The following is a 144,179-nucleotide window of genomic DNA, read 5'->3' as shown; positions in this document are numbered from 1 at the left end:
GACCCCGATCCGACCAGTACTTGTTTAGCCCCTTTAAGCCGAGCGCCAGGCAGGGTAACAATAAGTACCATCTTTTAACGAAATTCTGGTATGACGCGACCGGGGATCGAACCCCGGACTCTGGGCGGACGCTCTACCACTAAACCATGGAAGGCGGTCATGTTAATTGTTAATTGATGATTACTTATGCATACCATACAAGAATAACAAATTATATCACATTAATATAAAATGTCTATTTATCCTTATCCTTAATGTTGTTTGACGTTCTGTTAACCTTCTGACCGCCTCCGTGGTCTAGTGGGTAGAGTGTCTGCCTGGAGAGCAGTATGCCTGTGGTTCGATTCCCCGTGCGCGTCACGCCATGAGATGTTTAAAGATGGTACTTGTTACCTGCCTCACATACAGGAGATAAAACAAGGACAGGTCAGATGGGAGTCAGTGTACTGTATCTGAGTGGCATGTCCATGTTGAAACATGGGCTCTCACCAGGAATCCGTTAGCACCAGGAAACCGGCACCAGCAGTCCAGAAGCGTACAAGCAGCCAAACGAAACCACACTCACTGCGAAACAAACAACCCGGAATAATTTCAAGAAGCAATAGGGATTAGGGATAAAAAAAGTATGATTCACAAAAAGCGACGTCAGTACGTGCACATCAGCACAACTGCTCATACACGAAGGTAAATGATGTATAATGTTTATTATCCCCCGCCACGAAGTGGAAGGGGGATATAGGAGTGGTCGCCGTCCGTCCGTCCGTCCTTCCATCCTTCCGTCCGACCGGCCGTCACATTTCGTTTCCGGAGCAGATCTTCAAACCCGTACCATATTTCTTGATAGTTTGGGATTTAATTATTTTTTTTTAAATTGAGTTTCCACATTTCTTCATCAAACTTGGCACATTGATAGGTCTAGTGGTGAACTGGTGCCTTTTGATAGTTTGGGATTTAAAAAAATAATATTTTTCGAGTTTCCATGGCAACGACTTTGATTTAGACTGAAAACGGCGGTAGTCCTCGTTTCCGGAGCAGATCTCGAAAACCGTACCATATTTCTTCACCAAACTTGGCACATAGATAGGTCTAGTGGTGAACTGGTGCCTTTTGATAGTTTGGGATTTAAAAAAATAATATTTTTCGAGTTTCCATGACAACGACTTTGATTTAGACTGAAAATGGCGGTAGTCCTCGTTTCCGGAGCAGATCTTGAAAACCGTACCATATTTCTTCATCAAACTTGGCACATTGATAGGTCTAGTGGTGAACTGGTGCCTTTTGATAGTTTGGGATTTAAAAAAATAATATTTTTCGAGTTTCCATGGCAACGACTTTGATTTAGACTGAAAATGGCGGTAGTCCTCGTTTCCGGAGCAGATCTTGAAAACCGTACCGTATTTCTTCACCAAACTTGGCACATAATGTCATCTCACAGTATTGAATACATTTCCTTTCTTGTTGGTAAGTTCTGCATTGCTTGAGTGTATGTTCCTCAAAAAAGTGTTATGGACACAGTTGTTGCATTCACTGACTGACTTCATGCAGAAACACAACTCATTACAAATACAACAGTGTCACTGATCTTAAACCTACTCAACTGTATAAACACTATATATTCTTGTCAACCATACTCTGTACTTCACTTGCTTGATAACGGTGTTATCACCGAAACCATCGCTCCTTATTGTAATAAAGAAGTTGTTCGTCCATATGTCTCATCCTTACTCATTACAAATTCAGAAACATATTCTATCATAAACTGCAGATGGCAAAACAGTACCAGTAATAACTTTTTTTAGTGCTGCAATTAGGCCATTTACAAAAATGCCCAGTGAACATAGTTCACAGGAGCTAATGCATTGCACACAACCGGACATGTCATATTGGTGGGGGATATGAGTATTTCATGCTTGTTCCTTTTTATTCTACTTCTTTTTAACGATTTATAGATTCGCATGTTCGTCACATATAAGGTTACAGCTACATATGTGTATCCTTGCAATCGATGCCATTTTGTTCTTTTTAGAACAGGTACTACCCCACAGATTTGAGATGCTTGTACATAGGTGGGTCCTGAGGGGGGTCGAGGGGGTCCGGACCCCTCCCCTTTTGATAACCAAACGTAGGATGTTGTAAGCAGAGGGGGTTTTGATATTTTGGATCCCTCCCTTTTATAAATGCTGGATCCGCCCTTGGGCATACTTGTTACTGGAGATCAGACAGTAAGTCAGTAAAAGGAGCGATGGACAGATCGATTTCCACATTTAGGAAGGTAGATACGTGTTGCTTCAGCCATATCATGACTTAACAGAAGGCGCAACTGGAAAAGAACAGAGCGTCGTTCTGCCAGGTATTGCTGAAACATGTCGGACGACATGTTGTGGACTGCCAGGTATTGCTCAAATCTGTCGAAAGTACGTGTTGTGGACAGTCAGCTGTTGCTGAAATCTGTCGGCAGACGTTGTCGACTGCCAGATATTGCTGAAACCTGTCGGACGACGTGTTGTGGACAGCCAGCTATTGCTGAAATCTGTCGGCAGACGTTGTCGACTGTCAGGTTTTGCTGAAACCCGTCGGACGACGTGTTGTGGGCTGCCAGGTATTGCTCAAATCTGTCGAAAGCACGTGTTGTGGACATTCAGCTATTCCTGAAATCTGTCGGCAGACGTTGTCGACTGCCAGATATTGCTGAAACCTGTCGGACGACGTGTTGTGGACTGCCAGGTATTGCTGCAATCTGTCGGAAGACGTGTTGTGGACTGCCAAGTATTGCTGAAACCTTTCGGACGACGTGTTGTGGACTGTCAGGTTTTGCTGAAATCTGACGGAAACGTGTTGGGGACAGCCAGGTATTGCTGAAATATGTCGAAAGATGTGTTGTGGACTGCCAGGTATTGCCAAACTCTGTCGCAAGACGTTTTTCTGGACTGCCATGTATTGCTGAACTCTGTCGGAAGACGTTTTGGGACCACGCAGGTATTGCTGGAACCTGTCGGAAGATGTGTCGAGGACAGCCAGGTATTGCTGAAATCTGCCGGAAGACGTGTTGAGGACAGCCAGGTATTGCTGAAATCTGTAGGAAGACGCGTTGAGGACAGCCAGGTATTGCTGGAACCTGTCGGAAGACGCGTTGAGGACAAGCAGGTATTGCTGAAATCTGCCGGAAGACGCGTTGTGGACAGCCAGGTATTGCTGAAATATGTCGGAAGACGTGTTGACAGCCAGGTATTGCTGAAATCTGCCGGAAGACGTGTTGAAGACAGCCAGATATTGCTGGAACCTGTCGGAAGACGCGTTGTGGACAGCCAGGTATTGCTGAAATATGTCAGAAGACGGTTGGACAGCCAAGTATTGCTGAAATCTGTCGGAAGACGTGTTGAAGACAGCCAGATATTGCTGGAACCTGTCGGAAGACGCGTTGTGGACAAGCAGGTATTGCTGAAATGTGTCGGAAGACGTGTTGAAGACAGCCAGATATTGCTCGAACCTGTCGGAAGAGGCGTTGTGGACAGCCAGGTATTGCTGAAATATGTCGGAAGACGGTTGGACAGCCAGGTATTGCTGAAATCTGTCAGAAGACGTGTTGAAGACAGCCAGATATTGCTCAAACCTGTCGGCAGACGCGTTGTGGACAAGCAGGTATTGCTGAAATCTGTCCAAAGACGTGTTGAAGACAGCCAGATATTGCTGGAACCCGTCGGAAGACGCGTTGTGGACAGCCATGTATTGCTGAAATATGTCGGAAGACGTGTGGGCAGCCAGGTATTGCTGGAATCTGCCGGAAGACGTGTTGCGGACAGCCAGGTATTGCTGGAACCTGTCGGAGGACGCGTTGTGAACAAGCAGGTATTGCTGAAATATGTCGGAAGACGTGTGGACAGCCATGTATTGCTGAAATATGTCGGAAGACGTGTGGACAGCCAGGTATTGCTGGAATCTGTCGGAAGACGTGTTGAAGACAGCCAGATATTGCTGGAACCTGTCGGAGGACGTGTGAGGACTGCCAGGTATTGCTAGAACCTGTCGGAAAACGCGTTGAGGACAGCCAGGTATTGCTGAAATCTGCCGGAAGACGTGTTGAAGACAGCCAGGTATTGCTGGAACCTGTCGGAAGACGCGTTCAGGACAAGCAGGTATTGCTGAAATCTGTCGGAAGACGCGTTGTGGACAGCCATCTATTGCTGAAATCTGTCAGAAGACGTGTGGACAGCCATGTATTGCTGAAATATGTCAGAAGACGTGTGGACAGCCAGGTATTGCTGGAATCTGCCGGAAGACGTGTTGCGGACAGCCAGGTATTGCTGGAACCTGTCGGAGGACGCGTTTTGAACAAGCAGGTATTGCTGAAATATGTCGGAAGACGTGTGGACAGCCAGGTATTGCTGAAATATGTCGGAAGACGTGTGGACAGCCAGGTATTGCTGGAATCTGTCGGAAGACGTGTTGAAGACAGCCAGATATTGCTGGAACCTGTCGGAGGACGTGTGAGGACTGCCAGGTATTGCTAGAACCTGTCGGAAAACGCGTTGAGGACAGCCAGGTATTGCTGGAATCTGCCGGAAGACGTGTTGAAGACAGCCAGATATTGCTGGAACCTGTCGGAAGACGCGTTGAGGACAGCCAGATATAGCTGGAATCTGTGGAAGAAGTGCGGTCGCTGCAACTCAAATGGTTTCTGTCACTTTGCGTCTATGTCGAATCATATTAACATAGAGATGTATGAAATGGGTAACCAAATGAAGACGAGCATGAAGATGCATAACGTATTACGATTTGCTGATACAATGGGTTGCTGTAGACATGATGCATTGTATGGTATTTTATAGAAAACATGTTCTGTTCTTGTATCTTCTGGGTTTCTTGGGTAGGGGAAAAGTCAATTATTGTTATAGCCCCCACGTGTGTAAATACTATAGGTATACCTTTCACATGGGTACATGATTTTAAGTTTGTATTTAAGAAATTACAATGTTACAACGTTACGGGGAACAACATCGTTTATATAGACATGCATGTTACAATGTTGACGGGGACAACATGGTGTATATAGACATGCATGTTACAATGTTGACTGGGACAACATGGTGTATATAGACAAGCATGTTACAATGTTGACGGGGACAACATGGTGTATATAGACAAGCATGTTACAACGTTGACGGGGACAACATGGTGTATATAGACATGCATGTTACAACGTTGACGAGGACGACATGGTGTATATAGACATGCATGTTACAACGTTGACGGGGACAACATGGTGTATATAGACAAGCATGTTACAACGTTGACGGGGACAACATGGTGTATATAGACATGCATGTTACAACGTTGACGGGGACAACATGGTGTATATAGATATGCATATTACAAGGTAAACAGGTACAACATGGTGTATATAGACATGCATGTTACAATGTTGACGGGGACAACATGGTGTATATAGACATGCATCTTACAACGCTGACAGGGACAACATGGTGCATATAGACATGCATGTTACAACGTTGACGAGGACGACATGGTGTATATAGACATGCATGTTACAACGTTGACTGGGACAACATGGTGTATATAGACATGCATGTTTCAACGTTGACGGGGACAACTGGGTGTATATAGACATGCATGTTACAACGTTGACGGGGACAACATGGTGTATATAGACATGTATGTTACAATGTTGACGGGCACAACATGGTGTATATAGACATGTATGTCACAACGTTAAGAGGGACAACATGATGTATATAGACATGTATGTTACAACGTTAAGAGGGACAACATGGTGTATATAGACATGCATGTTACAACGTCAAGAGGGACAACATGGTGTATATAGACATGTATGTTACAACGTTAAGAGGGACAACATGGTGTATATAGACATGCATGTAACAATGTTGACGGGGACAACATGGTGTATATAGACATGTATGTTACAACGTTAAGAGGGACAACATGGTTTATATAGACATGTATGTTACAACGTTGACGGGGACAACATGGTGTTTATAGACATGTATGTTACAATGTTGACGGGCACAACATGGTGTATATAGACATGTATGTTACAACGTTAAGAGGTACAACATGCTGTATATAGACATGTATGTTACAACGTTAAGAGGGACAACATGGTGTATATAGACATGTATGTTACAACGTTGACAGGGACAACATGCTGTATATAGACATGTATGTTACAACGTTAAGAGGGACAACATGGTGTATATAGACATGTATATTACAACGTTAAGAGGGACAGCATGGTGTATATAGACATGCATGTTACAATGTTAACTGGGACAACATGGTGTATATAGACATGCATGTTACAACGTTGACGGAGACAACATGTGTATATAGACATGCATGTTACAACGTTGACGGAGACAACATGTGTATATAGACATGCATGTTACAACGTTAAGAGGGACATCATTGTATATATAGACATGCATGTTATAATGCTGACGGTGACAGGATGTAGTTGGGCATGAATCACACTTTATGTATGCCATAGACAGGCAATGTATTTGTCCTTGTTTGCTGTATGTAACGTAAAGGGAAATAGAAAATATGATTCACTCGGTCACTGTGTAGCTCTGCAAATGTGCCATCCTAGTCCTGCTCGTAACACCACGTAAACAGGTAAAGTAATGTTTCTAAAATTCATTTGAAAAGACATAATCGTTTTATATCTCGGATCATGTATAAGGACAGTCGCACATGAGGGGTGTCAAACACCTGCTGTCATCAATGCAATAACAGGAATTGTCTCAGCGAGTATATTTCTTCATTTGCCCATAACACATGACCCTGTGTCGAGAAAACGTCACCAGAATAAGCCATGTTTAATGCCAGGAAATTAATGCTCAATGACAAGCTCATTTGGAGTTATTAGTTCTTTTATGTTTGTGTTTTAAGATAGATATAAGCAATTTTATTTGAGGTAACTATCCCTTTGTGGACTTTGATATGCTTCTGTAGGAAACCTTCTTGTCGACTACAGGTTCAAGGATTGACGCATTCAACCATGTGTCACCACAACACCCTCCTTCTGGCAATGTGCGGGCTGGCTCTCACACAATGTACTGGTGAATATATTAAACACCTATCCAACGTATATATTATATAACTGACGCATGTTCGCCGTCACACATGGCATATTTTGAATACACTTGGGCAAACTTTGAAGTATCATAGTTATAGCAGTGGTTAAATGTCCGACATGTCAATAAGATATGAAAGATGTGCTAACTAATCAGTGGTTATGGTAGAGTTTTTATAGTGAATCATGAAGTATTAAGGTTTAGTAGGGTATCAGGTCCGAACATGGAAAGAAGTTATCTGGGATAAGTGACCTCTCCAGTTTAATTTGCAACATTATTTCATCTTTAGATCAGGCCTGAGAAAATTAAATAAAAACCTCGTCCATTCACGCGTTTAATCTTGGAGACAATAACGTTCGCACTGACTTCATTGTTGCAGCCTTTCCACCGTGCCAGGATAGACATTCAAGTTGTAGAGAGTGGAACTGTCTTCAGCCAGGTATAGACACTATCTGCAAGAAGACATGCGGCCTTTGTCCAGAAGGTGAGAGGCAAATCTAAGGGAAGACAGCTGAACTGTTCTCATATCGATAGAGAGTTCTGTGCAATATTCTCAATATTTATACGGTCCATTTATCAACAGCCTTTTCCCTTTATCTAGTGTTTGTTTTAAGCGACCTGATTATCATAGTTAATATTGAAACATACTTTCCACAGAGTGCAGATCGGGACATTTCCAGGATGGCTTATCGTGCAGACAATGCAAGGATGATGTCGATGTACAGTCAGTCGAATACAAAGATGCATGTGGTGTTCCCTGTAACCAGAGCCACACGTGGGGTGCAGACTGTCTTACTCCATGTAGTACAGGATGCAGGAATGAAAGATGTCACCGGTGGAAAGGGCACTGTCTGCAAAACTGCCTGCCAGGTTACTACGGACCTGGATGTGATTTAACTTGTGACAAGTGCAGGCGGTGTGGAGACGGTGTTGAGACATGTGACAATGAGGGGAGGTGTCTGTGTGGCTGCAAGAGAGGAGGACGAGGAAACAAATGTGAGCAAAACTGTCCAAACTGTGAAATGTGTACAGGAAAAAACTGTACATGCAAGGCTGGATTCCACGGAGAAGGCTGTACCGCTCCCTGTCCCCTGCACTGCCTCTATAACGTATGTGGTCTGGAAGGAGAGTGTACACGGGGATGTGAAGTAGGGTGGTATGGACGTTTGTGTGAAAAACAGTGCAATAAATGTGTCAACGGACCATGCTCATTGAACGGGATATGTACATCCGGGTGCAGAAGGGGATGGTCTGGTGACAAGTGTGACGAAGCCTGCAATGTCAACTGTGAGGACGAACTGTGTTATCGTAACGGAACCTGTGAAACATGCAAACCCGGTTTCCATGGAGACCAATGCAACATCCCCTGCAGCAGTCACTGTAGTAACCAGAGATGTGACCGGAGTGGAACTTGTGAATCTTGCAGAGTTGGAAACTTTGGGGAAATGTGTGAGCGACATTGTGGGTCCAACTGTTTGAATCATGCCTGTGAAAAAATGTCAGGAAAGTGTATCCAAGGCTGTACCACAGGCTGGTACGGAGATACGTGTCATCTAGAATGTCCCGACCAATGTGCCTCAGAGTCCTGCCACAGAGAGACTGGTTCCTGTAAGTCTTGTATGCAGGGATTCAAAGGCTCCCACTGCAACGCTTCTTGTCCACAGTTCTGTTCTAAATGTGAACAATATATTGAAAAATGTCTCTCTTGTCAACAACAACATTTCGGCAAGATGTGTGACAAACTTTGTTCATCCGGATGTAATGGAGGCACACGTTGCCACCAAACTGGAATATGTTCACAAGGATGTATTGGAACTTCCTATGGCCATTACTGTAACAATTCGTGCAGTGATCACTGTGTCAATAGAAACTGTCATACAGTTAACACTGATGTAGATACGCCCCAATGCACTGAGGGGTGTGAAGACGGATGGTGGGGTGACTACTGTGAGAACACGTGTCCACAGCACTGTGTGAGATGTGACAGACATCATGGCCAATGCCTGGAGTGTGAAGCCAACAGATACGGCGAGTCCTGTAACTTGACCTGTAACACTGCCTGCCTGAAGTCGCAGTGTAACATGACAGGAGTCTGTATAAACGGGTGTGAGGACGGGCGGTACGGAAGACAGTGTTCTGAAATAGGTGAGGTGAGGTGAGGTGAGGTGAGGTGAGGCGAGATTGGGTTTAACGTCGCGTCCAAGATTATTGCACTTATATAGCGACGTGCATGCACGTGTGTGTGTGGCTGCTTGTACTAGTCCGGACTGATGCCGATTTATAGTGCTAGCCCACTGAGATACCATGCCGCAATACCCCACTAAGACACAGTATCATGACTCCGAGCCGAACAGCCCTTGTTTTTGCCCCTTAATGCCGAGCGCCAGACAGGGTAACAACAAGTACCATCTTTTAACGTCTTTTGGTATGACGCGGCGGGGATCGAACCCCGTACCTTCCGATCTCCGGGCGGACGCTCTACCATTAGACCATGGAGGCGGTCTGTTCTGAAAGGTGCCCCATGATGTGCAACACATGTCAGTATGATGCTGCCTGCCTTACTTGTCCTGATGGCTGGACGGGAGAACACTGCAATGGTAACAAACGTACTCGCATATAAACACTTGTATTGGTTATTTATAATTGAACGCCATAACAACTCACTATGTAATCCCTAGTGGTGGTTCCACGTAAGAATGTGTCCCCAGTGATGTTTGTTTCATGACGACTTACCGGATTGGTTCGTCAAGTACGGCGACTTACAGCTTTTATAGCGTGTCACCGTACCCAACAACTCGAGTCATTGCAACAGGGAACTCATTCAACAGATTCTGGCACAGGCCTTGATTGTTGTGATAGATTAGCACTAACGTCTTACTTGTGTGTTATTTCACTCATTATGGAAACGCTTAACGTCAGCTAAATATTGTCATGGAAATGGGTTTTCGTAATAGTTACCTGGGGGCAGTTGTGGCCGCAGTTTTCTGTGCAGAGTTGCCTCCCGTGGGCACGCCAGAAACCTTTGATCGTGGGTTCGCATCCCGATTCGCCCCGATTATGTTTCTATGTTTGTCAGCACCATATCCATGCTTGTGGGTTTCATCGAAGTGGTATCCCTTCGGGCTTTCGTCCATCATTAAGCGGATACGCCGTGATATAAACTGGAACACCGTTCAGCTTACTCACCCACTCACTCGTAATTACCTTTTTGCGTCCTTTGTCCGTATTTTCAGAACAAAGTTCACATCGTCGCCAGATATGGATCCTTTCTGCTGCGGTTGTCGTTTTGGTCTCTATTGTTATCATCATGGCCGTGCTCTTCCTTAAGCGGTAATAGTACATTTCTGAAACGATTGGGAATAAATATTTGAATAAAAATAAATTGGAAATTTAAACTTTGACAGTAACTACACTTGTTAATAAGAGCTAAGGGGTGGTCGGGTAGCCTTGTGGTTAGCCGTTCGCTCGTCACCCTGAAGACCCGGGTTCGATTCCCGACATGGGAACAATGTGTGAAGCCCATTTCTGGTTTCCCCCGAATATTGCTTGAATATTGCTAAAAGCGGCGTAAAACAAAACTCACTCACTCACTCACACACTAACGCTGGTATTTATACGGTGTTGTCGTGATTGTCTAATGTGCCGTAATTCCAAGTGCTGAGTTGCGTTCCTTAGTACCGCTAGAAACCTATGATCGTGGGTCCGAATCCCAAATTCTCCCTGATTATGTTTCAATGTGCTCAAGGTAAATTTCTTAGAATTTCTTATAGAGGTCATCTTTTATTTAAAATTTTAAAAACTTATATTTAGTTGATCGGAGAATGCAGGCGGGCACTGTATTAAATACCATACATATGCGTGTTAATTTGCGCTTCTAAAACTAGTATTTCTTTGTTATTTGTAACTTGTAGGTACGTAGTGAACGGTTCAGCCGGGATATACATGTCACCTGTACAAAACGATCTGGAATCAAGATCCGATGATATCTCGCTGGAAGAGCTTGGTGGGTCACGTGACAGTGATTACCGACATTATGAAATGATTCAATCATCGGCTGGTACAGATGAAGATGACGATTCGCCTGATGTAGTTGAAGCTGCAGATCAGAGACGCTATGAGACGCTGGGGCCATCCGATGACGCCACACGGTACACACATCTGGTGTCATTTGTTGATTAGATTCAGGCTTGATTGAAATACATTCTGTATGTGTATATGCTGGTTGTATAGCTTTGCACTTTAAAACTTTAAAAAGTAATTGGTTGCATGGATGTGTCGTGTAGTGTATTATAATTACAAGATTTCTCTTTTTAGCGAGCAGATTACGTTTGTGCAAAGTGTGACACAGCAGTTAGAGCAGTTAGAAATATGCTGCTTTGTTTGGTTCGTTACTTGGCGTGTGTACAGTTATCTCCCTTACACTGCATTTGCTTAAACTGGAACTTCCGGTTTCAATCAAATATCCTCCTGGTTTCAGTGTGGCTGGTTTGGGGATATCGACTTCCTTTCTGTTTGCTCTCTCTTGTATCATATACCCTGTGATAAATCACTGAACTATTCAGAAAATATATTTACCCTTCTTTACAACTATTCACAATTCTACATGTTGTGAACCTGTACACAACACGTTATTCTGTACAAAATGACACTGGCTTGTCCAAACACGAGGCGCTGTATAATCCTTAGTTTTTTGTCAGCACTCTGTAACTAATCTGTCAATGCAGTGTCATATACTGTCAATTGTTTCAGTCAATGTATTGTTACCTGTTACTCACATTTTGATAATTGTGTTCTAATATTTATGTTGTCCAATGACATCCATGTTGTTGTCAAGGAAATCCGAATGATGTGTAATCTGAATGAGTTAGAGATAACGCCGCTTTGAGCAGTATTCCAGTTATATCACGGCGTGTCAGCTTGATGTGGGAAGCGATGCAGGACGTTTACCACTGTGGTGAAACCCCAAGCACGGTATGGTGCTGACAAACCCGGACACGGGACGAGCCCAGATTCGAACCAGATTCTGGCGTGCCCAAGGGACGCAACTCTGCACAGCATGTAGGAGCCAGTCTGGACTTCCGACCTACGCCTGACATTATGCCATTATGACTCAGACATCCAACAGCGTTCTCCCTTTAGGTCTTGTACAGTTATCTCCCTTACATTGCGCCTCCAAACAGATATAGAATTTTGGTTGTCAAATTATCTTTCATTTTTGTTTTATTATGTGGAGTTTATCATGGATGTTTGTATAGTATCATTATCGTTTTCTTCGGGCTTCCCTTCAATCGAATTCTTTTTCATGAAATGCTCTGAGGCCACAAATATTTTAGAAACTTCGATGTACCCTTCATGTTGCTCACAAATCCAAATGTTTCATGAGCTTTAAACGCTCTTCTGTGCAAAATGACACTGGTTGCCCAAACACACATGTTCAATCCCCATGTTATTGTTTATTGTCGGACTCGGGTATATCTGTACATTGACCTCTGTACTGTGTATATATGCGCAGCTTATGTAAATAAAATGTCCGTGAAGTCCCCATTGTCTGCTTTGTCATCAATTACTGTATACACAGAAAAAGCACAGTAAAGTTCTAACTCTCAGGCACAATTTAGTAATAATTAAATAAGTGGAGTAAGATTGAACACAGTTTCAGGCCATAACTGATATTCGTGCTTTTCAAAACTCCGTTATAAAAACATACATACATACATACACACACACACACACACACACACACACACACACACACACACACACACACACACACACACACACACACACACACACACACACACACACACACACACACACACACACACACACACACACATACATACATACATACTAACGGGATCGGTTGGTCAGGCTCGCTGACTTGGTTGAAGCATGTCATCGATCCTAATTGCGTGGATCGATGCTCATGATGTCAATCACTAGATTGTTTGGTCAAGACTCGATTATTTACAGACCAACCCCTCTAATTTAGTCGCCTCTCATGACCAGCACGAGACTACTGGGACCTAGTCTAACGTGGGTCATAACAGCGACTTTGGAAATGAATATCGAAACAGTTTCTTACAGTCTGTACAGCTAAATGAACATAAGCGACAAAAACAGTTACATGTTCATAAGCATATTCATTACTACAGAAGAAGACTACTACCTTGTACGATTCCGACTATATCAGAAGTATGGTTCCGACTGTATCCTATGAATCACTATAAAGAAGTTATGATACCGGGTGTCCTGCCCCGTCGGTAGCACCTACACTCTTTGAAATTTTCGTAGAAAGACCATGTTCGATTGTATCTCAAAAGTTGTGAAATGTCGGCACCAAAGGCTTGAATATTGCGCGGCATAAAGGGTCAATTGACCATTGGCAAGTTGAAGTCATCCCTCTTGTCATACAGTCTTGTGGAGAGTTTTTGTCACACTGAATCTGAATGCATAGGGGGCGGACGGGTAGCCTAGTGGTTAAAGCGTTCGCTCGTGACGCCGAGGACATAGGTTCGATTCCCGACATGGGTACAATGTGTGGAGCCCATTTCTGGTGTGCCCAGTCGTGATATTGTTGGAATATTGCGAAAAGTGGCGGAAAACCAAACTCACTCACTCACGCACTGAATACATAGATCTAAATATGAAACAGATGAGTTATTTTTCACTGGTTTCTTTTATTTCAAGTTCAGTTGGGATCAGAAGGGAATTGGTTATCTGATGGTTATTGAACTATATAAGATCATTGATAAACCTGAAGCTAAAGTTCAACTTCTTGGTCTAATTCCCTTGAATTTAATTTGCCAATCTGAGCAGACATTCCGATTCATAATCATTAAGAAAAAGATCAATAATGAGGGTAGCACAACCGGGAGGCCTACTTCTTGCCTAAATGTCTTAGCCCAAATGTTACATTTATGATGTCAATGAGGATGTTCAGCATTGCACATTGTGTTTTCTCTGTAAACTTCAGATGACATTGGCTTTCATTTTTTACAAATTGTCCTGAATTTCTGAAGATAACTATGTAACTATATCTATTATCGCCATGTTTGGTAACAAATGCCCAATGGATCAAGGAATGAAGTATTCCCTTAAATTTGGGATAGCGGTGTACTAAGCTGAAAAATTTAATGTTTTGACAGAATTGAACTTTTCTGAGATTGCCAAAAAATCAGGCAAATCATTTAAGCTTTTGAGAATTCACATGGTATTATTTCAACCTGTCTCAAATATTTTTGTGTGTGAATTTAAAGAAAGTTCTTCCTTGATTTTTTAGCGATTGTGGTTAATCTTTGAAACAGGAATTTTATTGGTACATTTGCTTGACAGTAATATATCTCTCTCTTTCTACGGATTTTTATGGAACTTTGGAATCCAGTAAATAGGATTGGACATGTCGTGAGCCACCAGGTAATAAAGTAGCGCTCTGGGCGTGGTTCAGGGTGTGGATTTGGCGAATAACATACGTAAAGTTGTATCCACATTAACACCCGTGCATTACCAGTGTTCAAACAAGCATTTCAAATTCAATTGTACCTTCATTTATTAAATTATGAATATACCCTTGCGTAAACTGTATTCATATTGAGAACTTGCTACATCAAATAAAAGTTGCTAATATAAACATTTGCGTTAATTCACATTCACTGCACATTAATCGGATTTATTTCAATCCTATTTTTGCATATACTCTTTTTAAGCTACCAGGAACATTTGTTATGCAACTGCAGTCGATTATCCACCCTTAGTTTCAAACCCTGTTACCCCGAAATGCCGGATTATCGAGTGTGCTGGGTCTTTTTTTTCACAGTAACCTATATTGTCTCTGATAGGTACGTGTGCTTGCTTGTTTGGAAACACGCAACCTCGAAAACAATTTTGTTATCTTATTTGAAATCCCCGGATAGAATGACCAAGTAACCGCACCTTCCACGGGCGATTCAAATCTAGGGCTTGCTACGTGCTCTACGTCTCACTTAACCAACGACAGTAGCCGACAATATATCTTTGTGTGTTTCTCGAGCATGGCAGTCGTAATGCATAGCACCGTGTGTGTCCACCATTGGCCTGAATGACGTCATGACACCTCCTGTACATGGCACCAAGAAGCCTGAGGATGACACTTTGTGGAATGGCAGTCCATTCTTCCTGAAGAACTTGGCGTAATTGTTGCTGATGCTGTGGCCCAGGTTGATGCAAACGCAAACGACTGTCTACCTCATCCTAATGATGCTCCATTTGGTTGTGATCGGATGACCTTTGAAGGCCACGACCAGTACGTTTATATTCCCATGGCTCTCAGGAAACTAGTACACTCTTGGCTCTCAGGAAACTAGTACACTCGTGGCTCTCAGGAAACTAGTACGCTCGCGGCTCTCGGGAAACTAGTACACTCGTGGCTCTCGGGAATCTAGTACATTCGTGGCTCTCGGGAATCTAGTACATTCGTGGCTCTCGGGAAACTAGTACACTCGTGGCTCTCGGGAAACTAGTACACTCGTGGCTCTCGGGAAACTAGTACACTTTTGGCTCTCGGGAAACTAGTACACTCGTGGCTCTCGGGAAACTAGTACACTCGTGGCTCTCGGGGAAACTAGTACACTCGTGGCTCTCGGGAAACTAGTACACTCGTGGCTCTCGGGAAACTAGTACACTCGTGGCTCTCGGGAAACTAGTACACTCGTGGCTCTCGGGAAACTAGTACACTTGTGGCTCTCGGGAAACTAGTACACTCGTGGCTCTCGGGAAACTAGTACACTCGTGGCTCTCGGGAAACTAGTACACTCGTGGCTCTCGGGAAACTAGTACACTCGTGGCTCTCGGGAAACTAGTACACTCGTGGCTCTCAGGAAACTAGTACACTCGTGGCTCTTGGGAAACTAGTACACTCGTGGCTCTCGGGAAACTAGTACACTTGTGGCTCTCGGGAAACTAGTACACTAGTGGCTCGTGTGCTGCAGCGAATGTCCTGTTTCGAGTGTGAAGGACCCGGATGTCGTGAGTCTAGGCTGATGTGGTGATACGGGGTCTCTCTTGAACGCTCACGTTTAGTAGTATCATGTCGCTGACATCGTACCCAGAGTCGGGAAATTGTGCTACGGGAAACATTCATCTCTCTTGCCACTGACGTATCTGATCCACCAGATTCAAGTCTTCCAACAGCGATATTTCTCGCATTATGTTTTACTTTTGACATGATGATTTACAAAATTCACTTCGTTAACGGAATGATAATGATATTTGAAAACGACATGTGTCTTAAACTTCCTAAGAAACCGGTGACAAATTCCCTGACTTGAAAGTTTTTTTTCATTTTCCCAAGAAATCCAATCATGCAAATGTCAAAGGTCATCAATATTAGGAAGGAAAGACAATAAAACCAATTGGTGACAATTAATTAGAATGACAAAAACGTGCGGACGTATTTACGTGTAGCAGTTCATATTGGTAAATGTTTCAGTCATGAAGTTTACTGGCTGTATTCACTATACTATGAGTGAGTGAGTGAGTGAGGTGAGTGAGTGAGGTGAGTGAGTGAGTGAGTTATCACCGAAACCATCGCTCCTAATTGTAATAAAGAAGTTGTTCGTCCATATGTCTCATCCTTACTCATTCCAAATTCAGAAACATATTCTATCATAAACTGCAGATGGCAAAACAGTACCAGTAATAACTTTTTTAGTGCTGCAATTAGGCCATTTACAAAAATGCCCAGTGAACATAGTTCACAGGAGCTAATGCATTGCACACAACCGGACATGTCATATTGGTGGGAGATATGAGTATTTCATGCTTGCAGTTCCTTTTTATTCTACTTCTTTTTAACGATTTATAGATTCGCATGTTCGTCACATATAAGGTTACAGCTACATATGTGTATCCTTGCAATCGATGCCATTTTGTTCTTTTTAGAACAGGTACTACCCCACAGATTTGAGATGCTTGTACATAGGTGGGTCCTGAGGGGGGTCGAGGGGGTCCGGACCCCTCCCCTTTTGAAAACCAAATGTAGGATGTTGTAAGCAGAGGGGGTTTTGATATTTTGGATCCCTCCCTTTTATAAATGCTGGATCCGCCCTTGGGCATACTTGTTACTGGAGATCAGACAGTAAGTCAGTAAAAGGAGCGATGGCCAGAACGATTTCCACATTTAGGAAGGTAGATACGTGTTGCTTCAGCCATATCATGACTTAACAGAAGGCGCAACTGGAAAAGAACAGAGCGTCGTTCTGCCAGGTATTGCTGAAATTTGTCGGACGACGTGTTGTGGACAGCCAGCTATTGCTGAAATCTGTCGGAAGACGTTGTCGACTGTCAGATATTGCTGAAATCTGTCGGACGACGTGTTGTGGACTGCCAGGTATTGCTGAAATCTGTCGGAAGACGTGTTGTGGACATCAAGGTATTGCTGAAATCTGTCGGAAGACGTGTTGTGGACAGCCAGATATTGCTGAAATCTGCCAGAAATCGTGTTGTGGACAGCCAGATATTGCTAAAATCTGTCGGAAGACGTGTTGTGGACAGCCAGGTATTGCTGAAATCTGTCGGAAGACGTGTTGTGGATAGCCAGCTATTGCTGAAATCTGTCGGAAGACGTTGTCGACTGTCAGATATTGCTGAAATCTGTCGGACGACGTGTTGTGGACTGCCAGGTATTGCTGAAATCTGTCGGAAGACGTGTTGTGGACATCAAGGTATTGCTGAAATCTGTCGGAAGACGTGTTGTGGACAGCCAGATATTGCTGAAATCTGCCAGAAATCGTGTTGTGGACAGCCAGATATTGCTAAAATCTGTCGGAAGACGTGTTGTGGACAGCCAGGTATTGCTGAAATCTGTCGGAAGACGTGTTGTGGATAGCCAGCTATTGCTGAAATCTGTCGGAAGACGTGTTGTGGACAGTCAGCTTATCCTGAAAACTGTCGGAAGACGTGTTGATGACAGCGAGATATTGCTGAAATCTGTCGGAAGACGTGTTGATGACAGGCAGATATTGCTGAAATCTGTCGGAAGACGTGTTGTGGACAGTCAGGTATTGCTTAAATCTGTCGGACGACGTGTTGTAGACAGCCAGGTATTGCTGAAATCTGTCGGATGACGTGTTGTGGACTATCAGGTATTGCTGAAATCTGCCGGAAGATGTTTTGTGGACAGTCAGCTATTGCTGAAATCTCCTGGAAGACGTGTTGTGGACAGTCAGCTATTGCTGAAATCTGTCGGAAGGCGTTTTGTGGACAGCCAGGTATTGCTGAAATATGTCGGAAGACGCGTTGAGGACAGCCAGGTATTGTTGAAATCTGTCGGAAGACGTGTTGAGGACAGCCATGTATAGCTGGAATCTGTGGAAGAAGTGCGGTCGCTGCAACTTAAATGGTTTCTGACACTTTGCGTCTATGTCGAATCATGTTAACAAAGAGATGTTTGAAATGGGTAACCAAATTAAGACGAGAATGAAGATGCATAACGTATTACGATTTGCTGATAAGATGGGTTGCTGCAGACATGATGCATTGTATGGTATTATATAGAAAACATGTTCTGTTTTCATGGGTAGGGGATAAGTCAATTATTGTTAAAGCCTCTACGTGTGTAAATGCTATAGCTATACCTTTCACATGGGTACATGATTTTAAGTTTGTATTTAAGAAATAACAACGTTGACTGGGACAACATGGTGTATATGGACATGCATGTTACAACGTTGACTGGGACAACATCGTGTATATAGACATGCATGTTACAACGTTGACGAGGACAACATGGTGTATACAGACATGCATGTTACAACGTTGACGAGGACAACATGGTGTATATAGACATGCATGTTACAACGTTGACTGGGACAACATGGTGTATATAGACATGCATGTTACAACGTTGACTGGGACAACATCGTGTATATAGACATGCATGTTACAACGTAGACAGGGACAACATGGTGTATATAGACATGCATGTTACAACGTTGACGGGGACAACATGGTGTATATAGACATGCATGTTACAACGTTAACTTGGACAACATGGTGTATATAGACATGCATGTTACAACGTTGACGGGGACAACATGGTGTATAAAGACAAGCATGTTACAACGTTGACTGGGACAACCTGGTGTATATAGACATGCATGTTACAACGTTGACGGGCACAACATGGTGTATATAGACATGCATGTTACAACATTGACGGGGACAACATGGTGTATATAGACATGCATGTTACAACGTTGACGGGGACAACATGGTGTATATAGACATGCATGTTACAACGTTGACTGGGACAACATGATGTATATAGACAAGCATGCTACAACGTTGAAAGGGACAACATGGTGTATATAGACATGCATGTTACAACGTTGACAGGGACAACATCGTATATCTAGACATGCATGTTACAACGTTGACTGGGAAAACATGTTGTATATAGACATGCATGTTACAACGTTGACGGGGACAACAGGGTGTATATAGACATGCATGTTACAACGTTGACGGGGACAACCTGGTGTATATAGACATGCATGTTACAACGTTGACAGGGACAACATCGTATATCTAGACATGCATGTTACAACGTTGAATGGGACAACATGGTGTATATAGACATGCATGTTACAACGTTGACTGGGACAACATGGTGTATATAGACATGCATTTACAACGTTGACGGGGACAACATGATGTATATAGACATGCATGTTACAACATTGACGAGGACAACATGGTGTATATAGACATGCATGTTACAACATTGACGGGGACAACATGGTGTATATAGACATGCATGTTACAACATTGACGAGGACAACATGGTGTATATAGACATGCATGTTACAACATTGACGGGGACAACATGGTGTATATAGACATGCATGTTACAACATTGACGGGGACAACATGGTGTATATAGACATGCATGTTACAACATTGACGGGGACAACATGGTGTATATAGACATGCATGTTACAACATTGACGGGGACAACATGGTGTATATAGACATGCATGTTACAACGTTGACGGGGACAACATGGTGTATATAGACATGCATGTTACAACGTCAAGAGGGACAGGAGGGTGTATATAGACATGCATGTTACAACGTTATACAACATGGTGTATATAGACATGCATGTTACAACGTTGACGGGGACAACATGGTGTATATAGACATGCATGTTACAACGTCAAGAGGGACAGGAGGGTGTATATAGACATGCATGTTACAACGTTGACGGGGACAACATGGTGTATATAGACATGCATGTTACAACGTTGACGGCGACAACATGGTGTATATAGACATGCATGTTACAATGTTGACAGGGACAACATAGTGTATATAGACATGCATGTGACAACGTTGACTGGGACAACATGGTGTATAAAGACATGCATGTTACAACGTTGACTGGGACAACATGGTGTATATAGACATGCATGTTACAACGTTGACGGGGACAACATTGTGTATATAGACAAGCATGCTACAACGTTGACAGGGACAACAGGGTGTATATAGACATGCATGTTACAACGTTGACAGGGACAACATGGTATATATAAACATGCATGTTACAACGTTGACTGGGACAACATGTTGTATATAGACATGCATGTTACAACGTTGACGGGGACAACATGGTGTATATAGACATGCATGTTACAATATTGACGGGGACAACCTGGTGTATATAGATATGCATGTTACAACGTCAAGCGGGACAGGAGGGTGTATATAGACATGCATGTTACAACGTTAACAGGTACAACATGGTGTGTATAGACATGCATGTTACAACGTTGACGGGGACAACATGATGTATATAGACATGTATGTTACAACGTCGACGGGGACAACATGGTGTATATAGACAAGCATGTTAAAACGTTAACTGGGACAACAGGGTGTATATAGACACGCATGTTACAACGTTGACGGGGACAACATGGTGTATATAGACATGCATGTTTCAACGTTGACTGGGACAACATGGTGTATATAGACATGCATGTTACAACGTTGACGGGGACAACATGGTGTATAAAGACATGCATGTTACAACGTGGACGGGGACAACAGGGTGTATATAGACATGCATGTTACAACGTTATACAACATGGTGTATATAGACATGCATGTTACAACGTTGACGGGGACAACATGGTGTATATAGACATGCATGTTACAACGTCAAGAGGGACAGGAGGGTGTATATAGACATGCATGTTACAACGTTGACGGGGACAACATGGTGTATATAGACATGCATGTTACAACGTTGACTGGGACAACATGGTGTATATAGACATGCATGTTACAATGTTGACAGGGACAACATAGTGTATATAGACATGCATGTGACAACGTTGACTGGGACAACATGGTGTATAAAGACATGCATGGTACAACGTTGACTGGGACAACATGGTGTATATAGACATGCATGTTACAACGTTGACGGGGACAACATGGTGTATATAGACAAGCATGCTACAACGTTGACAGGGACAACAGGGTGTATATAGACATGCATGTTACAACGTTGACAGGGACAACATGTTGTATATAGACATGCATGTTACAACGTTGACGGGGACAACAGGGTGTATATAGACATGCATGTTTCAACGTTGACTGGGACAACATGGTGTATATAGACATGCATGTTACAACGTTGACGGGGACAACATGGTGTATAAAGACATGCATGTTACAATGTTGACGGGGAAAACAGGGTGTATATAGACATGCATGTTACAACGTTGACGGGGACAACATGGTGTATATAGATATGCATGTTACAACGTTGACGGGGACAACCTGGTGTATATAGACATGCATGTTACAACGTTGACGGGGACAACAGGGTGTATATAGATATGCATGTTACAATATTGACGGGGACAACCTGGTGTATATAGACAAGCATGTTACAACGCTGACGGGGACAACATGGTGTATATAGACATGCATGTTACAACGTTGACGGGGACAACATGGTGTATATAGACATGCATGTTACAACGTTGACAGGGACAACATGGTGAATATAGACATGCATGTTACAACGTTGACGGGGACAACATGGTGTATATAGACATGCATGTTACAACGTTGACGGGGACAACATGGTGTATATAGATATGCATGTTACAACGTTGACGGGGACAACATGGTGTATATAGACATGCATGTTACAACGTTGACGGGGACAACATGGTGTATATAGATATGCATGTTACAACGTCAAGAGGGACAGGAGGGTGTATATAGACATGCATGTTACAACGTTAACAGGTACAACATGGTGTGTATAGACATGCATGTTACAACGTTGACGGGGACAACATGATGTATATAGACATGTATGTTACAACGTCGACGGGGACAACATGGTGTATATAGACAAGCATGTTACAACGTTAACTGGGACAACAGGGTGTATATAGACATGCATGTTACAACGTTGACGGGGACAACATGGTGTATATAGACATGCATGTTTCAACGTTGACTGGGACAACATGGTGTATATAGACATGCATGTTACAACGTTGACGGGGACAACATGGTGTATAAAGACATGCATGTTACAACGTTGACGGGGAAAACAGGGTGTATATAGACATGCATGTTACAACGTTGACGGGGACAACATGGTGTATATAGACATGCATGTTACAACGTTGACGGGGAAAACATGGTGTATAAAGACATGCATGTTACAACGTTGACGGGGACAACATGGTGTATATAGACAAGTATGTTACAACGTCGACGGGGACAACATGGTGTATACAGACATGCATGTTACAACGTTGACGGGGACAACATGGTGTATATAGACAAGCATGTTACAACGTCGACGGGGACAACATGGTGTATATAGACAAGCATGTTACAACGTCGACGGGGACAACATGGTGTATATAGACAAGCATGTTACAACGTCGACGGGGACAACGGGGTGTATACAGACATGCATGTTACAACGTTGACGGGGACAACATGGTGTATAAAGACATGCATGTTACAACGTTGACGGGGAAAACAGGGTGTATATAGACATGCATGTTACAACGTTGACGGGGACAACATGGTGTATATAGACATGCATGTTACAACGTTGACGGGGAAAACATGGTGTATAAAGACATGCATGTTACAACGTTGACGGGGACAACATGGTGTATATAGACAAGCATGTTACAACGTTGACGGGGACAACATGGTGTATATAGACATGCATGTTACAACGTTAGCTGGGATGACATGGTGTATATAGACATGCATGTTACAACGTTGACGGAGACAACATGTGTATATAGACATGCATGTTACAACGTTAAGAGGGACATCATTGTATATATAGACATGCCTGTTATAATGCTGACGGTGACAGGATGTAGTTGGGCATGAATCACACTTTATGTATGCCATAGACAGGCAATGTATTTGTCCTTGTTTGATGTATGTAACGTAAAGGGAAATAGAAAATATGATTCATTCGGTCACTGTGTAGCTTTGCAAATGTGCCATCCTAGTCCTGCTCGTAACACCACGTAAAAAGGTAAAGTAATGTCTCTATAATTCATTTGAAAAGACATAATCGTTTTATATCTCGGATTATGTGTAAGGACAATCACACATGATGGATGCCAAACACCTAGTGTCATCAATGCAATAACAGTAATTGTCTCAGCGATTATATTTCTTCATTTGCCCTCAACACATGACCCTGTGTTGAGAAAACGTCACCAGAATAATTCATGTTTAATGCCAGGAAGTTAATTCTCAATGTCAAGCTCAGTGGGATCTATTAGTTCTTTTATGTTTGTGTTTGAAGATTGATATAAGCAATTTTTTTTTAGGTAACTATCTCTTTGTCGACTTATGATATGCTTCTGTAGGAAACCTTCTTGTCGACTACAGGTTCGAGGATTGACGCATTCAACCATGTGGCACCACAACACCCTCCTTCTGGCAATGTGCGGGCTGGCTCTCACACAATGTACTGGTGAATATATTAAACACCTATCCAACGTATTTATCATATAACTGACACATGTTCGCCGTCACACATGGCATATTTTGAATACACTGGGGCAAACTTTGAAATATCATAATTATAGCAGTGGTTAAATGTCCGACGTGTCAATAAGATGTGAAAAGATATGCTAACTAATCAGTGGTTATGGTAGAGTCTTTATCGTGAATCATGAAGTATTAACGTTTAGTAAGGTATCAGGTCCGAACAAGGAATTAAGTTATCTGGGATAAGTGACCTCTCCAGTTTAATTTGCAACATTAGTTCATCTTTAGATCGGGCCTGAGAACATTAAATAAAAACGATTTAGCACCTCATCGATTCACGCATGCTTAATCTTGGAGACAATAACGTTCGCACTGACTTCATTGTTGCAGCCTTTCCGCCGTGCCAGGATATACATTCCAGTTGTAGAGAGTTGAACTGTCTTCAGCCAGGTATGAACTCTTTCTGCAAGAAGACATGCGGCCTTTGTCCAGAAGGTGAGAGGCAAATCTAAGGGAAGACAGCTGAACTGTTCTCATATCGATAGAGTGTTCTGTGCAATATTCTCAATATTTATACGGTCCATTTATCAACTGCCTATTCCTTTTATCTGGTATTTGTTTTAAGCGACCTGATAATCATTGTTAATATTGAAACATACTTTCCACAGAGTGCAAGTCGGGATATTTCCAGGATGGCTCCTCGTGCAGACAATGCAAGGATGCTGTCGATGTACAGTCAGTCGAATACAAAGATGCATGTGGTGTTCCCTGTAACCAGAGCCACACGTGGGGTGCAGACTGTCTTACTCCATGTCGTACAGGATGCAGGAATCAAAGATGTCACCGGTGGAAAGGGCACTGTCTTCAAAACTGCCTGCCAGGTTACTATGGACCTACATGTGATGTAACTTGTGACACGTGCAGGTCGTGTGGAGACGGTGTTGAGACGTGTGACAATGAGGGGAGATGTCTGTGTGGCTGCAAGAGAGAAAGACGAGGAAACAAATGTGACCAACAGTGTACAAACTGTGAAATGTGTACAGGAAATAACTGTACATGTCAAGAAGGATTTCGGGGTGTGTTGTGCACAGAGACCTGTGTGAACTGTCAGAGTTGTAATGGAGACAGTTGTACATGCAAGGCTGGATTCCATGGAGATGGCTGCACCGCCCCCTGTCCCCTGCACTGCCTCTATAACGTATGTGGTCTGGAAGGAGGGTGTACACAGGGATGTGAAGTAGGGTGGTATGGACGTTTGTGTGAAAAACAGTGCAATAAATGTGTCGACGGAAGTTGCTCATTGAACGGGATATGTACATCCGGGTGCAATAGCGGATGGTCTGGTGACAAGTGTGACGAAGCCTGCAATGTCAACTGTGAGGACGAACTGTGTTATCGTAACGGAACCTGTAAAAGATGCAAACCCGGTTTCCATGGAGACCAATGCAACATCCACTGCAGCAGTCACTGTAGTAACCAGAGATGTGACAGGAGTGGAACTTGTGAATCTTGCAGAGTTGGACACTTTGGGGAAATGTGTGATCGACATTGTGGGTCCAACTGTATGAATCATGCCTGTGAACAAATGTCAGGAAAGTGTATTCAAGGCTGTACCACAGGCTGGTACGGAGATACGTGTCATCTGGAATGTTCCGACCAATGTGCCCCAGAGTCCTGCCACAGAGAGACTGGTTCCTGTAAGTCTTGTATGCAGGGATTCAAAGGCTCCCACTGCAACGCTTCGTGTCCACAGTTCTGTACTAAATGTGAACAATATGTTGAAAAATGTCTCTCTTGTCACCAACAACATTTCGGCAAGATGTGTGACAAACTTTGTTCATCCGGATGTAATGGAGGCACATGTCACCACCAAACTGGAATATGTTCACAAGGATGTACTGGAACTTCCTATGGCCATTACTGTAACAATTCGTGCAGTGATCACTGTGTCAATAGAAACTGTCATACAGTTAACACTGATGTAGATACGCCCCAATGCACTGAGGGGTGTGAAGACGGATGGTGGGGGTACTACTGTGACAACACGTGTCTACAGCACTGTGTGAGATGTGACAGACATCATGACCAATGCCTGGAGTGTGTAGCCAACAGATACGGCGAGTCCTGTAACTTGACCTGTAACACTGGCTGCCTGAAGTCGCAGTGTAACATGACAGGAGTCTGTATAAACGGGTGTGAGGACGGGTTTTATGGAAGCAGGTGTTCTTGAACATGTCCCATGGTGTGCAACACATGTATATATGATGGTGCCTGCCTTACTTGTGCTGATGGCTGGACGGGAGAACACTGTCATGGTAACAAACGCATTCGCATATAAACACTTGTATTGGTTATTTATAATTGAACGCCATAACAACTCACTATGTAATCCCTAGTGGTGGTTCCACGTAAGAATGTGTCCCCAGTGATGTTTGTTTCATGACGACTTACTGGATTGGTTCGTCAAGTATGGCGACTTACAGCTTTTATAGCGTGTCATTGTATCGTCAACTCGAGTCATTGCAACAGGGAACTCATTCAACAGATTCTGGTACAGGCCTTGATTGTTGTGATAGATTAGCATTAACGTCTTACTTGTGTGTTATTTCACTCATTATGGAAACGCTTAACGTCAGCTAAATATTGTCATGGAAATGGGTTTTCTTAATAGTTACCTGGTTGCAGGTGTGGCAGCAGTTTTCTGTGCAGAGTTGCTTCCCGTGGGCACGCCAGAAACCTTTGATCGTGGGTTCGCATCCCGATTCGCCCCGATTATGTTTCTATGTTTGTCAGCACCATACCCATGCTTGTGGGTTTCATCGAAGTGGTATCCCTTCGGGCTTTCGTCCCACATTAAGCGGATACGCCGTGATATAAACTGGAACACCGATCAGCCCACTCACCCACTCACTCATAATTACCTAAGAAAATTTTTTGCGTCCTTGTCCGTATTTTCAGAACAAAGTTCACATCGTCGCCAGACATGGATCCTTTCTGCTGCGGTTGTCGTTTTGGTCTCTCTTGTTATCATCATGGCCGTGCTCTTCCTTAAGCGGTAATAGTACATTTCTCAAACGATTGGGAATAAATATCTGAATAAAAATAAATAGGATATTTAAACTTTGACAGTAACTGCACTTCTTAATAAGAGCTAAGGGATGGTCAGGGAGCCTTGTGGTTAGGCGTTCGCTCGTCACGCTGAAGACCTGGGTTCGATTCTCGACATGGGAACAATGTGTGAAGCCCATTTCTGGTTTCCCCCGAATATTGCTTGAATATTGCTAAAAGCGGCGTAAAACAAAACTCACTCACTCACTCACACTAACGCCGGTATTTATATGGTGTTGTCGTGATTGTCTAATGTGCCGTAATTCCAAGTGCTGAGTTGCGTCCCTTAGTACCGCTAGAAACCTATGATCGTTGGTCCGAATCCCAAATTCTCCCTGATTATGTTTCAATGTGCTCATGGTAAATTTCTTAGAATTTCGTATAGAGGTCATCTTTTATTTCAAATTTTAAAAACTTATGTTTAGTTGATCGGAGAATGTATTAAATACCATACATATGCGTGTTACTTTGCGCTTCAAAAACATGCATGTTATTTCTTTGTAACTTGTAGGTACGCAGTGAACGCTTCAGGTGGGATATACATATCACCTGTACAAAACGATCTGGAATCAAGATCCGATGACATCTCGCTGGAAGAGCTTGGTGGGTCACGTGACAGTGATTACCGACATTATGAAATGATTCAATCATCGGCTGGTACAGATGAAGATGACGATTCGCCTGATGTAGTTGAAGCTGCAGATCAGAGACGCTATGAGACGCTGGGGCCATCCGATGACGCCACACGGTACACACATCTGGTGTCATTTGTTGATTAGATTCAGGCTTGATTGAAATACATTCTGTATGTGTATATGCTGTATGTATACCTTTGCACTTTAAAACTTTAAAAAGTAATTGGTTGCATGGATGTGTCGTGTAGTGTATTATGATTACAAGATGTCTCTTTTTAGCGAGCAGATTATGTTTGTGCAAAATGTGACACACTCAGCAGTTAGAAATATGCTGCTTTGTTTGTTTCGTTACTTGGCGTGTGTGCAGTTATCTCCCTTACACTGCATTTGCTTAAACTGGAACTTCCGGTTTCAATCAAATAACCTCCTGGTTTCAGTGTGGCTGGTTTGGGGCTATCGACTTCCTTTTCAGTTGGCTATCTCTTGTATCATATACCCTGTGATATATCACTGAACTATTCAGAAAATATATTTACCCTTCTTTACATTACAACTATTCACAATTCTACATGTTGTGAACCTGTACACAAGACCTTATTCTGTAAAATTCAGAAAATATATTAACCCTTCTTTAAAACTGTACACAACACGTTATTCTGTACAAAATTACACTGGCGTGTCCAAACGCGAGGCGCTGTATAATCCTTGGTATTTTGTCAGCACTCTGTAACTAATCTGTCAATGCAGTGTCATATACTGTCAATTGTTTCAGTAAATGTATTGTTACCTGTAACTCACATTTTGATAATTGTGTATTAATATTTATGTTGTCCAGGAAATCCGAATAATGTGTAATCTTTTAATTCTGAGTCACCCTGAATCAGGCATCAGTATAGGTGAGTGAATGAGTTAGATTTAACGCCGCTTTGAACAGTATTCCAGTTATATCACGGCGTGTCAGCTTGATATGGGATAGTGATGCAGGACGTTTACCACTTTGGTGAAACCCCAAGCACGGTATGGTGCTGACAAACCCGGACACGGGACGAGCCCAGATTCGAACCAGATTCTGGCGTGCCCAAGGGACGCAACTCTGCACAGCATGTAGGAGCCAGTCTGGACTTCCGACCTACGCCTGACATTATGCCATTATGATTCAGACATCCAACAGCGTTCTCCTTTTAGTTCTTGTACAGTTATCTCCCTTACATTGCGCCTCCAAACAGATATAGAATTTTGGTTGTCAAATTATCCTTCATTTTATTATCTGAATTATCGTTTTATTATGTGGAATTCATCATGGCTGTTTGTATAGTATCCATATTTTTTCGGGCTTCCCTTCAATCGAATTCTTTTTCATGAAATGCTCTGAGGCCACAAATATTTTAGTAACTTTAGTAACGTTGTTCACAAATCCAAATGTTTCATGAGCTGTTAACGCTCTTCTGTGCAAAATGACACGGGTTACCCAAACACCCATGTTCAATCCCCATGTTATTGTTTATTGTCGGACTTGGGTATATCTGTACATTGACCTCTGTACTGTGTATATATGCGCAGCTTATGTAAATAAAATGTCCGTGAAGTCCCCATTGTCTGCTTTGTCATCAATTACTGCATACATAGAAAAAGCACAGTAAAGTTCTAACTCTCAGGCACAATATAGTAATAATTAAATAAGTGGAGTAAGTTTGAACACAGTTTCAGGCCATAACTGAATAATAATAATATATGTATACATACATACCAAAAAACAGAGTCCAGATATTCGTGCTTGTAAAAACTCCTTTATCCACACAAGACATGAAATCACTTGTTTACATACATACATACATACATACATACATACATACATACATACATACATACATACATACATACATACATACATACATACATACATACATACATACATACATACATACATACTAATGGGATCGGATGGTCAGTCTCGCTGACATGGTTGAAGCATGTCATCGATCCTAATTGCGTGGATCGATGCTCATGATGTCAATCACTGGATTGTCTGGTCCAGGCTCGATTATTTACTGACCACCCCCTCTAATTTAGTCGCCTCTCACGACCAGCACGAGAGTACTGGGACCTAGTCTAACGTGGGTCATAACAGTGACCTTGGAAATGAATATCGAAACAGTTTCTTACTGTCTGTACAGCTAAATGAACATAAGCGACAAAAACAGTTACATGTTCATGAGCCTATTCATTACTACAGAAGAAGACTACTACCTTGTACGATTCCGACTGTATCAAAAGTATGGTTCCGACTGTATCATATGAATCACTATAAAATAGTGATGATACCGGGTGTTCGCGAACGAGTGAGCGTATCCTGCCTCGTCGGTAGCACCTACACTCTTTGAAATTTTCGTAGAAAGAGCATGCTCGATTGTATCTCAAAAGTTGTGAAATGTAGACACCAAAGGCTTGAATATTGCGCGGCAAAAAGGGTAAATTGACCATTGGCAAGTTGAAGTCATCCCTCTTGTCATACAGTCTTGTGGAGAGTTTTTGTCACACTGAATCTGAATGCATAGGGGGCGGACGGGTAGCCTAGTGGTTAAAGCGTTCGCTCGTCACGCCGAGGACCTAGGTTCGATTCCCGACACGGGTACAATGTGTGGAGCCCATTTTTGGTGTGCCCAGTCGTGATATTGTTGGAATATTGCGAAAAACGGCGGAAAACCAAACTCACTAACTCACGCACTGAATACATAGATCTAAATATGAAACAGATGAGTTATTTTTCACTGGTTTCTTTTATTTCAAGTTCAGTTGGGATCAGAAGGGAATTGGTTATCTGATGGTTATTGAACTAAAGTTCAACTTCTTGGTCTAATTCCCTTGAATTTAATTTGCCAATCTGAGCAGACATTCCGATTCATAATCATTAAGAAAAAGATCAATTATGAGGGTAGCACAACCGGGAGGCCTACTTCTTGCCTAAATGTCTTAGCCCAAATTTTACAATTATGTTGTCAGTGAGGATGTTCAGCATTGCACATTGTGTTTTCTCTGTAAACTTCAGATGACATTGGCTTTCATTTTTTACAAATTGTCCTGAATTTCTGAAGATAACTATGTAACTATATCTATTATCGCCATGTTTGGTAACAAATGCCCAATGGATCAAGGAATGAAGTATTCCCTTAAATTTGGGATAGCGGTGTACTAAGCTGAAAAATTTAATGTTTTGACAGAATTGAACTTTTCTGAGATTGCCAAAAAATCAGGCAAATCATTTAAGCTTTTGAGAATTCACATGGTATTATTTCAACCTGTCTCAAATATTTTTGTGTGTGAATTTAAAGAAAGTTCTTCCTTGATTGGTTAGCGATTGTGGTTAATCTTTGAAACAGGAATTTTATTGGTACATTTGCACCAAGAAGCCTGAGGATGACACTTTGTGGAATGGCAGTCCATTCTTCCTGAAGAACTTGGCGTAATTGTTGCTGATGCTGTGGCCCAGGTTGATGCAAACGCAAACGACTGTCTACCTCATCCTAATGATGCTCCATTTGGTTGTGATCGGATGACGTTTGAAGGCCACGACCAGTACGTTAATATTCCCATGGCTCTCGGGAAACTAGTACACTCTTGGCTCTCGGGAAACTAGTACACTCGTGGCTCTCAGGAAACTAGTACGCTCGTGGCTCTCGGGAAACTAGTACACTCGTGGCTCTCGAGAATCTTGTACATTCGTGGCTCTCAGGAATCTAGTACATTCGTGGCTCTCGGGAAACTAGTACACTCGTGGCTCTCGGGAAACTAGTACACTCGTGGCTCTCGGGAAACTAGTACACTTTTGGCTCTCGGGAAACTAGTACACTCGTGGCTCTTGGGAAACTAGTACACTCGTGGCTCTCGGGGAAACTAGTACACTCGTGGCTCTCGGGAAACTAGTACACTCGTGGCTCTCAGGAAACTAGTACACTCGTGGCTCTCGGGAAACTAGTACACTTGTGGCTCTCGGGAAATTAGTACACTCGTGGCTCTCGGGAAACTAGTACACTTGTGGCTTTTGGGAAACTAGTACACTCGTGGCTCTCGGGAAACTAGTACACTCGTGGCTCTCGGGAAACTAGTACACTCGTGGCTCTCGGGAAACTAGTACAGTCGTGGCTCTCGGGAAACTAGTACACTTGTGGCTCTCAGGAAACTAGTACACTCGTGGCTCTCGGGAAACTAGTACAGTCGTGGCTCTCGGGAAACTAGTACACTTGTGGCTTTTGGGAAACTAGTACACTCGTGGCTCTCGGGAAACTAGTACACTCGTGGCTCTCGGGAAACTAGTACACTCGTGGCTCTCGGGAAACTAGTACAGTCGTGGCTCTCGGGAAACTAGTACACTTGTGGCTCTCAGGAAACTAGTACCCTCGTGGCTCTCGGGAAACTAGTACACTCGTGGCTCTTGGGAAACTAGTACACTTGTGGCTCTCAGGAAACTAGTACACTCGTGGCTCTCGGGAAACTAGTACACTCGTGGCTCTCGGGAAACTAGTACACTCGTGGCTCTCGGGAAACTAGTACACTAGTGGCTCGTGTGCTGCAGCGAGTTTCCTGTTTCGAGTGTGAAGGACCCGGATGTCGTGAGTCTAGGCTGATGTGGTGATACGGGGTCTCTCTTGAACGATCACGTTTAGTAGTGCCATGTTGCTGACATCGTACCCAGAGTCGGGAAATTGTGCTACGGGCAACATTCAACTCTCTAGCCACTGACGTATCTGATCCACCAGGTTCAAGTTTTCCAATAGCGATATTTCTCGCATTATGTTTTACTTTTGGCATGAGAATTTCAAAATTCACTTCGATAACGGAATGATAATGATATTTGAAAACGACACGTGTCTTAAACTTCCTAAGAAACCGGTGTCAAATTCCCTGACTTGAAAGGTTTTTTTCAGTTTCCCAAGAAATCCAATCATGCAAATGTCAAAGGTCATCAATATTAGGAAGGAAAGACAATAAAACCAATTGGTGACAATTTATCAGAATGACAAAAACGTGCGGACGTATTTACGTGTAGCAGTTCATATTGGTAAATGTTTAAGTCATGAAGCTTACTGCCTGTTTTCACTATACTATGAGTGAGTGAGTGAGGTGAGTGAGGTGAGTGAGGAGAGTGAGGTGATTGAGTGAGTGAGTTAGGCGTGCGTGCGTGCGTGAGTGAGTGAGTGAGTGAGTGAGTGAGTGAGTGAGTGAGTGAGTGAGTGAGGCGTGCGTGAGTGAGTGGGTGGGTGAGTGAGTGAGTGAGTGAGTGAGTGAGTGAGTGAGTGAGTGAGTGAGTGAGTGAATGATCGAGTGAGTGAGTGAGTGAGTGAGTGCAGTTTTACTCTGCCTTTATCAATCATCACGTCGGGTACACAGAGAATAGGTTTCAAATAATGTACACAGGTCGGAAATCGAACCCGTATCTCCGACGTGATTAGCAACCACTTTATCCTCTCATCGAGACCTGTTACAAAAAGGTGTGCTATTCCTGATGTGCTCATATGATAACAACACAGTGCTTCAGACAAAATGTTTCCAGACAAATGAGCCGACCTGCTCTAAATACCTATAATTACACAGGTACGCCTACTTCTTCCTAAGATCAAACCCAAGCATGACGAAAGTGATTTGAAGTGGTGCAATATCACCTGCGATTGTCTTAGATTTGAATTATATTTACTCTAGACAGGGTCCCGTGGACTTGTGGCATTTCTACTGCTATGCATGCGCCCCCAACTGTACCAGTGAGTGAGTGAGTGTGGTTTTACACCGCTTTTAGCAATATTCCAGCTAAAACACGGCGGGGGACACCAGAAATGGGCTTCACACATTGTACCCATGTCGGGAATCGAACCCGGGTCTTCGGCGTGACGAGCGAACGCTTTAACCACTAGGCTACCCGACCGTCCCGAAACAATAAAGAGGAAACAAATGGACTGCATTTGATCACATACATGAAGAATAACATTAATAACAGCCACACACTGCCCACAGATGACATGTAGCTGCTAATTTACCAAATGTAGGCTAAGAACGATAATATTATCGTGTATTGTATCCTAACTGTGAAGTCTCGGCTGCTGCAACTGTAATAGATGTTTCATCATGTACAGAAATATAAAATGTTGATTCTATTGTTAATGATTATAATCAATCTCATTAAAATCAGATCTAAGTTCTCCCTGCCGCTAAACAAAGCTTAGCGATAGCCAGAACTAAGATCTGATTTGAATGAGATTGGATTATGATATTCTGTATATTCCATAAATTAATCATTTACTTTTGCTGTTGATCACATATAACGGCGTAATGTGTCAATAGTGTAAATATAATGTACGTGTCTTTTTTTTTTACAGAAAACAGTAAGCTTTATAACGTGTCAATATTTCAATACTATGTTGGTTGGTTGGTTGGTTTGTTGTTTAACGCCGCACTCAGCAATATTCCAGCTATATGACTCAATACTATGTACATATAACATGAAATGTATTCCGTAATATGTAATGTATTCAAGCTTTAACAAATAAACAATTTAGACCAAATAAATCTGAATTATTTTTGTCTTACGTTTTTCTCTCAGATTTGATATGGGTTTTAAAGAACGAATGTGTTTGTTGCAGAGAACGTAATTTAACACCCTTGCCCCGGGAAGATGGACTACATCACATGAGACCTAGTCTCGTTGTCACGGCTGCTCTGTGTTAAAACAGTATAAGACCATGCTCACTCGCTGTCATGAAATGTCAATGTCATTCGATAGAACCGACTACATTAGAATGAAATCGATTTTTCTTGAAGGTAAAGTCAGATATAAAGGGAAGCTATTCAAGGTAGAGGGCGCTACCGGATGGGGTATATGTATGAATTGTAAAGTACGGGAAGTTTAATCTCTCCTGTGGTGTCGCCGTTACACTGCTCTCAGTTAATTTCATGTTTAGTATGATCATTTTCTGTTGTCAGGTGTTGCAGTCTTGCTGCAAGACAAATGGGAAATGGATGCAGCTAGACTATATCGGGGACACCGACAACTTCCCCTGTCAAAAATTCTCTTAATACTGATAGTTTCGTAAACACGAAAAAGCGTATTTCTCGGTATCATAAAACAAATAAGTTGAAACAAGTATCGAAACTACGGGACGTATGTTGGTAATGTCCCAGTTTCCTATTCCCGGGTAAAAGTTGATATGGAGGAGAAGAAAGAATGCGGTATGCTAATTTAACAAGCGTGTGAATGTTTGAGAGAATGTTGTTTTATGTCGCAGTCGGAAATATTGCAGCTGTCACGTCAGCCCGTGATAATCGAGTCTGGGTCAAGCAAACCCTGGTTTGAATACATGAGAAACGATCTAGTAGAACCTGACCACCCGGTTCAATTCAGTCGCTTGTTACGACCAGTAGCGGGTATCTGACAGCATAATGTCGGCCCGACAGACCATAGCGAAAGGCAAGTTCGCAACAGTTGATCTACTTTCTACATTGTACAAGGCATGTCAATACATTATATTGTCAAAACAGCACTGAAACACTACTATCTACTAATTATATTATACAACATATTATAACAAATCATTTTATTGCAAAAACAACGAAATGAAGTTTTCTTGTATTATCAAATGCCTGTTTGTTTGTTTGTTTGTTTGTGTGTGTGTTGGTTTACACCGCACTTAGCACTATTCCAGGTAAATGACGGCGGTCTGTAAATAATACCGTCTGGATCAGACAATCCAGTGATTGACATCATGAGCTTCGATCGCCGCAATTGGAATACGATAACATGCATCAACCAGCGAGCCTGACCACCCGATCCCGTTAGTCGCCTCTTCCGACAAGCATACACTTTCTGTAACACACTCACCCAACGAATTACTGAGAATTCGTGATTCATGTGTACTCGTAAACGCATAGCGTATATTCCGCATAAAACCTACACTCATGCGAGACAGAACGAGTACAAATAACCACGTATAACATAACTGAATAAATAAGTCCTCGTGCACAGTCACAAAGGCCAGTTTCTTTTTCCCTGTTACAACTGGTTTCATCAACATACACCCGACATTGTAACATACCTCGGAAATGTGAAATGTGGTTTATCGTCACGCCCAAGAACGTGTGTGTGTGTGTGTGTGTGTGTGTGTGTGTGTGTGTGTGTGTGTGTGTGTGTGTGTGTGTGTGTGTGTGTTTCCGGGCTAATGCCGACCAGTACTTGTTACGCCCCTTTAAGCCGAGCGCCAGGCAGGGTAACAAAAAGTACCATCTTTTAACCTTTTTTGGTATGACGCCGCCGGGGATCACTCCGGGCGGATGCTCTACCACTAAACCATGGAAGGCGGTCATGTTAATTGATGATTACATATACATACTTTACAAGAATAACAAATTATGTAACATTAATATAAAATGTCTATTTATCCTTATCCTTAATGTTGTTCTGTTAACTTTCTGACCGCTTCCGTGGTCTAGTGGGTAGAGTGTCTGCCTGGAGAGCGGTATGCATGTGGTTCGATTCCCCGTGCGCGTCACGCCATGAGATGTTTAAAGATGGTACTTGTTACCTGCCTCACAGAAAGGAGATGAAACAAGGACAGGTCAGATGGGAGTCAGTGTACTGTATCTGAGTGGCATGTCTTAGTGGGTTAGCACCAGGAAACCGGCAACAGCAGTACAGAAGCGTACACGCAGCCAAATGACACCACACCGACTGTGAAACAAACAACCCGGAATAATACAAGTAGCAATAGGGATTAGGGAAGAAGAAAGTATGATTCACAAAAGCGACGCCAGTGCGTGCACATCAGCACAACTGCTCACACACGAAGGTACATTTTGTAAATGAATATCTTTCCAGGTAGAGTTTATTCATTTTTGTTCTTTTTTTTTAACGATTCTTAGATTCGCATGCTCGGCACTTATAAGGTTACAACTACATATGTGTATCCTTGCAATCGACGCCATTTTGTTGTTTTCGGAACAGGCACTACCCTACTGATTTGAGATGTGACATCTGCTTGTACATACGGGTCCAGAGGGGGTCGAGGAGGTCCGGACCCCTTCCCTTTTGAAAACCAAATGTAGGATATTGTAAGCAGAGGGCATACTTGTAGAAGCAATTACTGGAGATCAGACAGTAAGTCAGTAAAAGGAGCGATGTACGGATCGATTTCCACATTTAGGAAGGTAGATATGTATTGCTTCAGCCATATTATGACTTAACAAAGGCGCAACATGAAAGGACAGAACTTCGTTCTGCCAGGTATTGCTGAAATCTGTCGAAAGCCATGTTGTTGCCATCCGGGTCTTACTGAAATCTGTCGAAAGCCCTGTTGATGCCATCCAGGTACTGCTGAAATCTGTCGAAAGCCCTGTTGTTCCCACACAGGTATTGCTGAAATCTGTCGAAAGCCCTGTTGATGCCATCCGGGTCTTGCTGAAATCTGCCGGAAGGCGCGTTTTGGACATCCAGGTATTGCTGAAATCTGTCGAAAGCCTGTTGTTGCCATCCGGGTCTTGCTGAAATCTGCCGAAAGCCCTGAAGATGTGCGGTCGCTGCAACTGAAATGGTTTCTGTCACTTTGCGTCTATGTCGAATCATGTTAATAAAGAGATGTATGAAATGGGTAACCAAATGAAGACGAGTATGAAGATGCATAACGTATCAGGATTTGCTGATAAGATGGGTTGCAGTAGACATGATGCATTGTATGGTATTATACAGAAAACAAATTCTATTTTTTGTCTTCTGAGTTTCATGGGTAGGGGATAAGTCAACATCGTATATCCTGATATGGATGTTACAACTTTGGTGGTGATGGAATGGGGTTTAACGTCGCGTCCAAGATTATTGCACTTATATAGCGACGTGCATGTACGTATGTGTGTTTGTGTGGCTGCTTGTACTAGTCCGGACTGATGCCGATTTATAGTGCTAGCCCACTGAGTTACCATGCCACAGTTTAACATGAATACCCAACTCATGCATGTAACATGGGACAACATGGTGTATGGAGACATGCATGTTACAACGTTGATGGGAACAACATGGTGTATATAGACATGCATGTTACAACGTTGACAGGAACAACATGGTGTATATAGACATGCATGTTACAACGTTGACGGGGACAACATGGTGTATATAGACATGCATGTTACAACGTTGACGAGGACAACATGGTGTATATAGAAAAGCATGTTACAACGTTGACAGGCACAACATGGTGTACATAGAGAAGCATGTTACAACGTTAATTGGGACAACATGGTGTATATAGACATGCATGTTACAACGTTGACGGGGACAACATGGTGTATATAGACATGCATGTTACACCGTCGACTGGGACAACATCGTGTATATAGACATGCATGTTACAACGTTGAATGGGACAACATGGTGTATATAGACATGCATGTTACAACGTTGACAGGGACAACATGGTGTATATAGACATGCATGTTACAACGTTGACGAGGACAAGTTGGTGTATATAAACAAGCATGTTACAACGTTGACAGGGACAACAGGGTGTATATAGACATGCATGTTACAACGTTGACGGCGACAACATGGTGTATATAGACATGCATGTTACAACGTTGACGGAGACAACATGGTGTATATAGACATGCATGTTACAACGTTGACGGGAACAACATGGTGTATATAGACATGCATGTTACAACGTTGACTGAGACAACATGGTGTATATAGACATGCATGTTACAACGTTGACGGGAACAACATGGTGTATATAGACATGCATGTTACAACGTTGACGGGGACAACATGGTGTATATAGACATGCATGTTACAACGTTGACTGGGACAACATGGTGTATATAGACATGCATGTTACAACGTTGACAGGGACAACATGGTGTATATAGACATGCATGTTACAACGTTGACGGGACAACATGGTGTATATAGACATGCATGTTATAACGTTAACTGGGACAACATGGTGTATATAGACATGCATGTTATAACGTTAACTGGGACAACATGATGTATATAGACATGCGTGTTACAACGTTGACTGGGACGACATGGTGTATACAGACATGCCTGTTTTTATGATGACGGAGGCAGGATGTAGTTGGGCATGAATCACACTTTATGTATGTCATAGACAGGCAATATATTCGTCCTTGTTTGATATTTGTAACGTAAAAGGAAATAGAAAATATGATTCACTCGGTCACTGTGTAGCTTTGCAAATGTGCCACCCTTGTCCTGCCCGTAACACCACGTAAACAGGTAAAGTAATGTTTCCATAATTCACTTGAAAAGACATAATCGTTATATATTTCCGATCAGTGATGACAATCACACACGAGGGATGTCAAACACCTGGTGTCATCAATGCAATAACAGGAATTGTCTCAGCGATTATATTTCTTCATTTGCCCATAACATGAGAAAACGTCACCAGAATAAGCTATGTTTATTGCCAGGAAGCTCAATGTCAAGCTCAGTGGGAGTTATTAGTTCTTTTATGTTTGTGTTTGAAGATTGATATAAGCAATTGTATTTGAGGTAACTATCTCTTTGTCGACTTATGATATGCTTCTGTAGGAAACCTTCTTGTCGACTACAGGTTCGAGGATTGTTGCATTCAACCATGTGGCACCACAACACGCTCCTTCTGGCAATGTGCGGGCTGGCTCTCACACAATGTACTGGTGAATATATTAAACACCTATCCAACGAATATATTATGTAACTGACATGTTCGCCGTCACACATGGCATATTTTGAATACACTGGGGCAAAGTTTGAAGTATCATAGTTATAGCAGTGGTCAAATGTCCGACATGTCAATAAGATATGAAAAGATGTGATAACTAATCAGTGGTTATGGCAGAGTCTTTATCGTTAATCATGAAGTATTAACGTTTAGTAAGGTATCATGTCCGAACAAGGAATTAAGTTATCTGGGATACGTGACCTCTCCAGTTTAATTTGCAACATTAGTTCATCTTTAGATCAGGCCTGAGAACATTAAATAAAAACGATTTAGCACCTCATCGATTCACGCATGCTTAATCTTGGAGACAATAACGTTCGCACTGACTTCATTGTTGCAGCCTTTCCGCTGTGCCAGGATATATATTCCAGTTGTACAGAGTCGCAATGTGGTCAGCCAGGTATAGACTCTTTCTGCAAGAAGACATGCGGCCTTTGTCCAGAAGGTGAGAGGCAAATCTAAGGGAAGACAGCTGAACTGTGCTCATGTTGATAGAGTGTTCTGTGCAATATTCTCAATATTTAAACGGTCCATGTATCAACTGCCTATTCCCTTTATCTGGTATTTGTTTTAAGCGACCTGATAATCATTGTTAATATTGAAACATACTTTCCACAGAGTGCAAGTCGGGATATTTCCAGGATGGCTCCTCGTGCAGACAATGCAAGGATGCTGTCGATGTACAGTCAGTCGAATACAAAGGTGCATGTGGTGGTCCCTGTAACCAGAGCCACACGTGGGGTGCAGACTGTCTTACTCCATGTAGTACAGGATGCAGGAATCAAACATGTCACCGGTGGAAAGGGCACTGTCTTCAAAACTGCCCGCCAGGTTACTATGGATCTACATGTGAATTAACTTGTGAATCGTGCAGGTCGTGTGGAGACGGTGTTGACACGTGTGACAAAGAAGAAAGGTGTCTGTGTGGCTGCAAGACAGGAAGACGAGGAAACAAATGTGACCAAAACTGTCCAAAGTGTGAAATGTGTTCAGGAAATAACTGTACATGCCAAGAAGGATTTCGGGGTGTGTTGTGTACAGAGACCTGTGTGAACTGTAAGAGTTGTAATGGGGCCTACTGTACATGTCAAGAAGGATTTCGGGGTGCGTTGTGTACAGAGACCTGTGTGAACTGTAAGAGTTGTATTGGGGCCTACTGTATTTGCCAAGAAGGATTTCGGGGGGTGTTGTGTACAGAGACCTGTGTGAACTGTCAGAGTTGTAATGGAGACAGTTGTACATGCAAGGCTGGATTCCATGGAGATGGCTGTACCGCCCCCTGTCCCCTGCACTGCCTCTATAACGTATGTGGTCTGGAGGGAGAGTGTACACGGGGATGTGAGTTAGGGTGGTATGGACGTTTGTGTAAACAACAGTGCAATAACTGTGTCAACGGAAGTTGCTCATTGAACGGGATATGTACATCCGGGTGCAGTAGCGGGTGGTCTGGTGACAAGTGTGACGAAGCCTGCAATGTCAACTGTGAGGACGAACTGTGTTATCGTAACGGAACCTGTGAAACATGCAAACCCGGTTTCCATGGAGACCAATGCAACATCCCATGCAGCAGTCACTGTAGTAACCAGAGATGTGACAGGAGTGGAGCTTGTGAATCTTGCAGAGTTGGAAACTTTGGGGAAATGTGTGAGCGACATTGTGGTTCCAACTGTATGAATCATGCCTGTGAACAAATGTCAGGAAGGTGCATCAATGGCTGTACCACAGGCTGGTACGGAGATACGTGTCATCTAGAATGTCCTGACCAATGTGCCTCAGAGTCCTGCCACAAAGAGACTGGTTCCTGTAAGTCTTGTATGCAGGGATTCAAAGGCTCCCACTGCAACGCTTCTTGTCCACAGTTCTGTTCTAAATGTGAACAGTATAGTGAAGCATGTCTCTCTTGTGAACAAAAACATTTCGGCAAGATGTGTGACAAACTTTGTTCATCCGGATGCAATGGAGGCACATGTCACCACCAAACTGGAATATGTTCACAAGGATGTATTGGAACTTCCTATGGCCATTACTGTAACAATTCGTGCAGTGATCACTGTGTCAATAGAAACTGTCATACAGTTAACACTGATGTAGATACGCCCCAATGCACTGAGGGGTGTGAAGACGGATGGTGGGGTGACTACTGTGACAACACGTGTCTACAGCACTGTGTGAGATGTGACAGACATCATGGCCAATGCCTGGAGTGTGAAGCCAACAGATACGGCGAGTCCTGTAACTTGACCTGTAACACTGCCTGCCTGAAGTCGCAGTGTAACATGACAGGAGTCTGTATAAACGGGTGTGAGGACGGGCGGTACGGAAGCCAGTGTTCTGAAAGATGCCCCACGATGTGCAACACATGTCTGTATGATGGTGCCTGCCTTACTTGTGCTGATGGCTGGACGGGAGAACACTGTAATGGTAACAAACGCCTTCGCATATAAACAATTGTATTGGTTATTTATAAATTGAACGCCATAACAACTCACTATGTAATCCCTAGTGGGGGTTCCTCGTAAGAATGTTTCCCAAGTGATGTTTGTTTCATGACGACTTACTGGATTGGTTCGTCAACCGTACCCTGACAGCGTAAACAGGAGCTTACAATATCAGTCACATGTTTGGCTAATGAAGACTCGATTATTTACAGGGTAAGCCATATAGCTGCAATTCTGCTGAGTGCGGTTTAAAGCAACAATCAATACAAACATAATGTGATCAATTGTTCATTTCGCAATGCTTTCAACTTTCATCTCGTTTAGGGCTTTCCTCCAACCTTAAGTTGACACGCCATGATAAAACTGAAAAACTGGTTAAAGCGGCGCTAAACCATAGTCACTCAGTCAACTTTCCTTGAGAGTTATGATAAGGTCAACTGACAGTTCGACCTCGCTGTTTACTGCTGAATATCGGGGCGGTCGGGTAGCCTAATGGTTAAAGCGTTCGCTCGTCACGCCGAAGACCCGTGTTCGATTCCCGACATGGGTACAATGTGTGAAGCCCATTTCTGGTATCCCCCGCCGTGATATTGCTGGAATATTGCTAAAAGCGGCGTAAAACCATACTCACTCACTCACTCACTACTGCTGAATATATAATATGTCTTTGTTTTCTTTGAAAAGAACCCAGAAGAAATCCAACGCAGTTGCTGTGGGTTGTGATCCCATGTCTACTAATAGCCAGCCTCGTCATAATGGCCGCTGTCGTCTTGGGGAGGTCAGTTGAATAATACTTATCCCAAGGGATAGAACTAGTGGCATTTAATTGTTGTACTTTTGTCCCCGTGGCAATTCTTGATTAGAATAGCCCCTATCAACCTACAACCTATATTCCAGTTATATAACGGCGGTCTGTAAATAATCGAGTCTGGACCAGACAATCCATTGATTGGTATCATAAGCATCGATCTACTCAGTTGGGATACGATGACATGCATCAACAGAGTCAGCGAGCCTGACCACCCGATCCCGTTCGTCGTCTCTCACGACAAGCATAGTCGCCTTTTACGGCAAGCATGGATTGCTGAAGACCTATTCTATCCCGGATCTTCACGGGTCGTATGCTGGTAGTAAGACTGGCGCGATCGTTTCGAGAGATTCGGCTAATTGGTTTATGGTGTGTCTTCGTTTCTCATGATATCAACCACCGGATTGTCTGGTCCAGATTATGCACAGGGCGTCGTCATGTATATAATAGTGCTGTGTTGCGTTAAACAACAACAAAAACAAGTAAATGTGATGATTGCAAATTAAAAAGTTAAGAAAATGGAAGATAAAAATATTCTATTTCACTCTATAAATGTAATCTATCCTTTGTTTTATCTTGTTTAGAAGTAATGTGAGACATTCAAAGACAGTAAAAAGACTCGGAAGGCCACGCAGTTCCTCCTTAGTGTGCATACTGAACCCATCCTATGAAGAATCTCCAAGAGGTAACTAACCATGTCTCTGTTTTACATTCCAACATTTTCGACCGCCTCCGTGGTCTAGTGTTACAGAGTCCGCCCGGAGAGCGGAAGGTCCGGGGTTCATACCAAAAGACGTTTAAAGATGGTACTTGTTGTTACCCTGTCTGGCGCTCGGCATTAAGGGGCTCAAACAAGGACTGGTCGGATCGGAGTCAGTATATTGTGTCTGAGTGGGGTATTCATGTTAAACTGTTTCCTGATATCTCAGTGAGCTAGCACTATACATCGGCATCAGCCCAGACTAGTACAAGCAGCCAAACCCCCACACACGTGCATGCACGTCGCTATATGAGTGCAATAATCTTGGACGCGTTGTTGAACCCAATTTCACCCCACCTCCAACATATTCATCTCAGCCACTGATATGTTAAACACTGATCGGTATTTAGCAAATAAGTATTACAGTCTTTTGGAGAGAGTGACTGCCCCCGTTTTTTGATAACTGGTGGTGACAGCCTACTGTGTATCATTTAAAGGTTCTACAACCCCTGTCGACTTAGAACCCCTGGACCCCGTCGAGGACGCAGTTATGTCCCCTTGTGTTGACACCAGGACGAGAGCGGGACAGGGGTATCCACACTCACATTCTTTAGCTTCCGGTCACGTGACTGACACCGCAATTCCTGACTGGGTTTGGTCAACGGAAGTGACAGTACAGAATCTAGGACAATATGTTGGAAAGATGAAGGACGAAGGCGGTTTTACTTCCCAGTTTTACGTGAGTATAATCCTATAGGCGATTGTTGTCCTGGAATAGTAGGACCCTGAGGGATATATGTGTCTGTCATCCATTTGTTTCCTCTTTATTCTTTCGGGGCGGTCTGGTAGCCTAGTGGTTACAGCGTTCGCTCGTCACGCCGAAGACCAGGGTTCGATTCCCGACATGGGTACAATGTGTGAAGCCCATTTCTGGTGTCCCCCTCCGTGATATTGCTGGAATATTGCTTAAAGCGTAAAACCATACTCACTCACTCTTTATTGTTTCAGAACCTGCCCAGTGGGAAGCTAGGTTCCTGTACCCAAGCCGGATGGCCAGAAAATGCCTTCAAGAACAGATACAGAAACATTCTACCGTGTAAGTGTCTATAGTATTTATCTTTCATTACATATACCACAGCAGAAGGTCTGCCACTTAAAAAAGTAGGAATGTTTGCATGAATATTCTAAGAATATGCGAGACCACCTGGAATGCATCTTCACACGTCTTCCTTCCACACTCTTCCTTCATACGAAATGAGGCTAATTTTGAAATCACTGACCTGTCATGTCATGTAGGAGATAGTGCCCCATATGAGCGTCAAGGGAGCTCTGGATGACATTCACTTGCTCCTGTGGCCTGTCTATTTCACAAGCCTGCTGTCGTAGGCGGTCACCTCCCTACATTCTGGTGACTTTGTTATCAACTGTGATGTGCACACTCAGTGTTAACTAGGGGCGGTCGGGTAGCCTAGTGGCTAAAGCGTCCGCTCGTCACGCCGAAGACCCGGGTTCAATTCCCGACATGGGTACTATGTGTGAAGCTCATTCTGGTGTCCCCCACCGTGATATTGTTGGAATATTGCTAAAAGTGGTGTAAAACCACACTCACTCACTCACTCACTCACTCAGTGTTAACTGAAACCGTCAAGGCCCAAGGAGTATTAAATCTCGTATCTCTGTTACTTTATCAGCCTGGTTCCCTGGGTATGCTGCGCTGGCGCTAAACTGAAGCGCCAGCGCAGCATTCCCAGGGAACCAGGCTGCTACTTTATGTGCAAGATGTGCATTTGATATGAAAATTATTTGCATGCATCGTAATAAGTCCTCCCTGCTTTTTCCAGATGATCACAGCAGAGTCAAACTATCCCACGTGCCGAGTATCCCTGGTTCTGACTTCATCAACGCCAACTGGATCAATGTAGGTTATGTGTAAGAACGAAAAGACCCACGCATAAGTCAATGTCATGAACACATGTTAATACAATGCATCATCCTTTCCAACGTTTTAACATCCAGTGATTTGAATTAAAGTTGAAGTCAAATCGATTATAACAATGACATTCCTTTTTATGCTTGTTTTTTAAAAGAAAGCATACCTGATTTCATAATGATGCATGACAATAAATAATGCGTCTCGAGGTATGTTAGTGTATATGACCGATGCCTATAATAATGTGTTCCTATTTCAGGGATACGGGGAACCGCGAGCATTTGTGGCTACCCAAGGTAATACATTACAGCTCGTTCGTTTGAAATCGTCTTCAAAGTATTCCAGGTTGCTTGCTTGGTTGGTTTGTTTGTTTGTTGTTTAACGCCGCACTCAGTAATATTCCAGCTATATGATGGCGGTCTGTAAATAATCGAGTCTGGACCAGACAATCCAGTGATTGATATCATGAGCATCGATCCACGCACTTGGGATCGATGACATGCATCAACCAAGTCAGCGAGCCTGACCACCCGATCCCGTTAGTCGCCTTTGACGACAAGTATAGTCGCCTTTTACGGCAAGCATGGGTTGCTGAAGACCTATTCTACACCGGATATTCACGGGTATTTGAGAGTTGAGGGCTTGAAAGAAAGCGAGAGATAAGTCAGTAATGTGTACGCCGCTTTAAGCAATATACCAGCCACACCAAGGCGGGGTTTCATGACTGGGGTTGCACATTTGTACCTACATGTATGTGTGGGAGCGAACCAAGGTCTTTAGCGTTGCGAGCGAACCCTGTAAGTGAGAAAGACATATTCTACCCCGGAATATTCACGGGACAAGTATCCCAGGTAACTCGTATCTGAATATACACTCACCAACAGCTGTAAAGCTAAATGTTCTTCAACGTTCATTAAAGTATTCTTTATGATCTACCCTGTACTTAACATCCATCCTGCCTACGTACATTCCAGGCCCCTATGCCGCTGTGATGTGGGATTTCTGGAGAATGATATGGGAAACGGATGCCAGTAAAGTGATAATGCTGACGAACTTTGTAGAGAACAGAAAGGTCAGACAATGTGTGTTATTGCCAGATTTCTACCGTTTACTATTCACATCCAATATTCACGTATCACTGCATTCGATGCAACTAAGGGTTAATCACAAAGGTAAATGTGTTTTCCAGGCTAAGTGTGAGAAGTACTGGCCCGACTTCGGCTACCAAGGCTCCAACTATGACGATGTTCATGTTCAGTGTTTGGCCGAGGAGGAGATGACGGACTACACAGTCAGGACCTTCTCTATACACATGGTACGCAGAGGTGAAATGGGGTGTAATACAAAGGGTACGGTGAGGTGAAATGGGGTTTAATACACAGGGTACGGTGAGGTGAAATGGGGTTTAATACACAGGTTACGGTGAGGTGAAATGGGGTTGAATACACAAGCAACGGTGAGGTGTAATGGGGTTTACTACACAGGATACGGTTAGGTGAAATGGGGTTTAATACACAGTGTACTATGAGGTGCAGTGGGGTTTAATACACAGGGTACGGTGATACAAAATCGGGTTTAATACACAAGCAACGGTGAGGTGAAATGGGGTTTAATCAAAGTGTACGGTGAGATGAAATGGACTTACACAAGGTATGGAATGGGTTTTATTACACAGAATACGGTAAGATAAAATGGGTTTATAAATGGGGTTTAATACAGAGGGTAAGGTTAGGTGAAATGGGGTTTAATACACAGGGTACGGTTAGGTGAAATGGTGTTTAATACACAGGTTACGGTGATGTGAAATGTTGTTTAATACACAGGGTACGGTTAGGTGAAGGGGGTTTAATACACAGGGTACGGTGAGGTGAAATGGTGTTTAATACGCAGGGTACGGTTAGGTGAAGGGGGTTTAATACACAGGTAACGGTGAGGTGAAATGAGGTTTAATACACCGGGTACGGTGAGGTCAAATTGACCTCACTATGGCACTATGGGAGTTACGATAACTTTAGCGCTACGATAGCACTATGTAAAGGTCTTCATTTAATATGTTTCCTTTGTTTAAGAGTACAAGGTTCAATGACATTCGCATGAGTGAGTGAGTTGTTTATACGCCGCTTGTGCCAGTATTTCAGTCATACCATGACGTCTCAGTTTCATTTTATAGACACATGTTGCAGGCTGCGTTCTGATCCTGGTGTGACTAAGAAATGCAACTCTGCATAGCAGAGTTTCGGACCAGTACAGAAATCAAGCATTAGGAAGAGACATGTCTATGGAGTATTTTCTTCTGCGTGTATATGCCATTAATATCTAAAGCATGGTAGACAAGTGGAGTACTGTGTGTGAAGGCCAGTCTCGGTGGCTCCTGTCGTGATATGATACTATTGCTAAACGTGGCGCCAGTCACTCATCTTGAATCAACAGTTGTAGGGAACAATACTCAATGTAGTCTGTCATTTCCGTTTCTACACAACCATTGTTATACAGGAAGGGCAGTCAGCGAGGACCCTGACGCAGTTCCACTTCACCGCATGGCCAGATAAAGGGGTGCCACGAGGAGTTGGGTCACTTGTTGAGTTCTACAGACTTGTCAGGAACTCCCCATCAACAAGCCACGGCCCAATGGTCGTCCACTGCAGGCATGTAGTATACATTTACATTAGTGTATGTACAGGGGAACTAAACCTGGGGCCCGCTTCACAGAGCTATCGTAGCGCTAAAGTTATTGTAACTCCCATACTTTAACATAGACTTAAGACTCTCTTTGCGCTACATTCGCTTTGTTTGAACGGGGCCCTGATCTGTCAATACGGGGCCATTTACCCTCCCGAATGCTACGCTATTTTGTCAAGTACACTCTGACTAAACCGGACTTCCCTCTGCGGATTCAGGACTGAAATTGAGGGACAAAGGGCAATTGTATCATATATTTGCTTCTTCCTAAACAAAGAAGATTATTTTCATGAATGTACTTTGTACTTTGATAAGGTTCAGTTGGTATCCAAACATAAAGCGTTGTTTTCCTTTAAGTTTTTCATGTTTTTTTTCAGTGCTGGAGTGGGCCGCACGGGAACATTTATTGCTCTGGATTATTTGATTGCACAAGCCAAGGCGGAAGGCGCGGTAGATGTCTGTGAGTGCATTGTCAAGCTCCGACACCAGCGTATGGATCTCATACAGACAGAGGTGAAAGGTCATGGAGATAAACGTTTCTGTGAGAGGAGTCTTGTCGTATTTGTAATCAATCTAAATTACTTTGTTGTGATTTCTAGACTGATTTCTAGACGTATTTTCTCTCCCTCCACACAAACTGAAAGTATGATGCAAAACATGGCTCATAATCCACGATGTGAATTCCAAGCAGACAATTGTGCAATGAGTTGGCTCATTTCTGTTTTGGAGATGTCCACTGGTCAATCCGACTGCTGGTCCGCGTTGGTACCAGTGGTCAAGCCAACTGCTGGACAACGTTGGTACCGGTGGTCAAGCCGACTGCTGGTCAGCGTTGGTACCAGTGGTCAAGCAGACTGCTGGTCAGCGTTGGCACCGGTGGTCAAGCCGACTGCTGGCCAGCGTTGGCACCGGTGGTCAAGCCGACTGCTGGTCAGCGTTGGTACCAGTTGTCAAGCCGACTGCTGGTCAGCGTCGGTACCAGTTGTCAAGCCGACTGCTGGCCAGCGTTGTTACCAGTGGTCAAGCCGACTGCTGGTCTGCGTTGGCACCGGTGGTCAAGCCGACTGCTGGTCAGCGTTGGTACCAGTGGTCAAGCAGACTGCTGGTCAGCGTTGGTACCAGTGGTCAAGCCGAGTGCTGGTCAGCGTTAGTAGCAGTGGTCAAGCCGAGTGCTGGTCAGCGTTGGTACCAGTGGTCAAGCCGAGTGCTGGTCAGCGTTAGTACCAGTGGTCAAGCCGACTGCTGGTCAGCGTTGGTACCAGTGGTCAAGCCGAGTGCTGGTCAGCGTTGATACCAGTGGTCAAGCCGAGTGCTGGTCAGCGTTGGTACCAGTGGTCAAGCCGAGTGCTGGTCAGCGTTAGTACCAGTCTAGTGTCGAAGGTAGCTACAATGGTGTTCACCACACGAGTGTGTATCAATCAGCACTGTGCACTCATGGCATCCCGGTCATCAATTAGGATTGGATTGTTTGTTGTTTAACGCCTCTATTAACTCTTGGATTAGATATTGTAATGTAGATACAATTACAAATAATTTAACTGGGATTGTGTCCTGTATGATCATCGGGCACTCCACAGTCCTGTTCGGATCATGTCAGCATGTTTGTTTGTTTGTTTGTATGTTTGTTGGTTTATGCCGCACTCAGCACGTTTCCAACTATATGACGGCGGTCTGTAAATAATTAAGTCTGGACCAGACAATCCAGTGATTGACGTCATGAGCATCGATCCACACAATTGGAATCGATGACATGCATCAACCAAGTCAGCGAGCCTGACCACCGATCCCGTTGGTCGCCTCTTACGACAAGCATAGTCGCTTTTTACAGTAAGCATGGTTTGCTGAAGGCCTATTCTACCCCGGATCGTCACGGGTCTCATCCATTAGAAGTAGCCGGGTAGACAGATGTACAGTCGACCTGTTGCGGGCATTGCACCATTGTAAATACGGGTCTGAGGCTGGTAGCGCCCATATACTGGCTACATATAGTATGTACTTGTAATTCTACCGCGGTTGTTGAACCAGTGCGACTGACAAACTCTAAGACTGTGCATAGGAACCGGAACAGATCTGCATGCGCTTTTAGAATTAATGTTACGGATAATAATAAAGATTTTTAAAGGTGACTACTATCTATTTGTAGGCCCAGTACACATATCTACACGATGCCTTAATTGAAGCCCTTCCTACGTGTGACAGAATGAGATCGACAAGAGGATACCTGTGAATACAAGGTCATGAAGGGGGTTGAGTACATAACACTATAATTACAATGACGACAGGGATGTCTTATGGATTTCAACTATGAACAGTTCAAGTAATATAGAAGTGGAAATGCATGTCAGCTTATGTGATGTCACTTACAGATATTTCGTCTCCACTTTGTTTTTCCGAACAAAACATATACATGTAATTTGTTGAACACTTACATTACATTTAAGCTCCTGTACAGTTGTATATACTATTTTTTATCTTTACATAGACCGTTTGAGCGACAATCAGTCGACCCTAAAACATACCCAGAGTGTCTGGGTAGAGAGTGTCTTGGTTTATGAGAGAGTCATCTTACCGAGGCAAGAGAGTTAACTGACTATAAAAGTCCAGTTTCCACCCTTGCCGAACTAGGCTGGTATTATGGAGTTACATTTTGGCTGGACTAACGAGTCTATGCATAGTCCAATCAAAATAGCGCACCGAAATCGAAATCCTGTTCGTTAACTGTCGTGCAGATTTCTGTCGATTGCAGGATTTGCAAAGCATGTGCACCGCCAACTCGTTGTAAGCAGATATTTTCCAAATCTTTTCATGTTTTTAATTAAGGTGCTCACCTGATTTGATGCATTTCGCGATGTAAGACCCGTTTTATCACAATATAGATCTTGATTATCGATCAGATCGTCCTGACTTGGGCGCCACCAGTTTGTGCGAAGCAAACGCAAGTGATACGAGAGGTGGAATCTGATTGGTCCATAGGGGAGGCTTAGAAGGGACATAACTAGTAATAGCCACTGGTGGCGCTACGATCGAGCCCAGTAATTCCAGCCTAGTTCGGCAGGGGTGGAAACTGGACTTTTAAAGTCAGTTTACTCACTTACCTCGGGTGGAAACTGGACTTTTAAAGACTTTTAGAGAGTATGCATCTCTGACTTTCGGGGAGTTTGTGTATCTGAGTGTTTGTGTATATAAAAGTCTGAATTTATGAGTCTTGTTATGTGAGTGTCTGAGTGTCTTTGAGTTTGAAAGTTTGAGAGACTGTATGTCTGAGCGCCTGTGTGTCTGTAAGCCTGAGAGTCTGAATGCCTTTGGGTCTGTTTTATCATGACACGAAATTGGATGGACATGTATTAGCAACATATAAGGCAATCAAGTGTCACAAAAATACCTGGCTTTAATCACGCCTTACAGCACTGAAATGAATTAATCGTTCACGTTCATTTGATCACATAAATTAAGAATAACATTAATAACAGCCACACACTGCCCACAGATGACATGTAGCTGCTAATTTACCAAATGTAGGCTAAGAACGATAATGTTATCGTGTATTGTATCCTAACTGTGAAGTCTCGGCTGCTGCAACTGTAATAGACGTTTCATCATGTACAGAAATATAAAATGTTGATTCTATTGTTAATGATTATAATTAATCTCATTAAAATCAGATCTAAGTTCTCCCTGTCGCTAAACAAAGCTCAGCGATAGCCAGAACTAAGATCTGATTTGAATGAGATTGGATTATGATATTCTGTATATTCCATTAATTTATCATTTACTTTTGCTGTTGATCACATATAACGACGCAATGTGTCAATAGTGTAAATACGTGTCTTTTTTACAGAAAACATTTAGCTTTACAACGGGTCAATATTTCAATACATATAACATGAAATGTATTCCGTAATATGTAATGTATTCAAGCTTTAACAAATAAACAATTTAGACCCAATAAATCTGAATTATTTTTGTCTTACGTTTTTCTCTCAGATTTTTTATGGGTTTTAAAGAACGAATGTGCTTGTTGCAGAGCATATATGTAATCAGGAACTTGTTGTAATCCCTGGATATTATAGGGAACATGTGGAATGTCTGATTCACTTGGGGAATATGTATAATTAGGAACATGTTATAATCCCTGGACATTACAGGCAACATGTGGAATGTCTGATTCACTTAGGGAATATGTATAATCAGGAACATGTTATAATCCCTGGACATTACAGGGAACATGTGGAATGTCTGATTCACTTAGGGAATATGTATAATCAGGAACATGTTATAATCCCTGGACATTACAGGCAACATGTGGAATGTCTGATTCACTTTGAGAATATGTTTAAAATCACTGAGTTATACATCTTCCCAGTATTATGCAATGATAGGCATTACACATATTCCCTTACATTTCGGGAATTATACATATTTCCTGTATCATTAATAATTAAATTTATCCCTGCAAGATAACGTGGTGATCTTTGTGGCAAAGGTTAAACTCCTGGTCTGTTCACACAAGTCCTTCATCACGTTTCTTGTGCGGTTTCCACACACCGGTGAATGCCTCATCGCTGATTGTCTTGTCGAACGTTCCTTGTTTGTTTAGGCATATTGTATGACTCAGGTTGTATGTCTTAGGACGTATCAAAGGGAGATAATAGAAGTTGTTATTGATACATGTGAGACAGTTGGCCTCCCAACATGAGCACAAACATCTTCTAGAGTCAGGGGAGTTAACTGACTGTAAAAGCCCAGTTTCCACCCTTGCCGAACTAGGCTAGAATTCCATGTTGTTACATGTTGGCTGGACTAAAGAGTCTATGCATAGTTCAATCAAAATCGCGTAACGAACTAGACACCCGGTTCGTAAATAACATGGAATTCAACGTCCAAATTTCGATCGAATGCATGATTTGCAGTCTTGCTGCAAGACAAATGGGAAAAGTCCTGACGTAAGCAGGTCGACTATATCGGGGGCACCGACAAACTCCCATGCCAAAAATAATCTTTATACTGATAGTTTCGTAAACACGAAAAAGCGTATTTCCCGGTATCATAAAACAAATAAGTTGAAACAAGAATCGAAACTAAGGGACGTATTTTGTTAATGTCCCAGTTTCCTATTCCCGGGTAATAGTTGATATGGAGGAGAAGAAAGAATGCGGTATGCTAATTTAACAAGCGCGTGAATGTGTGAGAGAATGCTGTTTTATGTCGCAGTCGGAAATATTGCAGCTGTCACGACAGCCAGTTAATAATCGAGTCTGGGTCAAGCAAACCCTGGATTGAATACATGAGAAACGATCTAGTAGAACCTGACCACCCGGTTCAATTCAATCGCTTGTTACGACCAGTAGCGGGTATCTGACAGCATAATGTCGGCCCGACAGACCATAGCGAAAGGCAAGTTCGCAACAGTTGATCTACTTTCCACATTGTACAAGGCATGTCAATACATTATATTGTCAAAACAGCACTGAAACACTACTATCTACTAATTATATTATACAACATATTATAACAAATCATTTTATTGCAAAAACAACAAAATGGAAAAGAAACGTTTTTTTGGTATTATGAAATTCTAACGCAAACACTAAGCAGATAACTTGGTTTTAGAACACATAAGATTAGGTGGCGAACTCTTGGATTAGATATTGTATTGTAGATACAATTACAAATAATTAAACTTGGATTGTGTCCTGCATGATCATCAGGCACTCCACAGCCCTGTTCGGATCATGGCAGCATGTTTGTTTCTTTGTTTGTTTACACTGCACTCAGCACTATTCCAGCTATATGACGGCGGTCTGTAAATATAACCGTCTGGATCAGACAATCCAGTGATTGACATCATGAGCTTCGATCCACGCAATTGGAACTCGATAACATGCATCAACCAAGTCAGCGAGCCTGACCACCCGATCCCGTTGGTCGCCTCTTCCGACAAGCATACACTTTCTGTAACACACTCACCCAACGAATTTCTGAGAATTCGTGATTCATGTGTTCTCGGAAACTCATAGCGTATATTCCGCGTAAACCTACACTCATGCGAGGCAGAACGAGTACAAATAACCACGTACAACATAAGTGAATAAATAAGTCCTCGTGCACAGTCACAAAGGCCAGTTTCATTTTCCCTGTTACAACTGGTTTCATCGACATACACCCGACATTGTTCATGAAATGAAAATGTGGTGAAATGGGATTTATCGTCACGCCCAAGAATATTGCACTCATTTAGCGGCGTGTGTGTGTGTGTGTGTGTGTGTGTGTGTGTGTGAGCGCCAGGTAGGGTATGTGAGCGCCAGGTAGGGTAACAAAAAGTACCATCTTTTAACCTTTGTTGGTATGACGCGGCCGGGGATCACTCCGGGCGGATGCTCTACCACTAAACCATGGAAGGCGGTCATGTTAATTGATTATTACATATACATACCCTACAAGAACAACAAATTATATAATATTATTATAAAATGTCTATTCATCCTTATTCTTAATGTTGTTTGACGTTCTGTTAACTTTCTGACCGCCTCCGTGGTCCAGTGGGTAGAGTGTCTGCCTGTAGAGCGGTATGCCTGTGGTTTGATTCCCCGTGCGCGTCATGTCATGAAATGTTTAAAGATGGTACTTGTTACCTGCCTCACATAAAGGAGTTTCCACAAGGACAGGTCAGATGGGAGTCAGTGTACTGTATCTGAGTGGTATGTCTTAGTGGGTTAGCACCAGGAAACCAGCAACAACAGTACAGAAGCGTACACGCAGCCAAATGACACCACACCGACTGTGAAACAAACAACCCAGAATAATACAAGTAGCAACAGGGATTAGGGAAGAAGAAAGTATGATTCATAAAATACATAAATTATGTTTCCAGGTAGAGTTTATTCATTTTTGTTCTACTTTTTTGAACGACTTTTAGATTCGCATGTTCGGCACATATAAGGTTACAACTACATATGTGTATCCTTGCAATCGACGCCATTTTGTTGTTTTTGGAACAGGCACTACCCTACTGATTTGAGATGTGACATCTGCTTGTACATACGGGTCCAGAGGGGGTGGAGGGGGTCCGGACCCTCTCTCTTTTGAAAACCAAATGTAGGATGTTGTAAGCAGAGGGGATTTTGATATTTTGGACCCCTCCCTTTTAAAAATGCTGGATCCGCCCTTGGGCATACTTGTAGAAGCAATTACTGGAGATCAGACAGTAAGTCAGTAAAAGGAGCGATGGACAGATCGATTTCCACATTTAGGAAGGTAGATATTTATTGCTTCAGCCATATTATGACTTAACAGAAGGCGCAACATGAAAGGACAGAGCGTCGTTCTGCCAGGTATTGCTGAAATCTGTCGAAAGCCCTGTTGATACAATCCAGGTATTGATGAAATCGACCGGAAGACGTGTTGTGGACAGTCAGCTATTGCTGAAATCTGCCGGAAGATGTGCTGTGGACAGCCAGCTACTGCTAAAATCTGTCGAAAGCCCTACTGATGCCATTCAGGTATTGCTGAAATCTGCTGGAAGACGTGTTGTGGACAGCCAGGTATTGCTGAAATCTGTCGGAAGACGCGTCTTGGAATGCCAGGTATTGCTGAAATCTGTCGAAAGCCCTGTTGTTGCCATCCGGGTTTTGCTGAAATCTGTCGGAAGACGCGTCTTGGACTGCCAGGTATTGCTAAAATCTGCCAGAAGACGTGTTGTGGACTGCCAGCTATTGCTAAAATCTGTCGAAAGCCCTGTTGATGCCATCCAGGTATTGATGAAATCTGCCGGAAGACGTGTTGTGGACAGCCAGCTATTGCTGAAATCTGCCGGAAGACGTGTCGTGGACAGCCAGCTATTGCTAAAATCTGTCGAAAGCCCTGTTGATGTCATCCAGGTATTGATGAAATCTGCCGGAATACGTGTTGTGGACAGCCAGCTATTGCTGAAATCTGCCAGAAGACGTGTCGTGGACAGCCAGATATTGCTGAAATCTGCCGGAAGACGTGTCGTGGACAGCCAGATATTGCTGAAATCGGCCGGAAGTCGTGTTGTGGACAGCCAGGTATTGCTGAAATCTGTCGAAAGTCCTGTTGATGCCATCCAGCTATTGCTGAAATCTACCGGAAGACGCGTCTTGCACTGCCAGGTATTGCTGAAATCTGTCGAAAGCCCTGTTGATGCCATCCAGCTATTGCTGAAATCTACCGGAAGACGTGTTGTGGACAGCCAGCTATTGCTGAAATCTACCCGAAGACGTGTTGTGGACAGCAAGCTATAATTGCTGAAGTCTGCCGGGAGACGTGTTGGGGACAGCCAGGTATTGCTAAAATCTGTCGAAAGCCCTGTTGATGCCATCCAGGTATTGCTGAAATCGACCGGAAGACGTGTTGTGGACAGCCAGCTATGGCTGTAATCGGCCGAAAGACGTGTTATGGACAGCCAGATATTTGGACTGCCAGGTATTGCTGAAATCTGTCGAAAGCCTGTTGATGCCATTAAGGTATTGCTGAAATCGGCCGGAAGACGTGTTGTGGGCAGCCAGCTATTGCTGAAATCTGTCGGAAGACGCGTTATGGACAGCCAGATATTTGGACTGCCAGGTATTGCTGAAATCTGTCGAAAGCCTGTTGATGCCATCAAGGTATTGCTGAAATCGGCCGGAAGATGTGTTGTGGACAGCCAGCTATTGCTAAAATCTGTCGAAAGCCCTGTTGATGTCATCCAGGTATTGATGAAATCTGCCGGAAGACGTGTTGTGGACAGCCAGCTATTGCTGAAATCTGCCAGAAGACGTGTCGTGGACAGCCAGATATTGCTGAAATCTGCCGGAAGACGTGTCGTGGACAGCCAGATATTGCTGAAATCGGCCGGAAGTCGTGTTGTGGACAGCCAGATATTGCTGAAATCTGTCGGAAGATGTGTTGTGGACAGCCAGGTATTGCTGAAATCTGTCGGAAGACGCGTCTTGGACTGCCAGGTATTGCTGAAATCTGTCGAAAGTCCTGTTGATGCCATCCAGCTATTGCTGAAATCTACCGGAAGACGTGTTGTGGACAGCCAGCTATTGCTGAAATCTACCCGAAGACGTGTTGTGGACAGCAAGCTATAATTGCTGAAGTCTGCCGGGAGACGTGTTGGGGACAGCCAGGTATTACTAAAATCTGTCGAAAGCCCTGTTGATGCCATCCAGGTATTGCTGAAATCGACCGGAAGACGTGTTGTGGACAGCCAGATATTTGGACTGCCAGGTATTGCTGAAATCTGTCGAAAGCCTGTTGATGCCATCAAGGTATTGCTGAAATCGGCCGGAAGACGTGTTGTGGGCAGCCAGCTATTGCTGAAATCTGTCGGAAGACGTGTTATGGACAGCCAGATTTTTGGACTGCCAGCTATTGCTGAAATCTGCCGGAAGATGTGTTGGGGACAGCCAGGTATTGCTGAAATCTGTCGAAAGCCATGTTGATGCCATCCAGGTATTGCTGAAATCGACCGGAAGACGTGTTGTGGACTGCCAGGTATTGCTGAAATCTGTCGGAAGACGCGTTATGGACAGCCAGATATTGCTGAAATCTGCCGGAAGACGTTTTGCGGACCGTGCAGGTATTGCTGAAATCTGTTGGAAGATGTGCGGTCGCTGCAACTAAAATGGTTTCTGTCACTTTGCGTCTATGTCGAATCATGTTAACAAAGAGATGTTTGAAATGGGTAACCAAATTAAGACGAGAATGAAGATGCATAACGTATTACGATTTGCTGATAAGATGGGTTGCTGCAGACATGATGCATAGTATGGTTACATATAGAAAACATGTTCTGTTTTTTTTTCTTCTGGGTTTTATGGGTAGGGGATAAGTTAATTATTGTTATACCCTCCACGTGTGTAAATGCCATAGCTATACCTTTCACATGGGTACATGATTTTAACTTTGTATTTAAGAAATTACAATGTTACAACGTTGCCGGGAACAACGTGGTGTATATAGACATGCATGTTACAATGTTGACGGGGACAACATGGTGTATATAGACATGCATGTTACAATGTTGACGGGGACAACATGGTGTATATAGACATGCATGTTACAACGTTTAGAAGGACAACTGGGTGTATATAGACAAGCATGTTACAAGGTTGACGGGGAAAACATGGTGTATATAGACATGCATGTGACAACGTTGACGAGGACAACATGGTGTATATAGACATGCATGTTACAACGTTGACGGGGAAAACATGGTGTATATAGACATGCATGTTACAACGTTGACAAGGACAACATGGTGTATATAGACATGCATGTTACAGTGTTGACTGGGACAACATGCTGTATATAGACATGCATGTTACAATGTTGACGGAGACAACATGGTGTATATAGTCATGTATGTTACATCGTTGACGAGGACAACATGGTGTATATAGACATGCATGTTACAATGTTGACGGGGACAACATGGTGTATATAGACATGCATGGTACAATGTTGACGGGGACAACATGGTGTATATAGACATGCATGGTACAATGTTGACGGGGACAACATGGTGTATATAGACAAGCATGTTACAGTGTTGACGGAGACAACATGGTGTATATATACATGCATGCTACAGTGTTGACTGGGACAACATGGTGTATATAGACATGCATGTTTCAACGTTGACTGGGACAACATGGTGTATAAAGACATGCATGTGACAACGTTTAAGGGGACAACATGGTGTATATAGACATGCATGTTACAACGTTGACGAGGACAACATGGTGTATATAGACATGCATGTTACAACGTTGACGAGGACAACATGGTGTATAGAGACAAGCATGTTACAACGTTGACGAGGACAACATGGTGTATATAGAAATGCATGTTACAAGGTTGTCGAGGACGACATGGTGTATATAGACATGCATGTTACAAGGTTGTCGAGAACGACATGGTGTATATTGACAAGCATGTTACAATGTTGACGGGGACAACATGGTGTATATAGACATGCACGTTACAACATTGACGGGGACAACATGGTGTATATAGACATGCATGTTACAATGTTGACGGGGACAACATGGTGTATATAGACATGCATGTTACTACGTTGAAGGGAACAACATGGTGTATATAGACATGCATGTTACAACGTTGACGAGAACGACATGGTGTATATAGACATGCATGTTACAGTGTTGACTGGGACAACATGGTGTATATAGACATGCATGTTACAATGTTGACGAGAACGACATGGTGTATATAGACATGCATGTTACAGTGTTGACTGGGACAACATGGTGTATATAGACATGCATGTTACAATGTTGACTGGGACAACATGATGTATATAGACATGCATGTAACAACGTTGACGGGGACAACATGGTGTATAATGACATGCATATTACAACGTAGACGAGGACGATATGGAGTATATAGACATGCATGTTACAACGTTAAGAGGGACAACATGGTGTTTACAGACATGCATGTTACAACGTTGACTGGGACAACATGATGTATATAGACATGCATGTGACAACGTTGACGGGGACAACATGGTGCATATAGACATGCATGTTACAACGTTGACGGGGACAACATGGTGTATATAGACATGCATGTTACAACGTTGACGAGGACAACATGGTGTATATAGACAAGCATGTTACAACGTTGACGAGGACAACATGGTGTATATAGAAATGCATGTTACAAGGTTGTCGAGGACGACATGGTGTATATAGACATGCATGTTACAAGGTTGTCGAGAACGACATGATGTATATAGACAAGCATGTTACAATGTTGACGGGGACAACATGGTGTATATAGACATGCAGGTTACAACATTGACGGGGACAACATGGTGTATATAGACATGCATGTTACAATGTTGACGGGGACAACATGGTGTATATAGACATGCATGTTACAGTGTTGACTGGGACAACATGGTGTATATAGACCTGCATGTTACAAGGTTGTCGAGAACGACATGGTGTATATAGACATGCATGTTACAATGTTGACGAGAAAGACATGGTGTATATAGACATGCATGTTACAACGTTGACGAGAACGACATGGTGTATATAGACATGCATGTTACAGTGTTGACTGGGACAACATGGTGTATATAGACATGCATGTTACAATGTTGACGAGAACGACATGGTGTATATAGACATGCATGTTACAGTGTTGACTGGGACAACATGGTGTATATAGACATGCATGTTACAATGTTGACTGGGACAACATGATGTATATAGACATGCATGTTACAACGTTGACGGGGACAACATGGTGTATAATGACATGCATATTACAACGTAGACGAGGACGATATGGAGTATATAGACATGCATGTTACAACGTTAAGAGGGACAACATGGTGTTTATAGACATGCATGTTACAACGTTGACTGGGACAACATGATGTATATAGACATGCATGTGACAACGTTGACGGGGACAACATGGTGTATATAGACATGCATGTTACAACGTTGACGAGGACAACATGGTGTATATAGACATGCATGTTACAACGTTGACGAGGACAACATGGTGTATATAGACAAGCATGTTACAACGTTGACGAGGACAACATGGTGTATATAGAAATGCATGTTACAAGGTTGTCGAGGACGACATGGTGTATATAGACATGCATGTTACAAGGTTGTCGAGAACGACATGATGTATATAGACAAGCATGTTACAATGTTGACGGGGACAACATGGTGTATATAGACATGCAGGTTACAACATTGACGGGGACAACATGGTGTATATAGACATGCATGTTACAATGTTGACGGGGACAACATGGTGTATATAGACATGCATGTTACAGTGTTGACTGGGACAACATGGTGTATATAGACCTGCATGTTACAAGGTTGTCGAGAACGACATGGTGTATATAGACATGCATGTTACAATGTTGACGAGAAAGACATGGTGTATATAGACATGCATGTTACAACGTTGACGAGAACGACATGGTGTATATAGACATGCATGTTACAATGTTGACTGGGAGAACATGATGTGTATAGACCTGCATGTTACAACGTTGACGGGGACAACATGGTGTATAATGACATGCATATTACAACGTACACGAGGACGATATGGAGTATATAGACATGCATGTTACAACGTTAAGAGGGACAACATGGTGTATATAGACATGCATGTTACAATGTTGACAGTGACAACATGGTGTATATACACATGCATGTTACAACGTTGACGGGGACAGCATGGTGTATATAGACATGCATATTACAACGTAGACGAGGACGATATGGAGTATATAGACATGCATGTTACAACGTTAAAAGGGACAACGGGGTGTATACAGACATGCCTGTTTTTATGCTGACGGAGACAGGATGTAGTTGGGCATGAATCACACTTTATGTATGCCATATAGGCAATATATTCGTCCTTGTTTGATATTTATAACGTAAAAGGAAATAGAAAATATGATTCATTCGGTCACTGTGTAGCTTTGCCAATGTGCCATCCTAGTCCTGCTCGTAACACCACGTTAAAAGGTAAAGTAATGTTTCTATAATTCACTTGAAAAGACATAATCGTTATATATTTCCGATCAGTGATGACAATCACACATGAGAGTTGTCAGACACCTGGTGTCATCAATGCAATAACAGTAATTGTCTCAGCGATTATATTTCTTCATTTGCCCATAACACATGACCCTGTGTTGAGAAAACGTCACCAGAATAAGCGATGTTTAATGCCAGGACGTTAATGCTCAATGTTAAGCTCAGTGGGAGTTATTAGTTCTTTTATGTTTGTGTTTGAAGATTGATATAAGCAATTTTATTTTAGGTAACTATCTCTTTGTCGACTTATGATATGCTTCTGTAGGAAACCTTCTTGTCAACTACAGGTTCGAGGATTGACGCATTCAACCATGTGTCACCACAACACCCTCCTTCTGGCAATGTGCGGGCTGGCTCTCACACAATATACTGGTGAATATATTAAACACCTATCCAACGTATATGTTATACAACTGACACATGTTCGCCGTCACACATGGCATATTTTGAATACACTGGGACAAACTTTGAAATATCATAGTTATAGCAGTGGTTAAATGTCCGACATGTCAATAAGATGTGAAAAGATATGCTAACTAATCAGTGGTTATGGTAGAGTCTTTATCGTGAATCATGAAGTATTAACGTTTAGTAAGGTATCAGGTCCGAACAAGGAATTAAGTTATCTGGGATAAGTGACCTCTCCAGTTTAATTTGCAACATTAGTTCATCTTTAGATCAGGCCTGAGAACATTAAATAAAAACGATTTAGCACCTCATCGATTCACGCATGCTTAATCTTGGAGACAATGACGTTCGCACTGACTTCATTGTTGCAGCCTTTCCACCGTGCCAGGATATAGATTCCAGTTGTAGAGAGTCGCAATGTGGTCAACCAGGTATAGACTCCCTCTGCAAGAAGACATGCGGCCTTTGTCCAGAAGGAGGTGAGAGGCAAATCTAAGGGAAGACAGCTGAACTGTTCTCATGTTGATAGAATGTTCTGTGCAATATTCTCAGTATTCAAACGGTCCATTTATCAACTGCCTATTCCCTTTATCTGGTATTTGTTTTAAGCGACATGATAATCATAGTTAATATTGAAACATTCTTTCCACAGAGTGCAGATCGGGATATTTCCAGGATGGCTTCTCGTGCAGACAATGCAAGGATGCTGTCGATGTACAGTCAGTCGAATACAAAGGTGCATGTGGTGTTCCCTGTAGCCAGAGCCACACGTGGGGTGCAGACTGTCTTAAACCATGTAGTACAGGATGCAGGAATCAAACATGTCACCGGTGGGAAGGGCACTGTCTGCAAAACTGCCTGCCAGGTTACTATGGACCTACATGTGATGTAACTTGTGACACCTGCAGGCGGTGTGGGGACGGTGTTGAGACATGTGACAAAGAAGGAAGGTGTCTGTGTGGCTGCAAGAGAGGAAAACGAGGAAACAGATGTGACCAAAACTGTCCAAACTGTGAAATGTGTTCAGGAAATAACTGTACATGTCAAGAAGGATTTCGGGGTGTGTTGTGCACAGAGACCTGTGTGAACTGTCAGAGTTGTAATGGGGCCTACTGTACATGCAAGGATGGATTCCATGGAGATGGCTGTACCGCTCCCTGTCCCCTGCGCTGCCGCTATAACGTATGTGGTCTGGAGGGAGAGTGTACACGGGGATGTGAGTTCGGGTGGTATGGACGTTTGTGTGAAAAACAGTGCAATAACTGTGTCAGAGAAACATGCTCAATCAACGGGACATGTACATCCGAGTGCAATAGCGGATGGTCTGGTGACAAGTGTGACGAAGCCTGCAATGTCAGCTGTGAGGACGAACTGTGTTATCGTAACGGAACCTGTGAAAGATGCAAACCCGGTTTCCATGGAGACCAATGCAACATCCCATGCAGCAGTCACTGTAGTAACCACAGATGTGACAGGAGTGGAACTTGTGAATCTTGCAGAGTTGGAAACTTTGGGGAAATGTGTGAGCGACATTGTGGGTCCAACTGTATGAATCATGCCTGTGAACAAATGTCAGGAAAGTGTATCCAAGGCTGTACCACAGGCTGGTACGGGGATACGTGTGATCTAGAATGTCCCGACCAATGTGCCTCAGAGTCCTGCCACAGAGAGACTGGTTCCTGTAAGTCTTGTATGCAGGGATTCAAAGGCGAGTCCTGTAATATGACCTGTAACACTGCCTGCCTGAAGTCGCAGTGTAACATGACAGGAGTCTGTATAAACGGGTGTGAGGACGGGTTTTATGGAAGCAGATGTTCTGGAAGATGCCCCACGATGTGCAACACATGTCTGTATGATGGTGCCTGCCTTACTTGTGCTGATGGCTGGACGGGAGAACACTGTAATGGTAACAACTCGAGTCATTGCAACAGGGAACTCATTCAACAGATTCTGGCTCAGGCCTTGATTGTTGTGATAGATTAGCATTAACGTCTTACTTGTGTGTTATTTCACTCATTATGGAAACGCTTAACGTCAGCTAAATATTGTCATGGAAATGGGTTTTCTTCACAGTTACCTGGTGGCAATTGTGGCCGCAGTTTTCTGTGCAGAGTTGCCTCCCGTGGGCACGCCAGAAACCTTTGATCGTGGGTTCGAATCCCGATTCGCCCCGATTATGTTTCTATGTTTGTCAGCACCATACCCATGCTTGTGGGTTTCATCGAAGTGGTATCCCTTCGGGCTACATTAAGCGGATACGCCGTGATATAACTGGAACAACGTTCAGCTTACTCACCCACTAACTCATAATTACCTTTTTGCGTCTTTGTCCGTATTTTCAGAACAAAGTTCACATCGTCGCCAGACATGGATCTTTTCTGCTGCGGTTGTTGTTTTGGTCTCTCTTGTTATCATCATGGCCGTTTTCCTCCTTAAACGGTAATAGTATATACATTCTGAAACGATTGGGTATAAATATTTGAATAAAAATGAATTGGATATTTAAACTTTGACTGTAACTGCACTTCTTAATAAGAGCTAAGGGACGATCGGGTAGCCTTGTGGTTAGGCGTTCGCTCGTCACGCCGAAGGCCCGGGTTCGATTCCCGACATGGGAACAACGTGTGAAGCCCACTTCTAGTGTCCCCCGAATATTTCAGGAATATTGCTAAAAGCGTCGTAAAACCAAACTCACTCACTCACTAATAAGAGCTAACGTATTTATAGGGGGTTGTCATGGTTCCGTAATTCCCCGTGCTGAGTTGCGTTCCTTAGTCCCGCTAGAAACCTAGGTTCGAAACCCTTATTCTCCCTGATTATGTTTCTATGTGCTCATGGTAAACTTCTTAGACCCTCCGAAATCAAGCTGACAAACGCAATTCCTCCCTCACTCGGTCATTTATGGGGGTCATCTTTTATTTAACATTTTTAAAATCTTATAATTAGTTAATCAGAGAATGCATGCGGGCGCTGAATGAAATACCATACATAGTGTGTGATTTTGCGCTTCTAAAACATGCTTTTTCTTTGTTATTTGTAACTTGTAGGTACGCAGTGAACGGTTCAGGTGGGATATACATGTCACCTGTACAAAACGATCTGGAATCAAGATCCGATGACATCTCGCTGGAAGAGCTTGGTGGGTCACGTGACAGTGATTACCGACATTATGAAATGATTCAATCATCGGCTGGTACAGATGAAGATGACGATTCGCTTGATGTAGTTGAAGCTGCAGATCAGGGACGCTATGAGACGCTGGGGCCATCCGATGACGCCACACGGTACACACATCTGGTGTCATTTGTTGATTAGATTCAGGCTTGATTGAAATACATTCTGTGTGTGTATATGCTGTATGTATACCTTTGCACTTTAAAACTTTAAAAAGTAATTGGTTGCATGGATGTGTCGTGTACTGTATTATGATTACAAGATTTCTCTTTTTAGCGAGCAGATTACGTTTGTGCAAAGTGTGACACAGCAGTTAGAGCAGTTAGAAATATGCTGCTTTGTTTGGTTCGTTACTTGGCGTGTGTGCAGTTATCTCCCTTACACTGCATTTGCTTAAACTGCAACTTCCGGTTTCAATCAAATATCCTCCTGGTTTTAGTGTGGCTGGTTTTGGAATATCGACTTTCTTTTCTGTTGGCTCCCTCTTGTATCATATACCCTGTGATATATCACTGAACTATTCAGAAAATATATTTACCTCTCTTTACAACTATTCACTATTCTTCATGTTGTAAGACCTGTACACAACTCATTATTCTGTACAAAATGACACTGGCTTGTCCAAACACGAAGGGCTGTATAATCCTTAGTGTTTTGTCAGTTCTTCGTTTAATCTAATAATGTAGTGTCACATACTGTCAATTGTTTCAGTAAATGTATTGTTACCTGTTACTCACATGTAAATAATTGCGTACTGATATTTATGTTGACCAATGACATCCATGTTGTGGTCCAGGAAATCCGAATAATGTGTAATTCTGAGTCACCCTGAATCAGACCTCAGTATGACTGAGTGTGTGAGTTAGATTTAACGCCGCTTTGAGCAGTATTCCAGTTATATCACGGCGTGTCAGCTTGATATGGGAAGTGATGCAGGACGTTTACCACTGTGGTGAAACCCCAAGCACGGTATGGTGCTGACAAACCCGGACACGGGACGAGCCCAGATTCGAACCAGATTCTGGCGTGCCCAAGGGACGCAACTCTGCACAGCATGTAGGAGCTAGTCTGGACTTCCGACCTACGCCTGACATTATGCCATTATGACTCAGACATCCAACAGCGTTCTCCTTTTAGTTCTTGTACAGTTATCTCCCTTACACTGCGCCTCCAAACAGATGTAGAATTTTGGTTGTCAAATGAATTATCCTTCATTTTTGTTTTATTATGTGGAATTCATCATGGCTGTTTGTATAGTATCAATATCGTTTTCTTCGGGCTTCCCTTTAATCGAATTCTTTTCATGAAATGCTCTGAGGCCACAAATATTTTAGAAACTTCGATGTACCCTTCATGTTGTTCACAAATCCAAATGTTTCATGAGCTGTTAACGCTCTTCTGTGCAAAATGACACGGGTTGCCCAAACACCCATGTTCAATCCCCATGTTATTGTTTATTGTCGGACTTGGGTATATCTGTTCATTGACCTCTGTACTTAGTATATATGCGCAGCTTATGTAAATAAAATGTCTGTGAAGTCCCCATTGTCTGCTTTGTCATCAATTACTGTATACATAGAAAAAGCACAGTAAAGTTCTAACTCTCAGGCACAATATAGTAATAATTAAATAAGTGGAGTAAGATTGAACACAGTTTCAGGCCATAACTGAATAATAATAATAATATATGTATACATACATACAATAAAACAGAGTCCAGAATTAAATCACTTGTTTACATACATACATACATACATACATACATACATACATACATACATACATACATACATACATACATACATACATACATTACTTACTGTCTGTAAAGCTACGCTCGTAAATGAACATAAGCGACAAAAACAGTTACATGTTCATAAGCATATTCGGGCGGTCGGGTAGCCTAGTGGTTAAAGCGTTCGCTCGTCAGGCCGAAGACCCGGGTTCGATTCCCGAGATGGGTACAATGTGTGAAGCCTATTTCTGGTGTCCCCCGCCGTGATATTGCTGGAATATTGCCAAAAGCGGCGTAAAACCATACTCACTCACTCATAAGCATATTCATCACTACATAAGAAGACTACTACCTTGTACGATTCCGACTATATCAAAAGTATGGTTCCGACTGTATCCTATGAATCACTATAAAATAGTGATGATACCGGGTGTTCGCGAAAGAGTGAGCGTATCCTGCCCCGTCGGTAGCACCTACATTCTTTGAAATTTTCGTAGAAAGAGCATGCTCGATTGTATCTCAAAAGTTGTGAAATGTAGACACCAAAGGCTTGAATATTGCGCGGCTTAAAGGGTAAATTGACCATTGGCAAGTTGAAGTCATCCCTCTTGTCATACAGTCTTGTGGAGAGTTTTTGTTACACTGAATCTGAATGCATAGGGGGCGGACGGGTAGCCTAGTGGTTAAAGCGTTCGCTCGTCACGCCGAGGACCCGGGTTCGATTCCCGACACGGGTACAATGTGTGGAGCCCATTTCTGGTGTGCCCAGTCGTGATACTGTTGGAATATTGCGAAAAACGGCGGAAAACCAAACTCACTCACGCACTGAATACATAGATCTAAATATGAAACAGATGAGTTATTTTTCACTGATTTCTTTTATTTCAAGTTCAGTTGGGTTCAGAAAGGAATTGGCTATCTGATGGTTATTGAACTATATAAGATCACTGATAAACCTGAAGCTAAAGTTCAACTTCTTGGTCAAATTCCCTTGAATTTAATTTGCCAATCTGAGCAGACATTCCGATTCATAATCATTAAGAAAAAGATCAATAATGAGGGAAGCACATCCGGGAGGCCTACTTCTTGCCTAAATGTCCTAGCCCAAATGTTACATTTATGTTGTCAGTGAGGATGTTTGTGTTTTGTCAGTAAACTTCAGATGAAATTTGCTTTCATTTTTTTACAAATTGTCCTGAATTTCTGAAGATAACTATGAAACTATATCTATTATCGCCATGTTTAGTTACTAATGCTCAATTTATCAAGGAATGAAGTATTCCCTTAAGTTTGGGATAGCGGTGTACAAAGTGGAAAAATCAAATGTCTTAACAGAATTGAACTTTTCTGAGATTGCCAAAAAAACAGGCAAATCATTTGAGTTTTTGAGAATTCACATGGTATTGTTTCAACCTGTCTCAGATATGTTTTTGTGAATTTAAAAAAAGTTCTTCCTTGATTGTTTAGGGATTGTGGTTAATCTTTGAAACAGGGATTTTATTGGTACATTTGCTTGACAGTAATATAGCTCTCTCTTTCTACGGATTTTTATGGAACTTTGGAATCCAGTAAATAGGAATGGACATGTCGTGAGCCACCAGGTAATAAAGTAGCGCTCTGGGCGTGGTTCGGGGTGTGGATTTGGCGAATAACATATGTAAAGTTGTTTCCACAATAACACCCGTGCATTACCAGTGTTCAAACAAGCATTTCAAATTCAATTGTACCTTCATTTATTAAATTATGAATATACCCTTGCGTAAACTGTATTCATATTGAGAACTTGCTACATCAAGTAAATTGGTAATATAAACATTTGCGTTATTCACATTCACTGCACATTAATCGGATTTATTTCAATCCCATTTTCTCATACACTCTTTTTAAGCAACCAGGTACATTTGTTATGCAACTGCAGTCGATTATCCACCCTAAGTTTCAAACCCTGTTACCCCGAAATGCCGGATTATCGAGTGTGCTGGGTCTTTTTTTTCACAATAACCTATATTGTCTCTGATAGGTACGTGTGCGTTCTTGTTTGGAAACACGCAACCTCGAAAACAATTTTGTTATCTTATTTGAAATCCCCGGATAGAATGACCAAGTAACCGCACCTTCCACGGGCGATTCAAATCTAGGGCTTGCTACGTGCTCTACGTCTCACTAAACCAACGACAGTAGCCGACAATATATCTTTGTGTGTTTCTCGAGCATGGCAGTAGTAATGCATAGCACCGTGTGTGTCCACCATTGGCCTGAATGACGTCACACACCTCCTGTACATGGCACCAAGAAGCCTGAGGATGACACTTTGTGGAATGGCAGTCCATTCTTCCTGAAGAACTTGGCGTAATTGTTGCTGATGCTGTGGCCCAGGTTGATGCAGACGCAAACGACTGTCTACCTCATCCTAATGATGCTCCATTTGGTTGTGATCGGATGACCTTTGAAGGCCACGACCAGTACGTTTATATTCTGCTCTCTCGGGAAACTAGTACACTCGTGGCTCTCGGGAAACTAGTACACTCGTGGCTCTCGGGAAACTAGTACACTCGTGGCTCTCGGGAAACTAGTACACTCGTGGCTCTCTGGAAACTAGTACACTCGTGGCTCTTGGGAAACTAGTACTCTCGTGGCTCTCAGGAAACTAGTACACTCGTGGCTCTCAGGAAACTAGTACACTTGTGGCTCTCAGGAAACTAGTACACTCGTGGCTCTCAGGAAACTAGTACACTCGTGGCTCTCAGGAAACTAGTACACTCGTGGCTCTCGGGAAACTAGTACACTCGTGGCTCTCAGGAAACTAGTACACTCGTGGCTCTCGGGAAACTAGTACACTCGTGGCTCTCAGGAAACTAGTACACTCGTGGCTCTCAGGAAACTAGTACACTCGTGGTTCTCGGGAAACTAGTACATTCGTGGCTCTCAGGAAACTAGCACACTCGTGGCTCTCAGGAAACTAGTACACTCGTGGCTCTCAGGAAACTAGTACACTCGTGGCTCTCGGGAAACTAGTACACTCGTGGCTTTCGGGAAACTAGTACACTCGTGGCTCTCTGGAAACTAGTACACTCGTGGCTCTCGGGAAACTAGTAGACTCGTGGCTCTCGGGAAACTAGTACAATCGTGGCTCTCGGGAAACAAGTACACTCGTGGCTCTCGGGAAACTAGTACACTCGTGGCTCTCGGGAAACTAGTACACTCGTGGCTCTCAGGAAACTAGTACACTAGTGGCTCTCGGGAAACTAGTACACTTGTGGCTCACGGGAAACTAGTACACTCGTGGCTCTCGGGAAACTAGTACACTTGTGGCTCTCGGGAAACTAGTACACTCGTGGCTCTCAGGAAACTAGTACACTCGTGGCTCTCAGGAAACTAGTACACTCGTGGCTCTCAGGAAACTAGTACACTAGTTGCTCTCAGGAAACTAGTACACTTGTTGCTCTCTGGAAACTAGTACACTCGTGGCTCTCGGGAAACTAGTATACTCATGGCTCTCAGGAAACTAGTACACTAGTGGCTCTCAGGAAACTAGTACACTCGTGGCTCTCGGGAAACTAGCACACTCATGGCTCTCAGGAAAGTAGTACACTCGTGGCTCTCAGGAAACTAGTACACTCGTGGCTCTCAGGAAACTAGTACATTAGTGGCTCTCAGGAAACTAGTACACTTGTGGCTCTCAGGAAACTAGTACACTCGTGGTTCTCGGGAAACTAGTACACTCGTGGCTCTCGGGAAACTAGTACACTCGTGGCTCTCAGGAAACTAGTACACTTGTGGCTCTCGGGAAACTAGTACACTCGTGGCTCTCAGGAAACTAGTACACTCGTGGCTCTCAGGAAACTAGTACACTCGTGGCTCTCAGGAAACTAGTACATTCGTGGCTCTCAGGAAACTAGTACACTTGTGGCTCTCGGGAAACTAGTACACTCGTGGCTCTCGGGAAACTAGTACACTCGTGGCTCTCGGGAAACTAGTACACTAGTGGCTCGTGTGCTGCAGCGAGTGTCCTGTTTCGAGTGTGAAGGACCCGGATGTCGTGAGTCTAGGCTGATGTGGTGATGCGGGGTCTCTCTTGAACGATCACGTTTAGTAGTGCCATGTTGCTGACATCGTACCCAGAGTCGGGAAATTGTGCTACGGGCAACATTCAACTCTCTTGCCACTGACGTATCTGATCCACCAGGTTCAAGTCTTCCAATAGCGATATTTCTCGCATTATGTTTTACTTTTGGCATGATGATTTTCAAAATTCACTTCGTTAACGGAATGATATTGATATTTGAAAACGACATGTGTCTTAAACTTCCTAAGAAACCGGTGACAAATTCCCTGACTTGAAAGGTTTTTTTCAGTTTCCCAAGAAATCCAATCATGCAAATGTCAAAGGTCATAAATATTAGGAAGGAAAGACAATAAAACCAATTGGTGAGAATTTATCAGAATGACAAAAACGTGCGGATGTATTTACGTGTAGCAGTTCATATGGGTAAATGTTTAAGTCATGGAGTTTACTGCCTGTTTTCACTATACTATGAGTGAGTGAGGTGAGTGAGTGAGTGAGGTGAGTGAGGAGAGTGAGGTGATTGAGGTGATTGAGGTGAGTGAGGTGAGTGAGGTGAGTGAGTGAGTGAGTGAGTGCGTGCGTGCGTGCGTGCGTGCTTGCGTGCGTGGGTGGGTGGGTGGGTGGGTGAGTGAGTGAGTGAGTGAGTGAGTGAGTGAGTGAGTGAGTGAGTGAGTGAGTGAGTGAGTGAGTGAGTGAGTGGAGTGAGTGAGTGGAGTGAGGCGTGCGTGGGTGCGTGGGTGGATGGTTGGGTGAGTGAGTGAGTGAGTGAGTGAGTGAGTGAGTGAGTGAGTGAGTGAGTGAGTGAGTGAGTGAGTGAGTGAGTGAGTGAGTGAGTGAGTGAGCGAGCGAGGAGGTGAGTGAGTGAGTGAGTGAGTGAGTGAGTGAGTGAGGTGAGTGAGTGAGTGAGTGAGTGAGTGAGTGAGTAATCGAGTGATTGAGTGAGTGAGTGAGTGAGTGCAGTTTTACTCTGCCTTTATCAATCATCACGTCGGGTACACAGAGAATAGGTTTCAAATAATGTACACAGGTCGGAAATCGAACCCGTATCTCCGACGTGATTAGCAACCACATTATCCACTCATCGAGACCTATTACAAAAAGGTGTGCTATTCCTGATGTGCTCATATGATAACAACACAGTGCTTCAGACATAATGTATCCAGACAAATGAACCGACCTGCTCTAAATACCTATAATTACACAGGTACGCCTACTTCTTCCTAAGATCAAACCCAAGCATGACGAAAGTGATTTGAAGTGGTGCAATATCACCTGCGATTGTCTTAGATTTGAATTATATTAACTCTAGACAGGGTCCCGTGGACTTGTGGCATTTCTACTGCCATGCATGCGCCCCCAACTGTACCAGTGAGTGAGTGAGTGTGGTTTTACACCGCTTTTAGCAATATTCCAGCAATATCACGGCGGGGGACACCAGAAATGGGCTTCACACATTGTACCCATGTCGGGAATCGAACCCGGGTCTTCGGCGTGACGAGCGAACGCTTTAACCACTAGGCTACCCGACCACACCCCAACCCCCCCCCCCCCCCCCCCCCCCCCACACACACACACACACACACACACCGACCCACCCCACCCACACCCCGTTGGGACCAGTGGTCAAGCCGACTGCTGGTCAGCGTTGGTTGCAGTGGTCAAGCCGACTGCTGGTCAGCGTTGGTTGCAGTGGTCAAGCTGACTGCTGGTCAGCGTTGGTACCAGTGGTCAAGCCGAGTGCTAGTCAGCGTTGATACCAGTGGTCAAGCCGACTGCTGGTCAGCGTTGGTACCAGTGGTCAAGCCGACTGCATTTGATCACATAAATGAAGAATAACATTAATAACAGCCACACACTGCCCACAGATGACATGTAGCTGCTAATTTACCAAATGTAGACTAAGAACGATAATGTTATCGTGTATTGTATCCTAACTGTGAAGTCTCGGCTGCTGCAACTGTAATAGACGTTTAATCGTGTACAGAAATATAAAATGTTGATTCTATTGTTAATGATTATAATCAATCTCATTAAAATCAGATCTAAGTTCTCCCTGCCGCTAAACAAAGCTTAGCGATAGCCAGAACTAAGATCGGATTTGATGAGATGGATTATGATATTCTGTATATTCCATAAATTAATCATTTACTTTTGCTTTTGATCACATATAACGACGTCATGTGTCAATAGTGTAAATACAATGTACGTGTCTTTTTTTACAGAAAACAGTTAGCTTTATAACGTGTCAATATTTCAATACGATGTACATATACATGAAATGTATTCCGTAATATGTAATGTATTCAAGCTTTAACAAATAAACAATTTAGACCAAATAAATCTGAATTATTTTTGTCTTACGTTTTTCTCTCAGATTTGATATGGGTTTTAAAGAACGAATGTGTTTGTTGCAGAGAACGTAATTTAACACCCTTGCCCCGGGAAGATGGACTACATCACATGAGACCTAGTCTCGTTGTCACGGCTGCTATGTGTTAAAACAGTATAAGACCATGCTCACTCGCTGTCATGAAATGTCAATGTCATTCGATAGAACCGACTGAATTAGAATGAAATCGATTTTTCTTGAAGGTAAAGTCAGATATAAAGGGAAGCTATTCAAGGTAGAGGGCGCTACCGGATGGGGTATATGTATGAATTGTAAAGCACGGGAAGTTTAATCTCTCCTGTGGTGTCGCCGTTACAGTGCGCTCAATTAATTATATGTTTAGTATGATCATTTTCTGTTGTCAGGTGTTGCAGTCTTGCTGCAAGACAAATGGGAAATGTATGCAGGTAGACTATATCGGGGACACCGACAACTTCCCATGTCAAAAATACTCTTAATACTGATAGTTACGTAAACACGAAAAAGCGTATTTCCCGGTATCATAAAACAAATAAGTTAACAAAGAATCGAAACTACGGGACGTATTTTGTTAATGTCCCAGTTTCCTATTCCCGGGTAATAGTTAATATGGAGGAGAAGAAAGAATGCGGTATGCTAATTTAACAAGCAAGTGAATGTGTGAGAGAATGTTGTTTTATGTCGCAGTCGGAAATATTGCAGCTGTCACGACAGCCCGTTAATAATCGAGTCTGGGTCAAGCAAACCCTGGTTTGAATACATGAGAAACGATCTAGTAGAACCTGACCACCCGGTTCAATTCAGTCGCTTGTTACGACCAGTAGCGGGTATCTGACAGCATAATGTCGGCCCGACAGACCATAGCGAAAGGCAAGTTCGCAACAGTTGATCTACTTTCTACATTGTACAAGGCATGTCAATACATTATATTGTCAAAACAGCACTGAAACACTACTATCTACTAATAATAATATACAACATATTATAACAAATCATTATTTTCAAAAACAACGAAATGAAGTTTTCTTGTATTATCAAATGCTTACGCAAAAACTAGGCAGATAACTTGGTTTTAGAACACATAAGATTAGGTGGCGAGCTATTGGATTAGATATTGTATTGTAGATACAATTACAAATAATTAAACTGGGATTGTGTCCTGCATGATCATCGGGCACTCCACAGCCCTGTTCGGATCATGGCAGCATGTTTGTTTGTTTGTTTGTTTGTGTGTTGGTTTACACCGCACTCAGCACTATTCCAGCTATATGACGGCGGTCTGTAAATAATACCGTCTGGACCAGACAATCCAGTGATTGACATCATGAGCTTCGATCACCGCAATTGGAATACGATAACATGCATCAACCAAGTCAGTGAGCCTGACCACCAGATCCCGTTAGTCGCCTCTTCAGACAAGCATACACTTTCTGTAACACACTCACCCAACGAATTACTGAGAATTCGTGATTCATGTGTTCTCGGAAACTCATAGCGTATATTCCGCATAAAACCTACACTCTTGCGAGTACATATAACCACGTATAACATAACTGAATAAATAAGTCCTCGTGCGCAGTCACAAAGACCAGTTTCTTCTTCCCTGTTACAAGTGGTTTCATCAACTTACACCCGACATTGTAACATACCTCGGAAATATGGTGAAATGTGGTTTATCGTCACGCCCAAGAACGTGTGTGTATGTGTGTGTGTGTGTGTGTGTGTGTGTGTGTGTGTGTGTGTGTGTGTGTGTGTGTGTGTGTGTGTGTGTGTGTGTGTGTGTGTGTGTGTGTGTGTGTGTGTGTGTGTGTGTGTGTGTGTCCGGGCTAATGCCGACCAGTACTTGTTACGCCCCTTTAAGCCGAGCGCCAGGCAGGGTAACAAAAAGTACCATCTTTTAACCTTTTTTGGTATGACGCCGCCGGGGATCACTCCGGGCGGATGCTCTACCACTAAACCATGGAAGGCGGTCATGTTAATTGATGATTACATATACATACTTTACAAGAATAACAAATTATGTAACATTAATATAAAATGTCTATTTATCCTTATCCTTAATGTTGTTCTGTTAACTTTCTGACCGCCTCCGTGGTCTAGTGGGTAGAGTGTCTGCCTGGAGAGCAGTATGCCTGTGGTTCGATTCCCCGTGCGCGTCACGCCATGAGATGTTTAAAGATGGTACTTGTTACCTGCCTCACATGAAGGAGATGAAACAAGGACAGGTCAGATGGGAGTCAGTGTACTGTATCTGAGTGGCATGTCTTAGTGGGTTAGCACCAGGAAACCGGCAACAGCAGTACAGAAGCGTACATGCAGCCAAATGACACCACACCGACTGTGAAACAAACAACCCGGAATAATACAAGTAGCAATAGGGATTAGGGAAGAAGAAAGTATGATTCACAAAAGCGACGCCAGTGCGTGCACATCAGCACAACTGCTCACACACGAAGGTACATTTTGTAAATGAATATCTTTCCAGGTAGAGTTTATTCATTTTTGTTCTACTTTTTTGAACGATTTTTAGATTCGCATGTTCGGCACTTATAAGGTTACAACTACATATGTGTATCCTTGCAATCGACGCCATTTTGTTGTTTTTGGAACAGGCACTACCCTACTGATTTGAGATGTGACATCTGCTTGTACATACGGGTCCAGAGGGGGTCGAGGAGGTACGGACCCCTTCCCTTTTAAAAAAACCAAATGTAGGATATTGTAAGCAGAGGGCATACTTGTAGAAGCAATTACTGGAGATCAGACAGTAGGTCAGTAAAAGGAGCGATGTACAGATCGATTTCCACATTTAGGATATGTATTGCTTCAGCCATATTATGTCTTAACAAAAAGCGCAACATGAAAGAACAGAACTTCGTTCTGCCAGGTATTGCTGAAATCTGTCGGACGACGTGTTGTGGACCGCCAGGTATTGCTGAAATCTGTCGAAAGCCCTGTTGTTGCCATCCGGGTCTTCCTGAAATCTGTCGAAAGCCCTGTTGATGCTATCCAGGTATTGCTGAAATCGGCCGGAAGGCGCGTTTTGGACATCCAGGTACTGGTGAAATCTGTCGAAAGCCCTGTTGTTCCCACCCAGGTATTGCTGAAATCTGTCGAAAGCCCTGTTGATGCCATCAAGGTCTTGCTGAAATCGGCCGGAAGTCGCGTTTTGGACATCCAGATATTGCTGAAATATATCGAAAGCCCTGTTGTTGCCATCCGGGTCTTGCTGAAATCTGTCGAAAGCCCTGTTGATGCCACCCAGGTATTGCTGAAATCGGCCGGAAGACGTGTTGTGGGCAGCCAGCTATTGCTGAAGTCTGCCAGAAGACATGTTGGGGACAGCCGGCTATTGCTGAAGTCTGCCGGAAGACGTGTTGGGGACAGCCAGCTATTGCTGAAATCTGTCGAAAGCCATGTTGATGCCATCCAGGTATTACTGAAGTCTACCGGAAGACGTTTTGTGGACTGCGCAGGTATTGCTGAAATATGTCGGAAGATGTGCGGTCGCTGCAACTTAAATGGTTTCTGTCACTTTGCGTCTATGTCGAATCATGTTAACAAAGAGATGTATGAAATGGGTAACCAAATGAAGACGAGTTTGAAGATCCAAACGTATCACGATTTGCTGATAAGATGGGTTGCTGTAGACATGATGCATAGTATGGTTATATATAGAAAACATGTTCTGTTTTTTGTCTTCTGAGTTTCATGGGTAGGGGATAAGTCAACATCGTATATCCTGATATGGATGTTACAACTTTGGTGGTGGTGGAATGGGGTTTAACGTCGCGTCCAAGATTATTGCACTTATATAGCGACGTGCATGTACGTGTGTGTGTTTGTGTGGCTGCGTGTACTAGTCCGGACTGATGCCGATTTATAGTGCTAGCTCACTGAGATACCATGCCGCAGTTTAACATGAATACCCCACTCATGCATGTTACAACGTTAACTGGGATAACATGGTGTATAAAGACATGCATGTTACAACGTTGACGGGAACAACATGGTGCATATAGACATGCATGATACAACGTTGACGAGGACGACATGGTGTATAAAAATAGCATAGACATGCATGTTACAACGTTGACATGAACAACATGGTGTATATTGACATGCATGTTACAACGTTGACTGGGACAACATTGTGTATATAAACATGCATGTTACAACGTTGACGGGGACAACATGGTGCATATAGACATGCATGTTAAAACGTTGACGGGGATAATATGGTGTATATAGACATGCATGTTACAACGTTGACGAAGTCAACATCGTATATCTAGATATGGATGTTACAACTTTGACGGAAACTACATGGTGTATATAGACATGCATGTCACAACGTTTACGGGCACAAAATGGTGTATATAGACATGCATGTTACAACGTAGACAGGGACAACATGGTGTATATAGACATGCATGTTACAACGTAGACAGGGACAACATGGTGTATATAGACATGCATGTTACAACGTTGACGGGGACAACATGGTGTATATAGACATGCATGTTACAACGTTTACGGGCACAAAATGGTGTATATAGACATGCATGTTACAACGTAGACAGGGACAACATGGTGTATATAGACATGCATGTTACAACGTAGACAGGGACAACATGGTGTATATAGACATGCATGTTACAACGTTGACGGGGACAACATGGTGTATATAGACATGCATGTTACAACCTTGACTGGGACAACATGGTGTATATAAACATGCATGTTACAACGTTGACGGGGACAACATGGTGTATATAGACATGCATGTTAAAACGTTGACGGGGATAATATGGTGTATATAGACATGCATGTTACAACGTTGACGAAGTCAACATCGTATATCTAGATATGGATGTTACAACTTTCACGGAAACTACATGGTGTATATAGACATGCATGTCACAACGTTGACGAGGACAACATGGTGTATAAAAATATTATAGACATGCATGTTACAACGTTTACGGGCACAAAATGGTGTATATAGACATGCATGTTACAACGTTGACTGGGACAACATGGTGTATATAGACATGCATGTTACAACGTTGACGGGGACAACATGGTGTATATAGACATGCATGTAACAACGTTGACAGGCACAACATGGTGTATATAGACATGCATGTTACAACGTTGACTGGGACAACATGGTGTATATAGACATGCATGTTACAACGTTGACTGGGACAACATGGTGTATATAGACATGCATGTTACAACGTTGACGGGCACAACATGGTGTATATAGACATGCATGTTACAACGTTGACTGGGACAACATGGTGTATATAGACATGCATGTTACAACGTTGACGGGGACAACATGGTGTATATAGACATGCATGGTACAACGTTGACTGGGATAACATGGTGTATATAGACATGCATGTTACAACGTTGACGGGAACAACATGGTGTATAATTATAGACATGCATGTTACAACGTTGACTGGCACAACATGGTGTATATAGACATGCATGTAACACCGTTGACGGGAACAACATGATGTATATAGACATGCATGTTACAACGTTGCCGGGGACAACATGGTGTATATAGACATGCATGTTACAACGTTGACGAGGACAACATGGTGTATATAGACATGCATGTTACAATGTTGACGGGGACAACATGGTGTATATAGACATGCATGTTACAACGTTGACGGAGACAACATGGTGTATATAGACATGCATGTTACAACGTTGACGGGAACAACATGGTGTATATAGACATGCATGTTACAACGTTGACGAAGTCAACATCGTATATCTAGATATGGATGTTACAACTTTCACGGAAACTACATGGTGTATATAGACATGCATGTCACAACGTTGACGAGGACAACATGGTGTATAAAAATATTATAGACATGCATGTTACAACGTTTACGGGCACAAAATGGTGTATATAGACATGCATGTTACAACGTTGACTGGGACAACATGGTGTATATAGACATGCATGTTACAACGTTGACGGGGACAACATGGTGTATATAGACATGCATGTAACAACGTTGACAGGCACAACATGGTGTATATAGACATGCATGTTACAACGTTGACTGGGACAACATGGTGTATATAGACATGCATGTTACAACGTTGACTGGGACAACATGGTGTATATAGACATGCATGTTACAACGTTGACGGGCACAACATGGTGTATATAGACATGCATGTTACAACGTTGACTGGGACAACATGGTGTATATAGACATGCATGTTACAACGTTGACGGGGACAACATGGTGTATATAGACATGCATGGTACAACGTTGACTGGGATAACATGGTGTATATAGACATGCATGTTACAACGTTGACGGGAACAACATGGTGTATAATTATAGACATGCATGTTACAACGTTGACTGGCACAACATGGTGTATATAGACATGCATGTAACACCGTTGACGGGAACAACATGATGTATATAGACATGCATGTTACAACGTTGCCGGGGACAACATGGTGTATATAGACATGCATGTTACAACGTTGACGAGGACAACATGGTGTATATAGACATGCATGTTACAATGTTGACGGGGACAACATGGTGTATATAGACATGCATGTTACAACGTTGACGGAGACAACATGGTGTATATAGACATGCATGTTACAACGTTGACGGGAACAACATGGTGTATATAGACATGTATCTTACAACGTTGACGAGGACAACATGGTGTATATAGACATGCATGTTACAACGTTGACGGGAACAACATGGTGTATATAGACATGTATCTTACAACGTTGACGAGGACAACATGGTGTATATAGACATGCATGTTACAACGTGAACTGTGATAACATGGTGTATATAGACATGCATGTTACATCGTTGACGGGGACAACATGGTGTATATAGACATGCATGTTACATCTTTGACGGGGACAACATGGTGTATATAGACATGCATGTTACAACGTGAACTGTGATAACATGGTGTATATAGACATGCATGTTACAATGTTGACGAGAACGACATGGTGTATATAGACATGCATGTTACAGTGTTGACGGGGACAACATGGTGTATATAGACATGCATGTTACAACGTTAACTGGGATAACATGGTGTATATAGAGATGCATGTTACAACGTTGACGGGAACAACATGGTGTATATAGACATGCATGTTACAACGTTGACGGGGACAACATGGTGTATATAGACATGCATGTTACAACGTTGACGGGGACAACTGGGTGTATATAGACATGCATGTTACAACGTTGCCGGGGACAACATGGTGTATATAGACATGCATGTTACAACGTTAACTGGGACAACTGGATGTATATAGACATACATGTTACAACTTTAACTGGGATAACATGGTGTATATAGACAAGCATGTTACAACGTTGACGGGAACAACATGGTGTATATAGACATGCATGTTACAACGTTGACGGGGACAACATGGTGTATATAGACATGCATGTTACAACGTGAACTGTGATAACATGGTGTATATAGACATGCATGTTACAACGTTGACGGGGACAACATGGTGTATATATACATGCAAGTTACAACGTTGACGGGGACAACATGGTGTATATAGACATGTATGTTACATCGTTGACGGGGACAACATGGTGTATATAGACATGCATGTTACAACGTTGACGGGGACAACATGGTGTATATATACATGCAAGTTACAACGTTGACGGGGACAACATGGTGTATATAGACATGCATGTTACATCGTTGACGGGGACAACATGGTGTATATAGAGATGCATGTTACAACGTTGACGGGGACAACATGGTGTATATAGAGATGCATGTTACAACGTTGACGGGAACAACATGGTGTATATAGACAAGCATGTTACAACGTTAACTGGGATAACATGGTGTATATAGAGATGCATGTTACAACGTTGACGGGAACAACATGGTGTATGTAGACATGCATGTTACAACGTTGACGGGGACAACATGGTGTATATAGACATGCATGTTACAACGTTGACGGGGACAACTGGGTGTATATAGACATGCATGTTACAACGTTGACGGGGACAACATGGTGTATATAGAAATGCATGTTACAACGTTAACTGGGACAACTGGATGTATATAGACATGCATGTTACAACTTTAACTGGGATAACATGGTGTATATAGACAAGCATGTTACAACGTTGACGGGAAGAACATGGTGTATATAGACATGAATGTTACAACGTTGACGGGGACAGCATGGTGTATATAGAGATGCATCCTACAACGTTGACGTGGACAACATGGTGTATATAGACATGCATGTTACAACGTTGACGGGGACAACATGGTGTATATATACATGCAAGTTACAACGTTGATGGGAACAACATGGTGTATATAGACATGCATGTTACAACGTTGACTGGGACAACATGGTGTATATAGACATGCATGTTACAACGTTAACTGGGATAACATGGTGTATATAGAGAAGCATGTTACAACGTTTAGAGGGACAACAGGGTGTATATAGAGAAGCATGTTGTAACGTTGACGGAGACAACATGTGTATATAGACATGCGTGTTACAACGTTGACTGGGACGACATGGTGTATATAGACATGCATGTTACAACGTAGACAGGGACAACATGGTGTATACAGATATGCCTGTTTTTATGATGACGGAGGCAGGATGTAGTTGGGCATGAATCACACTTTATGTATGTCATAGACAGGAAATCTATTCGTCGTTGTTTGATATTTGTAACGTAAAAGGAAATAGAAAATATGATTCACTCGGTCACTGTGTAGCTTTGCAAATGTGCCATCCTAGTCCTGCTCGTAACACCACGTAAAAATGTAAAGTAATGTTTCTATAATTCACTTGAAAAGACATAATCGTTATATATTTCCGATCAGTGATGACAATCACACACGAGGGATGTCAAACACCTGGTGTCATTAATGCAATAACAGTAATTGTCTCAGCGATTATATTTCTTCATTTGCCCATAACACATGACCCTGTGTCTAGAAAACGTCACCAGAATAAGCCATGTTTAATGCCAGGAAGTTAATGCTCAATGTCAAGCTCAGTGGGAGTTATTAGTTCTTTTATGTTTGTGTTTGAAGATTGATATAAGCAATTATATTTTAGGTAACTATCTCTTTGTCGACTTATGATATGCTTCTGTAGGAAACCTTCTTGTCGACTACAGGTTCGAGGATTGACGCATTCAACCATGTGTCACCACAACACCCTCCTTCTGGCAATGTGCGGGCTGGCTCTCACACAATGTACTGGTGAATATATTAAACACCTATCCAACGTATATATTATGTAACTGACATGTTCGCCGTTACACATGGCATATTTTGAATACACTGGGGCAAACATTGAAGTATCATAGTTATAGCAGTGGTTAAATGTCCGACATGTCAATGAGATATGAAAGATGTGCTAACTAATCAGTGGTTATGGCAGAGTCTTTATCGTTAATCATGATGTATTAACGTTTAGTAAGGTATCAGGTCCGGACAAGGAATTAAGTTATCTGGGATACGTGACCTCTCTAGTTTAATTTGCAACATTAGTTTATCTTTAGATCAGGCCTGAGAACATTAAATAAAAACAATTTAGCACCTCATCGATTCACGCATGCTTAATCTTGGAGACAATAACGTTCGCACTGACTTCATTGTTGCAGCCTTTCCACCGTGCCAGGATATACATTCCAGTTGTAGAGAGTGGAACTGTCTTCAGCCAGGTATGAACTCTTTCTGCAAGAAGACATGCGGCCTTTGTCCAGAAGGTGAGAGGCAAATCTAAGGGAAGACAGCTGAACTGTTCTCATATCGATAGAGTGTTCTGTGCAATATTCTCAATATTTATACGGTCCATTTATCAACTGCCTATTCCCTTTATCTGGTATTTGTTTTAAGCGACCTGATAATCATAGTTAATATTGAAACATTCTTTCCACAGAATGCAAGTTGGGATATTTCCAGGATGGCTCCTCGTGCAGACAATGCAAGGATGCTGTCGATGTACAGTCAGTCGAATACAAAGATGCATGTGGTGTTCCCTGTAACCAGAGTCACACGTGGGGTGCAGACTGTCTTACTCCATGTAGTACAGGATGCAGGAATCATTCATGTCACCGGTGGAAAGGGCTCTGTCTGCAAAACTGCCTGCCAGGTTACTATGGACCTAGATGTGTTTTAACTTGTGACACGTGCAGGTCGTGTGGAGACGGTGTTGAGACATGTGACAATGAGGGGAGATGTCTGTGTGGCTGCAAGAGAGAAAGACGAGGAAACAGATGTGACCAATACTGTACAAACTGTGAAATGTGTACAGGAAATAACTGTACATGTCAAGAAGGATTTCGGGGTGTGTTGTGCACAGAGACCTGTGTGAACTGTCAGAGTTCTAATGGAGACAGTTGTACATGCAAGGCTGGATTCCATGGAGATGGCTGCACCGCCCCCTGTCCCCTCCACTGCCTCTATAACGTATGTGGTCCGGAAGGAGAGTGTACACAGGGATGTGAAGTAGGGTGGTATGGACGTTTGTGTGCAAAACAGTGCAATAACTGTGTCAACGGAAGATGCTCATTGAACGGGATATGTACATCCGGGTGCAATAGCGGAAGGTCTGGTGACAAGTGTGACGAAGTCTGCAATGTCAACTGTGAGGACGAACTGTGTTATCGTAACGGAACCTGTGAAAGATGCAAACCCGGTTTCCATGGAGACCAATGCAACATCCCATGCAGCAGTCACTGTAGTAACCAGAGATGTGACAGGAGTGGAACTTGTGAATCTTGCGGAGTTGGAAACTTTGGGGGAATGTGTGAGCGACATTGTGGATCCAACTGTTTGAATCATGCCTGTGAACAAATGTCAGGAAAGTGTATCCAAGGCTGTACCACAGGCTGGTACGGAGATACGTGTCATCTAGAATGTCCCGACCAATGTGCCTCAGAGTCCTGCCACAGAGAGACTGGTTCCTGTAAGTCTTGTATGCAGGGATTCAAAGGCTCCCACTGCAACGCTTCGTGTCCACAGTTCTGTTCTAAATGTGAACAGTATAATGAAGCATGTCTCTCTTGTCACCAACAACTTTTCGGCAAGATGTGTGACAAACTTTGTTCATCCGGATGTAAAGGAGACACATGTCACCACCAAACTGGAATATGTTCACAAGGATGTATTGGAACTTTCTATGGCCATTACTGTAACAATTCGTGCAGTGATCACTGTGTCAATAGAAACTGTCATACAGTTAACACTGATGTAGATACGCCCCAATGCACTGAGGGGTGTGAAGACGGGTGGTTGGGTGGCTACTGTGACAACTCGTGTCTACAGCACTGTGTGAGATGTGACAGACATCATGGCCAATGCCTGGAGTGTGAAGCCAACAGATACGGCGAGTCCTGTAACTTGACCTGTAACACTGCCTGCCTGAAGTCGCAGTGTAACATGACAGGAGTCTGTATAAACGGGTGTGAGGACGGGTTTTATGGAAGCAGGTGTTCTGGAACATGTCCCATGGTGTGCAACACATGTCAGTATGATGGTGCCTGCCTTACTTGTGCTGATGGCTGGACGGGAGAACACTGTCATGGTAACAAACGTATTCGCATATAAACACTTGTATTGGTTATTTATAATTGAACGCCATAACAACTCACTATGTAATCCCTAGAGGTGGTTCCACGTAAAAATGTGTCCCCAGTGATGTTTGTTTCATGACGACTTACTGGATTGGATTGGCGACTTACAGCTTTTATAGCGTGTCACCGTACCCAACAACTCGAGTCATTGCAACGGGGAACTCATTCAACAGATTCTGGCACATGCCTTGATTGTTGTGATAGATTAGCATTAACGTCTTACTTGTGTGTTATTTCACTCATTATGGAAACACTTAAAGCCAGCTAAATATTGTCATGGAAATGGGTTTTCTTCACAGTTACCTGGTGGCAATTGTGGCCGCAGTTTTCTGTGCAGAGTTGCCTCCCGTGGGCACGCCAGAAACCATTGATCGTGGGTTCGCATCCCGATTCGCCCCGATTATGTTTCTATGTTTGTCAGCACCATACCCAAGCTTGTGGGTTTCATCGAAGTGGTATCCCTTCGGGCTTTCGTCCCACATTAAGCGGATACGCCGTGATATAACTGGAACACCGTTCAGCTCACTCACCCACTCACTCATAATAACCTTTTTGCGTCCTTGTCGTATTTTCAGAACAAAGTTCACATCGTCGCCAGATATGGATCCTTTCTGCTGCGGTTGTTGTTTTGGTCTCTATTGTTATCATCATGGCCGTGCTCTTCCTTAAGCGGTAATAGTACATTTCTCAAACGATTGGGAATAAATATTTGAATAAAAATAAATTGGAAATTTAAACTTTCACAGTAACTACACTTGTTAATAAGAGCTAAGGGGTGGTCAGGTAGCCTTATGGTGAGGCGTTCGCTCGTCACCCTGAAGGCCCGGGTTCGATTCCCGACATGGGAACAATGTGTGAAGCCCATTTCTGGTTTCCCCCGAATATTGCTTGAATATTGCTAAAAGCGGCGTAAAACAAAACTCACTCACTCACTAATAAGAGCTAACGCCGGTATTTATACGGCGTTGTCGTGGTTGTCTAATGTGCCGTAATTCCAAGTGCTGAGTTGCGTTCCTTAGTACCGCTAGAAACCTATCCTAACCTATCGCAAATTCTCCCTGATTATGTTTCAATGTGCTCATGGTAAATTTCTTAGAATTTCTTATAGGGGTCATCTTTTATTTAAAATTTTAAAAACTTATATTTAGTTGATCGGAGAATGCATGCGGGCACTGTATTAAATACCATACATAGTGTGTGATTTTGCGCTTCTAAAACATGCTATTTCTTTGTTATTTGTATCTTGTAGGTACGTAGTGAACGCTTCAGGTGGGATATACATATCACCTGTACAAAACGATCTGGAATCAAGATCCGATGACATCTCGCGGGAAGAGCTTGGTGGGTCACGTGACAGTGATTACCGACATTATGAAATGATTCAATCATCGGCTGGTACAGATGAAGATGACGATTCGCCTGATGTAGTTGAAGCCGCAGATCAGAGACGCTATGAGACGCTGGGGTCATCCGATGACGCCACACGGTACACACATCTGGTGTCATTTGTTGATTAGATTCAGGCTTGATTGAAATACATTCTGTATGTGTATATCCTGTATGTATACCTTTGCACTTTAAAACTTTAAAAAGTAATTGGTTGCATGGATGTGTCGTGTAGCATGTTATGATTACAAGATGTCTCTTTTTAGCGAGCAGATTATGTTTGTGCAAAGTGTGACACACTCAGTATTTAGAAATATGCTTCTTTGTTTGTTTCCTTACTTGGCGTGTGTGCAGTTATCTCCCTTACACTGCATTTGCTTAAACTGGAACTTCCGGTTTCAATCAAATATCCTCCTGGTTTTAATGTGGCTGGTTTGGGGATATCGACTTTCTTTTCTGTTGGCTCTCTCTTGTATCATATATCACTGAACTATTCAGAAAATATATTAACCCTTCTTTATAACTATTCACAATTCTACATGTTGTGAACCTGTACACAACACGTTATTCTGTACAAAATGACACTGGCTTGTCCAAACACGAGGCGCTGTATAATCCTTAGTTTTTTGTCAGCACTCTGTAAATAATCTGTCAATGCAGTGTCATATACTGTCAATTGTTCCAGTCAATGTATTCTTACCTGTTACTCACATGTTAATAATTGTGTACTAATATTTATGTTGTCCAATGACATCCATGTTGTTGTCCAGGAAATCCGAATAATGTGTAATCTTTTAATTCTGAGTCACCCTGAATCAGGCATCAGTATGAGTGAGTGAATGAGTTAGATTTAACGCCGCTTTGAGCAGTATTCCCGTTATATCACGGCGTGTCAGCTTGATGTGGGAAGTGATGCAGGACGTTTACCGCTTTGGTGAAACCCCAAGCACGGTATGGTGCTGACAAACCCGGACACGGGACGAGCCCAGATTCGAACCAGATTCTGGCGTGCCCAAGGGACGCAACTCTGCACAGCATGTAGGAGCCAGTCTGGACTTCCGACCTACGCCTGACATTATGCCATTATGACTCAGACATCCAACAGCGTTCTCCTTTTAGTTCTTGTACAGTTATCTCCCTTACACTGCGCCTCCAAACAGATATAGAATGTTGGTTGTCAAATTATCTTTCATTTTTGTTTTATTATGTGGAATTCATCATGGCTGTTTGTATAGTATCAATATCGTTTCTTCGGGCTTCCCTTCAATCGAATTCTTTTTCATGAAATGCTCTGAGGCCACAAATATTTTAGTAACTTTAGTAATGTTGTTCACAAACCCAAATGTTTCATGAGCTGTTAACGCTCTTCTGTGCAAAATGACACGGGTTGCCCAAACACCCATGTTCAATCCTCATGTTATTGTTTATTGTCGGACTTGGGTATATCTGTACATTGATCTCTGTACTGTGTATATATGCGCAGCTTATGTAAATAAAATGTCCGTGAAGTCCCCATTGTCTGCTTTGTCATCAATTACTGTATATATAGAAAAAGCACAGTAAAGTTCTAACTCTCAGGCACAATATAGTAATAATTAAATAAGTGGAGTAAGTTTGAACACAGTTTCAGGCCATAACTGAATAATAATAATAATATATGTATACATACATACCAAAAAACAGAGTCCAGATATTCGTGCTTGTAAAAACTCCTTTATCCACACAAGACATGAAATTACTTGTTCATATACATACATACATACATACATACATACATACACACACACACACACACACACACACACACACACACACACACACACACACACACACACACACACACACACACACACACACACACACACACATACATACGGGATCGGATGGTCAGGCTCGCTGACTTGGTTGAAGCATGTCATCGATCCTAATTGCGTGGATCGATGCTCATGATGTCAATCACTGGATTGTCTGGTCCAGACTTGATTATTTACTGACCACCCCCTCTAATTTAGTCGCCTCTCATGACCAGCACGAGAGTACTGGGACCTAGTCTAACGTGGGTCATAACAGTGACTTTGGAAATGAATATCGAAACAGTTTCTTACTGTCTGTACAGCTAAATGAACATAAGCGACCAAAACAGTTACATGTTCATGAGCCTATTCATTACTACAGAAGAAGACTACTACCTTGTACGATTCCGACTGTATCAAAAGTATGGTTCCGACGGTATCCTATGAATCACTATAAAATAGTGATGATACGGGTGTTCGCGAAAGAGTGAGCGTATCCTGCCCCGTCGGTAGCACCTACATTCTTTGAAATTTTCGTAGAAAGAGCATGCTCGATTGTATCTCAAAAGTTGTGAAATGTAGACACCAAAGGCTTGAATATTGCGCGGCATAAAGGGTAAATTGACCATTGGCAAGTTGAAGTCATCCCTCTTGTCATACAGTCTTGTGGAGAGTTTTTTTCACTGAATCTGAATGCATAGGGGGCGGTCCGTTAGCCTAGTGGTTAAAGCGTTCGCTCGTCACGCCGAGGACCCGGGTTCGATTCCCGACATGGATACAATGTGTGGAGCCCATTTCTGATGTGCCCCGTCGTGATATTGTTGGAATATTGCGAAAAGCGGCGGAAAACCAAACTCACTCACTCACGCACTGAATACATAGATCTAAATATGAAACAGATGAGGCATTTTTCACTGGTTTCTTTTATTTCAAGTTCAGTTGGGTTCAGAAAGGAATTGGCTATCTGATGGTTATTGAACTATATAAGATCATTGATAAACCTGAAGCTAAAGTTATACTTCTTGGTCAAATTCCCTTGAATTTAATTTGCCAATCTGAGCAGACATTCCGATTCATAATCATTAAGAAAAAGATCAATTATGAGGGTAGCACAACCGGGAGGCCTACTTCTTGCCTAAATGTCTTAGCCCAAATTTTACATTTATGTTGTCAGTGAGGATGTTCAGCATTGCACATTGTGTCTTCTCAGTAAACTTCAGATGACATTGGCTTTCATTTTTCACAAATTGTCCTGAATTTCTGAAGATAACTATGTAACTATATCTATTATCGCCATGTTTGGTTACAAATGCTCAATTTATGAAGGAATGAAGTATTCCCCTAAGTTTGGGATAGCGGTGTACAAAGTTGAAAAACCTAATGTCTTGACAGAATTGAACTTTTCTGAGATTGCCAAAAATCAGACAAATCATTTGAGTTTTTGAGAATTCACATGGTATTATTTCAACCTGTCTCAAATATTTTTTTGTGAATTTAAAGAAAGTTCTTCCTTGATTGTTTAGGGATTGTGGTTAATCTTTGAAACAGGAATTTTTTGGTACATTTGCTTGACAGTAATATATCTCTCTCTTTCTACGGATTTTTATGGAACTTTGGAATCCAGTAAATAGGAATGGACATGTCGTGAGCCACCAGGTAATAAAGTAGCGCTCAGGGCGTGGTTCAGGGTGTGGATTTGGCGAATAACATATGTAAAGTTGTATCAACATTAACACCCGTGCATTACCAGTGTTCAAACAAGCATTTCAAGTTCAATTGTACACTCATTTATTAAATTATGAATATACCCTTGCGTAAACTGTATTCATATTGAGAACTTGCTACATCAAGTAAAAGTTGCTAATATAAACATTTGCGTTAATTCACATTCACTGCACATTAATCGGATTTATTTCAATCCTATTTTTGCATACACTCTTTTTAAGCTACCAGGTACATTTGTTATGCAACTGCAGTCGATTATCAACCCTAAGTTTCAAACCCTGTTACCCCGAAATGCCGGATTATCGAGTGTGCTGGGTCTTTATTTCACAATAACCTATATTGTCTCCGATAGGTACGTGTGCTTGCTTGTTTGGAAACACGCAACCTCGAAAACAATTTTGTTATCTTATTTGAAATCCCCGGATAGAATGACCAAGTAACCGCACCTTCCACGGGCGATTCAAATCTAGGGCTTGCTACGTGCTCTACGTCTCACTTAACCAACGACAGTAGCCGACAATATATCTTTGTGTGTTTCTCGAGCATGGCAGTCGTAATGCATAGCACCGTGTGTGTCCACCATTGGCCTGAATGACGTCACGACACCTCCTGTACATGGCACCAAGAAGCCTGAGGATGACACTTTGTGGAATGGCAGTCCATTCTTCCTGAAGAACTTGGCGTAATTGTTGCTGATGCTGTGGCCCAGGTTGATGCAAACGCAAAGGACTGTCTACCTCATCCTAATGATTCTCCATTTGGTTGTGATCGGATGACCTTTGAAGGCCACGACCAGTACGTTTATATTCCCGTGGCTCTCGGGAAACTAGTACACTTGTGGCTCTCGGGAAACTAGTACACTCGTGGCTCTCGGGAAACTAGTACACTCGTGGCTCTCGGGAAACTAGTACACTCGTGGCTCTCGGGAAACTAGTACACTCGTGGCTCTCTCAGGAAACTAGTACACTAGTGGCTCTCGGGAAACTAGTACACTCGTGACTCTCGGGAAACTAGTACACTCGTGGCTGTCGGGAAACTAGTACACTCGTGGCTCTCAGGAAACTAGTACACTCGTGGCTCTCGGGAAACTAGTACACTCATGGCTCTCGGGAAACTAGTACACTAGTGGCTCTCGGGAAACTAGTACACTCGTGGCTCTCGGGAAACTAGTACACTCGTGGCTCTCGGGAAACTAGTACACTCGTGGCTCTCGGGAAACTAGTTCACTCGTGGCTCTCGGGAAACTAGTACACTCGTGGCTCTCGGGAAACTAGTACACTCGTGGCTGTCGGGAAACTAGTACACTCGTGGCTCTCGGGAAACTAGTACACTCGTGGCTCTCGGGAAACTAGTACACTCGTGGCCCTCGGGAAACTAGTACACTAGTGGCTCTCAGGAAACTAGTACACTCGTGGCTCTCGGGAAACTAGTACACTCGTGGCTCTCGGGAAACTAGTACACTCGTGGCTCTCGGGAAACTAGTTCACTCGTGGCTCTCGGGAAACTAGTACACTCGTGGATCTCGGGAAACTAGTACACTCGTGGCTCTTGGGAAACTAGTACACTCGTGGCTCTCGGGAAACTAGTACACTCGTGGCTCTCGGGAAACTAGTACACTCGTGGCTCTCGGGAAACTAGTACTCTCGTGGCTCTCAGGAAACTAGTACACTAGTGGCTCTCGGGAAACTAGTACACTCGTGGCTCTCGCGATCCTAGTGCACTCGTGGCTCTCGGGAAACTAGTACACTCGTGGCTCTCGGGAAACTAGTACACTCGTGGCTCTCGGGAAACTAGTACACTCGTGGCTCTCGGGAAACTAGTACACTCATGGCTCTCGGGAAACTAGTACACTCGTGGCTCTCGGGAAACTAGTACACTAGTGGCTCTCGGGAAACTAGTACACTCGTGGCTCTCAGGAAACTAGTACACTCGTGGCTCTCGGGAAACTAGTACACTCGTGGCTCTCATGAAACTAGTACACTAGTGGCTCTCGGGAAACTAGTTCACTCGTGGCTCTCGGGAAACTAGTACACTCGTAGCTCTCGGGAAACTAGTACGCTCGTGGCTCTCGAGAAACTAGTACACTCGTGGCTCTCGGGAAACTAGTACACTCGTGGCTCTTGGGAAACTAGTACACTAGTGGCTCTCGGGAAACTAGTACACTCGTGGCTCTCGGGAAACTAGTACACTCGTGGCTCTCGGGAAACTAGTACACTCGTGGCTCTCGGGAAACTAGTACACTCGTGGCTCTCGGGAAACTAGTACACTCGTGGCTCTCGGGAAACAAGTACACTCGTGGCTCTCGGGAAACTAGTACACTCGTGGCTCTCAGGAAACTAGTACACTCGTGGCTCTCAGGAAACTATACCATGAGTGAGTGAGGTGAGTGAGGTGAGTGAGGTGAGTGAGTGAGTGAGTGAGTGCGTGCGTGCGTGCGTGCGTGCGTGGGTGGGTGCGTGCGTGCGTGCGTGCGTGTGTGCGTGCGTGAGTGAGTGAGTGAGTGAGTGAGTGAGTGCAGTTTTACTCTGCCTTTATCAATCATCACGTCGGGTACACAGAGAAAAGGTTTCAAATAATGTCCACAGGTCGGAAATCGAACCCGTATCTCCGACGTGATTAGCAACCACTTTATCCACTCATCGAGACCTATTACAAAAAGGTGTGCTATTCCTGATGTGCTCATATGATAACAACACAGTGCTTCAGACATAATGTATCCAGACAAATAAACCGACCTGCTATAAATACCTATAATTACACAGGTACGCCTACTTCTTCCTAAGATCAAACCCAAGCATGACGAAAGTGGAATTCACATTTCGGAAATTCTATAATACCAGTTTTAAAGTCATTGTAATGGGAATGTATATTTCAAGGTAACTAAAAGTACATTTACAAAGTCACGAGTTACTTGCTTACAGACAAACAGGGATGCCGCAAATGCGGTTAATTGTTATTATCGTCAAGAGGAGGCGTATTGCTCTCATGCTGCGTGCGACTAAGTTGCTATTTATGCAGGTATTTCATATTTAAGTAGACAGTACATAAATGTCCTTTGAACCTCATAAGTAAACACATATATGGTCCTCGAAAGTGTCTTCTTTTCACATTTACTTCAGATAACAAAGATTATACACGGTTAAAGAATGTGTATCAAAGTGATAAGCCGAGTGTCGACAATGCTTTGTTGAAGGGGTTGAGGCTTATCAGTTTCTACTTGTCGAAAGGTTGTGAGTTTTCCTTGTTTGAGAACGGGGACCTTGTTCCTAATCACGCTGTCTGGGTACTCGGGTGCGCGTGACTCATTTGTCACCAGGCTAGGTCGGGGTGGCCCAAACACGATGGAGTCCCCTTCCTCAAACCCCTCTTTGTCCCAACGTGTATGATGTAGATATAAGAACAGTTAATGATGACGCTAATTTTAAAAACTCAAGATGTCCGTTCCAAGCTCGACTTTGAACAAAACATTTGGACCTAGACTGCCCATTTACACAGGCCATGATTGGACTTGCTTTGTTTAGTGTTTAGTGTTTAGTTTAGTTCAGTAATGTGTATCAATGTTTAGTAATGTTCAATAATATTTAGCAATGTTGAGTGTTGTTAATTGATGTTCAGTAATATTTAGAAATGTTCAGTAATATTTAGAAATGTTCAGTAATATTTAGTAATGTTCAGTAATGTTTAGTAATTTTAATTAATGTTCAGTAATATTTAGTAATATCCAGTAATGGCTAGTAATGTTCAGTAATGTTCAGTAAAGCTCAGTAATTTGTAGTAAAGTTCAGGCAATGATTTCAGCTGCGGCAAAGATATCCTAAAGAAATATTAACTTTCTGAACACTAGGACTCATTTACTAAGATACTTTTATAGTCTACAAAAAACACAATGTTACAGACATATCACCAAGTGAGATCGTCTCCAGTATACACGTACGGTTGGTACACCAAATCATATATAACATTTCCCAGTGTATAAATCTTGTTAAAAAGTATGTTAAAAATGAGGATCCGCACTTCTGCACTCACCTCCACATACACCCCCGCACCAAAGCACCACCCCTCGCCCGCCCTTAACCTTGATCTGCGTCTTGGAATCAATCCACAAAGTCGATAACTGGAACACAAGACAGACCCCTGGCCGTCACCCTGACCTGCATACAACCTGGACTACTGCCAAAGCCTACCCTGACCTGAAGAGAACTGCGTTGATCGTCAACAACTTTCGTGATTTGAAGTGGTGCAATATAACCTGCGATTGTCTTAGATTTGACTTATATTTACTTTGCGCCCCCAATTGTACCAAGATTGTGGTTAGTCTATGTAAAACTGGGAGAGTTACGATCGTCTTGGCCCTAAGATCGTTTTGTGGTCTGGTGGTTAAAAGGGGGTTTCAAATTCTGTACCAACGTACTTCGACGGTGGTGATTGTTACTTATGCTATCAATCACTAGTTTATCTGGTCCTGCATATTTTGCTCGAATTTGTTGACTTTGTACATGTCAGACAACAGATTATTCCCCCCGTGGAGATTGCTGATGCGGTGCTAGGCAATACTCACTCACTCACTCTTTACAGGTAATGACTTTGTTTGTTTAACGCTGAACTCGGCAATATTCCGACTATGTGACGGTGGTCTGTAAATAATCGAGTCTGGACCAGACAATCCAGACAATCCAGACACAATCCCAAATACATCTCGGAACCGCCGTATAGCGAGGTTTTAATTCTGACTATGACGTAACACGTGTTCTGTCACGTATGTACAATCATCTAACGTCAAACACAGACAAGTATTTTTTTAAAGTTATGAGACAATTTGAAATATTTCCTTCCCCTGAGTTCATTCCGTTTAACAATAACACATTGTTCATCACATGTTTGTTTATTATATGTATTACGTACCGTGTATTCAGTATTGCATACGCAACAGATATACAGATATAAACTCCGGCATTTTCCCATGAAGAAACAAGCCACGCACTAATCCAACAAGAGGGTGATTGTGTGCCCCTTGGATCCGCATATTCTACAAGCCTCCGTGTTTACCGTACAGCTGACTGAAATATATGATATACATTCATTTTACATCACACGTTTGACGTCTTTTACATAACAAACTGCATCACGATAAACCACCTGACAATATATCAATATTTATGAGAGGGTCTCGCGATAAAAAAAACGTGTCAATAGAGTATCATTACAGATAATGTCAGTTGCATGTCGCGATAAAACAATCGTACAGAGAAGTATAATGTCAACTATGAATCGCGATTAAACACGACTAAATATGAAAATATTGAAAACTGTATATATGGCAAAACAACTCCTAATTATTATGTCTAACGAGTGAGAGAGAAATGTTTAATATTTATGTGTCACGTGTACAATTATATATAATAAAATACTTTAAAAGCCTGCACATACTGCCACATTAGGCTTTCAAGACACAATGATATTATATACACCATCAAACTATAATAAAATTATACACTATCACGAGCATATTTAAATATGATTAAGAATAATTTTGTATATTTAGAACTATATGTATAACGCCAAAAGCGTATCGCGACAAACGCCTAAACATAATGTATAACGTCTACAGCGTTTCGCGATAATACACCTGTAAATGTATGTATAACGTCAATAGCATATCGCGATAAAACACCTAAACGTAATGTATAACGTCTACAGCGTTTCGCGATAATACACCTGTAAATGTATGTATAACGTCAATTGCATATCTCGACAAACACCTGAACATTATGTATAACGTCTACAGCGTATCGCGATAATACACCTGTAAATGTATGTATAACGTCAATAGCATATCTCGATAAAACACCTAAACGTAATGTATAACGTCTACAGCGTATCGCGATAATACACCTGTAAATGTATGGATAACGTCAATAGCATATCTCGACAAACGCCTAAACATAATGTATAACGTCTACAGCGTATCGCGATAATACACCTGTAAATGTATGTATAACGTCAATAGCATATCGCGATAAAACACCTAAACATAATGTATAACGTCTAGAGCGTATCGCGATAATACACCTGTAAATGTATGGATAACGTCAATAGCATATCGCGATAAAACACCTAAACATAATGTATAACGTCTAGAGCGTATCGCGATAATACACCTGTAAATGTATGTATAACGTCAATAGCGTATCTCGATAAAACACCTAAACGTAATGTATAACGTCTACAGCGTATCGCGATAATACACCTGTAAATGTATGGATAACGTCAATAGCATATCTCGACAAACGCCTAAACATAATGTATAACGTCTACAGCGTATCGCGATAATACACCTGTAAATGTATGTATAACGTCAATAGCATATCGCGATAAAACACCTAAACATAATGTATAACGTCTAGAGCGTATCGCGATAATACACCTGTAAATGTATGGATAACGTCAATAGCATATCGCGATAAAACACCTAAACATAATGTATAACGTCTAGAGCGTATCGCGATAATACACCTGTAAATGTATGTATAACGTCAATAGCATATCGCGATAAAACACCTAAACATAATGTATAACGTCTAGAGCGTATCGCGATAATACACCTGTAAATATATGTATAACGTCAATAGCATATCGCGATAAAACACCTAAACATAATGTATAACGTCTAGAGCGTATCGCGATAATACACCTGTAAATGTATGTATAACGTCAATAGCATATCGCGATAAAACACCTAAACATAATGTATAACGTCTAGAGCGTATCGCGATAATACACCTGTAAATGTATGGATAACGTCAATAGCATATCGCGATAAAACGCCTAAACGTAATGCATAACATCTACAGCGTATCGCGATAATACACCTGTAAATGTATGTATAACGTCAATAGCATATCGCGATAAAACACCTAAACATAATGTATAACGTCTAGAGCGTATCGCGATAATACACCTGTAAATGTATGTGGGGCGGTGGCGTAGCCTAGTGGTTAAAGCGTTCGCTCGTATTGCCGAAGAACCGTGTTTAATTCTCCACATGGGTACAATGTGTGAAGCGCAAGTCATGCCCCGCGCCATGTTTACAGACGTAAATACGCTGGCATGGATGTTTATTTCCGTATTAACCTATGCGTGTGCTCATATGTAAAACAAAATTACACGAGTAGGACCTTATGAATAAATGTAACACATTCACAAGGCAAGTGCAATGAATATACGCCATAAAGAGCAGTCTATGGTTCTATATTATCAAGCAATTGATTTCAGTAGAGTATTATAGTCATGGCTTCAGTTTGATCCTGTGTGCAGTGTAACTGTAGTACCTTGCATCGCCTTACACCCAGCGTGCTTCAGGCTTGAAGAGATCGCTGTTTGGTTTTCACATGAGCTAAATAAGGTACCATAGGTATATGTACACTTATATTTCGCGGCTGTCATTTATGAGTTAATTGGTTGGTCACCACCAGTACCTAACCATCATGCACAGGGATCCATATTCTGATAAAGAGCCACACATGAGCTGACAATGGCATGCTCATTTCGAACTCCGGCTTTGTATTCGTATACACAATTTGACAGCTGTTGATGCGTATTACTTGGTTATTAGATAGGTAGCTTTCGAAAAACGTTTATTCTCTTAAATATTTTCAATGTGTGTTTTTTAGCTTTATGTTAATGATGCGCTTCAGCTTTAATAAAGAGATACTTTAATGCTGCATCCAGCTTTGAGACCTGTCTTTCACAGTTGTATGATGTGCACGATGAGATATACGTCGGCACATTGATATATTTCGAAATATCATATAATGGGTAGGTTTCCCGGCAGGATAGAGCCAACGAATAAAAAACGGAATCCGATGCGGTCATTTACGGATAAGCATCCAAATACAAGTTTTAGTTTGATATATTTTGTAGCTATGAGGGACATCTGACTTTTTTAGTAACATTATGACAAGCGAAGGACCAGGTAAACTCTGAACAAACGTGACGTCGCCTAGACTAGAGAAGCTTCTCTTTGATAAATGGATTGCTGCGGAGGGCAATCGCTGTCAAAGATAGTTTTGTGCTTTAAAAAATTACCCCGAAAGAGTATGCGAAAGCAATTGTCGTTATGTCTATGTGGTAGTTACGCTACTGCCTAAAAACTGCTGTCACTGTCCGAATGACTGATCGACGCCCTCGAGATTTAATACATTAATGCGCACATTCCAGGTAAGCTTGCAGTGTTCAGGAACCGTGTGAGAGATTTAAGAGTGATATGATATGACAAAGAGGTTATCACGCTTGTGTGTTTGTGGATGGTAAATACCCGTGGCCCAGTTATACAAAGCAAACTTAGCACTACGACTGTCGTAAATCAGCGTTAAAGTATGGGAGGAACGACCGTCCTACAGCTAAGATCGCTTTGTGAAAAAGGCGCCTGTCTTAGGAACAACCATTTTTTTATGGAGCCGTGGCGAGTTTGGTACTTATTTTTCCTTATGCCGAATACAAGGTCCCCAAACACAGAATCGTGATATCTATAGAGGATTCATCACGAGTGTTTTTACATATGGGTAATATCAACCGAGTCTTAGTTAATCGGTATTTGCCGAGCCTTTGGCGAGGCAAATACTGATTAACGGGACGAGGTTGATATTTCCCATATTAAAAAACACGAGTGATGAATTCTATTTATCATTTTCACATTTTTGCTTCCCAATTAAGGAATAATTGCATTAAACATTAACATCAGCAACTTGTCGAAATCTTACGTATAGATCGTGCGTAGTGATACATGTTATGCATAGCCGTGTAAATCAAAATAAACAACCTCCTAACTCCTTTATGGCATATTCCTTCGCTGAGAAAAAAAGTTCCTCGGATTATTTTAAACAAAATACTTGAACAGACTTTTGCAGAATAATTGAAATAATGTCTCCAACATCAAAGGTATCCATGTTGCACCGGCGAAAAAAGTCCCACTTCCGGTTATCTAATTTGCATACTTATGTCATTGGGGTATGACATACATGTTTTTATGTCATAAGCTTATGTCATGGATAAATGCTTTAGTTAAATGATAAACATTTGTATCCTCTTTACAGTATTACGTATTTGTGGTACGATTCATTTCATCTTCCAGTTTTATTAACTCGATTAATTATTGTCAGTGAGTTTACGCGATTCAGTAATTCTGAAGAATTCCACACCAAACCCGCGACTCGGGTTAAAAGAGGTCCCATGTCTCGGAAGCAACTACATGTATCCGGTAGACAGGGTCGGTTACTTGTTGATTGTGCAGCATCGTAACCCGACGTTGTGGTACATACTAATTGTACCGTGGTACACAATCATTGTACCTCTGATCTCTCCAGATATGACATGGCATTCACCCATTCACCCTCTCACTCAAACTGGGGGCACGGGTGGCCCAGTCGTCTAAGGCGCCGCGATTCGCTGTGGAGAGTTGCGTCCCTTGGGCACGCCAGAAACCTATGATTGTGGGTTCGAATCCCGGTGCTCGTGGGTTTCACCGAAGTGTTAAACGTCTGAGACCTGCATCACTTCGGGCTTTCCTCCCACATTAAGCTGACACGCCGTGATATGACTGGAATACTGTTAAATGCGGCGTTAAACCTAACTCACTCACTCACTCACTCAAACTAAGCCAAGCTGGCAATTTCATTAACTCAGAATGTAGCACACCTCCCACTGTTTTGAGGCCGATCCCTCTCGGTAGATAGGTATTGCGTCATCTCAACATCCACATACTCCGTTCCTGAGTTAATATTCATAAGATATACGTCCAGAAAGTCCCCGCTGTCCGTACACTGACAAATGTCAGGCTGTGGTTGATTTGCAGTGTTATTGAACAAGTTAAGGTAACAAATACTACAAAGAGTCAAGTGTATTCCCGGGCTATTGAAAACAGCTTACGAGCCATAGATACTTTTCAAAAGCGATATTATCATCTTTATCGTCCTCTCCGACAATGGACCGGGGTGTTTAGCAAAGAGTTGCGGTATGAAAGCTCATAATACAGCGTCTTGAAAGGATATAATAAAGCGCTGCTGTCTGGGTGCGGAGTACATTATCAATGAAAATATTTCTGTTTACTTTCGTATAACAACACTTCTGCACTCTTTAACCCTCGTCATTGAACTGTTCAAATTCCATATTGTCTAGACGTCTGACTGAGCAGACCTGCACCCTGCCTACCTGCTGTCTGACAGCCGTCTCCCACCCCGAATTACGCCGCGGAATGTACCACGAAGGGCGCACCGTCATTAACATCTCAGGTCAATTAAACCCCAAGCAATATCTGTCTAGAATGTGTACATTGTGGTAAAAATTAGGAATGTGTCTTATCAAGATTGGAGTTGAAGAAATGATATTGTACCTAAGTCATGAAAAATATCAATTAGTGTCAATTTACTTCTACTACTGCCTCTACGACTTCTAATTACAACTGAAACATCCGCTATTACTGACCCGTGGTGATACCGGGGCTCCGGCATCCTATCCTGCTTGTAAAAGGCTATTTATATTTGAAAAAATCAATTTCAGTCATTTTTATAAAACGAATAGCAATGTTTATACTTTCATGTCACATATTATCAGCTGAAACTGGAAGATATCAAGGTTAACGTGTGTAGATATATCATGTATAAATATATTACTACTACTACTTCTACTTATACTACTTCTACTTCTACTAGTACCACTTCTACTACTTCTACTACTACTACTATACTACTTCTACTACTACTACTACTACTACTACTACTACTACTACTACTACTACTACTACTACTTCTACTACTACTACTACTACTACTACTACTACTACAACTACTACTACCACTAATACTACTTCTACTATTACTACTAGCACTATATGTTTTCTTCAGATACACACACAGTTATATATGTTTGTCAAAGATACACACATACTTATATATGTTGTGTCAAGATACACACACAGTTATATATGTTTGTCGAAGATACACACATACTTATATATGTTGTGTCAAGATACACACACAGTTATATATGTTTGTCGAAGATACACACATACTTATATATGTTGTGTCAAGATACACACACAGTTATATATGTTTGTCGAAGATACACACATACTTATATATGTTGTGTCAAGATACACACACAGTTATATATGTTTGTCGAAGATACACACATACTTATATATGTTGTGTCAAGATACACACACAGTTATATATGTTTGTCGAAGATACACACATACTTATATATGTTGTGTCAAGATACACACACAGTTATATATGTTTGTCGAAGATACACACATACTTATATATGTTGTGTCAAGATACACACACAGTTATATATGTTTGTCGAAGATACACACATACTTATATATGTTGTGTCAAGATACACACACTGTTATATATGGTGTGCTCAGATACACACAGAGTTATATATGCTCAGATACACATAAAGATATATAGGTCCAGATACACGAACAGTTATATATGTCTAGATACACATACAGTAATATATGTTCAGATACACATACAGTTATATATGTCAAGATACATACACAGTTATATATGTCTAGATACACATACAGTTATATATGTCCAGATACACATACAGTTATATATGTCTAGATACACATACAGTTATATATGTCCAGATACACATACAGTTATATATGTCTAGATACACATACAGTTATGTATGTCCAGATACACATACAGTTATATATGTCAAGATACACACACAGTTATATATGTCTAGATACACATAGAGTTATATATGTTCAGATACACATACAGTTATATATGTCCAGATACACATACAGTTATATATGTCCAGATACACATACAGCTATATATGTCCAGATACACATACGATTATATATGTCCAGATACACATACAGTTATATATGTCAAGATACACACACAGTTATATATGTCTAGATACACATAGAGTTATATATGTTCAGATACACATACAGTTATATATGTCCAGATACACATACAGTTATATATGTCCAGATACACATACAGCTATATATGTCCAGATACACATACGATTATATATGTCCAGATACACATACAGTTATATATGTCAAGATACACACACAGTTATATATGTCTAGATAAACATACAGTTATATATGTTCAGATACACATACAGTTATATATATTCAGATACACACACAGTAACATACGTCAAGATACACATACAATTATAGATGTCAAGATACACATAGTTATATATGTTCAGATACACACACTGATATATATGTCCAGATACACATACAGTTATATATGTCTAGATACACATACAGTTATATATGTTCAGATACACAGACAGTTATATATGTTCAGATACCCACACAGTAACATATGTCAAGATACACACACAGTTATATATGTTCAGATACACATAGTTATATATATTCAGATACACACACTGATATATATGTCCAGATACACATAGAGTTATATATGTTCAGATACATATACAGTTATATATGTCCAGATTCACATAGAGTTATATTTGTTCAGATACACACACAGTTATATATGTCCAGATACACATACAGTTATATATGTTCGGATACACATGCAGTTATATATATCTAGATACATAAACAGTTATATATGTCAAGATACACACCGAGTTATATATGTCCAGATACACACACAGTTATATATGTCTAGATACACATACAGTTATATATGTTCAGATACACATACAGTTATGTATGTTCAGATACACATACAGTTATATATGTCCAGATACACATACCGCTATATATGTTCAGATACACATACAGTTATATATGTCCAGATACACATACAGTTATATATGTCCAGATACACACACAGTTATATATGTTCAGATACACATACAGCTATATATGTCCAGATACACACACAGTTATATATGTTCAGATACACATACAGTTATATATGTCCAGATACACATACAGCTATATATGTCTAGATACACATACAGTTATATATGTCCAGATACACATACAGTAACATATGTCAAGATACACATACAGTTATATATGTTCAGACACACACAGAGTTATATATGTTCAGATACACATACAGTAATATATGTCCAGATACACACAGAGTTATATATGTCCAGATACACATACAGTTATATATGTCAAGATACACACAGAGTTATATATGTTCAGATACACATACAGCTATATATGTTCAGATACACATACAGTTATATATGTCCAGATACACATACAGCTATATATGTTCAGATACACACAGAGTTATATATGTTCAGATACACATACAGTTATATATGTCCAGATACACACATAGTTATATATCTTCAGATACACATACAGTTACATATGTACAGATACACACAGAGTTATATTTGTTCAGATACACATACAGCTATATATGTCCAGATACACATACAGTTATATATGTCTAGATACACATACAGTTTTATATGTTCAGATACACATACTGTTATGTATGTTCGGTTACACATACAGTTGTATATGTTCAGATACACATACAGCTATATATGTTCAGATACACACACAGTTATATATGTTCAGATACACATACAGCTATATATGTCCAGACACACATAAAGTTATATATGCCCAGATACACACAGAGTTATATATGTTCTGATACACATACAACTATATATGTTCAGATACACAAACAGTTATATATGTCCAGATACACATACAGTTATATCTGTCCAGATACACAAAGAGTTATATATGTTCAGATACACATACAGCTATATATATTCAGATACACATACAGTTATATATGTTCAGATACACATACTGTTATGTATGTTCAGATACACATACAGTTATATATGTCCAGATACACATACAGTTATATATGTTCAGATACACACACAGCTATATATGTTCAGATACACATACAGCTATATATGTTCAGATACACATACAGTTATATATGTCCAGATACACATACAGTTATATATGTTCAGATACACACACAGTTATAAATGTCAAGATACACACACAGTTATATATGTTCAGATACACACAGAGTTATATATGTTCAGATACACATACAGTTATATATGTCCGGATACACACAGAGTTATATATGTCCAGATACACATACAGTTATATATGTTCAGATACACACAGAGTTATATATGTTCAGATACACATACAGCTATATATGTTCAGATACACATACAGTTATAAATGTCCGGATACACATACAGCTATATATGTTCAGATACACATACAGTTATATATGTCCAGATACACATACAGTTATATATGTTCAGATACACACAGAGTTATATATGTTCAGATACACATACAGCTATATATGTTCAGATACACATACAGTTATATATGTTCAGATACACATACTGTTATGTATGTTCAGATACACATACAGTTATATATGTCCAGATACACATACAATTATATATGTTCAGATACACACACAGCTATATATGTTCAGATACACATACAGCTATATATGTTCAGATACACATACAGTTATATATGTCCAGATACACAAACAGTTATATATGTTCAGATACACACACAGTTATAAATGTCAAGATACACACACAGTTATATATGTTCAGATACACACAGAGTTATATATGTTCAGATACACATACAGTTATATATGTCCGGATACACACAGAGTTATATATGTCCAGATACACATACAGTTATATATGTCAAGATACACACAGAGTTATATATGTTCAGATACACATACAGCTATATATGTTCAGACACACATACAGTTATAAATGTCCCGATACACATACAGCTATATATGTTCAGATACACATACAGTTATATATGTCCAGATACACATACAGTTATATATGTTCAGATACACACAGAGTTATATATGTTCAGATACACATACAGCTATATATGTTCAGATACACAAACAGTTATATATGTCCAAATACACATACAGTTATATATGTCCAGATACACATAGATTTATATATGTCCAGATACACACAGAGTTATACATGTTCAGATACACATACAGTTATATATGTCCAGATACACATACAGTTATATATGACCAGATACACATACAGTTATATATGTCCAGATACACAAACAGTTATATATGTTCAGATACACATACAGTTATATATGTCCAGATACACACAGAGTTATATATGACCAGATACACATACAGCTATATATGTTCAGATACACATACAGCTATATATGTTCAGATACACATACAGCTATATATGTTCAGATACACATACAGTTATATATGTCCAGATACACACAGAGTTATATATGACCAGATACACATACGGCTATATATGTCCAGATACACACAGAGTTATATATGTTCAGATACACATACAGTTATATATGTCTAGATACACACATACAGTTATATATGTCCAGACACACATACAGTTATATATGACCAGATACACATACAGTTATATATGTCCAGATACACACACAGTTATATATGTTCAGATACACATACAGCTATATATGTTCAGATACACATAGAGTTATATCTGTCCAGATACACATACAGTTATATATGTACAGATACACACAGAGTTATATATGTTCAGATACACATACAGCTATATATGTTCAGATACACATACAGTTATATATGTTCAGATACACATACAGTTATATATGTCCAGATACACACAGAATTATATATGTTCAGATACACACACAGTTATATATGTTCAGATACACATAGAGTTATATATGTCCGGATACACATACAGTTATATATGTCCAGATACACATACAGCTATATATGTTCAGATACACATACAGTTATATATGTCCAGATACACATACAGTTATATATGTCCAGATACACATACAGTTATATATGTTGAGATACACATACAGCTATATATGTTCAGATACACATACAGTTATATATGTCCAGATACACATACAGTTATATATGTCCAGATACACACAGAGTTATATATGTTTAGATACACATACAGCTATATATGTTCAGATACACATACAGCCATAAATGCCCAGATACACATACAGTTATATATGCCCAGATACACACATACAGCTATATATGCCCAGATACACATACAGTTATATATGTCCAGATACACATACAGCTATATATGTCCAGACACACATACAGTTATATATGCCCAGATACACACACAGTTATATATGTTCAGATACACATAGAGTTATATATGTCCAGATACACATACAGCTATATATGTCCAGATACACATACAGCTATATATGTTCAGATACACATACAGTTATATATGTCCGGATACACATAGAGTTATATATGTCCAGATACACATAGAGTTATATATGTCCAGATACACATACAGCTATATATGTTCAGATACACACACAGTTATATATGTTCAGATACACATAGAGTTATATATGTCCAGATACACATACAGCTATATATGTTCAGATACACATACAGTTATATATGTCCGGTTACACATACAGTTATATATGTCCAGATACATATACAGCTATATATGTTCAGATACACATACAGTTATATATGTCCAGATACACATACAGTTATATATGTCCAGATACACATACATTTATATATGTTGAGATACACATACAGGTATATATGTTCAGATACACATACAGTTATATATGTCCAGATACACATACAGTTATATATGTCCAAATACACATACAGTTATATATGTTCAGACACAAAGACAGTTATATATGTTCAGACACACATACAGTTATATATGTTCAGACACACATACAGTTATATATGTTCAGACACACATACAGTTATATATGTTCAGATACACAGACAGTTATATATGTTCAGATACACATACAGTTATATATGTCCAGACACACATACAGTTATATATGTTCAGACACACATACAGTTATATATGTTCAGATACACATACAGTTATATATGTTCAGACACACATACAGTTATATATGTTCAGGTACACATACAGTTATATATGTTCAGACACACATACAGTTATATATGTTCAAACACACATACAGCTATATATGTTCAGACACACATACAGTTATATATGTTCAGACACACGGACAGTTATATATGTCCAGATACACATACAGTTATATATGTCCAGATACACATACAGTTATATATGTTCAGATACACATGCAGATATATATGTTCAGACACACATACAGTTATATATGTCCAGACACACATACAGTTATATATGTTTAGACACACATACAGTTATATATGTTCAGATACATACACAGTTATATATGTTCAGATACACATACAGCTATATATGTTCAGATACACACACAGTTATATATGTTCAGATACACATACAGCTATATATGTTCAGACACACAGACAGTTATATATGTTCAGATACACACCCAGTTATATATGTTCAGATAGACATACAGCTATATATGTTCAGACACACAGACAGTTATATATGTTCAGATACACACACAGTTATATATGTTCAGATACACATACAGCTATATATGTTCAGACACACATACAGTTATATATGTTCAGACACACATAGTTATATATGTTCAGACACACAGACAGTTATATATGTTCAGACACACATACAGTTATATATGTCCAGACACACATACAGTTATATATGTTCAGATACACATACAGTTATATATGTTCAGACACACATACAGTTATATATGTCCAGACACACAGACAGTTATATATGTCCAGGCACACATACAGTTATATATGTCCAGACACACATACAGTTATATATGTTCAGATACACATACAGTTATATATGTTCAGACACACAGACAGTTATATATGTCCAGATACACATACAGTTACACATGTGTCAGATACACACACAGTAACATATGTCAAGATACACATACAGTTTATATGTTCAGACACACAGACAGTTAAAAATGTACCGGCTGTACATGTCAGAACCGGAAATGACACCCTACGCACGTGAGTGCGTTACTGTGTGAGGCACGTGCAAACTAAAGGATGTTTTTTTCAGACAGAAACGTTCTTGCATAGCATGATTTTCGTTAACACCTATCTTTGTTGTAATAGCTGGTACTAACATTTATACTTCACAATCCCCTACCTTTTTGTACGTCTTGTATCGTCATATATCTCTTAACACCTACTAAGTCGTTTCTTCTTTAACATGGCAGTGCTCAGTTTGTGTGGAAACGCACATGTTGTCCCCATTCTCTATTTATGCGTTATAAAATTGCTCTTCCTGTCGACTTCATAATCTGAGAGAAAAATGATTGACAAAAGCTGTATTTAAAATTGTATTTCTTATACCAAACAATGACTTGCCTACTTCAAACAGTCTACTTACCCATGAAAAACCCTATAACTGCGCAATAAGGACCCAAAGATTAACTGTACAGCATTTCAAAGGCTGCATAGGCCAGGATAGGTTATTAAGAAATGAATAAAATATTTGAATGAGAGTAATAAAATATAAATTAAATGCATTCGAGAACAATTTTCAAATAACTCTTTCACAGATCTGATCTATAGTTGTCCGTCAGTGTATTCTGCTTGTGTAGCAACAAACGGTCCACATTACATATTGTACATATCGGCAGCAACTATAGGAAGCGGTCTTTCAAGCAAGTCTTATTTCTTTTTAAATGTGACAGGTTGTGTGGAACGGTTATTCCCGGTCTAATTATTTCGACCTGGCGTGTACGACTAAAGTCGGGCGAAAATATACTCACCGCCAAAAGAACCGCGACTACAGGAACATTTTGAGAAGTATGTATGTTACGGAGACATGTTTCCAGTGTGTACCACTTAGGGATAAAACTAACAGTCAAGTGTTGCCACAGCGTCTTTATTAGTATCACGATATGCAGCACGGGCTTTCCAAACTTTACACGCTAATCCTGCACGAGACAAAAAGTGCGTCTCGAATCATAAATCTATGAGGGTACGTGTGATGCGTTCATAAGCGTCGGTTCACACAACATAACAATATGTTCGTTTGTGCATCGAACCAATTTAGTATCTCTTGGATATAAGTAAGTTTTCACATATCATCCAACATATGGTGTTCGCGTTTCATTTTGCGGTGAGTATATAAATGCCCACCCCACCCCACCCCACCCCCCCACCCCCCGACCCCCCACCCCCACGTGGTCATAGTTAGTTGTGACATAGCCGAGACAGGAGGCAACTGTTTCTCCACCTATAGCACATATTTCAATTGAAGACTTTGGTTTGAAGTGAGTGAGTATGGTTTTACGCTGCTTTTAGCAATATTCAAGCAAAATCACGGCGGGTGACACCAGAAATGGGCTTCACACATTGTGCCCATGTCGGGAATCGAACCCGGGTCTTCGGCGTGACGAGCGAACGCTTTAACCATTAGGCCACCCGACCGCCCCCTTTGGTTTGAATTTCAACCAAGCCTGCAGTTGTATCGCGACATGAGAATATAAAAATAAAGAATTAAACGCACAGTCATATATATGTTTCATTATTCGTTTAAAGAACCATGCGACCATGAAGACCTTTTAAATCAAAATATTACATATGAAATAACTTTTTAAGAATGAACTGATTGACGTGTGTAATAGCATCTAAATGTCAAGGTGTAAACCTCACCTACAGGTAATTTAATCACGTTCTATTTGGGATCAAAGCATGGGACAGACGCTAGGGCATGCAATCAGCACTTTGCGAGTTTAGTAAGCAATACTCGAATAGATTTTAAAAACTACACCCTAAAGCAAAATGAACATGCAGTTTTAAAATTCCCATCCGGGTGTCTGGGAATGTGTTTATAATAACATGTATTTGCGGAGTTAATGTCAATACAATATTCATGGCAGGTAAACAATTTCCAACCTGACTCAAGGAGTGGCAGGGTGTTGAATAGGTCGTTGCCACCTTATTACAGTCAACGATAGTCCTCGATGTCCACTTGTAGCAGTATAAACGTCAACCTAGTTTCATACAGAGAGACAGACAGGTTCATTCAATAAAAGACCTGAGGCCCATAATACACGCATGAAACGGTCATTTCATAGGACACATATTTCTTAGTATTATTTTGAAAGAAAGATTTACCTAAACATGGAATGACAAGCGTAATATGAGAAACACGTGGTACTCGTCTTAAATAACATAAACACCTTTGTTTTTGCTATAGGTACAAATTCTAAGGTTGCGTTCAGTATTTGGATATCTGGCAGTTTCTGGATCAATTATAAAGATGGAGAGAGTGAGTATGGTTTTACGCCGCTTTTAGCAATATTCCAGCAATATCACGGCGGGTTAAAGATGGAACATCTAAACCTGGATGTACTGGAACATTATAATATAGATATGTTTCGACATTTAACAGAGATTTACTTTGTTTATACAGAATACATTTGGGAGAAGAATCAAGGGAAGAAAACTACAATGGTTGTAAAGTTTCTTTAAGTCTTTGTTTAATTAGACACATGGATACTTTAACATCACCAACATCCTGGCTAAACCGGACAGAGCCAAAACCAAATGAAATGTTGTTAACTTTGGTGACCCATGTTGTTTTCCCACTATCATCTAGACCCTTAAGCGTTATGCAACACTGAAATGGCAGTCTAGCAGATGTAAGACGTAAGAGTCTTTACCATTATTTGATAGCTCTCGTCTTGTAAACATCCTGTAGGGGATACACTCCACACTCATCTAAAACCATATTGAACATTGTGCATGTGTATACTTTTAGAACATGCTTATAAAGGGACAGGGACTATTATTTTCCAATATGAAGTGCCCTTAACTTCTGACCCATGGCATAAACTGGGAGTAACCATAGAATACACATTTTAAAAAAAGGGTCTTTAGTACAAATGATATTACCAAGCTTTCTTTGGAAACTGTTAAGAGCTAAAATTGCTTTACAAGCTTGAGATGCTAAAACAGCCTGGACCCTACTCAGACTTAGGCGAAAATGTTAAACCCACATACCTATAGGTGAGGTGAAAAGGGGTTTAACGTCGCGTCCAAGATTGTTGCACTTATATAGCGACGTGCATGTACGTGTGTGTGTTTTTTCGTGGCTGCTTGTACTAGTCCGGACTGATGCCGATTTATTGTGCTAGCCCACTGGGATACCATGCCGCAGTTCAACATGAATACCCCACTCAGACACAGTATACTGACTCCGAGCCGACCAGTCCTTGTTTTAGCCCCTTAATGCCGAGCGCCAGACAGGGTAACAACAAGTACCATCTTTTTACGTCTTTTGGTATGACGCGGCCGGGGCACATACCTATAGAAAGAAACAGCTTCGATGGACTCACCCTTGTAGACACTTCTCATAAGTGCGTATTGGACCACCTTGCCTGAAGACAAAAACCTTGGTTTTCATTAAATTCATGCCTGTGCTGTTACAGAACACCCTAGTGCATTAATTTTCTTTTGCAGCTGATTTCATCCTTCTGATAAAGCTGAGACATCATGCACATTACTTCCATCAGGTGATACCTTTGCCACCATCATCTTCCATAAAGAAATACAAGTTATTAATGAAAATAATGAGCATTTAGGGGCTTAAAACCTAGTTTCATATAACAGTCTACGACAGCCCTCTTTATCTACTTGCTGTAGTATATACGTAAACCTTGTTTCATACAATGGTCTACGATAGACCTCGATATCCTCTTGCTACAGTATATACGTAAACCGAGTTTCATACAATGGTCTATGAAAGCCATTGATATCTACTTGCTGTAGTATATACGTAAACCTTGTTTCATATAACGGTCTATGAAAACCATTGATATCCTCTTGCTGTAGTATATACGTAAACCGAGTATCATACAATGGTCTATGAAAGCCATTGATATCTACTTGCTGTAGTATATACGTAAACCTGGTTTCATACAATGGTCTACGATAGACCTCGAGATCCATTTGCTACAGTATATACGTAAACCGAGTTTCATACAATGGTCTACGATAGCCATTGATATCTACTTGCTGTAGTATATACGTAAACCTTGTTTCATATAACGGTCTATGAAAACCATTGATATCCTCTTGCTGTAGTATATACGTAAACCGAGTATCATACAATGGTCTACGATAGAGCTCGATATCCTCTTGCTACAGTATATACGTAAACCGAGTTTCATACAATGGTCTACGATAGCCATTGATATCTACTTGCTGTAGTATATACGTAAACCTTGTTTCATATAACGGTCTATGAAAACCATTGATATCCTCTTGCTGTAGTATATACGTAAACCGAGTATCATACAATGGTCTACGATAGAGCTCGATATCCTCTTGCTACAGTATATACGTAAACCGAGTTTCATACAATGGTCTACGATAGCCATTGATATCTACTTGCTGTAGTATATACGTAAACCTTGTTTCATATAACGGTCTATGATAGCCCCGAATGTACGTTTGCTATAAACGTTAACCCTGGTTTCACATAACGGCCTACGACAGACCTCGATATCTGTTTAGTGCATACGTAAGTACATATGCATGTCCATGACAACCCTCGATATTTTATTTCTATTTTCGTCAAGTTAGATTCATATACATAATACGTTATTGCTCATACGTCAACCTTGATTGATTTTACGGGCTTCACTTTAATATGTTCTATTCTTGAAATAAAAGTCCATTTGAAAAGATGTTTCCCATGACAACAGAGTTTGGACAAGACCCATGACAATAATATTCCCCTGTGTTCCTGTAGCGTGTAATCTACTGAATCGGTGCGGTCTGGTAGCCCAGTGGTTAAAGCGTTCGCTCGTCACGCCGAAGACCCGGGTTCGATTCCCCACATGGGTACAGTGTGTGGAGCCCATTTCTGGTGTCTCCTGCCGCGGCGTTTATTGCTTAAATCTACGTAAAACCATACTCACTCACATCTACTGAATCTCTAAACACTTTGGTTTGAAGTGAAGGAGCGTTGTATGTGCTCGTTTCTTGTGTTCTTCATGTAGAGAGCATAGCAAAGGTGTCACTCGCTGCCTCGGAGCAGGAAATCTATTCCTCTTTTTCACCTTCACTCTGCAAATCAGTCCTCGGGCGTAAGATGAAACAATCTCAGCAATAATGTTTGCTTACTTTCTGACATTGATTGAGTGTATCTAATTTCAAATTGTAAAAGAAAACTATTCATGATTCTTTGTTTATTGTTATACATCCTGACAGTCTGACGTTTGACCAAATATATATGTTCTTGCTGCTGAACAACTTCGCCATCTGTTGTCGCGACAAACAATGTCTAGATTCTTTTTACTCCGGGGAAGGAAACCTTTGGCGGCCATCTGTTTAAGAGAATGGAGTAGACATTTCTTTTGAGTTGTCAACCCTATGGAATATTTACAACCATGAATTTGTGATAGGTTCCTCTTTTCCATCATCGTATCCCCAAGGGATGCATGCAACCGACATCATTCGCACCCCTCTGTATCATACAACATAGTCTGTGTCCCCGGGAATACATTAAACATGAATCAAACTCAAGTCTAGAATATTTTGGCAAATTCCTGAAATTAAGCATCGTTCCAAGCTCCATTTGGATTTTATTATTTTATTTTGTAGATATATATTTATTGCAAAGATAACTTTATTCCTGGGACTAAATGTTTGTCTACATACACGACAGCAAACTGACTTATCCAGGAATGATGTCCCGCCACTACACGTGTCGTTCCAGGACAGGCCTTTCTCACTTACGGACTTAAACAGAGATGAATATGAAAACTTCTACATAGACATGGCCAGCATTGTATCAAAAGTGCCAGTACGTACGTTTTAAGCACTGGCATTAACCATCAATGTAAGCATCATATGAAATGGAGAAACACGCGATCATAAAGTTATCACGGGCAGCTCATTTTCACAAGTAACAACGCTAATGTGTTCAACGTCACCTTGTTGAGATATAAGGACGTTTAGTTGATATTTTTTTATATAGTTGTCCCGCATCACTTTACAACGGCATACGTGAGCGGCCGCGCGGAGCCTCGAGTGATCGCGCACCTGTGTTCAGAGTGTGACAATGCGCGGCGGCGTGGCGCATCCAGTGACGGCTGTCAATCATCGGCAAGTCTATTGCAATTCACTTGTTGGACATACGCCATAGCGAGACCTCACAAACGACTTTGAATATAACTTATTGACTCGGCTCAAGATAACGTTAAATTGACTGGTTATAGAGATTTACGGTTACTCTCAGCTGCGCACATTCCACCCATCGAATGAAACAATCCTGGGAGTGTTGATCACCTGCAACTGAATATCCTTATAACTTTGACAGCAACCTTTCGGATCAGAGGCACCGTGCGTCCGGGTGATCTGTCTGATTGATGCAGGAACCAGGTTAGTCAGGAAACAATTTATTGAAAAGGACTTCCTCCTATTTCATGAGACGATCTTTTTGATGGCCACCCACTGACAATGTTCTGTCAATTCAATGAGCCTTACAGAGTGCAGAAGACGGATAGGATCTAGGATACGCCCCTTTACCTCGAAACAAAAAGCAAAAGCACAGAACCTTCACGCTAAGTCACAGAACACGTGCCACTGTCGTCGGATCTGGATCGGACCTCATTGAACCAGGAGAGGATTTAGAAAGCCGTATATCACGTAGCGGGTCCCGTGAACGCATCTTAAGGACGTGTAAGTAACACGTCGTATGAACCTATAGACCCCCTCCTCCTGACGACAGTTCTTTCGATGTGACCACAGACATCCAGGTGTACATTGTCCACCCCCATCACAGATCGTAGAAGCTGTATCTCCTGGGACTGGTACATACCCACAGAAAGTAGTAGTCGCCTATATCGCATACCCTCTTCAAGTACAAGAATACTGCGCCACCACTCGAGCCAGCGGTCAGTACCTAACCCAGTCTCCGTTGAGAAAGTGAAGGCAGGGAGGGGCTCGACGGTACCGGGACGTATTTCTTCATCTTCTGAAGACGACAACATGAACGTCATAAGTGTTGTCATAATGTGTTTAGCAGCAAGCCACTTTCCTTCTGTGAATGGTAAGACTTTCAATTGTATTCGTTTCTTTTTTCTCTTTGCTTTAGGTATTTTTTATTTAATGTAATAAATGTTTAGTACCATGCAATATGTTTTCAAAAAGGATATATTGTTGTTAGTAAATATATGTTTGGGTATTGACATTTATGTCAAGGAACCGACGGGAAAACCCGTGTGTCTATGATGGTACGGTAAATTATTTATGAAATAATCACGTTGTTAATCATTCGTGTTCACTTGTGTGTATATATGGAGTCGGATTCTAACAACTCCCGACATATGCTTCATACTACATGCTTCCATACACCGTCATCATACTGATTCATGTAAAAACACAGTGGATATTGTTTTTAATAATTTCAGTATTTTTTCTAAAACCTATGGACTTATTATTACACATAACTCAAGTTTCTATTAATGTAGGGTGTTTTATTCTTATACCATATTTGTCTATGGTTCAATATACAAAACGTGATTTGAGGAAATGTACACATACGCTTGAACAGTTAATAAATAAGAGAAATGTGTAGGGGCAATTGGCAAATTAGCCTGCTTCGTGTCGGTATTTATCAATACGAAACACCGTACGTTGATAGATATTGCGCGGAGTAGAACAGTAGCAAATACTGCTTGATCACCAAGATACAAAAAACAAAAACAAACTCAGTCACCGACATTCTGTAAATGCCTAAACGACCAAGTACTATTATTGATCAATACTTTAAGGACACAAAGCCTATGCACAAGGAGATATGTAAAGCACGCACAGAGTAAATAGGTTGCACAACACAGATAACCACGTGGACCAAGATACCAAGTACAGAAACTATGTGCCCCTTCACGGTGTCGGCGTATTTCATCCCGCTCCAATAAACTTAACTTTGCCGTAATAACAGGGTACAACAGAGCAAAGAGGATAAAGTAGATATCATGTAGGGTTCACAAGCTGAATAAAGTACAGATCACGTAGGGTTCACTGGCTGGATAAAGTAGACATCACGTAGGGTTTAGATGTTGGATAAAGTAGATATCACGTAGGGTTTAGATGTTGGATAAAGTAGATATCACGTAGGGTTTAGATGTTGGATGAAGTAGATATCACGTAGGGTTTAGATGTTGGATGAAGTAGATATCACGTAGGGTTTAGATGTTGGATAAAGTAGACATCACGTAGGGATTAGATGTTGGATAAAGTAGATATCACGTAGGGTTTAGATGTTGGATAAAGTAGATAACACGTAGGGTTTAGATGTTGGATAAAGTAGATATCACGTAGGGTTTAGATGTTGGATAAAGTAGATATCACGTAGGGTTTAGATGTTGGATGAAGTAGATATCACGTAGGGTTTAGATGTTGGATAAAGTAGATATCACGTAGGGTTTACATGTTAGATGAAGTAGGATCCATGTTGGCTTCACCTGTTGGGTAAAATAGGATCCATGTAGAGTTCTCCTTTGGGTAAAGTAGATATCATGTAGGTTTCACCTTTTGGGTAAAGTAGATATCATGTAGGTTTTACTTGTTGGGCAAAGTAGATATCACCTAGGGTACATATGTTGGACAAAGTAGATATCACGTAGGGTTCTGTTAGATAAAATAGATATCACATAGGATTCACGCATTGCATGAAGAAGATATCGCGTAGGTTTCACCTGTTAGATGAAGAAGATATTTCGTAGGGTTCACCTGTTGGATGAAGTAGATATCACGGAGGTTCACCTGTTGGATGAAGTAGATATCACGGAGGGTTTAGATGTTGGATAAAGTAGATATCACGTAGGGTTTACATGTTAGATGAAGTAGGATCCATGTTGGCTTCACCTGTTGGGTAAAATAGGATCCATGTAGAGTTCTCCTTTGGGTAAAGTAGATATCATGTAGGTTTCAACTTTTGGGTAAAGTAGATATCATGTAGGTTTTACTTGTTGGGCAAAGTAGATATCACCTAGGGTACATATGTTGGACAAAGTAGATATCACGTAGGGTTCTGTTAGATAAAATAGATATCACATAGGATTCACGCATTGCATGAAGAAGATATCGCGTAGGTTTCACCTGTTAGATGAAGAAGATATCGCGTAGGGTTCACCTGTTGGATGAAGTAGATATCACGGAGGGTTCACCTGTTGGATGAAGTAGATATCACGGAGGGTTCACCTGTTAGATGAAGAAGATATCGCGTAGGGTTCACCTGTTGGATGAAGTAGATATCACGGAGGGTTCACCTGTTAGATGAAGAAGATATCGCGTAGGGTTCACCTGTTGGATGAAGCAGATATCACGGAGGGTTCACTGTTAGATGAAGAAGATATCGCGTAGGGTTTACCTGTTGGATGAAGTAGATATCACGGAGGTTTCACCAGTTGGATAAAGAAGATATCGCGTAGGGTTCACCTGTTGGATGAAGAAGATATCACGGAGGGTTCACCTGTTGGATGAAGTAGATATCACGGAGGTTTCACCAGTTGGATAAAGAAGATATCACTTAGGGTTCACCTGTTGGATGAAGAAGATATCACGGAGGGTTCACGTGTTAGATATGGTTGATACCATGCAGGTTCATGTCCATATGTATATGTTGCTTTGCAGAGTTGCGTCCTTTAGGCAGTTTCGAATCCCGGTCCATATTTATTATATTTCTTGTGCTCGGACTTTCCTCCCTCGTCATCCCGGTATCATGATGTGATGAAAAAATGGTCAAATCGGCCTTCAATCCAACTCAGGCCTTCACTGCCTCCCACTGCGCATCCGGCTCTGTGTGTTGAGCTGTTCATGCGTCTGTGTTTGGTAGTCTCTCTGACTGACGGATTGCAAACACAGACACGCTGCATACGTTCAACATGCACGTTTAGTCGACTGACTGTTTACAACTGGCCTCGTCGTCCCTGAGAATGCCTGACATACTTACCTGTCTATGCGGAGCCTTTTATAGATCAATGAAATAAGCACATCATGTACACTTTTCTCTATATACCTGGCATACTCGTCACACACCTGTAATATTATATAGGTTTATCATATTTATATAATTGTCATAGTATACTGCAGAAGCTGTGTTTTTGCGGTACACACACAAAACCGCTAACAAATGTGAGCTTGTGTTCAGAGCCCGCTCACCTCACAATGTTTTGACGACGGAGTACACACAACCAGAACCGCCCCTAGTGAACACAGCCTTCATAAAGTATCATATGAAGCTCACCTAGCCTGACATATGTTCAGTGATGCTGCGCTTTCATGTCCTCTGTAGCTAAATTAAAACTAACACCAACACATTGATCAACTCAATAAGGTTTCAATAAATTCCGATCCCACTCTTACTCTGGAACTGTGGCTATCATTTTGACGTCGACCGATTTTCACAATTGTATCGACATACTGGAAAAAACACGTCGATGTAAAAAAAAAAAATGATGCGTTTAACTTAATTGTGTTTCATATTACAAATAATTTGAGATATTAATATTGAAGAACAAATGTGCAGAAGGAGCTCTGAAGAAGCGTATGAATAACGTGCATTTATATATTCCAATTTTACCCCTATTCTATCAGTCGAGCACGAACCTAGATCAGCCTCTGACCTCAACGCTCGCTCATCTCTCTGAAACAAACGTCTGAAGCCACACCCATCACAGTCTTACTGAAACCTAGTAAGCGCAAATCTAACCTATTCATCGGAGAGACGGATAACTTCCCGTCACAGCTCATTAACCTGAAACCTTTGCCAAATAATTGACATCTACGTCAGGTGAATGTATTTCTGCACACCATGCACTGTAATATCATTCTGAACCCATGCCACATCTCGGTGACCGCGCCCTCCTTGGTTGATCAACGCCTGTTTCAAGTCTCAAGGCGGCGGGCAGAACACCCGTTACGTCATCTGCTACACCAGCTCTGTGGTCGTGTCTGGTTTCAGTCCTTGACCTTCTGCAAAACACAATATTTCTCACTTACAGGTTTCGCTCGCAACGCTGAAGACCTTGGTTCGCTCCCATACATGTAGGTACAAATGTGCAACCCCAGTCATGCAACCCCGCCTTGGTGTGGCTGGTATATTGCTTAAAGCGGCGTACACAATACTGACTTGTCACTCGCTTTCTTTCAAGCCCTCAAAGCTCAAATACCCGTGAATATCCGATGTAGAATAGGTATCTAGTAACCCATACTTGCCCTAAAAGGCGACTATGCTTGTCGTAAGAGGCGACTAACGGGATCGGGTGGTCAGGCTCGCTGACTTGGTTGATGCATGTCATCGTATCCCAATTGCGTGGATCGATGTTCATGATGTCAATCACTGGATTGTCTGGTCCAGACTCGATTATTTACAGACCGCTGCTATGTTGCTGAGTGCGGCGTTAAACAACAAACAAACAAAAACAAAACTCAACGCTCAAAACATAAATAGAGATTATCAGCCATGTGCAGTTTCGAATCGTAAATATCATATATGTGAATAAAATATGTATAAGGCGAGCCTTTATAGGCTCTTGCGGTTTACCAGTGCAGTGCAACTTTGATAAAGGAAGTCCAATTCCTATATTAATAACGTAGATATATGGACTTCATTTCCGATTTGGTAAAATACACGTCGAAAACAAGAGATGTCCACTATTTGATATGCCCCCAATGCAGTACGTCTTTAAGACTGAAGGGGCGGTCAGGTAGCCTAGTGGTTAAAGCGTCCGCCCGTCACGCCGAAGACCCGTGTTCGATTCCCGACATGGATACAATGTGTGAAGCCCATTTCTGGTGTCCCCTGCCGTGATATTGCTGGAATATTGCTAAAAGCGGCGTAAAACCATACTCACTCACTTTAAGACAGAAAGTCCCATGCATCTAACAATATTAATACGAAAATGATATGCAAATGTAAAATGCAAAACATTTAGAAAGAAAGTCCTGTGCCCAAACTATGTTAGTAAGAAAGTTGTATGCACTTTTGATTGAATGATATCACTTGGGGGGAAAACATGCCATATGTGATACGACTAAAAAACAGAAGGTCCCATGCCTCTAGCTACATTATCAAGAAAATGTACCTGCTTTTTATAACATCACTCCCGGCTTGAGAAAAAACACGTGTGTAATGCAAGATCTAAAACAGAAAGTCCCATGCCTCCATCTACCTCAAGGAAAGGTGTTTGCACTTAACGACCTTTACCCTTAATTCCAGCATGCTGGATTATTTTTTGCTGAAGGCATGGAAGCTTGTTCTTACAAACTCTAATATAAACAGAGGGTTGGTTCAGGGCATCCAGCACTACCTTACAAATGACGATTCCAGTGAATTTCACCTTCAATAAAAGTCCTTCAAAGGTTTACAAATTCAATGCGCCATCATTAAGACCAAAATCCATTTAATTACTGAGAACTACTTGAGTTATCAGGATTATAATACCTTTTGAATCTATGACCTTGAGCGTGAAGTTAACCTTCATCTTCAAGGGTTGTCTAGCAAATACGGTGTCCTTTGGAGGAATTCAACGTAAAAACGAAAAAATAGCGTAAGATTCTCATGGAAAGTAGGTCACAATGACCTACTGATATCATTGATAGTCATCACTTATCAATGTAGTCAAATGATACAACCACCACATGGATAAGATATAATAAATATATTTGCAGAAAAGGGCATTCAAGTAAAAATGGCAAACATACTTTTAGAATGACCTCTGGGACTTTGAATTCACACGTTACTCACAGTCTTTTCAGATCGCGACCTGACCCAAGATGACATCTACCAATTTTCATTGACATGCAGTAAATACATCCTGGTTATAATGGAGATATGCATGATGAGCTATTTCGGGAATTCAAAAACAAAGTGCGGCGACGGCAGTCAACTTCAGACGAGTCTTAAAGCCTCCCCATGTACGTGGGTCTGCTATGTACGCCATCTGAACTATCCAGTCGATTGTCTTGTCATCTGCCATCGGATGATCAGTAGCGTATACTAAGTGGCGTTATTTACATGAAGGTCTTCAGCTCTTCATGTTGTCTGATGCTGATTCTGTATGTAGTTAGCCTTAGAAGGTTATAACGGGACTTGCTTGCCGTCATGTCTGGCTCGATTTGACCTTAAGAGAAAGAGTGCGTGTGTACTGACCCGGATATATATATCTCATTTAAACGGATATACTCTTCAAAGAAGAGAAAAGCACAGGTAGTATGTGGTTCATTAAACCTGACTACACAAAAGATCCTGTATATAAATTGGATATATGTTATTGGAAAATGTTGGTGGCCTGATATTCGACAAACCGTGCGTCCAAACGCAGCCATTGTCGATTTGCAATGTCTTAAACGGCATTGATTTCACTTGTTCAAAAATGTCATGGAGGAAAACAGTAAAGCAAAATGCACGTGCAAGTTATGGCCTTCGTAACACGCGGTAGTGGCTATAAATAGGCAAGCAGAAGCCAATAATTTGTCATTCAGTTGTCAACATTTTTTAAGTTCGAAAATACCGAGACTCAGCGCTGCCGATCGGAATATAGGACGTATCCAAAGAGGGAAATCGCAGTCTTCTGTTGCATGCCACTTCAACGTCCACCACAGCACCATTTGCCGCCTTTGGGGCCGATACACACAGTCCAATTCCACTGGAGACCGTTCGAGAACCGACCGACCCATATCTTACACCAGGAGATCGGACTTGTGGTTCAGGGAAATTTGACAGCAAATCGCTACATGAATCAAAATCTTCAACCTCACCATCTTCCAATCATTGACCGCCAGAGGGAGCTGTTACAACAGGACAACGATCCACCGCACCCAGCTCGTGTCACGGTAGACTACCTTCATAATGCCAACATCAACATACAGATCTCAATCCAATCGAACACCTCTGGGATGAACTCAATCGACGTGTACGTCAACGTCAGAACACACCGCAGACACTCCCACAACTTGCCAACGCGTTACAAGCAGAATGGTGCAGAATTCCGCAGGACAGAATTCGTACACTTATCCAGTAAGTGCCGAGGAGATGCGGAGCCGTGATTGCTGCCCGGGGCGGTCACACGAGATACTGAGTTCAGCGCAACCTTGTGGCCTAAAGTGACATGATAATGAACAGTTTTTAATGCCTTTGTACAACGACAACATGTGACTATCGAGCTCCAAAATTTCATATTTGTTTCTATGATATTAAATTAAATATATCGACTTTATTAGGTACCATAAATTTACTAAAAATCACCCTGTGCGTTTCTTTTTTTGAAAAGTGTATATAGTTTCGTAAAAATTTTATCTAACGGGAATGAGTGTGGTATTTTATTTATTACCCATGTTATGTTTGTTTGTTTGTTTGTTGTTTAACGCCGCACTCAGCAATATTACAGCTGTATGACGGCGGTCTGTAAATAATCGAGTCTGCACCAGACAATCCAGTGATTGTGATAATGAGCATCGATCCACGCAGTGTGATACCGTGACGTGCATCAACCAAGTCAGCGAGCCTGATCACCCGATCCCATTAGTAGCCTCTCACGTCAAGGATCTCAGTGATCTCAGCTATGATCTCAGTGAAGCTATGCTATGATCTTAGGGAAGCTATGCTATGATCTCAGTGAAGCTATGCTATGATATCAGTGAAGCTATGCTATGATCTCAATGAAGCTATACCAGCTATGATCTCAATGAAGCTATGCTATGATCTCAATGAAGCTATACCAGCTATGATCTCAATGAAGCTATGCTATGATCTCAATGAAGCTGTGCTATGATCTCAATGAAGCTATACCAGCTATGATCTCAGGGAAGCTATGCTATGATCTCAGTGAAGCTATGCTTTGATCTCAATGAAGCTATACTATGATCTCAGTGAACCTATACTATGATCTCAATGAAGCTATACCAACTGTGATCTCTGCCTCCAGGCGGCATCTGCTGGTTGTCCAGGAGCAGGAATGGACGGTGCAGACAGATGTACAGTGTCAACATATCACGTGACCAGTGCTGCAGCCTCACCATACCAGCGGTTGCCATCAGCTGGACCCCCCGCGACGTGGCATCTCACACCCACACAATGCTGTTCACAGGGGGAGCGACACAGTGCCATGTCTGTCACAGTAAGTACAAAGACAAGGTCACAGGGAGTATAAGGACTGGGTTACAGGGAGTATAAGTACTGGTTTACAGGGAGTATAAGTACTGGGTTACAGGGAGTATAAGGAGTGGGTTGCATGGAGTATAAGTACTGGGTTACAGGGAGTATATCGACTGGGTCACAGGGAGTATAAGGACTGGGCCACAGGGAGTATATCGACTGGGTCACAGGGAGTATAAGGACTGGGCCACAGGGAGTATAAGGACTGGGTTACAGGGAGTATAAGAACTGGGTTACAGGGAGTATATCGACTGGGTCACAGGGAATATAAGGACTTGGTCACAGGGAGTAAAAGGACTGGGTAACAGGGAGTATAAGTACTGGGTTACGGGGAGTATATCGACTGGGTCAAAGGGAGTATAAGGAGTGGGTTGCAGGGAGTATAAGGACTGGGTCACAGGGAGTATAAGGACTGGGTTACAGGGAGTATAAGTACTGGGTTACAGGGAGTATATCGACTAGGCCACAGGGAGTTTAAGGACTGGGCCACAGGGAGCATAATGACTGGGTTACAGGGAGTATAAAGACTGAGTTACAGGGAGTATATCGACTGGGTCACAGGGAGTATAAGGACTGGGCCACAGGGAGTATAAGGACTGGGTTACAGGGAGTATAAGTACTGGGTTACAGGGAGTATATCGACTGGGTCACAGGGAGTATAAGGAGTTGGTTACATGGAGAATAAGGAATGGGTTACAGGGAGTATAAGTACTGGGTTACAGGGAGTATAAGTACTTGGTTACAGGGAGTATATCGACTGGGCCACAGGGAGTATAAGGACTGGGTTACAATGAGTATAAGGAGTGGATTACAGGGAGTATATCGACCGGGTCACAGGGATTATAAGGACTGGGCCACAGGGAGTATAGGGACTGGGTTACAGGGAGTATAAGTACTGGGTTACAGGGAGTTTAAGGAGTTGGTTACATGGAGCTTAATGACTGGGTCACAGGAAGTATAAGGACTAGGTTATAGGGAGTTTAAGGAGTTGGTTACATGAAGTTTAATGACTGGGTCACATGAAGTATAAGGACTAGGTCACAGGGAGTTTAAGGAGTTGGTTGCATGGAGTTTAATGACTGGGTCACAGGGAGTATAAGGACTAGGTCACAGGGAGTATAAGGAGTTGGTTGCAGGGAGTATAAGGAGTGGGTTGCAGGGAGTATAAGGACTGGGTCACAGGGAGTAAAAGGACTGGGTTACAGGGAGTTTAAGGAGTTGGTTACATGGAGTATAAGGACTGGGTCACAGGGAGTATAAGGACAGGTCCACAGGGAGTATAAGGACTGGGTCACAGGGCGTATAAGCACGAATCCCACTCCGTGGTGTCTATTATATTATTAATGATGCGGTTTTCGAGTTTTATTTATGACGAGAGTTACTCCTCACAATTAAGTGAGATAATTTTGTGGACGGTCTAACTATCAACGCAAGTTTCACCGCGCAAATGATGCATCCAAATACTTCCATGTGACAGTGACTGTACAATGACACGGATGAGGATAGCCCTGACACCGTGCTGACCATGCACGGGTCAGGAGATCTGTCGCACTCATTCCACAGCAGTCATCATCTGACGGTGAAAGGTGAGTCTGGGGGTGAACGTGAGCTCGGGGTCACAGACACATCCTAAAGGATTTTACTTCATCATAGTGGAACAGTTGGCGTATCATTCTGTGTTGTTTCTCCGGAAACGAATCCTCCCATCGGTGCAGTCTAGGCAGGATCTTAAACAAACGTTGACCCTTCAGTTGCAATACTAACTTGCCCAAAGCATCCCTTGCTGGTTCTTCTGATGTTACTGGTGCTCTGGAGTTGCTGGCATTGCTGATGTCAATGATGTTGCTGGTGCTAATAGTTTGGCTGGTGTTGCCGATGCTGCTGATGTTGCTGATGGTGCTGGCGTTGCCGATGTTGCTGGTTTTGATGATGTTGCTAATGTTGCTTGTGTTGCTGGTGCTGCTGGCGTTGCTGGCGTTGCGGGCGTTGTTGATGTTGCTAATGTTGTTGTTGATGTTACTGGTGTTGCTGATTTGCTGATGGTGCTGAGATTGCTGTTGCTTCTGGTTTTGCTGATGTTGCTAATGTTGATGGTGCTGCTACTGCTGCTGATGCTACTATTGGTGAGAGGTGCTGCTGGTGTTGCTGACGTTACTGTGCTGTTGGTTTTGCTGATGGTGCTGAGGTTGCTGATGCTTCTGGTTTTGATGAAGCTGCTAATGTTGCTGGTGATGCTGGTGATGCTGCTATTGGTGAGAGGTGCTGCTGGTGTTGCTGACGTTACTGTGCTGCGGGTTTTGCTGATGTTGCTTCTGGTTTTGGTGTTGGTGCTGCTGATGCTGCTATTGGTGAGAGGTGCTAATGGTGTTGCTGGCGTTGCTGGTTTACAAAACATTTTGCTGGTTTAACTTCAGGACTATCCGTGAAGGAATCCTGTTCCATGTCACCTTTTGGAGATCATTCTCGAAAGATCTCGAGTAAAACTGTTTCAACGGGCGAGCGGAGGCAAGTAACGGCCTTTTCTCCATTGCCACCCTTTGACGTCCTGTGCAGGGTCTTTCGAAGAGCAGACAAGTTCGTCTTGAAATGAAACTTCATTGACAACTGTACTGAATCACCACTGTTATAGATGTCTTGCCCACCAGTAGCCGACCCAGCTGTGGCTTGAGCCGCCTCAGTGACGTTGATTACATTACAACGTTGTTGTTTATATTAACGCCGCACTCAGCAATATGACGGCGGTCTAAAAATAATCGAGTCTGGACCAGACAATCCAGTGAATGACATCATGAGCATCGATCCACACAATTGGGAAACGATGACATGCATCCACCAAGTCAGCGAGCCTAACCAACCGATCCCGTTAGTCGCCTCTTACGACAAGCATAGTTGCCTTTTACGGCAAGCATGGGTTGCTGAAGACCTATTTTTCACGGATCTTCACGGGTCCATTGTCTTTTTAGGGGACGCTATGGCTTATTTCAACAAAGAAATAAACAAACAGAAAAGTTGAGCAGCTCCTTGTCCTGTTGTTGTACAATGAACTTTTTTGTCACGTTGGGGAATTTGTATGCATGTTTTTCGTGCATCATCAGTTTTGGAACTTACGATAATAAATCTGGGATCCAAAAATAAGTATATCGTGTTTGGGGAGGAGGATATAATAACATTTTACTACTTAAATAATTCATGAAAACAAAATTTAATCCCTCTCCAGAAACGTGTGACAAAGTGAGGTGTGGTGCTGACCGGAAGTGTCGAGTGAGGCACGGACAAGCAAGATGTGTGTGCTCCCCACAGTGTCCTCGTTACCTGAAGATGATGGGAGTTCTGTGTGGCTCTGATCAGAAAACTTACAAGCACTACTGTGCCATGCTTCGCCACAACTGCAAGCACAACAGAGAGGTGAAGCCTGCGTACCTGGGACATTGTAAAGGTAGACAAATGTTGTTGTTTCAGAAAGTAATGTGAACGAAGTACAGTAAACTACGGTTATAACGAACTTAAAGGGACCACTAATTGCAGTTCGTTATAACCGAAGTTCGGTTTTAGTGTGTTCGTTATAAACGTAGTTTACTGTATATACACTGCCGGGAAAAGGAAAGTATACACCCATATTTTATTCGATAGTGATGTATTTGATACGGTTATTATTGTTACGTTTGCAGTGTTTCGGCGACTGTTTTCATCCTGTTTTAAGGTTTAAACCAATTTTCAAATGTCTACTTTCTTTCTTGCAGTTTATGTTTCCCTTACCCATTGTTCAGTGGTTAGTGTTATTTCCAACGCGGATGCCTCGAAGTGGCATGTCTGGTGTTAATTCAACTGCACCTTACACCGTTGTTATGAAGCAAACAAATAACAATCATGCCACAATAAGGTGCAATTAGGAAGATGCCGACAGAGATATGCATCAAATTAAAAAAAAGCAATATAAAACATTTTTTTAGTGAGTGCAAAATCAACATTGATTAAAGCGGCTGTATATTTCCCAACAGATAATAACTCTTGGGTATCACGTCTATATATATGGAATGATCTTACAAATAACATATCATTTTGTATCGGTGTCGGTGGTAACACGTGAAAACATAGCATCATTGTATTAGCGCGAACATTTCACATTGCCTTTCCAAGATCGAGAACTGACATTGCCATGAAAACTATGTGTCCGTCTTAGTCTTGGGAACAATTTACGCATTGTTTGTTTGTTTTTTAACGCCGCAGTCAGTAATATTCCAGCTACATGATGACGGTCTGAAAATAATAGCGTCTTTAACACACCAACCAGTGATTGATGTAATGAGTACGATGACACACCTTAACCAGGCGACCTATTCGGTCTCCTCGTACGACAGGTACAGGTTTCGGTGAAATCAGCTTTAGAAAACGCTTATCGGACATTCTGGAATTATGAAATTGTTTTAACTTGTTTTACCCTGTGACTCCTTTAATAGAATATATTTAGGAAAACACTTCCAAAACATAACAAGTACTTCTCTATTTTGGTTTCAAGAACAAAACAAAACAAAAATGAATTTTCCAAAGGGCATGACAGAGGAAATTGTTATCTCCTGTGTTCTTATCCCTGAATGGGGTTACTCCGTGTTTGTCCCAGACTCGTGTCGCGGCGTCAAGTGCTTCAGACGTGGACATCACTGTCTTCAGGATCAGCACGGCCTACCCCACTGCGTGCCCTGCAACACCTACTGTTCCAACGTCCCCTTCTACAGCTTGTGCGGTGAAGACGGTGTCACTTACTCCAGCCAGTGCCATCTGGTGGCAGCCATATGTATGAAAGGGGCGGCAATTCGAGTTGCATACACAGGGCCATGCATTGGTAAATAGAAAAACTACAATTCTCGAATCATATTATATTTTCAAGAATACGCTCTATATGAATCTTCTACACTTTACAGTCGCAGCTTTACGCAATAAATTGCAAATAAATACCATTTATCTTCTAAAAAGGCATTTTCATTCACCCTGACTTGACCGCCTATGTGGTCTAGTGGTAGGTCGGGGGTATGCGTCATACCAAAAGACGTTCAAAGACGTACTTGTTGTTACCCTGTCTGGCGCTTTGCATTAAGGGGCTAAAATAAGGACTGGTCAGCTGGGAGTCAGTATACTGTGTCTGAGTGGGATATTCATGTAAAACTGTAGCATGGTATCTCAGTGGGCTAGCACTATAAAATCGACATTAGTACGCATTAGTACAAACAGTCACAAACACGCGTGCGCACGCGCGCGCACACACACACGTGCATACACGTCGCTATTTGAGTGCAATAATCTTGAACGCAACGTTAAACCCAATTTCACCTCACCTGTGTCAGACCTGGATTTATTGTCCAGGGCCACGTTCCACAAACCTCCGTAGCCTTGCGACTGCCGTAAATCTACGTTTTGTAGGGATATATAAAGTTTTATCATGGCGTTTAAATACCTTGGGTGTTCCGACGCCAAATACTTCAACTCTTTCGGGATCTCACGTTTCTATTTATCGGTGATATAAAGAGATAGTTCACTTTACTCTTTCAACCCGGGGGTTGTTAAGCAGGCCATGTAATTATTCGGTAATAATAGGATTTAGTGAGTCTTTCCCCTTACAGAGGAAATAGGGTATGCTATCATTTTCATATTAACTTTACATGCAATTTACTTCCTGGTTTTTTTTTATTTCCCTTCAGTTGCAATGAATACTGTCTTTGGGCCGTATTAACATTTTGATTTATGTTTCATGGCATTAAATCCAACTCACTCTTTCCCTGTTCTGTGATCAGGTAGGTTGACTCGTTGTTCTATGTTGACAGGTTGGTTGACTCGTTGTTCTATGTTGTCAGGTGGGTTGACCTGCGAGACCCTGAAGTGCCCGGATGACCGACGGTGTCTGATGAACTATACTTCCGGCCTGCCCCAGTGCGTCAACTGCAAGGACGCTTGTTCTATATTATCCGAGGCGGAAGAGAACATCTTCGTGTGTGGCAGCGACGGCCACACCTATTCAAGTTATTGCCAGATGCAGAGACACGCATGCCGCACCGGGGTGGTCATCAAGACAGCGCATTATGGGAGATGTAAAGGTTTGTGGGGTCATCTCAGCTTTCTGTGAGCAAGGACGCAATTATTTTATTGTTTTAATACTGAAATGTCGTAACATTCTCTCATAAATTCTAGAAATTTTGAAATCAAGTTTGGACTATTTGTTAGGAACATTTAGTTAATTTGGAAATGTGTCAATCCGTATGATTTCGTTCATTTGGAAATGTGTCAATCCGTATGATTTCGTTCATTTGGAAATGTGTCAATCCGTATGATTTCGTTCATTTGGAAAATGCTGAGCCGTATGAATCGTTAGTTTGGAAATGTGTCATGCCGTATGATTTCGTTAATTTAGAAATGTGTCAAGCAGTAGGAATCGTCAGTTTGGAAATGTGTCAATCAATATGATGTCACTCGGAGCACTGAACTAAAAGTACTTAATATTCGAGTGCACAGTTCAATATATTTAAAATTTAAAACAAAACATTACTTAATATATAATTTCACACACGTTGACTACTTACAAAGTATACTGAACCGCAAAAGAAACGTCACCCTGAGTAACATTGCATGAAAAGTTGTCATTTATATATCTGGGTAATATTTGTCAAAGTTAAATTTGTCAAAAATTTGATAAAAAAACCAAAGCAGATGACAATAAAACCGATCGCCGAAACGCATCACGGCAACGGCCATGGTAACCCGATGCACGTGAGTTCCGTGCAAATTGAAATGCACAAGCGTTCCCCCATTTCTTGCCCTTTTAAAATCCACCCAGAACGGATAATATTCATTCGTTATTAAATTGCTACCACAAGATTGACAAGAAATCAGCGACACCAAGCCCTTGGACGATTGTTAGCTGGACAAACCGCCCGGCAAGTAGCCAATGCATTTCAAGTCCACGTAAGGACCATATACAGGCTCCAGCAACGGTACCAGACCACCAACACTACAGGTGACCGACCACGTAGTGGAAGACCAAGGGTTACCACCCGACGTCATGATCGTCAGATTGCGCGACAGCATCGGCAAGATCGCTTTGTTACTGCTGCGGAAACTGCTCGACAGACCATGGGGATACACCAGCGACACATTAGTGCTGACACCGTGCGTCGACGATAGACGAACAGACACCTCCACTGTCACAGGCCACACCGAGGACCCATTCTGACACCACGTCATCGCCGGGACCGTCTTCACTGGGCAACCCAGCAGTGGAGAAGAGACCTCTTCTCAGACGAGAGCCGTTACTGTATCTCAACAGCAGATGGCAGAGAGAGAGAGAGAGTCTGGCGACGCTGTGGGGAATGTTATTCGGATGCTTGTATTGTTGAGAGAGACTCGTGGGGTGGTCCGAGCATCATGGTGTGGGGTGGAATTAGTCTTGCACAGAGGGTCGGCCCTGTGGTCTTCCAAAACATTGGAAGGGAGAGGGAATGGTGTCACTGCAGTTCGGTACATTGATCAAGTCTTGAGGCCACACGCCTTACCTCATTTGGCACGCCGACGCAACCACGAGTTTCAGCATGATAACGCCCATGCCCACACTGCGAGAGCAGCAAGAGGCTTCCTCCAGCAGAATGGCATCAGAACCACGCAGTGGCCTGCCCTCAGTCCCGATTTAAATCCCACTGAGCACCTGTGGGACGAGATTAAAGACGGCTGAAGACGTCCGACCAAGGCCGACAACCGCAGCTGAACTGCGTCAGGCGTTCCTCAGAGTGTGTACTCAAGTGTATATGGCCTTCATCAACCGCCTCACCCATCCCATGTATCGACGTTGCACGGCAGTCATCAATGCACATGGCCGACACACGAGATACTGACTTGTGATGCCATTTTCACTTTAAGAACATTTGACACTTTAATATCAACCTTAAAGATCAGTTTTACCAAGTTGCATCTTTTTGATATGTCTCAAAGTATGTTTACAGTGTTTGGACAAATACGGTTTCTTATATATCTGTCCATAGTGAGGTTTCTTTTGCGGTTCAGTATAGTATATCGAGAAGCTGCAGTAACACTCGACGCCAACACAAACACTCATGTTCAGTACAAGTGGACGCTTTTCAAAACTGATTCAAAATGTCGTTCTCATACATTGTATGGTTCATAGATTTATATGTATAGAACCTTAAAACGACCTGGTCAAAATAGGCTAATGAAAGTCGGGCATGTCGATGTCCGGTGACCATGCAGATGATGCGTGTCTGTATACCAGGAGGTGAGGTGAGGTGAAATGGGGTTTAACGTCGCGTCCAACATTATTGCATTTATATAGCGACGTACATATCTGTGTTTGTGTGGCTGCTTGTACTAGTCCGGACTGATGCCGATTTATAGTGCTAGCTCACTGAGATACCATGCCGCAGTTTAACATGAATACCCCACTCAGACACAGTATACTGACTCCGAGCCGACCAGTTCTTGTTTTAGCCCCTTAATGCCGAGCGCCATACAGGCTAACAACAAGTACATGAACCATCTTTAAACGTCTTTAGATAAGACGCGGCCGGGGATCGTACCCCGGACCTTCCGCTCTCCGGGTGGACTCTCTACCACTAGACCATGGAGGCGGTCCTAGGTGTATATAGTTCGAGGTAAAGTGAAACCTTGATAATCCGGACCCCGTTAATCAGGACACCAATCCGGGTGATTGCGACTGTATGTATTCAAAAGACATTACTAAATAGCAATGCTTTGTTGCATTGTAATTCAGGTGGGTCAGCGGTTTTTGCTGCTTGATTTAAAAGTTCTGTAAAGCGTTCACCTCTCATCCTAAAATGGACACATACCTTCCACGGTAATCCACTCGCATCAACATGATTCTCTCTTTTCTTGCAGACACATGAGTCCACATGATTTCAGTCTGAGTTGGCCTGTTGTTATGACGGCGCCATGATCGAGTGACGTGTATACCGTGATGATGGACGGGCAAGTGCAATAAGACGCCACCTCTGACGCCATGGCCGTGTTGTGGATGTCACCATGAGTTCTGTTTCGGTCAACGAACGGCACCATGTACGCATCACTCCATAGACCGTCTGCATAAAGTCTTCTGATAGACAGATCCACGCCTCTGGGTCTCTAACGAAGAAGTGTATGGATTTATTTTATTTATCCAAGGAAATATCCGCCTGTGTGTTGGAATACACAGATTTGTACATACTCTTGGTTGACTGCCTTGGTATCTAATGGAATACCATTTGCTTTCGAATTTGGGCGATTTGGGTATGTTTTTATGCCTGTGGTGTTTCAGATCACTTACCTTTGTATGTATCACGGATGCATAGAGTAGCCAATGTCACAAAGAATAATATTAGCTCGCATGTTTATTTGAGGTGTAATTTAATTCCATATTTTATTGAAGCAAGCCCAAAACGGGCGAAATTACGATTGGCGAATAACTATGGAATAACCGTAGAAATGTCTCTTTCATAATAGAACTGAAACACATTTAGAAAAAAAGCGCGATATCATGTCCATTGTATTGCGGTTTGTCATGCAGACAGTAGTATTTCTGTACGTTCTTGTTATCTTAACACGCCAACACTCATACGTCAACCTTGACCTACACTGACTGTTCGCGTTGACGTAATCCCGTTTTCAATACAACCAGTCACGTCATACATTCCCTGCTGCAGCCATCTCTCCTGGATGAGGCGGTCACATTGTCCTGCTGACGTGGCCAGGGGATGTTATGTACATCGCGCGCGTCTGAAGATCATGTACGTCTGCCTTTTGACATCACCACATTGAGTGGCATTCCGGATGCCGCAGTGCAGTGCGGATGCCATGACATGTTTATCTAGTACGCAGATAACAATATTTCAATGTTGAAAGTTATTGTTGTATTTATTTCTTCCAAAGCTAAGATTATATTATGAACACGCATAGTCGTGCATTTTAAACTGCCGGCCAAAAGAAAGTATGCACTTGAAAATTGGATTTTACCAAAACATTTCAAACAAAGTAGACTCAATTTATGGATAACAACTTGACAACGGTATAAGGATTTATACAGAAACGTCGCCTTAACAGTAAATAAAAAAATTGTTATCCATAAATTGTGTCTACTTTGTCATCCGTCAACTTTTGCCTATAATACGAAACATTTCAAACGTTATCAAAAAGTTACTAGACTGAAAACAGTCGCCGAAACACTGCAAACTTGAGGTCTAAAACGTAGCTTTGATACTCGTATAGATCATCACCGAATAACCATTTCTTATTTGTTTCATTCTTAACCACCATCAAACATTAGTGTATACTGTCTCTTGCCCGGCAGTGAATATACTTTGATCACATTACTTTCTGACACACTATAACATGGCTGCCCGGCAATTTATATAAAAATCCCAGACTAATTTACTTGTACATGTTGTAGCTGTTGGGGCCTGGGTTTGATTAACAAGATTGTTTTTACGTCACACTTCTAATGAGGGCTTCGTGGTTTATTATTCTGTTCCAACCCTATCTCCTACACTCCAGCCAAACTCCTACGGGCAGCGTTGCAGACAAGGTTATGACTGCTAAGGCAAGAAAACCTGGTCGCGCTTCAGCATCTTTTCACCTCAGACGGCACCCGTCGGGATTCCCAAGCGGAATAATGGCTGTACCCAGAATTAGAACCGGCACGTGGATATGTGCTCATGTTGTCAGCCACTGGTTTGACTGCAGAAGGTTCGATTTTATATACTGGTAGCTGTAACACTGCTGACCTTCGTGTCAAGGACATTCCTGCCATCGTGTCAGATTGCTACACTGTTCATCACCCTCGTTTCAGACGGAATGACCTGTTGAAGCGAACTGACACTGGGAATTGACCGAAAATGACCTCGTATACTCATTGACACAGCTAGAGTGTCATTTCATCACTGAGTACATGAACTAAGCATGAGCGCGGCGTGTTCATAACTATACGTCGTTATGTTTCGAATATATGTACATATGCATTGTAAATCGATTCATAATAAATGACATACATTCATCTATTTCAATCTTGAAAGAAATTCAAAATGTTTATTTATCTTCATAACTATTAATAAATTATTCACTGTATGGTCAGGTTGTATTGTTGTTTTTCAGTGACAAGTTTTTTACTATCGGACCGCCTCCGTGGTCCAGTGGTAGAGAGTCCGCCCTTAGAGGGGAAGGTCCGGGGTTTGATTCCCAGCCGCGTCATACCAAAAGGCGTTCAAAGGTGGTACTTGTTGTTACCCTGTCTGGCGCTCGGCATTAAGGGGCTAAAATAAGGTCGGGTCGGCTCGGAGTCGGTATACTGTGTCTGAGAGGGGTATTCATGTTAAACTGCGGCATGGTATCTCAGTGACCTAGCGCTATAAATCGGCATCAGTCCGGACTAGTACAAGCAGCCACACACACGTGCATTCACGTCGCTATATACGTGCAATAATCACCTCACCTTTTACTATCGAAACTACAAATGCACACGCACGCACACGCACGCACGCACACGCACACACACACATACATTTACGCACGCACATACACACGTGCATACATACATGCATTCCAAAAAGACGATCGTAACTCCCATACTTTAACATAGACTTCCGTCAGTAGTAACAAAAGAATCGCTTTGGGGAGCGAAGCCTGGGCATGTTGGGTAGAACCACCCATAGGGATAATATTCTACTGCTTGCTAGCATGTTATGTAAAAGAAATCAGAAACCGCGTTTGAGGGGATTCCTGTCACTAATCCACTGTCTTAATAAAAATCTGGGAATCTAATTTAAAATATATGAAGTTTCGATGCTTGTTAGTCTTCAACAAAATAATGTCTGCTAAGTTGTCTTTGAACAGGTTCGTATCACAGACTACCTGGGCTATATCCCTGAAGGTACGAAGGATCAAAATCAAGCTCACCACGTGACCAGGCTCGCGAGTTTGTTTTTTGACACTGAACATTTTTTTAGTAATAGCACTACGTGTCAGCGTAATGTTAGAGTAAAGCCCAAATGATGCAGGCCTCAGACGTTTGCCACTTTGTTAAGCCTACCAGGACCTATATGCTTACTGACAGACTACAAATCGTTTGAACCACCGGTCATTGGATCGTGGCATGGTACTAAGTACTAGGGGCGGTCGGGTAGCCTAGTGGTGAAAGCGTTCGCTCGTCACGCCCAAGACCCCGGTTCGATTCCCGACATGGGTACAATGTGTGAAGCCCATTTCTGGTGTCCCCCGCCGTGATGTTGCTGGAATATTGCTAAAAGCGGCGTAAAACCATACTCACTCACCCACTCACTAAGTACTAAGATTGTGAATGGGGGACATAAATAGCATGACATAAAATAGAAGAATGGCATAGAAGCAACGTTACCAAACTGAAATTTGGAGACGTTGGATCCAAACCCCGAATTGTGTTACACATTGGTTGAGAATCAATCTCCCAAACACAACCAAAACAATGTGCTGTGTAATGAAAGTACTACAGTGGTCAGATCAATGGAACTTGTGTTTGAAGTGAAACTTCGGCTGCACTAACAGCATGCCAACCTACAAAGTTATTGGTATAAATGGAACGATTTCCTGTTCATTCACCTCCAAGCTGTTGGACAGTAGCATGCTAAGATTAACCCTACAGCAGAAAGAACAGGCTGTTGGTATGATACATGTACATCAAGGGGCAATGCATGATCACGTTGCAAGGAGTTTTGGCTGTACACAAATGATAGTCACCAGGCGCATGGTCTGATCGAGGCCTGTCACCATCATCAAGGAACTTTTCATGCATAGCCTCCATCTGAGGAATGATATCATCACTGTGACGTCATCAGCTGGGACAGTCATACTGTCAGTCGCTGGACAGTGTCCAGAAGACTGCGTCGTTACAATATCAGGGCTTGCAGACCACTACGAGATGTAACGCTGACATTGCAACGCTGGTAGATAAGAAACTGGCATAGTCACGTTCATAGAAAAGAACTTGTTGTTAGCCTGTCTGGCGCTCGGCATTAAGGGGCTAAAATGAGGACTGGTCGGCTCGGAGTCAGTATACTGTGTCTGAGTGGGGTATTCATGTTAAACTGCAGCATGGTATCTCAGTGAGCTAGCACTATAAATCGGCTTTAATACAAGCAGCCACACGAACACACACATGTACATGCACGTCGCTATATAAGTGCAATAATCTTGGACGCGACGTTAAACCCCATTTCACCTCACCTCACCTCACCTCACCTCACCTCACCTCACCTCACCTCACCTCACCTCACCTCACCTCATAGGAGAGAGCAGATTCAAGGTTTCCCTGGCAGATGGAAGAATTTGTGTCAACCTCCTACAAGGAGAACACTGTTGTATTCAAGATGTCGAACCGTTTGTAGATGCGACAGCATCTGTAGCCCTGTCAATGCGGCATCATTAGCTCTGACAAGGCGGCATCTGTGGCCAAGTCAATGCGGCATCGTGAGTCCTGCAATGCGGAATCATTAGTCTTGCAAATACAGCAAATGTAGCCAAGTCAAGACAGATGTGGTGGTTTTAGAAGGAACACTCACTGGGCAGCATTACATTGACCAATCTCTCTACCCTGTTGTACTACCGTTCTTGCAACAGAACAGGACAGACCCCGTATCAACAAGACAACACAACACCCCATACAACATCTTGCCTTGGCCAGCACAATCACTACACTGATCACCATAACAACTCTTGTGTGATCACCTTGACCGTCAAGTTAGAGCACGACCAGGTCGTCCTTAGAACAAGGATCAGTCAGCTCAGGCCCTCTGAGAAGAATGGTATTGAATCCCATTTCTGGTGATCAGACGTATCACATTTTCTCATGGTCGAGTTGGGGCAACTGACTGACAATTGTGACATTGTGAAGGATTAAAAAGAGTTCCATGTGCTGATTTCAGTGGTGGATCGAATACTGAACAATTGTCCCCATCCTCCAAACTACGGACACAATTCTTTTTTGTTCTCATTCATGGAATAACTTGTAATAATAATTCGGGTCTTTTGACCAAAAAAAGGATGTTATGTGGTATTTTGTTCCAAGTAAGGGTAAATGATGATAAATGGGCATTTCACATGACAGTCAGCAATTGTTTCAGTCATATCACAGTAGGACAAGTGGAGTCCAAGGATACAACACAGTGACTTGCAAGATATGGCATCTTGAAGTGGAAGATTTGAAATGATTATTAATAAATATGTGTTACAGGCATACTGTCTCATGCTCATCTATCGATGTAAACAATTACGGCTTTGCTCACGAAATATTCTGTATAGAGACCTGGGTTTTTTAGGATGAGGTTGTTGTTTTTTAAAGTTTTTTATTCACACAAAATTATGAGCTGTGTTTTAAAGAAAGAGTGAGTGACAATGTCTCCTTCAAAACAGAAAGGGTTGACTGTGTAGGATCCTCGAACCCCATCGGCTTTAACCAGGGACACAATGAGTCGACTAGGCATTTTATTCAGAAACATATTGTCCCATGTGTAGGACAGCTGAGACGATGGGACTGATACCATTTTCACCATGGAGGCGTGTCAGCTTATTGTGACAGGATAGCCCGAAGTGATGCAGGTCTCAGACGTTTACCACTTCGTTGAAACCCACGAGCACGGGTATGGTGCTGACAAACCTAGAAACATAATCGGGGCAAACCGGGATTCGAACCCACATTCATAGGTTTCTGGCTTGCCCAAGGGACGCAACTCTGCACACCACGTGTTGTACCACCGTTAACAAATCGACTCATTCTAGCCATACGCCAATGATGTTTAGAGCGTGGAAACTGGGAGAAATCGCCGATGGTCTCCTGTAATGCTACCAGATGACTCTGGTAATTTTGGGGGCGTCCTAACGAACGTCATGAATCGTCAATGTAAGGCAACATGACAGATTTTGGGGTGGGTCTGTTATGATATGGTGCGGGATCAATAGGCTATGACTGCCAGAACGCCACTGCATATTGTCAATGGAAGGGTCACTGGTCAGTACTACCGGGACAACATACTGGCTCCAATAGTTTGAGCGTCATCCACGTTTTGTCCATCGTGCACATATCGTAAGTGACTACCTCCAGCAACAAAACATCGCCACAATGTCCATAAGTCCTGACCATTCCCCCATAGAGCACGTCGGGGCCATGACAGGAAGAGTGAGTGAGTGAGTTGGGTTTAACGCCGCTTTTAACAGTATTCCATTTATATCACGGCGTGTCAGCTTAATGTGGGAGGAAAGCCCGAAGTGATGCAGGTCTCAGACGTATACCACTTCGGTGAAACCCACGAGCACGGGTATGGTGCTGACAAACCTAGAAACATAATTGGGGCGAACCGGGATTCGAACCCACAATCATAGGTTTCTGGCATACCCAAGGGACGCAACTCTGCACAGCGAATCACGGCGCCTTAGACGACTGGGCCATCCGTGCCCCCCCATGACAGGAAGAAGTGGACGACGTCAAAGGTCACCCGCTGCGTTACCCGAACTGGCCAGGCGCTTCAGGGGGAGTGAACAAGGCTCCCTCATTTTGTCATTGGAGGATTGATTCGGACCATGCCATGCCGCGAAAACGAAGTTTTAAGGCGTAGATGTCAGAATTCAATATTTAACGTCCGCTTCCTCCGGTTCATCGACAGTGGATCAATTGACTATGACTGCCAAAACGTAACCCGCGGCGTTAGCCGAACTGGCCCGTTTCACAAAGCGATCGTAGCGCTACAACTACCGTAACTCCCATACTTTAACATAGACTTACGACCGTCTTCTGTGAAACGGGCCCCAGGCACTTCTAGAGGGGTGAACAAGACTCCCTTATTTCGTCATTGGGAGATTGATTCCGACCATTCCACGATTTTTATAGCGTAGATATCAGAATTCTATATATAACGTCCGTTTCCTCCGGTTCATCGACAGTGGCAAGTTTCGTTGGCAAGATTCAAAGAGCGTCACACGACTCAGGGCTTGATCAAAAGGGTTTTTTATCAGAGTTACAGCATTCAAAGCCTTTACAGTAAAGCTTTCGCAACGTACACGATAGACAAGTGGAGGACATTTTCAAATTTCACGCATCAGGGAATGACGTCCGATGCAAGTCCCTATTTTCACATACTGTATGCTCCCGCGTTTGTTCAGGTGAACACTTGACTTGCATTTGCGTGTGTTTGTGTAGGATGCTACCGGTGGGGCAGGATACGTTCACCTTTTCGCGAACGTCCATAGTATCATCACTATTTGATAGTGATTCATTGACCAGTGCTTGTGACATAGTCGGAATCGTAGTATGGACTCTGCTTTCAACAGATATTTCTTCTGGCAATGGAGAGGGTATTGTCGCTTGTAGGCATTTATTACCCATAGTAACCTAAATTAGTGGATGGAACTTCAGTATCACTAAATGCCGGGACTGTCCCTTTTTTATTCCCTGGGCTTACTTACGAATTTTACCTATTTTAGTTGAGTAACCTTTTATCCAAATTTAAGCCCCGGGCTTAAAAACAAAATAAAGGACAATACTCACAAATGGAATGAGAGAGCAACATTCTAACATACGACATGATTTTCTTTTTCTAATTATGAGTCAAGTACGAAAGATAAATTCGTTATTACGAAAAGAAGATTCGCTATTACGAAAGTAAATTCGTTATAACGGAATTTATTTTTTTTTATTATGGAAAGAAAATCGTTATTACGGAATACGGAAATAATTTCGTTATTACGAAAAAAAGATTCGTTATAACGAAATTATTTCCGTAATAACGAATCGTTTTCCGTTACAACGAATTTATTTTCGTATTAACGATTCTTTTTTCGTAATAACGAATCTTTTTTTCGGTTATAACGACATTATTTCCGTACTAACGAATCTTTCTTCCGTTATAACGAATTTCTTTTCGTGTCTTTTCCATATTTCAATTTTGGCCCCAATAGGCTTTCGTAGTCAAGAACACATTCAAATTTGAAATGACGAAAAAACAGTCAAACAAACAAACCTATATCAATATCTACGTGTCTGTAATATGCGTCTAAAACGTCACACTGGGTATCCAGAATATAACCAATGTTATGGGACCAATGTGTATTGTAAATGTTGAAACTTTTAACAGCAATGTTGGTGCAGATTGGCCATACAGAAGCGTGCTACAACACATGCTGAAGAACATCCGCTAAGGTAGATCAATAAAATTTTCAATTTGATTTAACCCATGGTCTAAAAGCGTGTTATTTTACAGTTTTTTAAGGTCGTGGGCTAAATAACGACGCGGTTCAAAACGTGCAGTTCTAATATTTCAGTTTAAAATACCCACCTTTAATAAGCTTTCCGCCTCTATCATTCATTTGACATAAATCGTCTATCACGGAATAAGAAGAATGATCTGCAGGAATCCTACAGTTTCTTCAGAACTCCTCTTTGCGATAAATATTTTCAATACTTTATGCAAATGTGTTTTTTAATTAGAGACAATATCTCAATTTATCCAACTTTCGACTTGGGGGTTAGGAGAATACTTTTACGTGCGCCTCAGTTGCTATGTTTTGTAAAGAGTTACACCCCTTTAGAAACATTCAAAATGGCTGCTTCTTTAGGATTGCGAGTGGCTGGTCGACTAGCAACAGCCAGTAGGAGCATAATTCCAAGGTATATTGTGAATACACTACGCGAACGTGTCGCACACGAAAGCTGTCCAGATGTAATATAGAACACTATGGCGAATTAGATAACGTGTTTGTTTTCAGAAGAATGCTTACGGTCCGTCCTTTATAACCTTCAAGACCAACTTAGAAACACATGAAAACATTGCGTTCAATGAAGAATAAAACCATTTGAACCATAACCTATTTTGGTTTCTACTGAACAATAAACTGACTTTTTTAATTTCTCAACCTCAAAAAGGAACAAAATAATAACACAAAGGTGTTTGCTAAATGCCCTATGTCCGTAATCATGATAATGTTTACTAATGAAAATGAGGACTAATAAACTTCAATATCTATGCTCACAGGTACTACGCTTCCGGTCGGCCAGGGGATAATTTGACAACAGCAGCAAAACCCCGTCAACAAGATGAAGATCAGTCACATCAAGTGCAGACCATTACTGTCAGTGAGAAGGTAATGTCAAGACTCAGCCATGACAAGTGACCTGTGATAATACTGACCTTATCCGCTCACTTTTGTTTGATCATGGATTAGGGAAGGCGATTCAATACTTTATGACTTTAACACCTTACCTTATTCTTGGAACCAGTAAGGAATCTGGTCTAGAATAGGTCCCACAAGTGCCAAGCAACCTAAAATGGTCATAAGAGACAACAACCCTTGAAAATCTGGGTTCTAAGTGACCGTCAGCACCCCATACATGTCGTAAGAGACGACTAAGGGGATCAAATGGTCAGGCTCTGTAACTTGGTTGATTTATGTCATGGTATCCCAATTTGGTAGATCAATGCTCATTATATCAATCACTGGATTGTCTGGTCTAGACTACATTATTTACAAACCACCATCATGTAGCTGTAATATTGCTGAGTGTGCCGTTCAACAACAAACAAACATAAGAGACAACCAAATGGATCAGGTGTCAGTGTACCATGATCATTGCTCACGATATCAATCACTGGATTGTCTGATCCAGACTCGATTACTTACAGGATGCTGTCATATGACCGAAATATTGTGGAGTGTGGCATTCAACAACGAGCAAACAAATGATGTAACAGTGTAGCCTGCATTCATGGCCAAAGACATCGTTTGTATCGTCAGATGATACTATCCTTCTGGCTCGCAGCTGTTTGAACTTGAAATGACTTTGTACATGGAGCCTTTAACGATGGTAACCTTGTCCTCTTAAACTTATGGCTAGAACAAGTACATGGGATGGCTGAAAAGTTATGTCAGTCTGACCATGCTATAACTACAAAGTACAAGGGGTGTACAGCTATATCTTGACACCAGTGTGGAGGTGTTTGTTATAGACACAAAGATCATAGAAATAAATATTATTATTGAAACTAAAATATCACACGCTAACGTCAATACACAACTAACACTAAGATCATCTGACTATCGTCCAGGACCTGTGAAGACCCGGGGTAGAATAGGTCTTCAGCAACCCATGCTTGCCGTAAAAGGAGACTAACGTTTGGGTGGTCAGACTCGCTGACTTGGTTGATGCATGCCATTGTATCCCAATTGCGAAGATCGATGCTCACGATGACATTCGAGTTTGGACCAGACAATTGTTTACAGACCGGCATTATATCGCTGGAATATTGTTGAATGCGGCGTTCAACAACAAACAAACTATTATTCAGTGAGGGTAGTGGAGGCTGTAAGGTTTGAATCCACTGAAACAGAAATCAGTCTGCTGCACCTATAAATGTTTCCTTATTGTTTTGTCATATTTCCTTAGAAACACAATCAACTGAAAATGATGGCCAAAAAATGTGTTGTAGCTGGTCCTGCAAGTAAGTGGAGTCATAATAGTGGACTCAAATGGATGGCAGAGTCGGTAATTTGAAATTGAGTTTGGGATAAATCGTTTTCTTTTTCCTTCCTTTTTAAATGTTAAACCTAGAAATATGTTATCCGAACATACAAGAGACCTGACAATGATGTGTGTTTATGATGTTTATGCAGGTTGACATCACACCTCTCACTGGCGTCCCGGAGGAGCACATCACCACGCGACGAGTGCGCATCTTTGTACCTGCAAGGAATGCTATGCAGTCCGGATCCTATGGCACTCGCAGGTGGAGGATTGAGTTTGATCAGAGGGAGAGATGGGAAAACCCACTCATGGGATGGGTGTCAACGTGAGTAACTTACTTCCATCTTCATCAGGATCAATGACTAGGAGAAGAAAGTATACTTAATGATTTCACAGATTGACTAGCTATTTTAAAACCTGCATTGACATTAAACAGCTCAATGATAAACATGTTACTATATGAAGTCTCCTCAGTATGATATGCATGTGGTTAGAGGCAATTATTACATGTGTAGTCACAGGCAGGATCATTATCATATATGTTACACATTGGATTGTGATGTGTGACTTTACATGCAGGATCATGGTACATGTATATGATGTTACATGCAGGAGCGTGATATGTGATGTTACATGTAGGATCATGATAAATGACGTTACATGCAGGAGCGTGATATATGACGTTACATGCAGGATCATGATATATGATCTTACATGCAGGATCATGATATATGATCTTACATGCAGGATCATGATATATGATGTTACATGCAAGAGCATGATATATGATGTTACATGCAGGATCATGATATATGATGTTACATGCAAGAGCATGATATATGATGTTACATGCAGGATCATGATTAGATATATGATGTTACATGCAGGATCATGATATATGATGTTACATGCAGGATCATGATATATGATGTTACATGCAAGAGCATGATATATGATGTTACATGCAGGATCATGATAAATGATGTTACATGCAGGATCATGATATAGGATGTTACATGCAGGATCATGATATAGGATGTTACATGCAAGCGTATGATATATGATGTTACATGCAGGATCATGGTATATGACATTTCATGCAGGATCATAATATATGATGTTACATGCAGGATCATGATATATGATATTACATGCAGGATCATGATATATGATGTTACATGCAAGAGCATGATATATGATGTAACATGCAGGATCATGGTATATGATGTTACATGCAGGATCATGATATATGATGTTACATACAGGATCATGATATATGGTATTTAGGAATGTATGTA

General features: G+C 41.9%; 6 protein-coding genes and 1 long non-coding RNA gene across 10 annotated transcripts in view; all 7 read left to right on the top strand.

Annotated features, from left to right (window-relative positions):
• The first annotated feature begins 7,027 nt into the window (after positions 1-7,027).
• LOC124113403 (multiple epidermal growth factor-like domains protein 10) lies at positions 7,028-9,274 on the top strand. Its single transcript, XM_046473733.2, has 3 exons — positions 7,028-7,100; positions 7,495-7,599; positions 7,773-9,274. Exons 1-3 carry the CDS (start codon positions 7,040-7,042, stop codon positions 9,272-9,274), a joined length of 1,668 nt encoding a protein of 555 aa, XP_046329689.2. The 5' UTR covers positions 7,028-7,039.
• Positions 9,275-9,679: 405 nt separating this feature from the next.
• On the top strand, positions 9,680-12,655 carry LOC125378005. The gene is made up of 3 exons (XR_007219978.1): positions 9,680-9,712; positions 10,349-10,445; positions 11,027-12,655. It is a non-coding gene; the product is annotated as an uncharacterized LOC125378005 (long non-coding RNA).
• Positions 12,656-24,023: 11,368 nt separating this feature from the next.
• Positions 24,024-26,391, top strand: LOC125384462 (multiple epidermal growth factor-like domains protein 10). Its single transcript, XM_048403806.1, has 3 exons — positions 24,024-24,144; positions 24,552-24,656; positions 24,830-26,391. Exons 1-3 carry the CDS (start codon positions 24,084-24,086, stop codon positions 26,389-26,391), a joined length of 1,728 nt encoding a protein of 575 aa, XP_048259763.1. The 5' UTR covers positions 24,024-24,083.
• A 14,167-nt stretch (positions 26,392-40,558) lies between these two features.
• LOC124113377 (cell death abnormality protein 1-like) lies at positions 40,559-50,909 on the top strand. 2 transcript variants are annotated; one of them, XM_048392509.1, is made up of 12 exons: positions 40,559-42,084; positions 42,786-42,879; positions 43,497-43,594; positions 44,107-44,348; positions 44,618-44,705; positions 45,451-45,527; positions 45,799-45,835; positions 46,514-46,611; positions 46,729-46,854; positions 48,033-48,184; positions 48,596-48,731; positions 50,362-50,909. In XM_048392509.1, exons 1-12 carry the CDS (start codon positions 40,647-40,649, stop codon positions 50,443-50,445), a joined length of 2,670 nt encoding a protein of 889 aa, XP_048248466.1. In that variant the 5' UTR covers positions 40,559-40,646; the 3' UTR covers positions 50,446-50,909. The 2 variants fall into 2 exon arrangements, with proteins under 2 accessions (XP_048248466.1, XP_048248461.1); XM_048392504.1 differs by having other exon boundaries at positions 43,494-43,594.
• A 10,802-nt stretch (positions 50,910-61,711) lies between these two features.
• Positions 61,712-88,184, top strand: LOC124129159 (multiple epidermal growth factor-like domains protein 6). Of its 3 annotated transcripts, none has more exons than XM_048392518.1 (6): positions 61,712-61,768; positions 62,128-62,212; positions 62,620-62,727; positions 62,901-64,154; positions 64,591-64,687; positions 86,537-88,184. In XM_048392518.1, the coding sequence occupies exons 2-6, from the start codon at positions 62,152-62,154 to the stop codon at positions 86,802-86,804; spliced, it is 1,788 nt and encodes a 595-aa protein (XP_048248475.1). In that variant the 5' UTR covers positions 61,712-61,768; positions 62,128-62,151; the 3' UTR covers positions 86,805-88,184. The 3 variants fall into 3 exon arrangements, with proteins under 3 accessions (XP_048248475.1, XP_048248470.1, XP_048248468.1); XM_048392513.1 differs by lacking the exon at positions 86,537-88,184 and adding an exon at positions 65,296-66,965; XM_048392511.1 differs by lacking the exons at positions 64,591-64,687; positions 86,537-88,184 and adding an exon at positions 84,648-85,315 and having other exon boundaries at positions 62,901-63,956.
• Positions 88,185-114,245: 26,061 nt separating this feature from the next.
• Positions 114,246-134,468, top strand: LOC124113375 (follistatin-like). The gene is made up of 6 exons (XM_046473676.2): positions 114,246-115,247; positions 123,130-123,321; positions 126,577-126,795; positions 127,978-128,199; positions 129,206-129,445; positions 132,252-134,468. The coding sequence occupies exons 1-6, from the start codon at positions 115,187-115,189 to the stop codon at positions 132,257-132,259; spliced, it is 942 nt and encodes a 313-aa protein (XP_046329632.1). The 5' UTR covers positions 114,246-115,186; the 3' UTR covers positions 132,260-134,468.
• Positions 134,469-140,945: 6,477 nt separating this feature from the next.
• The window catches only part of LOC124113374 (NADH dehydrogenase [ubiquinone] iron-sulfur protein 4, mitochondrial-like), a 5,049-nt gene continuing 1,815 nt past the window's right edge, over positions 140,946-144,179 (top strand). The window contains exons 1-3 of the mRNA XM_046473675.2: positions 140,946-141,030; positions 141,395-141,503; positions 143,031-143,206. Coding sequence (XP_046329631.1) covers positions 140,963-141,030; positions 141,395-141,503; positions 143,031-143,206 — 353 coding nt within the window. The 5' untranslated portion in view covers positions 140,946-140,962. The remainder of the gene's footprint in view (positions 141,031-141,394; positions 141,504-143,030; positions 143,207-144,179) is intronic.

The sequence above is a fragment of the Haliotis rufescens genome, unplaced genomic scaffold (assembly GCF_023055435.1).
Source record: "Haliotis rufescens isolate VD_foot unplaced genomic scaffold, xgHalRufe1.0.p SCAF_1, whole genome shotgun sequence".
Lineage (NCBI taxonomy): Eukaryota > Metazoa > Mollusca > Gastropoda > Lepetellida > Haliotidae > Haliotis > Haliotis rufescens.
Note: the sequence above shows the minus strand (reverse complement) of the source record. Positions and strands in the feature narration are given on the sequence as shown.

Excerpts from the sequence above, each read along its gene's own strand:
- LOC124113403 (XM_046473733.2), top strand. The coding sequence starts at position 7,040 with ATGTGTCACCACAACACCCTCCTTCTGGCAATGTGCGGGCTGGCTCTC. Across the intron at positions 7,101-7,494 it reads GGCTCTCACACAATGTACTG|CCTTTCCACCGTGCCAGGAT; the intron begins GTGAATATATTA and ends TCATTGTTGCAG. Across the intron at positions 7,600-7,772 it reads ATGCGGCCTTTGTCCAGAAG|AGTGCAGATCGGGACATTTC; the intron begins GTGAGAGGCAAA and ends TACTTTCCACAG.
- LOC125384462 (XM_048403806.1), top strand. The coding sequence starts at position 24,084 with ATGTGGCACCACAACACCCTCCTTCTGGCAATGTGCGGGCTGGCTCTC. Across the intron at positions 24,145-24,551 it reads GGCTCTCACACAATGTACTG|CCTTTCCGCCGTGCCAGGAT; the intron begins GTGAATATATTA and ends TCATTGTTGCAG. Across the intron at positions 24,657-24,829 it reads ATGCGGCCTTTGTCCAGAAG|AGTGCAAGTCGGGATATTTC; the intron begins GTGAGAGGCAAA and ends TACTTTCCACAG.
- LOC124113377 (XM_048392504.1), top strand. The coding sequence starts at position 40,647 with ATGTGTTCAGGAAATAACTGTACATGCCAAGAAGGATTTCGGGGTGTG. Across the intron at positions 42,880-43,493 it reads GCCGCTGTCGTCTTGGGGAG|AAGTAATGTGAGACATTCAA; the intron begins GTCAGTTGAATA and ends TATCTTGTTTAG. Across the intron at positions 45,836-46,513 it reads AGCATTTGTGGCTACCCAAG|GCCCCTATGCCGCTGTGATG; the intron begins GTAATACATTAC and ends CGTACATTCCAG.
- LOC124129159 (XM_048392511.1), top strand. The coding sequence starts at position 62,152 with ATGTGTCACCACAACACCCTCCTTCTGGCAATGTGCGGGCTGGCTCTC. Across the intron at positions 62,213-62,619 it reads GGCTCTCACACAATATACTG|CCTTTCCACCGTGCCAGGAT; the intron begins GTGAATATATTA and ends TCATTGTTGCAG. Across the intron at positions 62,728-62,900 it reads CGGCCTTTGTCCAGAAGGAG|AGTGCAGATCGGGATATTTC; the intron begins GTGAGAGGCAAA and ends TTCTTTCCACAG.
- LOC124113375 (XM_046473676.2), top strand. The coding sequence starts at position 115,187 with ATGAACGTCATAAGTGTTGTCATAATGTGTTTAGCAGCAAGCCACTTT. Across the intron at positions 126,796-127,977 it reads GTACCTGGGACATTGTAAAG|ACTCGTGTCGCGGCGTCAAG; the intron begins GTAGACAAATGT and ends TGTTTGTCCCAG. Across the intron at positions 128,200-129,205 it reads ATACACAGGGCCATGCATTG|GTGGGTTGACCTGCGAGACC; the intron begins GTAAATAGAAAA and ends CTATGTTGTCAG.